A 144,179-nucleotide genomic window follows, 5' to 3' on the forward strand; every position below is an offset into this window, starting at 1 on the left:
CGTTTTAGTAGAGTCACATTTTTTAACATTTTTTTTTTTTTATTATATTTGAAAACATTTTTTCAATATATTTATATTGATTTCGATAATTTTATTTGTTTCACCTGATTTTATCGATATTCTTGGTGTGTGATTTTTTTATTTTATTTTTTATTTTAAATTTTTTATCTATGTAAATTTCTGACTGAAGAGGTTTTTTGAATTAATTTCTTACATTAGCTTTTTTTGCATCTGTAATATAAAGGGTGTTCTTTAAACCCTGTCACATCCGAAACCACGATGATCAGTATGAGCAAGAAGACATATCGGCACATTAAAATATTTTTTTAGAACGAAAGTTTAAAAAAATTAAATATTGAAAAAAACAAATGGTTTCTAACTTCTGCAGTAGAGAAACGAGAAGGGGGGAGGGGGGAGTCTGACACACCGTTAACCGCGTGGCCGCGCCCCTCTCGCTTCTCCCCTGCAGAAGTTAGCAACCATTTGTTCTTTTTAATATTTTAATTTTACCAATTTTCTTCGTTCTAAATATTTTTTTAAACATGCAAATATGTCTTCTTGCCCATACTGATCATCGTGGTTTTGGATGTGACAGGGTTGAGAGAACACCCTGTATGTATTTTAGCTTTGATATAGATACTTTTTTTACAGAATGTGTTTGTAAGATATTTTTTTTTTTTTTTCAATTGGCTGTTATAATTAATTAAATAATTCCCAGAAAAATATAATTAAGATAATTATCAAAAAACATAGACTACTTCCTAGTAATTAATTATACGAAGAGAGTGGACTTATGAGTTTTAGAAAATTATATTTATTTCAGTGCCTGAAATATATTTACTTGAATAGGGAATTGTTTAGTTAAGTTTTAAATCGTATTAGTAATAGATCCGATAGTGTAATGTCAGTTCCAGGATACAGAACTAAGTTTGCACAGAGGCACTCCTTACTCCTTACATGTTGGTCCAAGATCCTTCAATCTTCTAACTAAGGAACTACAAAACATTAAATCACTAATACAGTTTCAAGTAGGTTCAAGGTTTTGGATTAGCACGGAAGGAACAGATAGACACATTTTTTTTTTTTTAAATAATTAAAATTAAAAATAAATCATGTTTTCTTGATATCAGCATACGTTGATTTGGGTTTTCTTTCATTTTTCTTTTCTTTTCTTTTCAAAGTAATGTCATACCATATTTATATGCTATGAACTTTTTAATAATTAAAAAAAGAATGGCCCACGCTCAGACGCTGAAGTCTGTGGGGGCATTTTTTCCAATTTATATTACAGCTTAATTTTAAGATGTATTTTTCTAATATGTATTTTTGTAATTATATTTTTATGTAAATAATAGATGTATGGAAAAATAAACTAATTTAAAAAATTTAAAAAAAACTGGGAATAGAATTAAGTTATGCACTATGATTTTTTCTTTGGTCTGACAGGTTTTATATATGATGGATGTCTTCAGGGTGTATATAAAGTTCAAAGTATCGTGAGAGGGTTGTTTTATCTAAGTTGATGTAAAATGGCCGATGAAAGGGTGGTGACGACTCCGGTTTCCAGACCGGACTTGGATCTCCCTGTCTACTAACAGGCTAATGAACTAACATAATTACCGTATCACCGTCACAATTATTGGGAAAATAAGATTGATGGTGACAGACAAATTTACTATATAGACTGAGGAGTACTAATGATGACAGTGGCATTTAAAGCAGTCAATATTAATTCTGAATAACGTGAATTTTTTAACCAGTAAATATCTCATAATTTTATCTTAAAGGTTGTTTTACCAATATGAATTATCTACAAACAGGTCACACGACCTCTATAATGTAAGGTTTTGTGTGTTTTTATTGTGTTTGACATGTATTCGAGATCATGATTTACTTATATATAATAAGGCATGTTTTAAAATAACATAAAATCCAACAATGTTTGAGTACATATGTCCAAATGCTTGCAGACTGGCTGGATCTACTCCTTAAGACGTTATTTAGATTTAAATTTATATCAACAGAGAGGGAGCACATTTTTGAGAAGGAAATATTGAAATCTAGGCATTTACAGGTTTTATGACCTGTATGACAAGCATTTGAACATACTCAAACATTGTTGAATTAACTACCTGGTAAAAAAGAAGTATAAAAATTAGGAAATTGTTTTCAAGCGTTGCCTAGTAGGTGATTTGGTTCAGCCAGATGAATCTCACCCACGTGATAAAGGTTTCAGTTTTTTTACTTCACAAAAGTCAACAGATGGAAGAGTTGAGGAAATGTGAATGTTTAAACATGGGCAGAATGGTGAATGTTACACAGTGTGTAAAGTGGCCACTTAAACCTGCCAACGACAGGTCATAAGCCCTGTAAATGCCTAAACTTCCATATACCCTTCTCGAAAATGTTTTTTCCCTCTGTTGAAATAAATTTAAATAACATAAAATGTCTCCCTCAACATGGGACACCCCAGTGAAGAAACATTATCTTTTACTATTGATTGATTTGGTGTTCATTTTGTAAAGTGTTAAATCAATTAATAAATGGAGATGGAATATGGAATCTGATGACCAAAAACAATAAAAACTCAATGAAGTTTAAAACAAATATACTGCTAATAGAAGGGGTAAATAAAACTCAAACTAGTTTTTGTTGAGTTTAAATGAGAATAAAGTAGTATTAGCAAGTCAAACTTTATCAAATTACCAAGAGAACCATAGTGTTTACTGTTAGCTATTTAACTTAATTTTAGGGTTGTTGTTACGTCCGTGTTTACCGGAAGCACTAATGGACACTTCCGGGGCTCTGACATCGTGACACGGATATCCGGAAGTCGCATCCGACAGTTGGCCTATTTCAAAAGTATGAAATTATTAATGTATGGGTCCAATCCACCCTTGCCCTGAGCGATTTGAATTCAATAATTCAAAACGGAATAATTTGATTGATAAAAATAACTCAACAATGCTTTGAGTATGTTTAAATGTTTGCAGACAGGCTGATTATATTACCACGCGTTGTGTCCCGGTCCCGTGTTTTCACGTGGTTTACCAGCTGTCCAAAAAAGTGCGTTTTATTGACCTCTGGTGACTTTTATTTGTACTTTTTCGCTTTTGGTAAATTACCTTGAAACGATTTTCACAAAAATGGTTTTGTATTAAGTATCCAACTATTACAATACGTGAAAACACGGGCCTGGAACTCAACGCGTGGTTATTAATTACGTGTTTGCACGGCTCCGGGATAAAAAAACAAAGGAGTTAGACAACTGTATATTGGCGAACATTGCAATTTGGCTCTCTATAAGGGCCAATATCGCAAAACTATCATATGAAAATGATTTATTGAATTATTTCAAATAAATATCAGAAGTTTCAATTGATTTAACCCAGTATTTTCATAATTATGACACTTTTAAGAAATCCTTCACAAAGCATGAAATTTCACAAAAATGGGCCGGGCACAGGGTAAATTGTATGTGTATTTTTCCGGTGCTCAAAGTATTAAGAACTAATTTTGTTGCAATAGAAAGAGAAAACATTGTTGAGAAGAGAATATGGAAGTCTTGGCATTTACAAGGCCTTTAACCTGTCGTTGACTGGTTTAAGTGGCCACTTTACGCACTGTGTTACAGTCACCATTCTGCCTATGTTTAAACATCCACATTTCCTCAACTCTTCCATCTGTTTACTTCTGTGAAGTAAAAGAGCTAAACATTTATCAGGTTCAGCCCGATGAATCTTACCCACATGAAAAATTATAAGATAAAATATTTAAAAAAATGAATGTAATCCAAAATTTCAAATAAAAAAAATAAATAATAATCAAACCACTTAATACTTATTTTATTACAGACGATTTTCAAAGTAATCTTAAGTAAGTAATTTTCAAGAGTCTTTATCAAGGTTGAATTTAGTTAGTTAGTTAATTTACTTAACCTTTCCCTCACTGTGCCAAAAATATCTACGCGTTACAGTGCTGTGTAGTCATTACATATGCAAAAAATGAGAGGTTTTAATTTTAACTATATAATATTCATAGGCTTGTGCTTACATTATTTATAGTCAAAGTCAAAAATGATATTTTTTATAACCTAATTGCTAAAAACATGAGATAACCATTAGTCAATGCTCGGCCAAAGGGCCACCCCTTCAGAACTCAGCCTGCTACTTACTGGCGTCTAGGAGAAATATTCTCTTTTTAGAAATTATCTCCTTTGCTCCCGAATATACATGAATTATCAAGAGTGAGACGTAAACAGTGTGTGAGAAAATTATATATTTGGTTACTCTTTTACTTCGTACTTCGCAACATGGGACACATTGATAAACATTATTTTGTTTAAGTGATTTATCTCCAATTTTTTTTAAAATGTTTTTTGTGTTCTTTCTAAGGATGAACTATTTAATAAAAAAAATAAAACGAGGAGTTAAGAAAATCTTAACGCATAATTTTTTTATTTTTTTTAAAGATATATTTGCGTTCTTATGATTTACCAAATATTTAATTTTGAGGGCCATTTTTAACGAGTTGTAAATAACTCACTATTAGAAAATGGAATCAAGTTGGGGTAAAGTGGGATTTGAACCACGGAACTTTGGTCCGTTAGTCCGAGACACTAGCCGCAGGACCACAACCCGATCAGTTATTATATTTATGGAGATATTTAAGTTATTAAATGCAATGTGTATTAGTTACACGTCATTGGGAAAAGAAAGTTAATTAAACCTTTATAAGGACGCTTGTGTAGGTTCGAAACATGTTTTTGTTTTAAAAATAATTTCACTTCAAAAATTAAACGAAGACGGTATAAACTAACATCGATATTTATCAACGAAAATGTGTATTTTTGATTGAAAATTCTAAGTATCTTTGACGGTTTTCTGTAATTGAACATGTTTTGAAAAAAAAATTGTAAACTTGTTCGATTTTTCATACAGAAAAATTTATTTTATTTTGTAGGTAAAATTGAAGATACATTTTAACTTCCAACCCAGGGTCGCGATTATAAACGGCTATCTTTATCGGTAAACACTGAGACGGTATTTATTTATTTTACAGAAAAAAACAGTCGACAATGATATAATAACATGAAAAAGATGCGGTTGAAAGACAGACTAGCAAAGTTTTCAAATAAAAATCATACATATCAAATTATGGTACAACAAAATAGTGTGTTTGTGTGTATTTGTATGAGAGTGAGTGTAGAGGTGTGTTTGTATGTATTTGTGAGAGAGTAAGTGTTCAGGTGTGTGTAAGCGTGAGCATCATGAAATAGCAATTGGGAGTGAATCGGAGCCATAAAGAATGAGTCTTAATTTATTTATAAATAAATTAAGGGGAATGTAAAATATATTTTGATTATTATTGAGCATCTAATGCCGCGAAAAAGCATTAAAATTATATTAATATAAATTTTAAAACGTGTATTTAATATTTCAAGAAAATAACGTGTTTACAATTTTTCATACACTTCAAAATAAATTCTGGACAAGATTGTACGTAACACACAGCAGAAAATATTGATGCTGAGGCACAGTATTTGCGAATGAAAATCTTTTGGAACATGACGTGTTGGAAATCTTTTTTGTACCCGAATTGGATCAATTGGTTATATATCATTTTTGGTTCTAACGGGATCTTACCACGTCACACCTTGCTTATCCAACAATGTAAATTTTTGAAGAAACTTTTCCGGGCCGAATAATGTCAGGTGGAGATATTGACTGGCCCCCACCCTCCATTGATTTGAATACCCCATTTTTTTATAGGGGATCTAAAAAGAAAGGTATACACCAGCAAAAAAGACAAGTCTGATGCTTTAGGACAACATCCGAAGAGATATTGCCGAAATAACACTGAAGCCTGCAAAATTATAATAAAATATACCGTGCTTTGAAGAGATACCATTTTAGTCACGGAATTAGGCGACCACGTGACCGACATCATAATATTTCAAACACATTGTTCAAAACCATTAAACTATCAATTAAATTAAAATCATGAAATTGCGTTTCGTGTGTTTTTATTTATTACATTTTTCATTGATAAAAATACACATCATTTGGTTATGATGTATTACTCAGTGGGAAATCCCCGTGCCGAGGAATACATTTTACAAGTTTTTTGACAGAACGCTTTTTTATTTTATTTTTGTACATATTTTTTTCAATTTACGTGCTTTTAGGCAAAGAACTATTTAATACGAAAGATAAATCAAAGAAATATAACAATTTAGTTAACAAAAACTACATTCAATTTACATGCTCTTTCACAAATAACAGTATTATTCATTCTCAAATTTAATTAATACCCGTACTATAAAATTCGGTATGTAAAATATATTTTGCACAATTTAAAAGTTTTTCGACAAATAAGTCTCTTTTAATTTAAATAGTATACTTAATGATTCATCCTACAAAGATACATTTAAAAAAAAATCATTACTAAACTGTATTATAAAATTATTAAAGAAATAAATGAAAAGTTTAGATACACGATCTTAACTTTGCTACAATATGTATTATTAAATAACTTATTTGTATTGTATTTCTTGACGTAAGTATCATGTTTTATTTTGTATCTTGTATATTGATGTGTCGTAATATTAAGGAATTTTTTGACAAGTCGGAACATAAAAAAAATAATTGTGCTACAATTTATTTACTAGTAATTAAAATTGATCAAGTCTAAGAAGGAATCGTGTGCTAGAAATACCACATTGTAAAACGAGGCTAACACCAAGGCATGCATATTTAATAGGCCAATTTTTTTTTATTATTTCTTTACTGATAATGTCGTTAATTCCAAACTTTCAAAATGTTCTTCTTTTAAAAAACACACACTATCTTGGATTCAATCTAGAAATATTCATTTTTTTTTCCAATGATATATTTTGTAGTCTTTTAATATATAAAAAATATTTTTCTTTTTTTTTTCTTTTTTAATTATTAAAAAATTAAAGCTACCTCCTTACCTTTAACAGCATACATTTCTGTTCTTCTTATATTTATTTTACAAAAGTGTTAAACCTGTCTATTTATTATAGGAGCCAAAAATTTATAAACATTTTTTGTACACTTTTGTTAATTCTTATTACTTTAAATTTGTATTTTATTGCTATGTAATTTGTTTTAAACCCTGTTTTGCCTCGTATGTACACATAGTTATTTATTTTTCAATTAAAAAAATTAAATTTGGTATTCTTTAAATTGTTTTTTGGACAAAAAACAGGTTTTTTAAATGTTAAAATTTGATAAATGTACTATAAAATCAATTAAATAAAACATGAGAACATACCAACTATTTATACAATTTACATGTTCTTTGATAAAGAACTTTTTTTTTTATTTTAAAAATTCATATGCCTATGGTAAAACTTAGTAAAATAAAGTATTTCAAACTGTCAATATGGTCGCAGTGAGCCACATCTTGCTGGAAGGTTTGATTCTATAAAATGCTGCAAACGCCCAGTTGGATTCCACCGACAACACTTGTGCCTATTCCTACTCGTTAGCGTTCACGTCGCGAACCCCGGGCGATGGGATCACATTCATAACAGAGTGATAACTGATCGAGTTGTGGTCCTGTGGTTAGTGTCTCGGACTCACGGACCAAAGGTTTGTGGTTCGAATCCCACTCTATCCCAACTTGATTCCATTTTCTAATAGTGAGTTATTTACAACTCGTTGAAAATGGCCCTCAAAATTAAATGTTTGGGTAAATCATAAGAACGCAAATATTTCTTTTTATTTTAAAAAAATTTAAAAAAAATAACAGCAGCTAACGAGAGGATGCCAGAACCAGAACCAACCAGCTAAGGGAAGGTAACCCCGACAGAAAAATCTACCAGAGAAGGCAACGGGAAACCACTCTGGTCATCTTTTTCCAGGAATCACTATGGCGAGTACATTCAATAAGCAGTTGTCCTGGCTGAGGAATACAAGAGTAATGCAGGACCGAGATGCTTTCGCTGTAGTGATCGCCAACCTCGGGGGGACCTGTCAAGGAAGAAAATAAAACATATTACCTAGATTTTATTTATTTATTTATTTTTTTATTTATATAACTTTTTGTACATAATAGTATTTGTACATTGGCGGGCTTATTGCCAAATGGCAATTTCTTTTAACCAACCAATAAAAAAAAAAAAAAATTTTATAATTCAAGTTACATAACATGTTCGATAGAAAAAAAGATTTAAAAGCTAAAGATATTTAAAAATAGAAATAAACGTATTTGTTTATAAATTACCTTAAATCAAAACTATTACTCAATGAGAAAAGGGAAAAAGAGGAAAAAGGAAAGGAGGAGAGATCAAGGGAGAGAAAGGAGATGTTTTTTCCGACGTGATTTAAACAGAGATAATGTAGTAACATCTTTGATGGTGGATGGGAGATGATTCCACAGTCGAGCCGCACGGACACTATATGAGTTAGAGGCGAAAGAAGAGAGTGCCTTGAGAATTAGAACGAAGAGGTACACCATGAACTGATAAGCGTTGAAATTTTTCACGCAGGTATATAGGAGCGTTAGGACTATGAAGTACATTGAACAGAAGTGAGAGGGAGTGATAGTCTCTCCGCTGTCTAATTTTGAGCCATTTCAGTTGCCTACGATAATCAAAAATGTGGTCATATTTCCTAGGAGCAAAAATGTACCTTATGCATGTATTCTGAAGTCGTTCGAGTTTATCGAGTTGCTCACAGCTTAAATCAGTCATGGAAACATCAGCGTAATCTAAAATGGGAAGTAGTAATGCTTTTTTTTACATGTTCTTTGGCAAATATATTTTTATTTGTGTTTTAATTTGTTTAAACGTCATTCAAAAAACATTGGCCTGGAAGATAAAACGCACCCTGTACATGTGCGCGGTGTGGCAACAGAAGATTTAATTTAAACGAAAAACATTACAATTTTCATTGAAAAAGTAAAACGTTCTGTTTTGAATTTTCTCTTTAAGCTGTTACGGCGTTTTTCGTTTTTAGATGTAAATACTAAGCATCTTTAGTGTGAAATCTTTTCAAGTACGTATCCGCCAGCAAGGTTCATATTTCTAAAGGATCGCGTGATGTGGAAACTGGGTGTTTCTCTGTATGAACATGTAATAAAATGTATGTATTATGAGCCCTAAAGAATGTAGAACCATGTTCTTCACGTTAACAATGATGGCTAGAAATGTGAAGATACACATTTGGGCAAGGGTTGGCACAATGCGTGATAATTTTATTTATATATATTCCAAAAATTTCTTTTCACGTAAATAGAATCAAAACATCCAAGTTTATGCGAGAAAAATTTTCGTGCAAAGTACGTTGTAATTATTATTGAAATAAAAAACATCCATAGATGCTCTTTGACTTTTCAAAAGTAAACATTGAAAGCCGCACCCACTTATCCAGATCTGTTTGGATCTTTTGGCCTTTTTTCACATTCACATGTAGGATTTTGGCCTTCGCGGGTTAGAGTTCCTACCCCAGTTAGAGATTAACAGAAGAGACAAGATTGCTATTTAATGCGTATTTATTACATGGCGAATAATATACAGCACTTTGTTGGGTAGCGCGGGCGTAGCGGCGATGATGGGCGAAAAGGACTGCACATGAACTGCATTCTGGAATCAGTTCCAGTGACTTCGTCAAGCTGGACTGAAGTGAACTGAACTTGTTGGGCTGACTGAATGGCGTGCCACGTCTTGAGGTATCTTTATGGGCGATGTTCCTTTGTAGTTAATTTCTTCATGGTAGGGACGATGTGAATGTACTGCAGAACAATGCCCCCTGATTTTATGTGCAATACTGTTGCTGTTGTTGGATTGGATTCTATAGAAAATGGTGACATTACTTCGGTCATCACACAATTTCAGGTGAAACGTTTTAGCACGTGTGTGTCATCGATTATGGACTCTGAACCTTACACATACATTGCGATTTTTTTTTTAGCTGTAATGAACGGTACTTTTTTTTTTACCAATTCTTTATCAACAAAATTTCTTGGTTCTTTTATGTTGAACTTTCATTATCCGGTGCCAAAAACAGAAGAAAATCCACATCGCATTAAAAGAAGTTCCATTTCCGTGCTCCTATCCTTGATTCAAATATTTCCAACCGTTCACGAAATTGAATGATATTCATTTTTTCGCTACAGTCTGCTTTTCGAAGCAGATGGTGCATTCATCAATATTTTTTTTGGCATTAATACATGTATTTCAAAATATCACATATTTTGTTTATTATAACACGATGTCACATTACCATTTGCCGAGGGATTTCTTATTAATCTTTTAAGGGTGAATATCATCTTTGTACATCCCTGTTTTGATCTCAATGCGTTACACTTGTTAAGCTGGAACTCCCAACGCAACCTGAAAGTTAGTAGTTTCCTTCAGTATTAATATGGAGAGAGGGACCACAGAACACTGACAAGCGCAGAACATGTGGAAGAGAGAGGAACAGTCATTGTATACTCTCGGGAGTACTATTACCCAACCAACCCGCAGTCGAGAGGAACTAATTACTCGAGCCGTTCTACTAAATGTCCTACTTAATACACTCTGGAAATTCACAGAAATAAAAAAGGAAATTTATTTTGTTTCAACGATATTTTAATTCGTCCGGGCCGGGGCCTTTGCAAATAAGTACTTGATATTAATTTTATTAAACTATGTGTCTGAGCAGATGAACTAATAAATTCTAATAAGTTCAGTTATATTAAATAAGTGCGTAGATTCACATCAACGTCCAGCATAAATGCGAAGCGATAAACGATTTTTTTTTTTTGACAAAGTAATTATAAAGTTGTAAATGTTTTGTACTTGCATAGTTAATCATAACCTTTATACCTATCTAATAAAGTGAAAAACTCGTGTTTGGAGAGGGAACTCGTTTTACAATAACTTTTATATTTATATGTATACATGTGTATGTTTTATTTTATTAACATTATATTTTTACCATATAGAACAGATTCCTTAAAATTAGTTATTATTTTATAAAATATACACAATTTTCCACTGTATGGGGTTCAGGATAGGGTGGGTCTTGTATGTTTTTTATTTATATTGAAATGTTTTAAAATTTGCTATTGATTTAAAAATTTCCGGAAGATTATTAAAGTTTTTTTTTCCCAACATATGAATAATGATTTAAAGCCGCAATTGGGTTGCATCTCTAAAAGGTCAATTATTTGGAAATTTAGGCTTTTGAGAATTTTGTAAATTTGTGGGTTTTTCTTCTTTGAAAGATTGTATGATAGATGCATTTTTTTAATTTGTTATCAATTGAAAGTGTATCTAGTTCTTTACAAATCAAATTTGATGAGTAAGTTCTAGACTTTTTTAGTAAAATTTTAGCGATTGTTTTTTGGGCAGTCAAAAGTGAACGTAAATTTGTCTTGTAAGCTCCTCCCCATCCTATAATTCCATACTGCAGAATAGACTGTATGATTGCGTAGTTGACAGTTTTTATATTTTTCACAGACAGAATGTTTCTTAATCTAACAAATATGTATATAAGTTTTCCAACTCTTTTTACCATAGAATTTATTTGTGATTTCCATTTCATATTACTATCTAAGGCAATACAAAGGTATTTGATATCATTAGACTTTTTATTGTTGTGCGTGTTTGGGGGCACATATGAGAATGATTAAAATCGTTATTAATATGTGAAGATTTCGCTTAAGAAGACGAAATTTACAATATTGAAAATACGTTAGAGCGTAACGGATGTAAGAAGCAACGAATTGAACAAAATATAAAATCAGAAGCTACAAAAAGGTTTGTGAAAAAGATATTTCAACAGTTATGTATGAAAATGAAACACGGAACTGGTAGAGGAAAGATAAAAGCCGAGTGAACGCAGTTAAAATGCGATCTCTTGTGGGGGACGAATGTGTGGAAAATTAATGTATGACAGGGTTATGAATTATGAAATCAGGCTAGAGTGTAAATCTGAGTCAATTATAATTGATAAGATTAAGAAACGGTCTCCGAGATGGTTTGGACATGGTAGAACGAGACTGTGAAAGAATGATGAAACAAGTAAATATGGCAAAAATGAACGGTAACGTGAAACAAATACAACCAAAGAAGACGTAGCATGATTGGAAAAACTAAAATCTTAAATCTGATCGTGTCAAAAACAGACAGAACTGAAAGGCAAAAAAAATTGGAAAATTGTTTTCAGGCGTTGCCTAGTAGGTGATTTGGTTCAGCCGGATGAATCTCACCCGCGTGATAAAGGTTTCAGCTCTTTTACTTCACAAAAGTCAACAGATGGAAGAGTTGAGGAAATGTGGTTGTTTAAACATAGGCAGATGGTAAATGTTACACAGTGTGAAAAGTGGCCACTTCAACCAGCCAATGACAGGTCATAAGCCCTGTAAGTGCCTAGACTTCCAAATTCCCTTCTCAATTTTTTTTCCCTCTCTGTTGAAATAAATTTAAACTTTTGGAGTTAAAATGTCTTAAGTGATCAAAAATCAAATATACCAGAAATTTACATAATCTTTATTGTTATGGATAGAGTGTTTTTGAAACATAAATGATATGAGTTTCACATTCGTGATGTCAAAAATAAGAAAGACATAGAAAAATAATCTTAATTTGTCTACGATAGCATGGGTATTTCAGAGTAAAGGGTTTATTGCTCTCAGGTACCCATATTATAAACCACCTCAATGCGTTTGAAATGTGGATCCACCGTAGGATGATATTATATATACATTAAGAATATGTAAGAGAAGTATGACATAAGGCCATTATAAATACCATTGAGTCTTTCTACTTTTTTTATAATAATTTTCTATGTATTAATGTGTCCATAAAAATACCCATTTGGCGTATATATAAATAAATAAATAAATAAATAGAGAAAAGTTTTCTTCCGTTGAGCTCCGTAAGATTTCATATTTTGGGCATGTGTTGAGAGGTGATAAATAGTCATACTTCAGCTTGTCATGAAAGAGAAGATCGAGGGACGCAGAGGGATTGAAAGAAAATAGCTTTCCTGGTTTTAAAACATCCAGAAATGCACCAGGATCAGAACTGTGGAGGAGCTGTTTCACACTGCTCGCGGCAGGGAAGCTTTTTACCAAGTGGTCGTCAGCCTGACATGGCACGTTAAGAAGAAGAAAAGTATTAAAATTCAACTTATTTTTGGGTATCCGAGCGTGTTAACTGTTTATATTTAAATACTCGAATAAACAGGAGCTTTCCTTAGAGCTGTAATAAATACTTTAATCTAAAGCTCTTTGGTTTAATTGAAACAATCGCCTCATCAAATTAGAGCCTACAGTGACGAGGGGAGTATTCTAATTTCAGTAATTACTTCAAATATTTCAGGATATTCTACGGTAGTGTACAAATTTCAGAGGCATTCTACCTAAAATAATTAATAAATTAAATAAAAACAAGTGCGTATGAGGTGATAATGTAATTTTGGTTTAGGTGTTAGCATATGATATGTTTTTTATTTATTTAAAAATTAGTGTTTATATTTCTAGTCTACAAAAACGTAGAACTAATATTGACTCCATAAATATGTTCAGCATACTAAATGGTATGATCGATGTTCCATCATTACTGGGACAAGTAAAATTAAATATTCCGACTCGTAGGTTGAGAAACAATGAAGTTCTGTTCATCGATTAGCATAGAACAAACTATGGCCTTAGTTCTCCAATGACCCGTCTTTGTTGTATTGTTACCTCAAGACAAGATCTGGACTTTTTTGGTTTAAGATTACAATGATTTCAACGAGCACTAAATAAATAGTCCAGATCTTGTCTCGATGTCCCTTATGTTTGTCAATGCTTTTTTTATTTTTTAAAAATGTTTTTAACTATTATTTTATTGCAATATTTAAACCCTTTTAATTGGATAAATGGACAATGTCCGTTTATAAATAAATAAATCTTTATTTGAAATAAACGTCAAAACTTATGCCAACACCAACGAATTAGTCAATGAATTCTCCTTCATTATTTTGGAACAAATGAATCAATGATTCATAGTATCTTCACCATATACTGCATGAATATCGCGAGCAGCTTTGACAGCTCTATTTCTTCGATTGAACGCGAACAGAAGGAAATGTCGAAAATCCTCCCTTCCGTCCACTTGACATTAAAATATTATAAATAATAATGAATAATAATCGGGTTGCGGTCCCGTAGCAAAAGTTGTTGACTCACGTACCAGAGGTCCGAGGTTCGGACTTCACTCTACTCCAACTTGATATCCATTTCCTAACAGTCATCAAATTTGAAATATTTGGGTAAATTATAAGAACGCTAATATTTATTTAAAAAAAAAAAAAAGCAGATACAACATCTTGTAGAACGGAAATTTTTCTTTTGAATGACGTTTACTATTTTACTTTACGTTAAGTGCTATTTTTTAAAATAAAAAAAAAAGAACACAACTTATTTTCTTATTCTTTCTACTTCTTTAGCCCTATTCTCTCCACTGTTGGATAAAGGCTTCTTCCAAACGTCTCCATTTTTTCCCATCACCCCATTTCATCATCCATGTTTTACCGGCTATCGAGATAATGTCATCTATCCATTTTTTCTGTGGCCTTCCAACACATCTTTTATGTACCCATGATCTCCATTTTATTATTGTAGGTGTCCACCTGCTATTGTTTTGCCTCACTAAGTGTCTTGCCCACTGCCATTTTAATTTTGCCACACGATCTATGATATCCACGACTCCAGTTCGACGCCTTATTTCTTCTTATCTTATTCTGTCTCTTAGACATATACCGACCATCATTCTTTCCATGTATCGTTGCGTGCATTTTAGTTTTCTGGCTACTTTTCTGTGCTACAGACATGGTTTTTAGTCCGTATGTCGTCACCGGCAATAGGTATACATGATTTATATATAGACTTGTCTTTTTTCAAGCATACGGGGGCTTGTCAATTTTCTAAAATTATTTTTATTTCCCAGAAGCAGCCCAACTTAGCCCTATTATTTTTTGGCAACTCCGCAGTCTGGTTATCTTTACTAATTTTGACTTATGTACCACCCAAAATACAAAAAAAAAAATATTTTAAATAATCAATACACTAAACAATCCAACAGCTAGATTTAAAGAAATTTTTTAATAACAAAATCAAATCATTATAAATTAAAGTTTCATTCTATAAATTATTAAATTCTATATAATAATAAATAATTTTATTCCGAAATAAAATTATTAATAAGTATAATCATTTATCGTTTAATTTTAATGTGTCTTAGGTTCTTGGAAAAATAATAACTTTCTTTGAATAAAATAAAAATTATTTTATGTTCAACTTGGGAAATTCATTAAGCAGTTGCCAACAGCTGGTGTAAACTTTGATGTTTGAATAAATAATTCTTGAACATTTAGTTATGCCCTTGAAATATTTGTGACTTCCATTCTCACAGTGTAACATGTTATTATTCACATTTACAAGTTCCAATTAAGGGTTGCTAGTTTCATCATAAAAACTGCTGACATTTTTTAAAAAACATAAAATTGTACATACGTAAAAAACTGTCCAGAGACAAAACGCTCTTTTTTTTATTTTATTATTTTTTACAATAAACATAATAATAAAACAGATTTTTGAAAAAATAAAGCATAATTACAAATCAATGAAATACATATTAATAGAAAAATAGTAAACAAAAAAAATCCCACAAAGGCATGGCCTGTTCGTGGGTATACAAGAAAATGTTACTGAATTTTTGATCCTATAATAAATAATGGACAGTTATTAAAATTTTATATAGCAAAAGAAAGAAAAAATAAAATATTATGTAAAAGATAATATCGTATTTTTTATTATAGTAATTAAAAAAGGAAATAAAAAATATTTAAAAAAAAACACAATGATTTTCCTTATTATTAAAGGGCAACAAAAAAATCATAGAAAAAAAGAGTTCATATCTTTAGTTTGAATCCAGGATAGTGCATGTTTTTTTTTTTTTTTTTGCTTCATTATATAATCTTATTTTATTTTATTAATATGTTTGGCACGCAGAAGCTTTTACCTTACATAAAATACATCATCAGTGGAAATAAATATTTCAACTATTAAATAAACGTAAAAAAAGTTTACCTACCTAAACAAGTCAGATATTGAGTCGAAAAATCAATGGATGGTATACATATATTTGAACATGCATATTGGGAGATAAAAAGTAAGTAACGACATAAGTACGCGACCTAGAACAGGTGGTTATATCTTGATTCCTAAATTAAAAACAACTACTGCACAACATCATTATACTTACAGAGGAATAACTTTCTTTAGTGAAATGAACAAAGATAATAAAAAGTACAGTAAGGAATACAATATATTTAAGAAAGAAGTAAAAAATTACATATATAATTCTTCTTTATGTAACACTGATTGAAAACATCGTTAATATCTTTTTTGTAATTTATTTATGTTATTCTAAAAATATTATTGATTAAAATAAAATAATCTATTGTAAGACGTCACTCCCCATTATGTACACGAGAATTGTTTATTAATTGTTTATGAACGTTAATGTAAATGTATGTATTTGATTAATGTAAAAAATTGTATTAAGTTGTAATATTGTATTTTAATTTGTTATTAATAAATAAAAAAACGTTTAAAATAAAATAATTTTATAAAATCTTTTTTTTTATGAAATTTTGGTTTGGGTTTTAGTTTAACAACAAACGTGTAACGGATGGTTTCGGTTTGCGTTTGCAATTCTCAACCTACTCAACAAATACCTACGGTGCGGTGTATTGCTGTAAACTGTACCTAACTTCGTGGTTGGTAATCATAAATTTTTGTCCGTATGGGTGACTATTAACCAGTGATGTATTATTACCCTAAGGTCGTAACATGACTGATAATTAACCTTTAGCATAACTTAAGCATATATGAAATAGTAACATAATGAGTTTTCTTGTTATACTCGTATATATCCATCAAAACATTTTTTTATTTAATACGATTTTTACATTTATTTGTTTATTGTTTATAACTTCTACTGAATGTATTATATGATTTAAAGGTTAATCTTAGGTAAAAAAAAAAGTATTTTCTTTAAAACAAATTAAATCGTGTTTGTTCAAAGTATTATATTTTTTCATTATTATTTTTTATCTGTTATGCATTTTTTTATAATTTCTATTATTTTTCACACTTGCCAAACACAAGAACCTGACTTTTTTTGGCAAGCTCAACCTGAATTGTTCTTTTTTTATTTCTTTATGGAAAAGTCAACTCGAACTCGAACTCGAAATTAGTCACTCTCTAGGGGGTTAAAAGAATTCAGAATACCATCCCTGATGATTTATATTCACCCTTCAATGGCCAATTTTTCTAATCCTAACAAAAAACATATTTATATGCATGTTTTTTTATCCAAATACTGGGAAAAATAATGAAAATAATTTATTTTTTCCAGATTTAATTTCATATTTTAGCTTATGTGGACAATATGCTATATCGGGCATTAAATGGTTGAAAAATGCAAGAATGTTAGCAAAACAAGAAATAAAGATTCTTATGATCATCTTTATATAATAATAAAAGTTGCAAAAACAATAATTATAACTTCAAATCTTAAAAAAAGGACAAATATATCATCCCCTTGAAATGTAGCTACATTACACATTTGACAGAAAACATGCAACTGACTTTTGACGTTAGAAATTTTATCGAAAAATCTTACTCTGGTAGCGACTTTTTAAAATAAATTATAATGACTAGTATGTAAACAATATAATAAACTAGTGGCCGAGTGAAAAATATGTTTGCAATCACTTTTATACACCGATTATCGGTATGTAGCAGATCGTCTACATTGGGCATTGTTTGGTTCATCAAAATCGTGGGTGACGCGAACACAAAGTGTTTTATTTTATTTTATATTATCAATAATAACAATAGTTATAATAAATATTCATTTATCATAATATACAATGTGATAAATATAAAATAAAACAATGGTGTACATGGTTAAATGGCGGACCTTTTGTGTCTTGCAGCCAGACTAAAAACAAAAAATAAAAATTTATTTCAAAAGATAAAAAATAAATAAATAAACAAACAAATAAAATAGTTTTGAAAACACAAACAGTGAAAACATTATAAACGTCAGTAAGATTATTTTACTGATATGAAATAAATAAATTTGCTCAATGTATTATTATTGTGTGTTTTTATTATATTTTATTGTTAACTTTTTAAAATCATTCTTATTTTGTTAAAATTCCATTCGTTGATGCGTTTTGTAGCTGCAAGACTTTTTGTGATGTTAGCTATCATATTATTTTTATCATATTATGTTAATTTTATCAACTATCAAATATCTTAATTTAGATAATGGGGTCTAAAATTTCAACCATCCATGCGCTCAGTAGCTGCAAGACTTGTTGTAATCTAACTCCTATTCTTATAAATTTGCTTTTTATTTCGTTTTTGAAAATATCACTTAAATTCTTAACTTCATTGTGAAATAAAATGTTTAAAAATAAAAATGTAAATAGGGGCTAGATTTCTTACTGTCCATGCGCTCTGTAGCTGCAAGACGTGCTAGAATATTTATTTATTGTACAGCGCCCTTGAGGTGATTTTCACAAAAATGGCGCTATATAAATTATCCAAACATTATTATTAGAACAAATTCACGATTCTGTAATTTAGTCGCATTATTTATTTTATGATTCCCAGCCCTTAATTTGATCCCTTTATGCTGAGTAGATCCTGTTTATTCGGACTTCTTGTGTATTTGCTCGGACTCCTTTGCTTGTAAATTCAAGGAACATTTTCTTGGAAAAGATGTCGTACAAGATAAGCCTCACTGAGCCCACTGATCCAATCATTTGAAACATTTAAATTAGTAATCTGTAGATATCCGAACCGAGAAAACTGGTTGTTTGTTCTTCTGAATAACTTAAGAGAATTCGAATTCTTGGTCCTTGAATCTTTGAAGGAACCAAAATCAAAATTTCCAATCTAAAATTACTAATTCGTGTTTTTTACACCGTTTTGAGGCCAATAAAAAGTAAAGTATTGGAAGGCAACATAAGTTGTGTCCGTTATTTTCCGAATTTAAAAATGAGCAACTAAAGTCAAACAAAATCACTAACGTTATTTTTATTTTTTTTGTTTTTTTGTTACATATATTTTTTAATTTAATTACAAGCCTTTAAAATGGAATATCAAGTAGACAAAAGCGAGCATTATATCTGTTGGGGAAAAAGAAATTTCGTATTTTGCGGCTTTTTTTTTTTGCCAAGTGTATACAGGTGTTCTTTAAATCCTGTTACATCCGAAACCACGATGATCAGTATGGGCAAGAAGACATAAAAGCATATTTAAAAAAATATTTAGAACAATGAGGAAAGAGGAAAAGAGGATGGATTAAGGAAGAGAAAGGAGATGTTGCTTCAAACTTTTCGCGTTTAAACCTTGTAATCAAATAAAATAATACATGTAAAGTAAAAACAAATACAAAACCTTGTAGAACAGAAAGTTTCCTTTCGAATGACGTATAATTTTTAAAATTTTGTTAAAGTTTTGGTGCTCATTTTTAAATTTTGAAAAAAAACGGACGCAACTTATGTTAACACCTAATATTATATAACCACTAACTGACTTTTTAATGTCTGCCGGTTTTGAAACGTACCTGTTTTTTCGTCACAACACCAATTCAACTATATGCAAATCCAACTAGTGGAATATTTAATCACATTTATCTAGATTTTACACGCTGAATGAGATAATATAATGGAAAAATAGACGAAATACTCAGACACCCTTTGGGAATCTCTTTTGCCGTAACTATAGAACATCAATCACACAACTTCAGTACCAGAACAGTGTTGCAAATTACTTTACGATTGATTAATTATCAAAATAATAAGATTATTAAACAGAAGTTAATTCCAGAACAAATATTATTTTAGTTTTTGATTATCAATATTTATGTCTTTTTTTTTTTTTGGTTTTGGAAATCGAAATAATATATCGCACCTCTGCAAGAACCTTAAGAACAATGACGTATCTGCGAATGACATTTTTCAAAAAACGCATTTAAACATTCTAAAACATTTTGAACATGGGTCATGTCTTAAATTGTAACTGTACAAAAAAATATTGTATTATTAATATTCAAAGCATTAACTTTGTGGTCCAACATTTTAATATTATGTTAATAAAATTTGTATAAAACCACTCACCAACTTATCTGTCTACCGGTTTCGAGACGTAACCCGTCTTTTCGTCAGGACAACAACACTACACCAACATGCAAATACCACTACACACCTTCACCATAGTAGATTTGCAAAAATATAAAATCGACATGCAGGTTAGACACATGCTTCACTACGCCACCACCGAGGGTTAATGACTTATGAAGCTAATATTTCAAAAGGATTAACAATCGACGGGTTACGTCTCGAAACCGGTAGACAGATAAGTCGGTGAGTGGTTTTATACAAATTTTGTTAACATAATATTTAAAAAAATATTGAATTAAAATGACTTATGCAAATGTGTTTTTTTATGTTTTTAGCTATATAACATATTTTCTTTTTATTTTCAAGATTTAAACAGCTCATATTATAGCCTTAACTGTACATAGATATGTAAGGCGGTAAAATTACCCAGGTAATTTTGATTTTGATAAAATCCTGTATTTCACAGTAATTTTCGGTAAAAAACTAATATTACGTACTAATTTTTCTTATAGATATAACTAACACCAGTAGTTTTGTTTAAAAACACGTTTCCAGACAGCGAAAACCAGGTTTCGATCCGGAGAGGTTGCCGATATTAGATTTAATATAAGGTCATTCGTAATGGACTTTTTAATTTTTTTAATAAAATAAAGTATGATGTTTTGAAACCTAACAGGATTGGTGGATATAGAACTTGGATTTTGAAAAAAATGACGCTTAAAATCAGATTTATGTATATAATTTCCACCCATGTAAATTTTATTGAAAAATATATATTTTTTCTTTGAACCAACACTTCTCAAGATACGCGTTTGAACATCAAATCAAATCAAATAAATTTTATCAAAATAGTTGAAAAACAGTATTCGCACTTACTTTTTACTTATTATCTGATAGTTGACCAACCTTAAGACGATTTAAAAAAATTAATATACCTACTTCCGTATAAATATTTTTTTGTGCAAAATTAGTTTCAGAGTCCTCCTCGCTAAAGAAATCAGTTCTAAGAAGGACTGTTCAAATTTTTTCAAATTTCTTTGTTCGAATAAAGCTAAAACTTGGCGTTTAGGTTCTTTATACTATTTTTTTTATCAATATTCCTACAGAGATGAGGTAGAATTTTTTTCAAATTCAGGATTATCGATATTCGAGCGTTTACAGGGTTTATGACCTGTCATTGGCTGGGTTGAGTGGCCACTTTACGTACAACATTCCCCATTCCGCTTTAATAAGCATTGTCGATATTCGCTAATGCGAATATCGACAATGGTATCATTTTTGATTCTTGTATATATCTTATTAAATGAGAAAGCTTTCACTAGCGTGTTGGAGCACCATCTATGTATTGATATTGAAGTTAAGTATTTTTAATTAGCATATTACTTTATTTTATGTATTTAAGACTCTTCCGAGTTAAATTAAGTACTAGTAATCGCCTGCAGATGATTCTGCAATTTTATTTATTTTATTTATTCTTTATACTAATTTAAAAACAAATAAAATGTCTACATCTTCCTCGTTAAAATTATTGCCATTTATAAAAATTAAAATAAAATTACGGATATTTTACAGCGCTTTTTGATAAAAATATTTTTTTTTTTAATCAAAAACTTTGTTCCAAAAACGGAAAAAAATCTAATTTTTGAAGCCTATGTAAAAACTAAAATACGTTTTACGCAACTACTATGGGGGAACAGGATATTAAAATGACATAAACAGACTACAAAGACAACAAAATAAAATATTAAATTTAGTATATGACCTTCCCTATCTAACTGTAACTAGAGAACTTTTTAAACAAACTAAGCAATTAAATATAACTGCACTCTTACAAATAGAATCATTAAATTGTATCCATAAATTAGCCACTAATGTAATTGTGGACGAAGAACTAAAACTTTAAAAACTGTAGTAAACATGAACACAATATGAGAATATTAGAAAAATATATCATATACGACTTTCTAAAACAAGACAAGAACAATCAAGACTAATGAACTAGGGACTGAAATTATACAATAAACTACCAGACAAAACTAAACAAAAGACTCAGACAAACAAAAGATGTAAAAAATATTATTTTGAACAACAGAGTATAAATGAAAAATGTTTATATTATTTTTGTAAAATGAATGTAATAATTCGTAAGGGTTTATAAATAAATTTTCAAATAAAAAAAAAACAAAAAAAGTAATAATACATCCCTAGTTGGATCCCTATATTATGTCATTATTCTGCTAGAATTTCGTAAGTGTATCATTTAAGCCAATAAATATTTTTTGGAAATTTAAGTCGGTTGTTTATTTACTAACAACTGAACTGTTCCCGAGTGAACACGTGATTTTTGATACTCCCAGCGCGATCGCAAACAATTTGTTTTAGCAATTAGAAAGTCATTATTGTGTCGTGTTATCGCATATTGATAATCAAGAAACCGACAAGTGCCGATCCTGACCACAAAATCAGAGAGAACATGCCACGAGAGAAGTTCGAACAATATGGTGCCAAGAATCCCATCACAAAGTAGGTAATTGCATTCATTTGTATAAGGGTTCGGTGGCAAAGAATATAAAGATAACGCAAATCCGCGAACCAGAAAAATTCGAGCGTCCATCAGCTTCTGGCAAGTGGCGCTAATGGCGGCATTTTGATGCTAATCTTTTTAGAGGCTGCGTAAGGTTCTATTACCATAATTCCTAGTTTTTTTACGTCTTTACTTATTATAACTTTACCGTTTGCAAAGTGATTGAAATACTTACCATCTATTTTTATGCCTTTATTACTCCAATCATTACAGGGTTTATGTTAAAGATATCAAAAGAGTTCGGTGTCTTCTCTTAAAGAATATCAAAAACTTGTACAGTTCTCCAGAAAATGCTTTTCGTTATGGAGAACTTTTTGCGTTCAAATGGAAGGAATATATCCAATGGATGTTGGAAAAATAAATCATTTCTTAAAACTGTTTATTTTTAAATACTTTATTGTAACAACTTTCATATAAATGCATTTTATATTAGAGATAATGCTTAGAAATAATTAGAATCGTGATATATTTTACAATACATAAATAGACAAATCACAAAACTTTTAGACACATTTTAAAAGCAAGCTAAGATGTAAGTATTCTAACATATCGTCGGCCTAACTTGTAAAACTCGTAAATCTCAAAAGAAATTTTTTTTCAGGAAAGAGTAAAACAGTTTTTACTCCAGAAGCCAATTAAAGAGATGTTTTTTTTTTTGAATTTTAAAAATGCAACACTGGACGTGTACACAAGCTTTACAGACATTTAGATTACTCAAATTTCTGATAGAAAAAAAGAAATTTAATTTTTGTCCATTTGTGGATATACTAGTATTAAAAGTTAATATGACGATGTGATTCTTACAGACATAAAAAAATTTACACAAAAACAGATATTTATTTTAGAGAAATATATTAGTCCTTATGGACGTTTTATTTTTAAAAATGTTCCCTCGAAAATATTGCAAATCATGTTGATGCATGACCTCTTATCAATGTATGGGTTACGCGATCGCTATGTTATTATTTAGTGCTTAGTTTTAATGTTTTCACAATTCATTACACCTTATAAAATATTATAAACATTTTAATAAAATATAAAATGCTTTAATTGCTTACAAATTAGCAAATTTCAACCATACAGAAAGCTGTAACTGATTCAGATAATTTAAATTGTTGGCTATTTTTTTAAAAATTATAAATAAAACATATAATACATAAAAAACATATGATACCTCCCAGTTGTGCTATTTTAAACCACTATTGCGGCCGTAGAAAACACCACTTTTATTTCACGTATTTTGTATGTAAATGCGCAAGATAAAAGCTTTTTCTACGGCCGCGGGAGTGTTTAGATTATCATCCCAGGAGTCATAAAGAAAAACTGTTTTAGGACGGTACATAAAAATAAAACATTGTCACAATACATAATATCATATAATCCATTATAGTAAGAAAACATATTGAAACATAAAACACAGACTTTTGGCGAACTTCGTTGAGCGAAATTTAGGTACGTAAAGATTTTCACAGATTCGTTCATTGTGGTTGTGAATATCACGATAAAATTTATATTTTAAATTTGTGTCAACCAAAAAAATATGATATTCAAAAAAGTGTTGATTGTTATGCATTGCAAATACCTTGAAGGGAAGTAGTTTTGTCTGTCGGTAAATATCTTTTGGGAACATGGAAATCCCATTTCAGACCAAAAATGTATCTCTGAGATCTGATTTTATTATTACCTATTTGAACTTTGAAACTATTTTTTTTATTTTTTCGTTTTCATTAAGATATTTCTTCGTTTTGTTTAAAACAATATGAATATGTGGTTTTTTAATTAGAATGATTTTATTCAAAAAAACTACTCGTGAGAAGAAAAATGCATTCTATGAAATATACATACGAGTAAGTAGAGTTTGGCTATTTTGGTATTAAAAAATAAATAAATAATAACAGTAAACCAACAATTTACAAATTCCAAAATAGAAAGAAAGGGCAATTATTTTTATTTAAAATAAATAACGAATAAATAAAAAGTTAACATGACATTTAACAATAACTTGTTTTTAAAACAAACAAATATGAGAGAAACGCGGATTTTAAAATATAATTTACCAATTCGGAATTCACTTATGATAAATACTTGTAACAAACCTTTAAACTTTTTCAAAGATGGTGAATGGTAATTATATTTATTTATTCATGCATTTCAAAATATATACAGTTTTTTGTTCACTTTTCCCAACAGGATGAAACAGATTTTTTGTTATATTACTTAAAAATATTTTATTGTTTAATTTTGTTTTTTTACATTTATTCTTGAAATGTTTAAACTTTCTATTGAATACGCTGTATAATTTTTAGGTTTAATTATTTTCATAAATCGTGGGTATGAGGAAATTTATGTTTAAAAAAAAAATTATAAGCCAAACATGTTAGTATTATGATTTTTTGTAAAAGACAGAGCCGTTTATGTTAATGAAATTTAAAAAAATATAAAAAACAAATTAAAAAATGTAGAAAATTATTTTATTTTTAAAAAAAAAGTTCGAATAATATCGTATTAAAAAAGCTGAATGGGAAAAGATTTAATTCAATTTTATTTAGACAGCCATAATGGTTAAATGAGTTGAACTTTTTTTTAGCCAATGTATTATAAAAAAATTGAACTGTCGCATGTCGTTTAGATTAAAAGAGACAATTTATTTAAATGTGCTCCAAGGGGACCATCCATAAAGTTATTTTTAAAAAAATAACAGAAAAGACAGATCAAGTACCTACTTGTTTATAAAGATTTAGACGTTCCTCAAATACTGCTGTTTCATAACATAATTTAATTTGTAGGAATCGTAGTTTTTACTTTATCAATTAGCACCACAAATAATTCATTAATGAAAAGTTTTTACGGTTGACGATACCAATATACATTTTTAAATATAGGTAAAACGAGGAAGTTCAGCGCAACGAGAAGTTGGTTATATAAAATATGTTTTCTTACGTGCGGTATAAATTAGATATTTTTTAATTAACATATTACAACAGAGATGAAGAACATTTAAGAGAAGGTAATATAGAAATCAAGGCATCTACAGGGTTTGGACATTTGGAAATTTGGACAAACTCAAAATATTGTTGATAAATCCACCTGGTCCATGAAGAAGTATAGAAAATGAAAAAATAACATTTTCAGGCGTTGCGTAGTATGTAGGTGAAATAATTCAATTAGATGAATCTCACCCGCATAAATAAAGGTTGCAGCTCTTTAAATTCACAAACATCAACAGATGAAAGAATTGAAGGAATATAGATGTTCAAATATAGGCAGAATGGTGAATGTTACACAGTGTGTAAAGTGGCCACTTAAACCAGCCATTGACAGGTCATAAGCCCTGTAGATGCCTAGACTTAAATATTACCTTATCCTAAATGTTCTTCATCTCTGTTGTAATACGTTAATATAAACAGCTCCCCAGGGAGTCGAATCCAGTCCTTGTCTACAAAAATTTGGACAAACTCAAAATATTGTTGATAGATCTTTTTTGTAAGATTTCTCGAAAGTGTATGAAATAAACAAAAAAATTAAACACTTTGAAAGACGTCACTTGTTCCTCCGAATCAACCAATGATATAGTGTCGCGGTAGATATTTCGGTTAGCGAGAAACTAACTCACCAATTATCAAAACTTACAGAAGAGAACTTGTGACTTCACAGGCGGAGTAGTTTCAAAATCACGAAACTTTAAAAAAATCATATTGCTTATAATATGACACACAAAAATATTTTTTTTTTGTCCTATAATGGTAGTCTATTATTAATTAAATAAATATTTTTAAAAAACACTGAACATCCTCATTGTATTAATTAGCCAATGAAGTATCATAAAGTTTTGTAAATTTCATATTTTCCTCGTCTTTCTTGAGATTAAACTGCCTTTTTCTTTCTAATATTCATAACACATATATATGTTTCACTGTAAATAATAGTAACAGCTCTTTTTAACGAATTTCTTTTTAATTTTTAAACGGATTTAATTTTAATAATCCGTCTAACAATTTACTAAGACAAAATATTTACTTCTTTGACTGTCAATCAAAGTTATATTCTGAGGTTAGACGTTATTTTTACTTCCGTTCGGTCAAACAATTCTGAAAGGGTCCAATAATATTTGATTTTTGTAACTAACGTGCTCGTTATTTCTCACAGTTAAATATTTTCATAACGTTAATAATTAATCAACACCTGTCATAAACTGAAAAATTCTTTCGTGTTTATTTTGTATTTTTGGCATCTATTTTCTTGAATTTTTCGTTGAAAAAAAATATTGAAAACAAAAATAATTTTTTAACGTTTTCCCCGAGTCTCAAAACTTATATTTAACTTTTCTTCATCAGATCATCTCATTTGATGAGAATTTAACAAATCGTAAAATTTAAACTTAATCGTAAAATTTAACAAACAATGGTTTACGTGAATTCAACTTATGAGGATAAATAAATATTAGTATATTTTAAATTAATATACACTTTGTTTGCACGAGAACAATTTTTTATTTTTTTAAAAGTAATATTTGCGTTCTTATTATTTACCCAAATGTTTCATTTTGAGGGCCATTTTCAACGAGTTATAAATAACTCACTATTAGAAATGGGAATCGAGTCGGGGTAGAGTGGGATTCGGACCACAGACCTTTGGTTCGTGAGTCCGAGACACTAGCCACAGGACCACAACCCATTTCTTTTCTGTCTTGTCCACGTGTGAACTACGCATATAAAAATTGTATACCTCAGAGGCAGACGGATGCAAATCTTAACGTCAAATGTTTAACTAAAGCCTGAAGAATCTACTTACTCGAAGTGATTTCTAATAATTTATAGTATTTATTTGTATTTTCAGTATCTAAATACATTGGTTCTTTCATTACAAGACTTATATTTCTTCAAAATCAATGGACATGATCATAAACTGAATACGAATATCGAAATGTCATTTCATCAAATTCTGGATTTGCCTCCGTCTGCCTCTGAGGTACAAAACTATCTCCTCCTCTTTTAACTTATGATAATAAATAAATATGAAAATATTTTTTAATAATATACACTTTAATATTAAAACAGAGTTTACACAAAGATATGTTTAACTGTCATGTCCTCGTGTGAACTTAGCATTTGAAAATTATCTCTTTCCTTTTCATATTATGCCAATTTACAAACTGCACTAGAACTTAATTTTAAAACAACATCAAAAATGCATTTTTGTACTCTTAATATATTGTTGCTTGGACGTTTCTTATAGTTATATTTTTCTTAGTGAAAAATGAAATAACAGTAGTCAATATATTATCATGAATTAACTTATATGTTAGATGTCAATGAAACCATTTTATGATGTCGATCAACTTTGCAGGTTATCCCTTTATCACTTTGTAAAATTCAAAACTACATACCTTGCTGTTTCTAAGAAATGTTTTTTTTTACCTTTTCAATGTGTTATTTCGTATTCTGAAATACAATGTACGCATATTTCAGTTTTTATTTTGAAGAAATCGATATGCTCTCTATTTCAATGATATGTCTGTGTCTTCTAACACCTCTTTTTCTGCTCAACTCATTATGAATATGTGCAATCGTTTTTCCTTTTGTTTCTGGTACAATAAAGTACACGAAAATTGCAGCGATACCACAAATTATACCGAAATCGCATAAAACCCACCCAGTTCCGACTTTATCGACCATGTGGTTGTACAAAAGAGTAACCAAAAATGCCATAAACCAGTTCAAACCGGCAGAAATTGCTGTGGCCCTTCGTTTAATGTTGATCGGAAACAGCTCTCTTAACATCAGCCATGGAATAGGTCCAACGCCAATTGAATAAAAGCTGACGAAGATTGAGAGGCAGAGAATAGGAATCCAGACCCCTTTGTTATCATCAACCATTGCATTTAAATGGAAGTAAATTCCTAAAGATCCCACGCTTAATCCCATTATAAGGTTGGATATAATTAACATGGGTCTGCGACCCGACGACATGAAGAACATGGCTGATAAATAAGTCGATACTACCTGGGTAAATCCAACAATTACTGTCGAATACTCTTTGATCCCAGCACTTCTAAAAATTTGACCCAAGAAGAAGATGACAGCTGTGATTCCTGTGAGCTGCTGAAAGATCATCAACGTAAAGGCAATGAACAGTGCTTTGATATTTGATCTGGTCGCAACTAAATCTTTGAATGTGCCTTCTTTGGAAATCGACTGTTTGATGTAGTTCTTGATTGATTTGAGTTCTTCGTCTATGTTACAGCCAGCTCCTCGGAGATAGATGAGGCTGTTTCTGGCTTCTTCCGTTTTGCCTTGGGACATGAGATAGACTGGTGATTCCGGCATGAACAAGAAGCCAAAAAAGTAGACAACTGGGAATGCAGCGCATATCAAAGATAGTATTGTCACATCTTGGACCAATCCTGAAAAAAATAAGTACGTTAAACGATATTTGAGCAAAATTCAAATTTTAAAAAAAGCACCATATAGACATGTTATTTATTTAAAGCAAACGACAATCATTAACACAATTTTTTTTTTTTCATTCAAACTTGCACTCATTTAAATATCAATTAACTTATTGAGGCTTTTTAGGCTGTGCCCGTGTCAAGCTATAATAATTAACAATAAAAAAAACAAAGTAAAATTAATAAGATTAATTTTAAGTGTCATGTGATGCAATATAACAAAAATCTAGAAAACAAGGTATAAATAATAAATAATCAAACTCCAAAGAAGACAGTGTAAAAACAAATATCGGATATAAATATTAAAATATACATTATTCAAATTTAGATCTATGCATTATCAAAATACAAAAATAAAGTGTCATTTTTTTTTTATAGAAGAAATATTTGCGTTCTTATAATTAACACAAATATTTAATTTTGAAGGCCATTTTCAACGAGTTGTAAATAACTCACTATTAGAAAATGGAATCAAGTTGGGGTAGAGTGGAATTCGAACCACAGACCTTTGGTCCCTGAGTCTGAGACACTAGCCATAGGACCACAACCCGATTAATAACATTGAAATCAACAAAATAAAAGTAAAATATAGAAGTATTAAAAAAAAAGAAAAAATAGTATCATTAAAATTAAAAGAAAAAGAATATATGTATAAAAACATAATTGAGATATGGTTTCTAGAAACTCACTCTATACGAAAGTAAAAAATAGAAGTTATATAAAATTTACCAAATAAGAGTGATTACTCAATCAAATAATACAAAAAGATACAATGAAAAAACATAAAAATAACAATATTTATAAAAAGCAAATTAAAGAAAAAGTATCGAAGGAAAGCAGATTTGTTCATTTTTGCTGATTGCTAATCTAGAACTTTAAATGTTCAAGAATATCGATGTTTATAAATAAACCAAAATAAAGGGCAAATCATTGTTTATTATAATACTCAATCAAAAATAATAATTAAAAAGTATTTTTGTGTTATGCCACTAGTACGAGTTGTAAAACACTTTTGAAAAAAAAAATATAGATATATTGATATTAAAACAAAACGTTCAATAAGATAAAGCTTTTTTCCAGTTTTATCTTCAAAAAAATATCTCAAATGGGTTCACTTAGAGTAAGCCCATACTAGGCTTTTATAACAAGAGAAAATAAGTATAATATAAAGACATATAAAAAAAAAATAAAGCTTGTTAAATAAAGTTGGATTAAATTTAAACAATTATGTGTAATTAAGCTACAGCACTTCTGCCATACATTAAGAAAGGCTTTAAAAATTTACATTGACTTTTCATATAATAAAAAAAGGAAAAAACACGTATTATTTTCTTTTTTCTTTTTTACTACCTATGTAAAGTTTCACTTTTTATTTTGCATATCATTATGCTTTTTATTGTTTTTACATATATACAAAAAAGCGTTGTTTATCTTTTAAATTTTTACTTACTATGTTTGTACTTACCTGTATATTTTTTGAAAATGCCCATTGGGCGTATTGTAAAATTAAATAAATAAATAAATAAATAAGTAAAAATATACGGTTATAAAAACAGTATTTGTATCTTTATAACTGATCTTTCCATCTGACAATTATATATGTAAATTCATTGTTTGTATAAACTGAGATAATATTATAAAACTTAGTATTAATTTCAATCTCCACCAACAAGCCACAGAAAGTGGTTTGGTGGAATTTCAGTTACTTTAAACAATAAATATAATGTTATAAGTGTAAGAATGTAATATAAAATGCTAAAAATAATGTATTTTTTTTAGTCTGCATTATCTTTTAAACAAATTCGTTAATTAGACGTTGTGGCGCAGTTGGTAAGATGGCCAACTATGAAATTGACGTCGCGGGTTCGATTCCCGCCAATTGCTAGAAACAAATCCAAAAAATATTTTTTTCTCAGTTGGTCTGGGTGTTGTGGTGTATTTTTCGTTGCCTCTTTCCAAATCCCTTTTATCTCACCTGCTGAAAAGCCTTTAAATAGAGGCTAAGCGGGTTTTTCCTTTATTTAAAAAACCCCTTTTTTTAATATATATTACATACATGCAACACTCTTGATATCTTTATTTAATAAATAAAAAAATCTATATTGACCCCTCAAATATATTTCCGATTATTTCAATGAGTAAGTATTAAATCGGAAATTGATTTTTAAATCATATAAAAATGGTATTCTTTCAATATCTTTGATTGAATGTTTGGCCTGAGCCTTTCCCGTCGATTTAGAAATCGTTTTTGCAGTTTTTTCTTCGGAAAAACTTTTTATTTGACATCGGTATCCACTTAAGCTACTCGCTTTATAATATTTGACGGTAATAAAAATAAATTGCCTTTACGAAGGTACATATTTGATAAACTGAAGTTTTTTAAGACCCAGTGCCTTTAATATTATATTTACAATGGTCGCGACAAAAGTTTGACCGAATAAAATTGTGTGTTGATAAATTATGACCAAATAATGATTTCCTCGCGTAAACATACAAATTCTAGGTAGTAAAAGTATCACTTTGACACTTTGAGCACCGGCCGAATACACATAAAATTTACCCTGTGCCCTGCCCATTTTTATGAAATTTTATGCTTTGTGAAGGGTTTCTTAAATGTGTCATAATTATGAAAATACTAAATTAAATAAATTCTTAATTCTCATATTTATTTTAAACAATTTAAGAAGTCATTTTTATATGATAGTTTTGCCAACATTGGCCTTTATGGAGAGCCACATTGCAATGTTCGCACATATACAGGGTCTCACTCTCTTTTTTTGTGCTTTGTATCCCGAATTCGTGTTAACACGTGATTATAATAACCACGCGTTGTGTCTCGGTCCCGTGTTTTCACGTAGTTTACCAGCAGCGAAAAAGTACTAATAAAAGTCACTAGATGTTAATAAAATGCACTTTTTTGAACAGCTGGTAAATCACGTGAAAATACGGGACCGGGACACAACGCGTGGTTATATAATCACGTGTTTACACGGCTCCGGGATGTAAAGTGTTAATGGTTGCTACGGAGTTCAGTAACAAATATTTTTTTGGATTGTATATAATACGTCATTTTTAATGTCATATTTTTTATAATAATTAGCTTTAAACCTTCAGAAGCTGTCTTACAAATGAGTGTAATATTTTTGCTAATGTAAATATGAAAAAGGCAAAGCCGATTCATACTGGGATATTTTTTCGAACTGGATTTTTTTTGGAATTTTCCTTAAATTTAAGTTAAAGACTTTGGTGTCACTCACAGACATAATAAGTTTCGAGGAATTTCGTATTTTGAAGAGTATTAAAAATCAGTTAAAACTGGGACATTTTTATTAAATTGGTAAAATATTTTTCATTTGTATTTTTTTAAGTTTCTTAAAAAACTACGATATTATGCATACATTCGTAATTTGTATAAATATCACGTTTAGAAAGTTGGTTAATACGAGTACTAAGACATACCCTAAAAACAATATTTCCAAAAACTACTACTACTACTAGCACGCCGTTTCTCCGTAGGGGTAGGCAGAGTGAATGGACCGCCACACACGTCCATCCTGGCATACATTCCTAGCTTCATCCATATTCATACATTTTGTCATACATGCCCTTTTGTCCCTGTCTGCTTTTGACATGACCAGAATTAAGATTTTAGTTTATCTGATCATGCCGTGCCTTCCTTGGTCGTCCTCGTCTCACGCTACCGTTCATTTACGCCAAACATACTTGTTTCACTATTGTTTCATCGTCCATTCGTTCTACATGACCAAACCATCTCAAAGACCCTTTCTTAATCTTATCAATTATACTTGACTCAAATTAACACTCTCGCCTGATTTCATCATTCGCAACCCTGTCATACATTGATTTCCCACACATTAGTCGAAAGAGATCTCATTTTAACCTCGTTCACTCGACTTTCATCCTTCATTTTCCTCGGATTTTTAAAATCTGTGTTAAAATACTCGTACACCCATTCAAATCTTAAATGGCTTTTGTTTATACATGTTTGAAATAAAGTTTTTTAAATAAAATATTGTAGTGTGCGTACTCACACAAACAATAATACTTATTCCACCGAAGACCACTAACACATGGGCATTGAGAGGATATGCGGTGAAGAGCGATTTGATGAATACATATTTGACAACTGTTTTTCTGTCACTGTATCGCAGATACCTCCCTGAATACTGTGCCGAAAAATCAACTGCACATTGGACTGATTATGTATAACAAAAATCGCCAAAACCGTGTTCTCATATTCCTGTTTTCAGCATACCGAAGGTATGTCTGAAAACGGAAGACTGAAATAGTCGCTTTTAAGAATTTTTAGATATTCTTGTTTCCTATAAAAAGCTATTTATCAAGAAAACATATCTCAATTATCATTTCAATTATGTTTTTATATATATATTCTCTTTTTGTTGATTTCAATGATACTCTTTTTTTGTTTTTTTTTAATACTACTATATTTTACTATTATTTTGTTGATTTTAATGATACTATTATTTTATATATTTGATTATGTGTGATTCTTAATTTGTATAATTTATATTTTAAAAATTATTTCTGATTATCTTTTTTGCATTGTATTTTTTGGAATTTTATTTATTACTTTTTTTTTAAAAAAAAACGTAATATGTGCGTTCTTATAATTTACGCAAATATTTAATTTTGAAGGCCATTTTCAACGAGTTGTAAATAACTCACTATTAGAAAATGGGAACCAAGTTGGGGTAGAGTGGGATTCGAACCACGGACCTTTGATCCGTGAGTCCGAGACACTAGCCACGGGACCACAACCCAATACAATTATTTATTACATTTACCTTTTTTTCTAGATTGTTATTCTATGTAATTATAATTTGATTTTATTAATTTTACTATGTATTTTTATTGTGGCTTGACACGGGCATAGCCTAAAAAGCCTTAATAAGTTCAATAATATTTAAGCTTGTGTACTTTTGAATGAATAAATAAAAAAAAATAAACAAACAAAAAACATTGTAGTGAATATCTATAATATGTTCAAAAAACATTTTTCCAAAGTACTCTTCTACAATACAGGGAGAAAATACAGGAAAATGTTAGTTTGAAAAAAAAAGACCTCGTATCTCCTGAAATATTCGGGCGCACTGTAATATTTTTTTTCTTTATTTTCCCGCTGTGGGCGAGCTCCGCAACGCATGGCGAGACGCGGGACCGCCATCGGCCGGGCACCAACCAGCGTACTGCTCACTAATTTAATTTGCACATCAGATGACACGATGTATGTTTATTCACCTGCTGTGTATCCTGCCAGTACGCCCGCGGTGAGCTGGAGCTGGGAGCAGTAGGCCAGGGCCGCCCTGGCGGTGGGCTGGGCCAACTCCGCTACATACGGCGGGACCGCCACCGACAGCGCGCCAACCGCCATGCCGCCCACAAAACGACCCACGTAGAAACAGTATACCGATGTGCTGAAAATAAGATTTTGCTGTTTATTTATTATTTTTATGCAATTTACAAAAATATTTAATTGAACAAATTTATTAACAGTGATGGGCTTTTATTTATTTATTCATATATTTTCTCTTCCAAACTATAATTAATAAAAATAATATTGTGACCTCACTGGCCGAGGACAATTAACCAAATACTTTTTAAACAATATTTTTACATTTGAGAATAAACAAAGAACACTAAATTAATAAATTAACAAAATGACCCACTGATGAAAGTAGGTTGAATGCTGTCGAAATGCGATCCCTCAGGCGAATGTGTGGTAAAACGATGTATGATAGGTGCACAAATGTCGAGATCCGTGAAGTGTGTAAGGCTGAGACATGCATTATTGACAGAATCAAGAAAGGGGTGCTGCGTTGGTTTGGACATGTAGAGCGAATGGACAGCTAAAGAATGACTAAAAGGATCTACGATGCAAATGTTGATGGATGCAGAAAACGAGGAAGACCGAGAAAGACATGGCACGATGGACATGTCAAAAGTAGGAATAATCGGCGTGCGTGCATAAGAAGATGTATGAATGTAGAGGAAGCGAGGTCTGTATGCCAAGATAGAGTGTTATGGCGTTCTATCCTCTCTGCCTACCCCTACGGGGAAACGGCGTGATGGTTTGTTGTTGTTGTTGTAACAAAATGTTTAGGCAGTTTTGAATTCTACGTATTTATATTTATAATTAATTTATGTACATCTATATTATTTGTATTACAAAACGGATAATGAAATAATAAAAACATAACATACGCTATACACTTGTAGAGCAGTTGATTCAATATTAGTTTGGGCAAATGAGACAATCCATTTTATTTCTACCTAGCTCCACTATCCATTTTTTTATATCCTTTTTGAATATTTTCTCGTTACTGGTTGTTTTACTAGATTTTAATTGAATAATACTCAAAATCCCTTTGTACGAAAGTAGTATTATTTTGAATTTGTTCAAGTAATGTAATTTAATCTTTTTATTTCATCAAGACCTGAATATTTTAGTACATAAGAAAAAAATAACTTTCATAACACCAGGAATAAAAATAAATAAATAATTTGACGAAACAATCATTTCATGGCGATGTTGATATATTTCGTTACTCATTGAGCATATTCAAGACCAAAGTACTACAGGCGACCGACGCGACGGAGTCTAGTCAATAAATCTTCGATCGTATTTATGTATGCTTAAAAGTTAGCCCGTGTTATGTTTTATATTTTTAGTTTATAAAACCCTTTTCAGTTTTCAACATTTTGGATAACTTCACTTTAAAGTTTAGTTTACCGGAGTAAAAAAATAAAAAATAAATAATAATTATGTTTTATTTTAATCCTACTATGACTTATATTATAAAAATAATATAATGTATGTATTATTATGTCTTAATAGTGTATTATGTTAACTATGTAACTTTATTTTTAAATTTAAAAAATATTTATTTTTAACTTTTATATTTGATTAAATGTTAATTATGTTTAATGTGTAACTTTTTCTTATTATATAGTATGTATAATGTAAAAGCCCCATGGGCGTCAACAGAAAGAAAAATAAAATAAAATAAAATAAATAAATAAAATAAACATTGTAAGAAGTATATAGTAACATTGGCATTTTTAATATAGCTATAATATTATTGCCGATAGTATAAATTCATATTTGGAAGATTCAATTGAATATATTTAAAATGTATTGAATAAAAAATAATGTAAGCAATCGACACCATGACTAAAATAATGTTTTTGCTGTTAGTATTATCTTAACTTTTGATTTATTAACTTTTTTTAGATTATTTATTTTTTACTTTATTCATTATTGTACTTTTTTTTGGTTGGACTGTAAAAATTGCTGGTAGCAATAAATGCGCCATTTAACTGTCTGTACCTTTGTTTTTATTAAGAAATAAACACTTATTTTTTGTATTGATCATTTTTTAATTACCATTATACTAATTTTATTGCAACAGAGAGAAAACATTTTTGAGAAAAGAATATAAAGTAGTCTAGGCATTTACAAGGTTTATGACCTGTCATTCGATCGCCGGATGAATCTCACCCACATTATAAAGATTTCAGCTCTTTTCCTTCACAAAAATCGACAGATGGAAGAGTTGAGGAAATGTGGACGCTTACATCTAGGCAAAATGTTACACAGTGTTCAAAGTGCCTACTGAAACCAGCTAATGATAGATCATAAGCCCTGAGAAAAATGCCTAGGCTTCCATATTTTCTTTTCGAAAGAGTTTTCCGTCTGTTGCAACAAATTTAGAACTTAAAGCTTTGTTCTCGCAAATACTGTATAATATTTGCTGTATTGGTGAAGCGTTAATATAGAAATGTGAACATAAAAAAGTTGAAGGTAAATGAGGAAATGCTTTTAAGGGTTATGTCGAATATAAAAGAAATTTCGCTACGTTCAAAGTCTACCCCCATAAATATGAATGATTTATCTAACTTTCATTTCATTATATTATATGTACTTGTATTTTTTTTATATAAACCTCGCACTGGACTAAACGTATTTAAAATATTTATGTCACATCATCGACATATTAATACACATAGACATATCCTTAGCTCTCAAAAATTATGACACTTAACTCATGCCCAAACGCTCAGTCATGTCCAACGCGTAATAAGTAGTTCTTTGACCTTTAGGAAAACATTTTCGTCAAGGAAATATGACAGTCCAGGCATTTACAGGACTTATGACCTGTCATTGGCTTGTTTAAGTGGCCACTTTTTCAGTTGCAGTATTGAAAAACAGCGTTTATTTGATTTTTTTTAATTGATGTTACAACTTTTTACCCCCTAAGTCTAAAGACTTTTCGGTGGGACACATTGATTTTTTGATTTCATGACAAGATTGTTTTACATTATTTTATTTATATTATATAAACTTATTTATTCACAGGCGCAATAAAGTAATTAGAAGATATTTCTTCAGTTCTTTTTTTTTTATTTGAAGATCTTTTATAATAATTTTTCAAAATTTTAAACAATTTTATCAATAGTCCATATCTCTTGGAGCGTATTTCAATCAATCGTCCCGTAAAGTCAACATGGCAAGTTTTTTTTTTTTATAATTCATTGCCCAAAAAAAATTATGTTCAAAACTCATTTATTTATCGTAGCTGCTCCAAATTTAATTTACTTTGTTCCCATTTAGATATTTTTAATACAAAATTTTGTGACTTCAAAAAAAAACTTTTTGAAACACTATAAAATGAAACATTTTCAGTGTGTAATAAGTTAATATTCCTTTAAATATGTTTATTTTATTATTTCTAAATTTTGAAATAGTCAACTGTATTATGAAAATCTCTCTCCTCCACTAGTCCACTCTATTTCCTCATCCCTTAACCTTCTTACGAGCTCTTTTTTTTCTTCTCAACAACTTTGGAATAACGCAATATAATGTTCGTTCTCCAAAGTTATTATACGTTGTGTTACATTCACCATTATGTCTATTTTTAAACATCCACATTTCCCAAATTCTAAAATCTGCTGACTTTTGTAAAGTAAAAGAGCTGAATAATAATAATAATAAATTAGTCTGATTTATATAGCGCCATTCTTGTGAAAAATCACCTCAAGGGCGCTTTACAATTATTGTATGCGTAAACTATCAATCTAACTAATAGCCCAGGAATATTAGACCAAAAATAGCCATAAACATAAAATGTTTCATAACCAGCTGATATTTTGCACATGTGTTCTAAATGTGGTACTTAATTATTACTCAAAACTGCCTCCTCCCTCACTGCTTGCGTCTTGAAATATTGCATTATACAGAATGTCCGGTCGTATATTATTTTATTTTATTTTACTAACATAAACGGCAAATCTGCTTTTTACAAAACTTTATAATACTAACATATTTGACTTGATATATATTTTGTTTTAAACATAAATTTCCTTATACCTAAGATGTATTTAAAAAATTAAACCTAAAAATTATTCATGATTTATATTTAAAAAAATAACCTAAAAATTACACAGCATATTCAGTAGAAAGTTTAAACAATACAAGAATAAATGTTAAAAAAATAAATAAATAATAAAACATTTTTAAGTCATACAACAAGAAAATCATAAGTACTGTTTTATACAGCTGGGCAAAGTGAACAAAAACTGTATTTATTATATAATATACCACCAGACACCATGTATGTGCAGCCTCCGTGGTGTAGTGGTCAAAACGCTTGACTCGCGCATGAAAAGTTCCAGGTTTGATTCACGATGGGAACACAAAAAAATAATTAGATTTTTCTCAAGCCTGGGTGTTCTGCGCTATAATTCACCACTGTAATTTGGCCTCCTGGCATGTTGTTGTGTAAAAAAAATCCCTAATAAAATCCCTTATAATGAAATATCTCAAGACACAAGCGGAGGAGGGGTGGGGAGTTTTGAGCAATAATTAAATACCACATCTAGAACACATGTGCAAAATATCTACTGGTTATGAAACATTTTATGAGTAAAACTGAAAATTCGTGGGCTATAAGCTAAAGTGACATAATTTATATTTTCTGATTAAAAATTAAATGTATGATTAACGAAAGAAGTGAAATTTTATTTGGGATCTGGGCCTCTATTATGATGGGAAGATAAAGACGTCATACCTTCACCTTGACGGAAGTTGAAGATAAATTCCCTCTAGTGATTATAAAGATATACCTCCGACCCTCCACCTTCAAATTTTGGGTAAGTATATCGACATGAATCAAGGGGAAGCGTACGTCACGGTACACATATCTTTTTTTTATTTTTTTTATTTTTATTAATAACAAATTAAAATACAATATTACAACTAAATACATTTTTTTTACAATAATCAAATACATATTTTTACATTAACGTTTCCCATTACGTAAAAGAAATAAACAATTATTGTGTACATAATGGGGAGTGACGTCTTATAATAGATTATTTTATTTTAATAAATAATATTTTTAAAATAACATATATAAATTACGAAAAAGAAATTAACCATGTTTTTAACCAGTGTTACATAAAGAAGAATTATAGATATTACTATTATTATATCTACGCTCTTAAATGACATAGCTTCAGTGTGACGTCATAGTTTAAGATAAAAGTCTCCCGACCGACTACAAAGGTATAGTACCGATACCCCCACCATCAAGTTTTGATGTAAGTACATCATTTTATACCGACGGATCTAGAACTTCTCGATACGTTTATCTCTTCATTAAAAGTGTCAAAAATTTTATTCCACCGAGCAATTTTTCCTTTAATTATGATTTATTAAAATTTTTAATCGTTTTGAGGCTGGCAGTTTTTTTCTTAAAAGCCTATTAAAAATATGAAAGAGAAATAAGTCAGTTTTGAAGTCGAATTAAATTCCGATATAACTATCATTTTAATGAAACGAACGCCTAGATGTGAAAATAATGTAGCTAGGTTCTCTCTTATTAACAAATAAGAGTATCTACGCGTCAGACACAGATTGTATGCGTCAGAAAGTTACCACTCTAAAAAAATAATTTGGTTATTATATTTTTACAATCTGTTTTAGTATCTTTCCGAGTGTATGTACCGAGACGTTATAAGAGCCGGCTTTGTAGTCACTCGGTAGATATATACAAATGATCACTAAGCGTACCGTCTAGGTGATTTCCAAAAGTCATGCAAAATTCATTGTATCGGACATCGCCGCGCGTGCGATAATACAACATACAACACGGCCTGTGACGCGGCGAACGAGCGCCAAACGTTAGGCACCGACACCAAGCCGAGCGGCCCTTTTGCGGGCGCCCAGGCGGAGATGGTAGCTGCACGGGGAAAATGGACGGAATGACCGCGGAGAGACGGTCGAACCCCCGGCCGCGACTGAAGCTTCCCGAGTGGCCGCTAGGGCGACGAATGGCGCTCGGACGAGAGTGTGCGGTGCCAGTGTTTTTAGGTTAATATTTGTATATCATGTTTTTATGTTTATTTTCGGCTAGGAGTCTCGATTTGTAATCTAACTAGCTGCCCCTAAAATAAAGACGGTTAATTATGTCACTCGCAGGGGCAGAAGTTAGGATATCGAGACCCTAGCCACATATTTGTATCAGATTGCGGGGAATCAGACCCTGTCAAATCCTCTAAAACTCATGTCACCCTTTTTCTCAGTATGTGGGACCTTTCCCTGTATCATTTCTACATTAAATAAGATACGGGGAAGAGGCCTACATACTCCCTTTACATGTAAAACTCATCTCGAGGGAGTTATTTTATCTTATAAGCATACGTGTAAAAACAATATCTGAAATTGTCCAGCCAATAGGAGAGCGTGCTACGGCGTAAGCCGGGAAAGTCCGACCCCTTCTCGCTCTCCCTTGCGGCTTATGTATGCTGTCTCGTACCGTGCCCGACTGCGGCACGGTACAAATTACTTGATAGAACCTCTGTATTTTTATTGAATAAAGTGTGTATAGTGTATAACCAAGACTGCGTTTTTATTATATCTACGCCCTCTCCGCCTCTGATGTCGCCGCCTGCCCTTCTGAAGAAGAAAACTGAAGCCTGAAGAAAGCTATCACCCGATAGCCGGTCAAATAGCAGCTCCAAGCCACCTCCTATCTACAGTTCAACTGTATGCACGGCGAGGTGTCGTGTATATAGTTGTGGTCCTTCGTTTCACCGGATCGGAGCTGCTATACGGACGCCACATCCCAGTGGAAGATGACGCCTTCACTTCGCTCTGGAAAAGGCTCCGCCGAGAAAACCTCTGATGTCACCCCCCCTGCCGACGTCGTATCCACGGTGACGGGTACCGAGGCGTCGTCACAGGAGGTTTCCGAGGAGGACACCGTCGAACTTCTGCAGGCTGAAGTTGCGAAACTGCGCGCCGCCCTGAGGCGCTCTGAGAAGACACCGACCGCACCTGGACCCCCAATGGAATCTCCTAGGGCAGATGCGGGCCCCAGCGGACGAGCTGGGGTGGCAGAGAGACAAACCGGAGACTGGGTACGCCGCTCTTCGGACCCGATCGCGCAGATGGCTGCGGCGATCACCGAGATGGCCACCGCGCTACGTGGAGGATCAACGGGGAGCCCACGATCACACGATGGCGACGATGGAAAAATGGAGGCGCTGTTGGCGCGCCAATCTACGGCAAAGGAATTGCCCGCCTTCGAAGGAGACCCACTGGAATGGCCTGCCTTCAAGGCCCAATATACGAGGTCTACGGAAGTCTGCCGGCTGACGACGCCGGAAAACCTGCTCCGACTACAACGTGCGCTGAAAGGGGCCGCCAAGGAGGCGGTTTCCTCCCTGATGGTGGATCCTCAGAATACGGACCTCATCATGGAAACCCTGGAACTGCAGTTCGGCCACGAGGAGATTGTGACGGCGCACATGCTGGAGAAAGCGCGCCGCCTACCCGCCATAGTGGAGAGCCCCAACTCAACCGGGATAGTTGAGTTATCCGTGGCCCTGAGGAACATGGTCGCCACTCTGGAGCGGACAAGGAACTCGAGCTGCCTATCATCACCGCAGCTACTGAACGAGATGGTGGCCAAGATCCCGCTAGCGATGCGGGCTCTGTGGTGGTACACCTTACCGAGGGACAGAGACGAACGCGCCACCGTGAAGGAATTTTCTTGCTGGCTTAGCGAGATCGCTCAGACGTCAATGAGCGCCGGTGGAATGGACGCGGGGTCGTTTTTTCCCAAAAAGAAAACAAAGAACAATGTGTATACAGTGTCCGCGCCAACCGAGACAAGGGACGAGTGCGGAGTGTGCAATCGCCCGCACAAAAGTGAAAAGTGTCGCGAGTTTTTAGCGAAATCGGTAGCGGGCCGATGGGAAATTGTTCGCGAAAAGGGTTTATGTTTCTCGTGTCTGAGGCATAAACATTTAGCCGGTAAATGCCCGGCGGCTAAGAAGTGCGGTATAGAAGAGTGTCGCTATACGCATCATAGGACACTACATGGACAGCGACGAGAAGGCCGCGATAATGTAGTGATGAGCACCTGCGAAAAAGTTCAACCGGTATTGCTCAAAGTGATAAAAGTGAACGTGACCGGCCCCAATGACGGTGCCGACGTTTACGCCCTGTTAGACGAGGGCTCCAATGTGACTTTAATAGACTCCGAACTGGCGGACAGTGTCGGTGCGCCCGGACGAGTGCGCGGGATAACGATTCATGGTGCGAGTGATATGTGTTCCGAGGATAAGGCGTCGCGACGCGTCACAGTGACTATTCGTGGGCCAAGTGGGAATGGATACCCGCTCGTCGGGAACACAATGACGAGTCTAAATCTCCCGCGCCAGTGCATTCCGGAGGGAAACGGTATGAAAGAAGTGCTACCGAAAATATTAATTGGGCAGGACAACGCTCATTTAATCGTGACTAGGAAAGTCAACGAGAAAGGGAGATATTTACGCTCTCTGACGTCGCTGGGATGGATCACGCACGGATGCGTGAATCATAAGCAGAACAAAGCCAGCAAAACACTCACACTGACGAGTGCTAGCGTAGAGGATCGCATGGACGAGTTAATGCGCCTCAATTACGCGGTGGACGCTATGGGCGTCAAACCTAGGCCACGTGTTAACAGCACAGACACGCGCGCTATGGAAATTCTACAGAAAACCACCAGACCAACGCCAACCGGTCAGTGGGAGACGGGTCTTCTATGGAAAAAAGACAACATATGGTTACCGGACAATCGACAGTGCGCAGTAAACAGACTGAAATCTGTCGAGAACAAGATGGCCAAGGACCCGAGCTACAAGGCGGCATATTGCGCGAAAATTAAGGAGTACATCGAGAAGGATTACGCCCGGGAAGTTACGCCGATAGAGATCGCTCGTTTCCCGCGGAAGTGGTACTTAGCCCATTTCGGCGTAGTAAATGTGAACAAGCCGGGAAAGCTGCGAGTCGTCTTCGACGCGGCCAGCCGATGCCGTGGAGTTTCGTTGAACGACAAACTACTCACCGGCCCTGACATGCTGACCTCGCTATGGGGTAACATATTACGCTTCAGAGAAGGCCGCATAGCGCTTGCGGCGGACATAAAAGATATGTTTCTACGGATAAAAATCCGCCCCGCCGATCAAGGAGCTCAGATGTTTTTGTGGAGGGAGCGACCCGACGCCGAGATTAAAACAATGGTGATGACCTCGATGACCTTTGGCGCCGCGTGCTCACCGACAAGTGCGCAATATGTGAAAAATAAGTTAGCCTGTGTAAACGCGAGTGAATTTCCGGAGGCGGCGCGCGCAGTGGAAAACAATTTTTATATGGACGATTATCTTGCCGCGGTGGATACTACGGAACAAGCTATTCAGTTAAGAGATCAAACAAGTGAAATATTAAGACGGGGAGGATTCCAATTGACGAATTGGTCCTCAAATGACGGTGAAGTGCTACGTACCACCGCGGATAATTTGCGCGCCACGGACGCTCGCGAGATAATAGTGAACGGTAGTGAGTACTTGGAGCGAGTACTCGGTGTTAAATGGGACCCAGTCAGTGATCGATTTGTGTTTCAATTTAATAAGACAATAGCGTTAAGCGCACATGAGTGGCCCACTAAAAGACAATTACTGAGCGCGGTAATGAGCATATTCGATCCGCTCGGTTTTCTAGGGTGTGTTACGGTACGCCTGAAAATATTATTACAAGCAGTATGGCGATCGGGAATAGGATGGGATGACGTCATCCTGCCGACCCATCAAGAAAAATGGGCCGAATGGAGAGCCTGTGTGGAGCGCACAGAGAGCTCTATACCCCGGCGGTGTATAGAAAATCGCACCAGTCGGGTGGAACTACACGTATTCTGCGATGCCTCCGAACTGGCGGGGTGCGCAGTAGCGTATTTTGTGGAAAAGACGGACCGTAATAGACATGTACGGTTCGTGGGCAGTAAAGTTAAAGTTAGCCCCTTGCGAGCTCTATCAATACCTCGACTGGAGCTGCAAGCGGCGCTAATGGCCGTGAGACTGGCAGACACCATCAAGCGGGAGAGTGACGTCACTGTGGGGAGGACAGTCTATTGGACGGACTCGGCGACAGTACTGTGCTGGGTACGAAACGACAGCCGTGCGTTCTCGCCGTTCGTGGCCCATCGCCTCGGGGAGATAGATGAGTTATCTCACCCGAAAGAGTGGCGGTGGGTTCCGACTAAGATGAATCCCGCGGATGCTGCCACCAGGGACCTCAACGCGCCTGATCTTACACCTCAGGGAGCCTGGTTCGGGGGACCGGCCTTCCTGACTGGGGAGGAGGGCGAATGGCCGCATCACAAGGGACGCGGCCTGCAGCCCGACATCGCCGTCATGGAAGCAAAGCGCGCCGAACGCATAGTCACCGCGTTACAAGCGGCGCTGCCAGACGCCGCACGGTTTAGCTCGTGGAGACGGCTTATACGTGCCACGGCATGGTGCCTGCGGTTTGTGAATCGATGCCGCCGTGCCGCCCCAGAATGCGTGGGAAAATACCTAACCGCAAAGGAGTGTATAGCCGCTGAGCGATTGTGGATCAGGCGAACGCAAAACGACGCCTTTGGCAGCGACATAACAGCCCTAAAGCGGGGGGAGTCGCTACCCAGAGGCAGCCGCCTGCATGCCCTCACGCCCCGGCTAGACGACACCGGACTGGTGAGGATGGGAACGCGGTTATACGCGGCCAGCGGCGTACGGGAAAATATTGGATTCCCGATAATATTAGACGCCGCGCAGCTGTACGTACAACTGATGCTGAGACACCGGCATGAGATGTGCTATCACGGAAGCACTGAGAGGACTATGGCAGATGTGCGTCAAGATTTCTACGTGATGAGAATACGCACAAAGCTTCGATGGATTGTAGCTAACTGCCAGAAGTGTAAGAACGATCGTGCGCGACCGCAACCGCCTTTGATGGGACGTCTTCCGCCGGCGAGATTGGCACATCACATGCGCGCCTTCACGCATTGCGGAGTGGATCTGTTTGGACCGCTACACGTGACCATGGGACGGCGCAAAGAGAAGAGGTACGGGGCCTTGTTTACGTGTCTCACAACCAGGGCCGTACACATTGAGTTGGTGACGTCACTGAGCACCGACTCGACGATCCAAGCCATCCGGCGGATGGCCGCCAGAAGAGGACACCCGTCTGTCTTGTACTCTGACAACGGGACAAATTTTCGCGGGGCCGATAAAGAGATGGCCGCTGCCTTCCGAGACGTAGCCGAGGACAAGAAAGTGCTAGATGAAATGAGCACTATGAAGATTGAGTGGAAGTTTATCCCTCCTTCATCCCCGCACATGGGAGGGGCATGGGAACGATTAGTTCGTTCCATTAAGAGGGCGCTGTTTGCTATACTGAGAGAGCAAGCGCCTAGAGAAGAGACGTTACGGACGGCGCTAGCCGAGGCTGAATTCTCGGTCAACAGCCGTCCGCTGACGCACGTGACAGTAGACCCTCGTGACGGAGCTCCTTTAACTCCGAATCACTTTTTAATTGGGTCATCCGGGGGCATGCCTTGCCTCGCGGATTACAGCGAAGCGCCGGAGAACGTGTGTTTGCGCAAACAATGGCGCATAGCCCAGAAGATGGCGGATGCTTTCTGGCGCCGATGGATGCGCGAGTACCTGCCAGGCCTGGGCGGACGTCAGAAATGGCGCATCGCGGCCACTCCCCTGCAAGTTGGAGACGTGGTAGTGATCACCGATCCCGCGATGCCACGGAACCAATGGCCACGGGGAGTCGTCGCGGGAACCATGCCCGGGAAGGACGGCCAGGTGCGAGCCGTCAGGGTGCGGACCTCCACGGGCGAGTACACAAGACCCACGGTCAAGATCGCGGTCCTGCTACGCCCCACTGATGACAGCGCCCGGAAGACAGCGCCACGCGGCGGCGAGGCCCGATGCGGGACCAGCAGGTGCCGACTGCGCGACACCGGGGGGAGTGTATCGGACATCGCCGCGCGTGCGATAATACAACATACAACACGGCCTGTGACGCGGCGAACGAGCGCCAAACGTTAGGCACCGACACCAAGCCGAGCGGCCCTTTTGCGGGCGCCCAGGCGGAGATGGTAGCTGCACGGGGAAAATGGACGGAATGACCGCGGAGAGACGGTCGAACCCCCGGCCGCGACTGAAGCTTCCCGAGTGGCCGCTAGGGCGACGAATGGCGCTCGGACGAGAGTGTGCGGTGCCAGTGTTTTTAGGTTAATATTTGTATATCATGTTTTTATGTTTATTTTCGGCTAGGAGTCTCGATTTGTAATCTAACTAGCTGCCCCTAAAATAAAGACGGTTAATTATGTCACTCGCAGGGGCAGAAGTTAGGATATCGAGACCCTAGCCACATATTTGTATCAGATTGCGGGGAATCAGACCCTGTCAAATCCTCTAAAACTCATGTCACCCTTTTTCTCAGTATGTGGGACCTTTCCCTGTATCATTTCTACATTAAATAAGATACGGGGAAGAGGCCTACATACTCCCTTTACATGTAAAACTCATCTCGAGGGAGTTATTTTATCTTATAAGCATACGTGTAAAAACAATATCTGAAATTGTCCAGCCAATAGGAGAGCGTGCTACGGCGTAAGCCGGGAAAGTCCGACCCCTTCTCGCTCTCCCTTGCGGCTTATGTATGCTGTCTCGTACCGTGCCCGACTGCGGCACGGTACAAATTACTTGATAGAACCTCTGTATTTTTATTGAATAAAGTGTGTATAGTGTATAACCAAGACTGCGTTTTTATTATATCTACGCCCTCTCCGCCTCTGATGTCGCCGCCTGCCCTTCTGAAGAAGAAAACTGAAGCCTGAAGAAAGCTATCACCCGATAGCCGGTCAAATAGCAGCTCCAAGCCACCTCCTATCTACAGTTCAACTGTATGCACGGCGAGGTGTCGTGTATATTCATGTTCAAGCGAGCATGTTTTGCTTGAATTAGGATTTATTGGAGTTTATAATCGCTTTGGTGTGAGCACTTTTTATTACAGAAGCTTACTAAAAATATTATTTTTTATGTTAATGATGTAAGGAGCGCGGACTAATTGTTTGCGGTCATTCCATTGGCTTGTTTCGATTATATGATGTCGATATGACAATTAAGTAGAACATACCGAGGTAAGATATATTAAGGTCAGTAGCGGTCACGCATCTCAACAGGGAAAAATACGCAAGGGTTTGTCATGTTCATAGACACTCGAATAAGGATCTGATTCTACAGAAAAGAGTTAATACATTTTTGGCTCAAAGGCAGCAATATTATATAGGCCCGAAGGTATATAACCTTATCCCAGATTCGTGGAAATGTGGTGGGATTGCCAGGCTGAGAAAGGTGTTGGCTGCATTTTTAATCCATATTGGTCGTAGGGAGTCAGAGAAATCGTTGTCCGATGTAGAAGGACGTAAGCTGATTTCTTGTTTTACTAGTAATGACTTAGGACTTAGGATAAAGAGATTTTGGTATTATTTATGTTCTTACTGTATATTTGTTATTTAATTTTAATACTGAAATATCACACGTAATAATAAAATTGTAATTACTTTTTAATATTTTTATAAAATACACAATTTAATGCCTTAGAACGGGGAAGATATCCCTAGTTAGGCAGTTTAGATGAACCAACAGCAAATTAAAAAATACATTTGTTTACTTTAACTTCTTAATTAATTTGTTGTATAAATAGTTCATTGTAAATTGCTGTAATAAAAAAAATATTTAAATTAAAAAAAGATACAGATAGTACAGAAGTTAAGTATACCGTCTCGATATATACAGATAAAGATAGCGTTCATAATCGAGGCACTAAACTGGCTGGGACTGTCGATTATTCGTAAGTTTGAAGGCAATTGGTTCCAGGCAAAGGGGCCGACAGCGACAAAAGCACGATTTCAGAATCTAGTGTTCGGGGAGCGCCGGATTTCGACAAGTTTTCCTCTGCCTGAATCAAATGCTGATCTGAGAGTAGATTTTATTTCACATATACAGTATTTTTTCTTATGCAAAGGTCCGACAGGTATCTTGGTACCATTACATAAATGGATTGGAATAAGGGCGTTAAAACGTGTGGGTAGATTCATCCGGCTGAACCATTTTACCAACAAACACGTGAATATTAGTATATAATCTCTAACCGAGACTTTAAATGTCTACTGGTTTTGAGACGTATACGTCTCTTCGTCAGAACACTCACTTCACTAGCATACAAACCTTACCTTTTCCATCCTCTACCTATTCTCCAATATACCACTTAATATTATTCAACTAATTTCTAGTGAATTTTCAGACACGGTGGTGCAAACATTACCCGATAACTCTGAATGTAATTAATTATTTTTTTTGTGAATACTGTACATACTATGATGATAGTAAAGGTTTAAGTGTATTTTAGTACTTGCATGTTGATGTGATGGGTGTCCTGATGAAGAGACTAGCACGCCTCGAAACCGTTAGACGTAAAGTAAAAATAGTAATTATTTTTACAATTTGTTTTTCTATATTGAATTCTGAAATGTATTTTAGAAATTCAAATTTTGTAATGGAAACTTAAAATACTAAGAGTGACACTGTGTTGTAAGTCAGTTAATAATTCTGTGGACTGTCTTTTTACCGTTGGGAATAAACAAAAATAACACTGTGCGAAAACCGAACTGTCAATCTATCTCTAAACTGTTTCTTTTTAGTACCAGGCAAAAACTTGGCATAGAATACATACGACATTATTTTTTTCTATTTCTATAAAAATACGAGCGGACCTGATAGATGTCCTACCCAAACGTTGGCTTGTCTGCTATTAGCTAGGTCACCAAACTTTTTTTGATATTCGGATTTTCAGTAAACTATATACTAAGTGACATCTGACATTGAGTTCGACATTTCAATATTTTCGTTTTATCATTGTGTGATTGGCTGTAGCCCAAAGCAAAATAAAAAAAGGGCAACATCACCAGCCGTATATCAATATGATGAATTATAAATATTAAAATATTGAATTTATGTCGGTACCTAGAAACTTTTTGTGGTTGAGTTGCAAAGTAAAAAATGAATGTTTTTTAAATACAGAATTATTTTTGCAAATGTCAAACTCTGCTCTTCTTCACAGGGGTGCAATTTATTTAGAATTGTGATTTTTAAATATGTATTGAATGTCAATTAATATTATTTTAAAATTACCAAGAATCAAGTAAAATAAATAAATGGGTAGAAATTATAAGGAATTTAAGAAAAAAATGTGATTTCAATCCACAAAAAACAAATTATGTTGGCAAACATTCAAATACAAACTTTTTACATTAAAAAAAAACGTCTTTCCAATTTTTAAGTATTTGAATTCTCGTCAAATGCAACCCTGGTGGTCGATGAATTAAATATTTATGCTCCTAATTTTTTCTTATAACAGATTTTAAGATTTATAAGCATGCGCAGCGCAAAGCTCATTGTTTCACAAAAAAACTGCACGTAAATCTGTCCAGCCATTTAAAAATAGTTAAATGACATTACACATACAGAATAAGTATATATATAAAGATAACCCTGGTTGATTAGGTACGCTTTGGGCGAATACGAAAATTCGATTTTTAACGATTTTTAAAAATTCGTCATTTTCCTACTAAGGTGTAATAAAATAGGAATAACGCTTCATATAATGCTAATTTGAAATTTTGTTCTAAAAATTATCGAAGTTTAATTTTAATTTTAATGGTTATAATTTATCATTAATATAAGATTAAGTTTGTTAATATTTTGATTATTTTGTTGTAATTTTTCTAGTTATTAAGTTCTATCTTCCTTCTAATTTTACTGTAAGTTTCTATTTTCTGTTAAATAGGCACTATCAGGTTTTGGTGGGTTTTTTTGTTAGTGCCTATTTCAATTTATGTTGAAATTTTTATTGGTTTGGATATGTATTTATTATTACAATTGATATTTTGATGTTATTCTTGTACTTATATTTTTCTTGTCTTTTGTTTGTATCTATATTGTTATTTTTGTCTGTTTATGTTTTTCTTATGTTTATAAATGTAACTTGTTTTTGGCCGATGTTATCAAGTTTTGGTAGTAGGCCCTAATAAAGAAAAAAATAAAAAAATAACATTGCCGTGCAAAAGGTACAGTGGAGTAAAAAGGGCTACCTGTTTAAGCCGCTTACTTTGAATTCAAAGCAGTGTGTCGCTCCTTTCGCATTGCTTTACATTTGCTTAGAGTATACAAGGAAAAACACCCTTTTTCACCAAATACAAGATCAGCTCCGGAACTTATGTTGACTGGAACACAAGTCGTATGTTTAATTGCGCATGTAGTATGTATGTAGCAGGGGCAAATGCTCCTTATAATCGATTACATGCAGCTTACCATATTTTTTTGACATCGTAAGTAATGTTTTATAATACTGTAGTATTATTAAGAAAAAACACATCACCAAAAAAATATATTATTTTTCTTGGGTAAGTAAATTTATATATTCCTTTATTCCATACAGCGACCAGTTGCGCCTCTATTGGCCAAAATTATCACTACTGGATTACACGAGATTACTCTGCTCACTTTAAAATCACTAATTCAAATACGTCTTTAACCTAAAACTTTAGAATCTCGTTCGAAAATTACACTTGCGATTACGGTAAAATCTTGCAGCTTTCATTAATGCAATTTAGTCTTTAAATACTTTTTCATAAGGGCTAGTATTCTTTAAAATACATCAATTTGACTTACGACAGTCTAAGGGAGGTGACAATATACGCACTCGTTATGTGTGAGAAAGAGATAACGAATATATTTCGTAAGTCTTAACACGAAAGTTACAATAATAAGTAAGTAATTGACAGTAATTGATCATACTTATGTTTCGGTGGTTTGAAAGTAAATTTGCTTTAAAATTATTAATTTATTGATATTATAATCGAAACGAATTGATATTTTAATCAATAATATTGTATAAATCCTTTAGTGGGTCTTAAAAAAACAAAGATTCGCTAATTGTTTTTTGATTGTAATTCGTTTTTGTGCATACGATGACAGTTGAATATTGTAGGTTATTCTTTAGTATCCATTTAAACTTTTAAAATTTAGTTAGAGTTATGATAAAAACGTTACTAGTGTATAGTGTTAAGAATAAATATATATGAAGAATTATAACATGTATAACTTATGTCGTTTTGTGAATACTAATGTGATATAAAAGTCGATGAAACAACGATTCTTAAAACGTAATTTATGTTTTGTTTGGTGAACTATCGTACTCGGTAAGGTAAGGAATACTTTAAAATTATTGAATTATTATCATTTATTAAGAAAAAGTGTTTTATTTCAAGACAAGTTATAATATTCTGACCTAACCAAAGATGCACTGGTGCGCTAATGAATTATCCCGTTTATTTATTATTTTTTCGACGCTCAGCCGAAAATGCGAAATATGTAGCTGCGCTGTTAAGTCGTTGATTTCTAAGATGAAGATGGGCCGGGGGTTCGAGTCCACAGGGGTTTCAATTTTATTTTTGCAATTATGTTTTTTTAAATTGTATTTTTTAAATCAAATGTTTGTGCTACATTAGAAAATATTTTTACTGAAACTATTAGCCGCTGGAGCCATTTGTTAGGAATTTTTTATTAATTATAAAATAGACTTGTTTTTTATATGCCATACTACCGCTATGGACATTTTATCAGAATTTTCATAGCTTACCAATTTAAAAACTCACCGCTCGCTTCTGGTATGTAGTATGTCAATACATTTTCGATGAAATAACTGAAAAATTTAAGAATAGGAGCAAAAATGAGTGGTAAAACTGTCAAATAACTTCTGTATGCAGATGATGCCGTGCTTCTTGCCAGCAGCAAAAAAGACCTGCAATTCTTGGTAACAAATGTCTTTGATGTATGCATGAAAAGCGATTTGCTTATGAATGTTGATAAATCGAAAGTGGTGGTTTTTGAAAGGGATGAAACGATAACTAAATGTGAGATCAGTGTGAACGGAGATATTCTGAATCAGGTAGAAGAATTTGTGTATCTGGGAAGTACGTTTACTAGAGATGGAAAGACCGAGAAAGATATTGAAAGGAGGGTGAGTGCCGGGAACAGGAAGAACGGTGAACTGAAATCTACAAATGTTTATCACAGGAGGCTAAACCAGCAGTTCACAGTGGAGTTCTAGTGCCAACTCTTATGTATGGGAGCGAAGTATGGAATTGGAAAAATTATGATGAAAGTAGGTTAAATGCTGTTCAAATGCGATCCCTCAGACGAAGTATGATAGGTACACAAATGTCGAGTTCCGTGAACTGTGTAAGGCTGAGATATGCATTTTCGACGGAATCAAGAAAGGGGTGCTGCGTTGGTTTTGACAGGTAGAGCGAATGGACAACGAAAGAACGGCTAAAAGGATCTACGATGCGAATGTTGATGGATGCAGAAAACGAGGAAGACCGAGAAATACATGGCACGATCAAGTCCATCAAATACTTAAAGATGGACATGTCAAAAGTAGGAATAATTGGCGTGCGTGCGTGAGAAGATGCTTGAATGCAGAGGAAGCGAGGTCTGTATGCAAAGATAGAGTGATATGGCGTTCTATCCTCTCTGCCTATCCCTACGGGGAAACAGCGTGATGGTTTGATTGTTTGTTTGTACATTTTCACGATTTTTTTTATATTTGACGAGGAGAAAACGGCGTTATTTTGTAAAGAAAAAAAGCCAGCAAAGATCGTTTAACTCAACTTTGGCTCAAAAAAAAACAACAAAATTTTTGTATTACATTTTTTTTTTCCATTGTTGCTAATATTATTTTTAAGTAGACTAAGTACCATAACATTTTTTTTTTTATTCAACGTTTTAACAAATTTAAGACAAATTAAGGGAAAACTGTACTTATTTATTTTTCATGTTTTGGATGGCTTCCAATTTCGTTATAATTTCCCGCTTTTATTCCGGTCTACGCGAGTTTTAACTGCTTTTCTTGCGATCTCCTTAACAATAGTTCCATTTTTCGTTCGCCGTTTTAAATGCCATTCCATTTTCAAATTCCACCTTTCCTCAGAACATTTAAATTAGAGACGCCACGAACATTCGGTTACCATCCGATATTCGGCCTATTTGGCCACTTTTTTTATTTTCAGTAATCGGCAGAATATTGCGTACTATCCGGCCGAACACCGAATACCAATTTATGAAAAAAATTCGCACGTATTACTCAAAAATGTATCTGTAGGGTCCATAGTCCATAGTCGATAACACACACGTGTTAAATTAGTTCACCTGAAGTAGACTAATGACCGACGATGCAATGTCATCATTTTCAATCGAATCCTATACATTCGTAAAATGCAACTCTGAGTATTTCACATGAAATCGGAGAGCATCGCCCTGCAGTAGATTCACATCATCCCTACTATGAAAAAATGAACTACAAAGGAATATGGTCTATAAAGAAACCACAAGACGCAGCTAACATCAGTCAGCTCGTTCAGCCTGCCCAAAAAAGTCAGTCAGTCAGTCAGTCAGTTCAGTTCACGTCAGACAAGCTTCATCACACAGTTCCAGCATGTAATTCAAGTTACTTCTCAATCCATAATCGACGTAACAGTCGTCAGACATAATTCATTATTTATTCGCCATGTAATGAATAACATCAAACAGCAATCTCGTGTCTTCTCTGTCAATCTCTAACTGGGGTGGGAACTCCAACCAAACCCTCAACTGCTTAAATCCTACATATCTATTTCAATCGCCACTTTGAGTTTATCACCTTTTCGCCCCTAATGGTGCATAGGAAACTGCATTGTTACACCAATCCCAGCAATTTTAATTATTTTTGTTACATGAAGGTAAGATGATCAGTCTTACATTTTAGGTGCCAATCCAAGGACTATGAAATATTCTAGCGTAAAAACACCTTTGCAAATAAATATTTCATCTCAGCCATGTCGGGAATCGAACCCTAGACCTCTTGTGTGGTAAGCAAATGCGCTGATCACTACGTTACGAGACTTTCATTATAAGTTTAGTAGTTTATCAATTATTAGTTAAATATTTAAAATCATCAGTGGTAAATTGTGATGAATGAAAAAAAATTGTTTCGCATGTGTTAGAACCAAACGATTGCGTTTTTCCTCATAAATAATACTTCGATCTTGTCATTAAACAGCAAACACACAGCCAGTTTATTATCTTCACTACCAATCTCGTAATATTCCTGAACATGCGATTTTTTGTGACGAGGATGTGTTGTCTATGGTCGCAGTGCCCAATGGACCTGTATAAGGGCGCGTAACACGTCACTTGCCCTTCTCTGTCTTCACCAGTATTCAAATTCACTTTAAAGTATTTTTCGTTTAATGTCTGTATATTTGTGTGCAATAAACCAAAAATTGTAAATAACTTAAATTATTTTATTTGTTTATTTTTTTTTTTTTTTTTATACGCCTCCACTCGTTTGCGAGTGGTTTTGGAAACAAGAATAAGACATTTAAAGAATATACGCTTCAGTGAACGACAAAAAAAAACCCATACCCACGAAAAAATGTAATATAATGTGAGGTAGTTAAAATCAGTATGAAAAAGTTATGTGACAATAAAACATTATTACCGTCTAAATTAAACGTAAACATAACATGAAATTTTGGGCCAAAAGTAAAGAGGGACATTCAATTAGACTTATTATTTAAATTTGGCCAATAATATTTAACAAATTCAAATATTTTTATTATTTGTCCTTAAGAATTTAGTCAGAAGTAAATAAGTATCCAAATCATTCTGGGCAAGTAAAAATTTTACGTTAAGAGGGAACGTATTATATTCTTCGCAAATATTTTGAAGGAATTCGCTTCTTTCGTAGAGGGGACAGTCAAAAAACAGATGATCTAATGTATCATCGTCATTTTCACAAAGACACATTGCCGAAGTAAAGACACCTATTCTCGATAAATGCGAGGCAACGAGACAATGTCCTATTCTCATTCTTGATATTAAAGAGATGTTCAATTTTGATTGCTTTTCGATTTCAAACCATGGTGTAACGGGGATGGAGCATTGAATACTCTTATAAAACAACCCAGTCGAGGAATTCTGCCAGAAAATTGTCCACTCAGATCTGATTTTATTAATTATAGTTGGTACACAATCATCAGTAGGATAGTGATTGGATTTATCTATTTATCTATTTATTTATTTATTTATTTATTAATTAATTAATTAATTAATTTATTTATTTATTTATTTATTTATTTATTTATTTATTCATTTATTTATTTATTTATTTATTTATTTATTTATTTATTTATTTATTTATTTATTTATTTATTTATTTATTTATTTATTTATTTATTTATTTATTTATTTATTTATTTATTTATTTATTTATTTATTTATTTATTTATTTATTTATTATTTCACGTTTAACTTTTTTAAATATGAATACCTCACAGGGGACAACCCGTGTCGAGGCAAACATTTACATGATTTAATATATTATACTTATAGTGTCTAAAAAATATATCTAAAATACATGTAAAATATTACATATTCACATTGAAATCCACACAGATATATACATATAAATTAGTAAGAGAGAAAAAAAATTTAAAAAGAAAGAAAAAGAAAACAACATTATATTATTAGTACAACTCACACATTTAACTACTGCGCAGACATTAGGTCAAGTAACAAGCTACTGTCAGCTCCCGGTGGCCCAACATCCGCACAAATGCCAAATATACGAGTATATGACATATATTCATAGAGACACTGTGTGAATACAAATACAAAACACGAAAAGCAAAAATAATTATATATTAACAAGTTTACTGCTTTGGTGGGGTGACCATCTCAAGACAGTTCTTGGGACCGAGGTTAAATCCATTCAACCATATGTTTTACATGAACTAACAAATAACTACCATCTAGCAAAGTATAATAATATACCTTTTCACCATGATCTACAGTGAATAAAAAAATTGTCATAAAACAAATTAGTGCAGATGGTACCAAAATGTTCATAAATGAAGCACAAACTAAGTGTAACAAGGAACTTAAACAACAAAAATAGCGTCAAAATAAATTTGTTTTGATTAAGAACCGAAAAATAGAGAGAGAAAAATAAATGACTCACAAATCATACATATTAAACACGCTAATGACATAGATAAAAATATTTTTTTAATATCTAGAACATTCTTCAAGCATCAATTATTACTACATGTTTTATTGTGGAGCCACAGTTTGCCAAAGAAAACACTCTTTTTACAATCTTTCGAGCAGATTCTAGAAGAAAACAAACATTCAAAACAAATTGCTTTAGCCGGAGATATCAATATTCTAAGCGGAAAATCTGTTGTAATTGAATACACCAATCTTCTTTTTTAATATATTAAAATATATATTTGTACCCCTGTATTTAGTAGCCTTACGCGTCATGTACAAGGCTAAGGCACTCGAAAAAAAACGATTTTGTTCGTCTTGTTAATGGGACGTTCGATCACTGATTTTGGTTTATTACATTTATGAGTCCAATCACCATTGTTGCAAAGTTCAAGAACAATGGCGAGTGATAACTACTTTTAACTACATTGTGGATATAAGTTAAGGATATTCCAACTTTCCTGCATTCTGCTTCAAGATTATGGCGTTGTAAACTGAAAAATAGGCATTGAAATAACATATGTTCGATACTCTGTGAATAAATATCAACGCATGGACAATAGTCATCATTCCTTAATTTAAACCTTTATAGACAACTTCTCATAGCTCCGTGACCGGTAAAAAATTGGGTCGTTTCGAAAGTACTTTGGTGATGATGACGGAAGTTTGCTGCATCAGCCAGCGTTGAGAAAAACATTTTAGTGATTTTACCTGTAGAAAAGCGCGGTAATGATCCTCCCAACGCTGCTGCGTATTTTGTTTTATACAGCGTTTAGCAAAGCTAAGGAGAAATTCTGAGAAGAAAGGTGCCGTTCTTTTACAAGTTACTAATCTTATTATACACTATGGAAATATATAGTTAATTAATGTACCAACAAGAGTAGCACATGAGGCAGAAACTTGTATAGACCAAATTTTTGCTAAAACAATAACTCCACTCTATCTGCTGTGCTTCGCACTTGGTATTAATTACTACAGTTGGTATTAAAACAATAGTTCACCACTTAAAAGTTGATTCCTTATCAAACTATTTCCTTTTGTTGATTGATTTGGGGTTTTTGTAGAACTTTACATTTAAACCTATAATAAAATAAATTCAACACTGATTTGAGTCTACTGAACACTTCATTTTATTTTATTTAAAAACAAAAATTTCGTGACAATTGTTTTGCCTTGTTAGGGCATATTCAAACGAATGTGAAGTGTACGTGTAAATCAGTAGACTCAAATCAGTGTTTGATGTCTTATATTATAAGTTTACAATTTTTTGGTTCGATAATTTTCTTAAGATTATCGTATTTTTATATGAACATATTACAACAGAGATAAAAAACATTAAAGAGAAGTTATACCATGCTAATAATAAACGCCGACTTTCAGCACTGAACAAAACTGAACTAAATGTCTGATTACCAATAATTATGACTATAAGGACTTTTAGTAATCCAATGTGATGTTATTATATTATAAATAAATAACGCGTGTCACGACATGATAAACTCGCAAATGAAACAAATACGCTCGCCTCGTCAATTGCACCAAAACGAGACATATTTTGCTGAATATTCGACGTTACGAACCAAATGCGTGGTTGAATATTTGGTATTCGGTATACATCCAAATCACTATTCGTGGCATCTCTTATTTAAATACCCCAAACGGTGTAAAATAATTTTACCGAGACAAAAATGATATTAAAACACCAAGAAATATCCAGCTAATGACAAGACATAAGCGCTTAAAAACCCGAGACGTCCATATTCTCTTCTCGAAAATGTTTTTTTGTAATACGCGTCATCTCCCCAACTTGTAATTCTCGTAAGTCTACAAACGGTTAAAAATTATTTATTTATTTAATTCACCCAATATAAAATACAAATACATAGTTAACAAAAATGTTTATACAACACGTACTCAATATATTTTTATTTTTATTTATGGATGTAGCCACTTCACTGGCCCACAGGCACGTTCCTGAGTGTCAGTATATTATTTATTTTATACACAATTGTACATTGTTTCACATCAATTGTGTTAAAATTCAAAAGAAATTAAAAATTAAATTAAATTAAAACATACCTACATCAATAAAACGAAAAAGGATTTTCAAGAAACTAAAATTATATTCTTATATTTGAAACATATTTCTCAGCTTCCTGTCTAGTCTTTTTAGCAATCCATTTATGGACTCTAGCTTTGAAAATATTGTTTTTCATTTTGTTCACCAATATGTCCTTGCTTAAAAAGTTGTATAGCTTAGGGGCCAGAAAAGTATAATGCCTTTGTCCGTAATTTGTTTTTTTTCTTTGGGAGCAGAAGTATTGTCTATTGTCTTTGCCTAGTGTCGTAAATTTGTTGTCCGTCACTATGTCTGTCAGGATTTTGATGGAAATGTCTTAAAATTGTCTTTATGTATGTTTGTCCTTTGTCTAGTACTAGAAATTCTGTAAAAAGTCTGTCTGTAGAGTGAGGCTTTTTGTTGGCTACTCTTAGTAAGGCTTTTTGTGCTTTCTTATGTTTTGGCATTTTCTGTTAGGACTTCAAATAATCTAAAAGGGCGTAAGGCTTTTATATTTGTACAGTGTTGCAATACAAGTTGGTTTGGAACTTTTGGGTTTTGCAAGTTAGGCTGACGATAAACCTCCTGGAAAAAGTTACTGTAAATTTACCTGAGGGCAATCAGCAACCAGGATACCACCATTGGAAGTGCTAAACTAAGCAAGGTCTTCTTTCGTCCGAACCTTTCTGCGATAAGCCCAGTAGGAATGGCCCCAAAAAATGCTCCTAGATTTAAAAGTGCAGCTATCCATGAACTTTCTTGTGAACTTATCTAAAAACATGAAATATTCGTTTTTAAACAAAATACTTTCTTTCAAGTAAAGCAAATTGAATTATATTTTCGGTAAAGTACATTGAATTATATTTTGGGTAAAGCACATTTCAATTTATTTTGAGGAAAAAGCACTGAATTATATTTTTTGAAAATTCGAGGCATTTAACATTAAAATGTGTTAAGGAAAAGTGATCTGAATTTTGTTTTGTATAAAGTACATTGAAATTAATTTTGGGTAATTTAACCCTCAAACAGAGCTGTGGTTCTTTTTTATATACAACTACATTGCATTCAATATCATAGATCATAGTAATAACATTTTATCAAATGAAAAACCGCATGTGGTTATATAATTATGAATACTAAAAAAATTGGTCCCATTCGGCTTTTTTTATTGGACCTACAGGCCTAATTTTGTAGGCCTTTCGGGCCTCGGTTGGTTAGGATTTTGGTCACTAAATTATATCGGTTTCAAACTTTTTCGATTTGTACATTTATTTGACCATCCGATGGTACAGTTTTAGCTTATAATGCTTACGGTTTAAGCTTACGAGAATTATTGGAATATCAATTCGCCAAATTATAATAGGCGAAAATGCCCCTGACTTATTGTTGATACCATGATAATAAGGCTCAAATTCATGTGCGCGAGTATAAGTGACGGACGCAATCAATCAATTCTTGAGAAATAATTTTGTAAATTTACATATACTACTACTACTACTTCTACCATCACGACATTTCCTCGTAGGGGTAGGCAGAGAGAATGGACCGCCACACACGTCTATTCTGGCATACATTCTAGCTTCTTCCACATTCATACATCTTGTCATACATGCCCTTCGGTTCTGTTTAAATTTATCTGTCACTGTTTAAATTTACATATAATACTCATTATTTACGTATTATCGGCTCTATCATTAAATTAAATTATAACTTTAATAATCAGATTATGCAGTATGCACTCGTACCTACCCTAAGGTTAGAATCCGATACAAGAAGAGGTAAAGCTGTTGATGTCCAGGAAAGAAATGTTCCAGCAGAAAAAGCACCTATGGTTACTGTAAAAAAAAAAACCATATTATTTGGCGTAAAGTATGCGTAATGTTAAGGTTTTTTTCGTTATTAAATTTAGTTTTGTGTCAAAACTAAATACAAGACTATGTACCTAAAACATTGTATCTTGTACAAATGTGTAAATGTATTGAACTTTTTTGTAACTAAAATATTTTACACTTAAAATTTCAAGAACCTTCTTTTATTCCCGCGAAACTGCAAACGCAGTTTTTTTTATTTATTTATTATGTTCATTAACGCCCAAAAGGCATTTACAAAAAATAAAAATGAAATACATGCTAACATACTAAATAATAAACAGAATAAACAGAAAAAAAATGTTAAATTAGTTTAAAAGGATATGATAAAAAGTTTTACAAAGTAAAAAAAAAAAACAATAATAACGGTATGCAAGAAAAAACAGTAAGCATATAAACAAAAAATGCAAAGATATAAGATTATGAAATAAATTCTGTAAAGCAAACATTATTTATATAAATTGTTACGGTAAGCAAGAAAGACATTTTTAAGTTAAGTTAATAAACAAGCAAGCATATATTATCACGAAAAAATAAGAAATAAAAATATGTATCTGAAATAAAAATATGCAGGGATTTCTCTAAAATTTTACCAACTCATCCATTTTAGAGTATCAATTATTTATGTTCCTGATGATTATCTCGGACAGCCTCAGCACAGACTGTTTTACCTCCCGGATTCCAGAACCAACTAGCCAGATCGACATATTCACATCAGTTATTCTTCTTTGCATATGTTTCTTTCCGTATTGATTACAATGAAAACAAATTTGAACCCTTGTGTTGTAAAACGATCGTAAAGTCTACACCTGTTGTGAGTTCGGCTTCTGTTATGTATTATAGATTATAATGTATTCACGGAACAATTTCTTGAATACACAAACAATGGAAGTTACAATCTTAAGCTATATGAACAGTGTTCTAGAGAGTTAGGCCTCAAACAGCGGCCATCTTGGGTCTCATTAAGGACGAATTATGACGATTGTTATTGTAGTTATATATATTACAAAAATTTGCATGAAATCTGAATAACGTAGTCAAACTTATCTGATGTTTGGATGAAATTTCGAGGTTGGATAAGTTCGACTTAATAACTTATTCAATTCTCATCCCATCTGTCTAAACATTGATATAACATGATTATTATAAGAAATGTTGTAAACTAGAAAAGGAAATATACGGAATACCGTTTTTGTGATTATTACAGTTTTTTGTATGAAAGCGACCTGTAGCAGAACACAGGATTGACCTTACTGCACCCGATAACATCAATATCTCATTTTTTCAAAATTGTGGACTGGCTGCTTTTTGCATAACTACGTTCAATTGATTGTCTATTCTAAACAGCTGTTGACCAGAGCCTATGACGTTTTAATTTCAGTTCATTTTTATCAAAACGTATTTTACTTACTTTATCATACATTTAAATTCTCTAATTTGTACCGCGAATAAGAAAACACTTTTTATACCCAGTTTCTTAGCACTGCACTTCTTCACTTTATACTCTTGCAATTATAAACTTATCAGATTTTGTCTAAGGGAAGAGACCATTTCAGAAGACTGCTGCGAGACATTGCTTAGATCGGCGGCCTCCGTGGTGTAGTGGTCAAGACGCTTGACTCACGCACGGAAGGTTCCGGGTTCGATTCCCGGTGAGAACACAAAAATTAAAAGTGTGATTTTTCTCAAGCCTGGGTGCTCTGTGATGTAATTCACCACTGTAATTAGGCCTCCTGGCCTGTTGTGGTGCAAAAATTTTTTTTTAAAAAAAACGTTAGATTTAGTCCAGAAGTTTATTAAAACTTATGTTTATGTAATTATTTAATTATTTTTATTTTCAACATTCGTTAAATATTTAAATAAATATTAAAAAAATAAAACGACACTGATTTCTTTGAGGAATATCATAGCTTCTTAAAAAGAGTCGATTCTTCTCCGTTCCACTTTTCTTTTCGGGATTTTTATAAAAGAGTAACAATTGCGACAAAAACACTCGTCCAGAGTTCTGGTTCTGTTTCACACACACGGACATTGAAAATTCATTGCTAATAAAATAATAAGACGTAATCTTACCCAATCCTGCTGCTAAATATTGTGTCGTCTTGTCTGAATGATCATCATCAACTTGCTCCATCGCTTCTTGATCATCTCCATCATCATCGGGGTCTATTGTTGTTACTCTGTTAGCTTCCATCTCTTTTTCTTTTACTCCCTCCTTTTGCTCAAAAAATGGAGTCATTTTTCATTCACTTCACCCACTAATTTATCAATTTAGTTCATTTACTTAAGCACAAGTCTATTCTTTATTTTCTCAAGGTTTTAAAGATATTTATCGAGTATTTTTTTCTGTCATCAATTGTTTCAAATATATTTATGATTGAACTCGTTCGGTGTCTGAAAACAATAAAATAAGTTTATATAAATATTTTTTATTGTATTCGTGCTATATTGTTCAATAATATCAAAGCCATGGTTTTCTCAGTGTTCATGTACGGTGTGGAGTATTGAACACTGAGGGAATCTAAGAAAAAAATCGACGTTTCCGAAATGTGGTGTTGACGGCCAGACGTACGAATGCATCTATACTCCAGAAACTGGACATAGGAGAAAGACTTACATCCCTGTGCGAGAAAAGAATCCTGCAGTTCTTTGGACATGTTTCCAGGGAGAACTCTGATAGTTTAGAGAAAGCTTTCCTCCTGGGAAGCGTTGAAGGTACAAGATCACGTGCACGTCAACCGACAAGACGGAGCGGCTTGGTTACTGAATTCTGAGAATAATCACTGACAAAAATGCATACAGAAGAGCACAAGACTGTTTCAGATGGAGAGAGATTTTCCACGAATGAGCCATGCCTTGAGTCAGAAGTGATCACCATTCTTAGACATGAGACTCGGATTAAGGAGAGAGATATTGTTTTATGCGTTACCTACCCAAATGCTAAAAAAATAAAAAATCATATGTACAGTGGTTGAAATAATTTTTCAAAAGGTTATTAAAGATTTTTTTATGAAAAAAGAGTATGAGTTTCTTGTTAAAATTTACTAAAACGAAGAGTAAAAACATTTTTGAATATGGAATATTAAAATCTGGGATTTCACAGAGCTTATCGCCTGTTTTATCCGCACCCAATAGTGCATAGGGCACTACATTGTTTAATCAAATGCATCGGATCTTGATCAACATATGATATCTTATTGTACAGGTGCCAGTTCTAGAACTGTGAAAAACTTCAATACTTAAGTGTGAAACCACCTTTAAAAACAAATTAATATACGAAGAAAAACATTTTTGATAACATAAAAAAAAAACTCAACTATAAAAATCAGAAAATAGTTGGTACATATTGAAATGAAAATTCTATGATGCGTTTTGGTTTAGGTTTTCATTTCACCATCTCAAAAGATTTCTTCAACTCAGATATGAATCTAGTTTTAAATTTCTTGTAAGAGCCTTTATCTGTTTACAATTTTTCAATATCAGTTCCTTCCATGGAAAGTCGTACATCATTTTTATATCGAAACAATGAATATTGAATATTGGATCTCAGGTTGGCATCCAGGATATTCAATTTGCTCCTGAGATTTTTGCAATAAGTGGATTTCGAAATCCTCGCTCACGTGAATAGTAGATGTAAAGAATATTTCTTTAAAATAATTCACTTCTAAACTATAGAATGACTGTCGTTGTGACATCTTTATTTTATTTTATTTATATATTTTTTTAAATATTTTTATTAGTGTTAAATTTTTTCAAGTTTTACAATCGTTTAATTTCTTATTTATTGTATTATTTTGTTTTGCATTTTTTGTTTCTTTTTTATCATATTTTGTAAACTTTCAAACACAAGAGCCAAACTCTTTTTTGTCAAGTTCAACTTTAAGTGTTCAATTTTTTTTTTAATGTATGTATTGTTTTTTTTATGCTAATAAAAGCTTTTATAAAAAAATAACAAAAAAAACTAAATTCCTTCGAATCTTCCATCAGCTGTGACGTTTTCAAAGCTTATTTATTTACTATTGAAATCATATAGTATTTTTCACAAAATCAAGGTACAAGAAAACAAATTTAAAAAAAAAGATGAATTACAGATTTCATACTAATTTATTATGAATATAGAAGGAGTGGGGGGGAAAAAATTCAATACTAAAGTAATATTAAAAATTAAATAAAAAGGCAGAAAAAATGATATAGTTCCAACTCTACTTTCCTTTCTTCTCTCTCTGTTTTCATAAACATTTATTTTTATTTCTAAAAAAAAAAAACATGCACAACCAACAATAATTCATTAGATACAGGAAGTAGATGAATGTAAAAGTAAAATTTAGAAGTTAAGCAGGAGATAAATTCAAAATGTCTCTAACAGATCTGATAAAACTATGGTATTTATAGTGTAATATGTCGATGTCACTAAAATTGACATTATACGAAGTAGTCTGTATTCTTCGAAGAGTGCTATTCTTCATATTATTATTCTGTGAGCTCGGAATGTCGAAAAGTACAGAATGACGAGTTCTACGGACAGGGACTTGATATGAAATGCTTCAAACAATTTTTGGGCTATCGATTTGGTTATTTACAATTTTATAGAGAAAGCTCATGTCCAACATGGTACGCCGAGTTGCGAGATTTTGAATTTTATGAAAATAAGCGGACTTAGTCCTACTTGAAAACGTAACATTACTTTTCAAATCTAATTGTGTATGAAAACAGCTTTGAATATGTTCAATCGGATATTAATCAATATTATATTGAGGGTTCCAAATCGGAGAACCAAACTCTAAGACATACGTACATACGAAAAAAAAAGTGTTCTTAATGCGACAGTTCTCGTAAAAGGTTTGGTTGATCGTATGACAAACCCTAACATTATGTACGCTTTTTCTACAGTATTTTTATTTATTTATTCACACTCTTTATCAAAATACAATCCCATGTTTACTTTGCCCAGCTAACAAGGGTACATACCCCGTTCCAAGCTAGGCAATTATATTTTAATATATTATGATAGTTAACAAATTAATATAGAGCACAGACAAACAAAATATAAACTTATTCGGATACACATTTTGATTCATATACATACAGACATACACATATATACACACATATATATATAAATATACACATATATACACATGTACATACACACACACGTACATACACCCATGCGCATACACATACATACATTCATAAAAACATAGACAATTTATTTATGCGAAACTTCATGGTTGTCATCTATAAATATTAAAAAAATAAATTATTCCTTATTTTTTATATTTTATTTTTGACATCCAGTAAGGTTCTCCAATCCGTGGCATGCATCAACTTTTCTGACTCCCTACGACCAATGTCATGAAAGAGCGAGGTCAACACTTTCCGTAACTTGACAACACTCCCGTCTTTCCACGATTCTGGCAAAAGGTTATGGACCTTTTTGCCTACGTAATAGTGTTGTCTCGATGCCAGAACAGTGTTGACCCCTTCACCTAGTATCAGATCCCTATTAGAGTATCTTGTATTATGGTTGTGGTTGACGCTTGGGTAAATGTCTCTCTTTATGTGTGTAACCACTACCGTTCTCAATATATACTGTTGAATAATATTCAGTACTCTGAATTCTTTGAAGAGCAAGTCACTTGGATAACAAAATGTTTTTTTTTTAAATGACTCGGATTAAAGATTTCTGTGCAATTGCTACATTTTTAGTATGCTTGTTATATGTTAGTTTACCAGCAAGTACAACACCAAGGTCACGGACTTTCGAAGAAAAACTAATAAACAAATTGTTGATTTTATATGAATAATTATCTTATTTAGAACGTATGCAGTAAAAAAAAAATTCTGACGCTTTGTAGCGTAAATAGACAATCCGTTTTTAACACAATGTGTGTTTAATCTATTAATGTCTTTTTGAAAATTAATACTGCATTGATCATTATTAAAAGGTAAGTTTACTTTCATATCATCGGCAAAAAAACTGAATTGTGCAAACTTGAAAAATTGACCGATTTCATAAATAAATAAAAACATTGAAATGGAGTGGCCCGAGGTGTAAACCTTGGGGCACTCCCGATGATGTAGAAGCAAAGTTCGTACAGAAGCCACTGATTACAACAAATTGACAGCGATTTGTCAGATAGCAAGTAAACCATCTCATAAGATCTCCGTTAATACCAAGATGTTCGATCTTTAACAGAAGTGTAAGCTGATTTACTCTATCAAAGGCTTTCGCAGAGTCTGTGTAGATAGCATCTAATTGAGTTTTATTTTTTATTTGCGAGAAAAGATACTAAGTGAATTCAGCTAGATTTGTTGTTACTGACCGTTTTCTAAGAAAACCGTGCTGCTGTTCGGGAAAATTTCGTGACAAATGAGTATAGACTTGATCATAAATATTTTTTTCAAAGTTCTTACTGAATACTGGAAGTATAAAAATAGGGCGATAATTCTCGATGCATTTTTTTTCCCACTTCAATGAATTGGTACAATATTTGCTTCCTTTCACTTTTTGGAAATAATCCTTTCGATATTGATTTTGTAAAAAAAGAGTTAGTGGAAGTAAACGAGCTTAAACTTTTATTGTTGAGGATGATATTCATCTGATTGAATTATTTCACCTACATAAAGTATGTAAAGTGGCGACATGTTGTAATATGTTAATATTAATAGCTCCCTGAAGGGTCGAATCCAGTCCGAGGCCTAGATTCAACAAGTGTACAAAAATTTGTACGAACTCAAAAAGTTGTTGGTATATTCATACATAATCTTTAGCAGATATTAATAAATAATTATTTAAAATTGGCAAATAATAAATTTGTACATTTTTTCTACTTGTTTTTAAGTTATCATACAGTATTTATTGAATAATCATTTAAAGTGTAATTATTTTTAAAAACATTCGACTGTTTTATCATTTAAAAACAAATATAAAATGCTGATACCGATTTAAAAATATAAATTTAAATACTTGATTCAAAACTTATCTACACAATTACGTAGGTCCAATAATAATTGTAATTAGATACAAATATGATAATTTGAACTCGTTCAGACGTAAATTAAGTTAAATATATTAAATCATCATCGTCATAAGTTCGACAGCCCTGGGTGGGCCTTGGCCGAATCCAGGAGTCTTCACCACTCTTGCCGGTGTAATGCTTTTCTCTCCAGATCCTCACTTTCAACATTGTCATATCTGCGCTGATGCAGTCTATCCATCGCATTTTAGGCCTTCCTGTTCTTCGCCATCCTCGCGGCACAAAGAGAGTTAGGTGTTTTATGGAGTTTTCGTCGTCCATTCTAATGATATGACCAGCCCACCTCGAGCGTCCCACCTTGATGGAGTTGATTACATCGGGCGCTCGGTATATTACGTATAGCTCTCAATTGTAACGACGACGCCATGGTTGTTTTCTCTCACAGGGCCATAGATTACTCTGAAGATTCTTCTTTCGAAAGCTTAAATATATAAAGCGTGCCTTAAATATAATTTACAAGGACGACATGAATTCGATCCGAAACAAACAAACCACTCAGAAACAAGCTGTCAAATAAATAAAAAAGTGTGATTCCAATTACCAACATAAGCAGAATACAAGCCAATTAGGAAGCTCGGTGTTTTTTGATATTTTTTTATTTGTAAATCGACTATCAAAGTAAGCCGAAAAATTTTATTTTTCAACTTTTATAAATCGTATTATCAGCGCTACGATTTTTTAAAGTTCCTTTTATTATTATTTTTTCTGTACATTTTCAAGAAACTTTGCGGTACAATTTAATGCTCTAATTTTTACCCCGCGTAAGAAAACATTTTTTAAATCCAATTTCTCGTAGAGCTGAAGTTCTTCATTGAAAAAGTTGATTTCATTTGGACTTGGCGTAATTTTTGATGATAAGCTTACACTTATCAAACATATTGACAAGATTTCAAATGAGGCGCTAAATATGTTGGGATTTATTTGTAGGGTTACTAACAAATTTAAAAGTATCACACCAATCAAGTTACTTTATTGCTCCCTGGTTAGAAGTCGTTTAGAATATATTTCTCCAGTCTGGTCGCTGGTCGCCCCATTATCGTGTACATTTTGATTCACTCAAGCGCGTCCAGAAGAAATTTCTAAAATAAATTAATTTCAAGCTTCATATTCCAGCTGCTTTATTTAATAATAATCAATCGTTATCTTCAACAAATCTTTTAAGACTTTCTGATAGTAGAATCCTAACTAACCGAATATTAATTTATAAAGTGATCAATTCATTAATTGACTGTCCTGATTCGCTGGAGTTGGTGTGTTTCCGTGTACCTGGTCGACATACCCGCCACAGATTTCCTTTTTGTTCTGCAAGTTCTAGGACCGACTATCACATGCACTCGCCTATCCCTAGGCTCCATATATATATATATGGCAATCAGTATCAGAACAAGGCTGATATATTTGGTTCTGGACTTGATAGTTATAAAACGAGTCTGATTTCTTTTTTAAACTATTTTTTATATTTAAAAATGTTTTTCCATTGTTTTTTCATAATTATGTATTTATTTCGTTAATATTTTTGGTTGCTTATGAGTATTAACCTACTTGTTACTATTGTTATAGTTATGCAGTTTTATAAATTTTTGTTATGTATTTATTAATGTTTTTTTTTTCATATTTATGTTCAATGTATGTTAAAGGCAATTAATGTCGTTTATGTAAAAATAAATAACACTTTAATAAAATAAACCAACGCGACGATTTAAACAGTATTAAAAATATAATTATAAGTTATGGAAACAATTTTAATCATATATATTTATTTATTAATTTATTAACGGGCACTGTCCATTTATACAATTTATGAGGTTTTAATATTACAATATAAGAATAAATAAAAATATTTAAAAAATAAATAAATAAAAGTAACACTGACAAACATAAGGGACATCGAGACAAGATCTGGACTATTTCTTTGGTACTCATTTAAATCGCTGTAAACTTAAACCAAAAAAAAACCGATCTTGTCTTGAGTTAATAATATGACAAAGACGGGTCATTGGAGAATAAAGGCCTTCGTTTGTTCTATGCTGATCGGTGAACCGTACTTCATTGTTTCTCAAGCTACGAGTCGGAATATGAAATTTTACTTGTCCCAGTAATGATGGAAAATTGATTATACTATTTAATATGCCGAACATATATATGGAATCAATGTTAGTTTTACGTTTTTGTAGATTAGAAATATTTAACATTAACTCTTTATCAGGATAAGAATAATTACCTCTCTCTAGTCTAAACATCCACGCTACTTTTCGAAGCAAGCGATGTTGGGCTGATTCAATGTGATTTACGAAATTCACATAGAATGGAGACCAGACCACGGAGGCATATTTTAGAAAAGGGCGAACAGTTGAGCAATAAAGAGTTTTGATCAGAGGATATTCTGTTAATGAAGCCAAGTAATTTCAGTGACTTATTAACTTTATTATTTATATGCTCGTTGTATGTCAGTTGATAGTCCAAAACTACTCCTAAATCTCTAATGGACTGAACTACATAAATTTTTGAGTTTTTTATTAGGTACTCTAAGGAAATCTGTCGTTTTGTTCTATGAAATGACATTATTTTGCCTTTTTTAAAATATAGTTCTCATATTTTGACTTTGTATAAATTAAAATTAAAAATAATAAGTGCAGAACATGGAAATAGTGGGAAGAAAAAGAAAGGAAAGTGATTAGTGGTGAAAGATGAATGAAGGAAAGTAGGAATGGAACATTGCATTTGATTTGATGACAAAACGTATATTTTCCGTTATCCTGAATCAAGTCTGTTCTCTTTTGTATCTATTTTATGAAATATTAATATCTAGACTATTAAATTTTTTGTTGAATTCATTATTAGTTCAATTATTGTTAAGGAAAACATAGAACAGCAAAATAATTTGTCAACAAAGGTCTAAAGGCATTAATACAGATACCGCATTTTGTAATACAAACATTGTACAGATTGGTATGTATTTATATTATGTTTACATTATTATGATACGCTGACATAGTTAATAATTATTAAGTTGTGAAATCATCAATGGATGCTCATATTATTGATACAATGGGTAAACAAATAATTTTATTAAATACTACAACTACGAATTTAATTTGTGTGAAATCACTAAAATTACCAAATGTTATTTAACATTTGTATATAACCACTTACCGACTTTTTTTATTTGTCTCCAGTAAAAGTTTTCAAGTAGTAAGGTAGGTCGTTGTAGTGTTTAAGTCCATTATGTAGTATTTTTGACTGTCCTGTGTTTGTCTGCTTTTTCAATATGATAGTGTTGTGGTTGCCTGGTGTTATATTTTTGTGTGTCAGCATTTTTGACTAATATTATGTCGTCGTCTTGTATGTTTCCCAGTGTTATTTTGTGCACAATTTTTAAGGTCTCAATTTTAGTCAAGTAATTTATGTCAAACTGGTGTGTTTTTTTGAACAGTTCAGTCGTAGAGGTCAGGTAGGGTAGGTTGTATGTTAGTTTAAGAATTTTATTTTGTTGTTTTTGCATTCTTGTTATGTCTGTCTTGTTACCAGTTCCCCAGAAGGCGATCATGTAACTCAATTTACTTTTGACATAGGTTTCGTACATCATATTTTTTGATAGAGGATACGCCATTGAATGTCTGTAGTGTGTTAAAAAAATCATAACTCTAGTGCAAAAATAGAAAAAAAACACATACTATGAATACTAATAAAAATATATGAAATGGATTTAAAATAACTAATTGTATTTTCAAAATCAAAATGGATATTTTGGAAAAATTATTTCATATTTAAATTTTAAAAATAAAATTTAAAAATAAACGTCGCTAAAAAAACCCGACATGTTTGGTTTTGATAGTTGTGACGTCAAGATTCGTGACTATGTTTTAAACGAATTCGAATGGTCAGTAATAAATAAAAAATAAACATGAACCGTGGCGTATTAGGGCGTAGTCAATGGAATGACAGTTTTTTGCGGTTATCAAAAATAACACAATTAAAAATATTTTTTATGCCACTAATAAGAATTATTTTTTTATTTTTTTAATGGACAGTATTTCATGGATATTAATTACTTTAAAAATGTAAAAAAATATATATTTCCTTATTCAGGCAGAAATACTGTAATACGTTTGTCTTAGGAAAGGGGAAACAGCATTTTATCTTAAACAACTTGTCCTATTTTCAAACCACCAAACGTAATTATTTTGAAGAGATTGAATAAGTATTTTACGTTCTAGAGAAAGAAAGATATTTTTAGATTAAATTAATTCCATGATTAAACCCTAAGAACTGTCTTGTTTTGTATTTCTTTGGGACATTTTTAGATCCAACGACATATACCTCACATTTTTATTTATGAATAAAATATTGAGTAATCGCAAGAAACACTAATTCTTCGAGCGTATTTTTACGTGTCCTGGCGGATGAAAACTACAGTTCTATATAGGTGATAATACCAGCCGGCCTAGTTGGCTTTGTGCTGTAATGGTCAGCGCGTTTGCATGAGGTCTCGGGTTCGATTCCCAACATGATTAAATTAAAAGGGCGTTCTTACTCTAAAAATATTTCATAGTCCCTGGACTGGTACTCGAAGCGTGAGACTGATCATCTTACCTTCGTATAACAAAAATTATCAAAATACGCTGCGATTGATGTGCCAATGCAGTGCCTTATGCACCATTCGGTGCGGAAAGGGAATGATGATGATAGTAACAGAATGCTGGGCACGTTTCCCGAATAAGAATATCGATTGAGGATAACAATTTTACTATTTTACATAATTTTTTTTAAATCTTGATATAAACATTTAACTCAATTTTTGTACTACTTTTAATTTTTTTAAGTTGTATTTTTATTCAATTATACCCTTATATCTTTTAAATAGATTTATTTACCATTTTAAATGGACTTAATAAATATGTCCGTAAATAAATAAACACAAAATAAATATTATTTTGCGTTCTTTAAAAATAATAATGTACATTTTTATTTTAAATATAACACTTTGTAATTTTTACCACATAAACGTTTAATATATAATGACACAACTGGTTTCAGGTATTCTGAATTACCCATTATTAGGTGAATATTTACACCGATTAATAAACCCATAAATTTTTTAATATTTCAAAATTTATTTCCACAAAGTAAATGCTGAAACAATAAATAATACAATGTACGTTTATTTAATTTATTTTTTGTATATTTTTTTGAAAATTTTATTAGGCAATTTTACAACGAAGATGCGTACTCTACTAAAGTTTTTTTTTTAATTTCCAAAAAATTGATAAACACTGAAAAGTGTCGTACCTCAAAATACAACCTTTGCAAATAACTGTTTTTTTGCTATGTCAGCAGTACGCACATCAGCTTAATATGTGCTAGTGCATATAATAACAACAATAAGCCCGCCAAGTGTAGTATATAAAATACCTCCACTTTCATAATCCCTTTTCAAAAGGGTTAGTAATTATTATTTTGAAAAATCTGCCTAGTTTTTTTTATTTTACTTGATTTTATCGTATTTATCGAAATTCTAATCAAAACTGGGCTCCGATTGCAATGGAAAATAAAGACGTCCTACCTTCACAATAACGATCAAGTTGAAGATAAATTCTCCCGAACGATTACAAAGATACACTACCGACACCCCACCTTCAAGTTTTGGGTAGATTCATCGGTTTATTATTACTATAATTTTACACTTTAATTACATATAAAATGTATATACATATAAGGGCGGGCATATTGCCTTAAGACAAATTCTTCCTGCCTACCCAAACCATTCAGTTTGAGAAAATTACAAGTATAATCTTATATTTATAGAACAATAAACAAAAATCAACTAAAAAATACACTTATAATTTTATAGAAAAATTAAAAACAAAAATTAACAAAAAACTATGAAGAGAGGAGAAGAGAGGTGATAGAATGGAAAAAAGATGGAGAAAGAAACAACTTAAACACTTAGACTCACCCTTATTTGCCCCCTTAGTTGGGCCCTGTACATTATAATAAAACAAAAAATGTTTTTCATATAATAGAATCTTCTCTTAAAATATACCGCCAACACATGTTTCAATAATTTGTCTCACTCTGTTCCATTGAAATATTGCGTATTGTATATTTTTCAACTTATTTTTAAATGTACCTACACTTAAGATAATATTTAGTTTTATATAAATTATCCTTCCACTGTATAATTTTCACCAGTCTGAAGATGCCCATTAGAGGGTGAAAGCGCTAATTGGTCAAATAAATAAGTGGAAGTGTATAAAGTATTTTTAAATTAATAACTTATATGTTAATATAAATAATTACATCATTTAGATAGTGACATTTCAATCTTGATTTAAATGTTAACAAAGAAGGGGCGGGGCGGGGCGTCTCTAACATGAATGGGTAGATTATTCCACAATCGAGCAGCTACTACTGTGAAAGGGGGGGCAAGAAAATTAGAGCGGTTTGTACCGACGGGTCTAATACCTCACGGTGGACATATCTACTCATTAAAAATATCAAAAATGTTATTCCACCGAGCAGTATTTACCTTAATTACAATTAATTTATTTTTTTATCGTTCTGTGATGGCCAGTTTTTTTCTTAATTTCTTATTTAAAATATGAGAGAAAAATAAGAAAATTTTGTAAGTTAAATTAAATTTTGAAACAACTATCAGTTTTGAAAACGAAGGGCTAGATGCACAGATAATGCGGCTAGATGCTGCCGTATTAACATATACGAGATGTAAAAATGTTGCCAATATAAAAAATGAATTCATTTATACATTTTTTCCATCTGTTTTACTATCTTTCTGAGTGATCACGTATCGAGATGTTAAAAGAGCCAGTTATTTAATCGCCCGGTAGATAAATATAGACGAAAGTTAAGCAAACCGTCTTGGTAATTGTCAAAAGTCATATTTAAAAATAACTTTCAAGCAAGAATTTTTTGCTTGAATTGAGATTTATTGGAGTTTATAATATCTTTGATGTGGCCATTTTTTATCCCAGAAGTCTACTAAAAATGTAGATGAGACCTATTTAAAATTTAAATTAAGTATGGAACTCTGAATAAATTTTCGGGGTCATTCATTGGTTAGATTCAATCATATACCGTCGAGATGACAAGTCGGTAGAACATTCCGAGGTAGATAGAGATAGTACAGAAGTTAAGTTAACCGTGTCGGTATGTACCGATGAAGGTAGTCGTTATAATCGCGGCCCTGGAGTGAATATTAGAGCAGTGGTCTAAATATATTGGTGAAAAAACAACAATTATTAGTAAGGTTCGAGTCAAGGTCGGGTTTATCTGCTAGTTCTGAAGTTTGTTTATTTGTTTACTAATTTAATGATGTGAACAGTGCTACGTGCGTAAAATAATGACACTGACATTGTTAACAAAGCCGTATTCCAGCTACCCGTATAGGTATACGGGTAGCCAGAGATATGTTTAATGTGCCCAAATTAAACAGTCTAAAAAATCTTCGGATGTTGAAAGCTGGTCAAAAAATGAGGGATTTAGTTACACTGAACTTTTTTCATTTACAACTTTGAATTTGTAATTACAAGTGGCTTTTAAAAAAAAATATCATCATCATCATTCCCTTTTGGCACCTAATGGTGCACAGGGCACTGCATTAGTAACCAATTGCAGCGTACCTTAATCATTTTTATTACATGAGGGTAAGATGATTAGTCTTACGCTTAAGGTGTCCAGATTATTTTAGTGTAAAAACACAGTTTTTAAATAAGTATTTCATGTTAACCATGTCAGAAATTGAATCCGAGACCTCTTGCATGGTGGGAAAATGAGCTGACCACTACACCTCAAGGCTGACATTTTTCAAACGATTTTTAAATACATATACATACGTATTTGCTTTTCAATTATTTTTTTTATCTCAAAAATCTAGTTTTTTCGTAGGTTTTGATTTTTTTTTACAGATGTATAGATTTACCCATTTAAATGTAATTTTGAAACCTGTTTTTAATTTGTATTTATAGCAATATTTATTACTTATTATCATTATATCTCTAAACCACTCTCATACACACGTTTGTCTAATAATAATCTAGAAAATAAATATAATTGAACGGGAATTTTGCGTACCCATTTTAAAACAAAATAACACAGACTAAAATGGATACAAAGTCATTTGAACAATAGGCATCTTTCTCCTCTCGGAAACTACACATGGGCCGGGCCATCTTCCAGGAATTTAGCAAACAACCTGTGTTTGCCAGATGTTCGATACTGCAACAGTGACTACCCAAAATCTACAAAAGCTACCCCTCGGATGTTTTTATCTTTTTTGATATCTATAGTGTTGAAACGATGCTTTATCCGTTTTTTTTATTGTTTACTTTTTAGCATGAACACTTTACAAATTTACTACTATGCACAATGTTTATTTTTGTAAATTTCTTGATAATATTATGTTGCTAAAATTTCACTCGTCACAGCAAAACAATTAATAATCTAGCTTCAATAGGTAAATGTTATCAACTATCAAATATCTAAATTTAGTAAATTGTGTATAGAACTTCAACCGCCCATGCGCTCAGTAACTGCAAGACCTGTTGTAATCTTACTTCTATTTTAAAATTTGAAATTCGTTTTTTATTTTTTTTTTTTAAATATCACTCTAACTCTTAGCTTCATTGTCATTTTTTTTTTAAATATATGGTAAATAGGGGCTAGATTTCATATATTTCATGCGCTCTGTAGCTGCAAGACGTGCTGTTATCTAGCTCATATATATCATAACAGTAATATATCATAATTGGAGACAAGGAACTAAAATCCCTACTGTTCATGCGCTCTGTAGCTCCAAGATGCGCTGGGATATTTATTTACAGTACAGCGCCCTTGAGGTAATTTTCACAAAAGTGGCGCTATATAAATTATCCAAATATACATATTTATATATAAATATATTTATATAAATATATATGTAAAACATATATTTATATATCTATTTAAAAAAAAACGATTTTTTTACCAAGTATATATAATCAAATGTACCAATTTATATATCTGATTCCCCGCTTTAAAGAAAACGAAAGTATGCATTATTTTTATTTTTTCAATGTAAAAAGCTATCCAACAGTAAATTAGTTTGTTTTTTTTTTCACAAAAGTCCTTTATCTCAGTGTCTCTCTAGCTGGCTGCTTTTTGCATAACTACGTTCAATTTTAGATGCTGGTTATTCAAATAAAAACTAAAAATATAATTACAAAAATATTTTACTTACTGTTAACGTCATTTGCATAACTAAATTAATTAATTAATTCAAATAAAAAATCACCAAGTTTTTTACAACCGCACTTCTTATAATTATTATTGATTCACTTAAATTAAGCTGTATACAATATGATCTACTATTTATAACACTGTGGGCATCGTAGACGTTCAAGTTTAACTAAGCATTACAATATCTGAAAGAGTATTTTGAATTGAAGTTTGTATGTTATCAGAAACCTCTGACCCAAGTTTAAATGAGTAGATTTTGTTTTCTTTATATTTAAACGATAACTGCTTCCTGATAAGTTGCCTTTGGCGTCAAAAGATGACCCTTGGGTCAAAACTACTTATGTTTCAAAGGAAAATGTTACTCAATGCGTCTAGACACAATTTACACTATTTTAATACACCGTTAGGTAATTCAACAATATTTGAGTATGTCGAAATGCTTGCAGACTGGCTGGATTTCCTCCCTCATATTTAAATTTATTTCAACAGAGAGCGAAAACATTTTTGAGAAAGGGAATGTGGAAGTCAAGGCATTTACAGGGCTTATGACCTGTTATTGGCTGGTTTAAGTGGCCACTTTACACACTATGTAACATTCACCATCCTGCCCATATGTAAATATCTTTATTCCTTCAATTATTTCATCTGTTGATGTTTGTGAAGTTAAAGAGCCGAAATCTTTATTTATGCGGGTGAGATTAATCTAATTGAATTATTTCACCTACATACTAGGCAACCAATGACAGGTCATAAGCCCTGTAAATGCCTAGACTTCCATATTCCCTTCTCAAAAATGTTTGATGAGATTATACTAATTGAATTATTTCACCTACATACTAGGCAACGCCTGAAAATATTTTTCTTTTAATATCTATAATTATATACCTTGTCTACAAAAAATTGGAAAAACTCAAAATAGTGTTGATCAATCCAGCTGGTTCACGAAGAAGTATAGATATTAAAAATAAAAACCTATTCAGGCGTTGCCTAGTATGTAGGTGAAATAATTAAAGTTAAACGCCATTTATTTGAAACCTGATAAAATATATGAATACCAAAACGCAGGAAGATTTAAAATTATTACACAAGAAGTTTTCTGATGATATTTAAGAAATCAGTGGCCTCCGTGGTGTAGTGGTTAAGACGCTTGACTCACACACGAAAGGTTCCGGGTTTGATTCCCGGTGAGCACACAAAAATTAAATATAATATATCTAAAGCCTGGGCGTTCTGTGATGTAATTTACACTGTAATTGAGCCTCTCATCCTGTTATGGAGCAAAAAAAATTAATTACCATAAAATCTCTATCAATGTTTAATGTTTTTATTAAATATTTAAAAATAAATCAGTATTTTGAATTCGAAATAGTCCGTTTGTATTTTTTCTAAGTATTGTCTTTTTCATATATTTTTTCTGTTATTGATAATCTTCGGGATGGTTGTACCAAAAATATAATAAAACCAAAATTGATTTCATTTAAAAGAATCGTTTCTGCTTATTGTTTACATTTGAAGACGTCAGGGGAAAAGAGACGTAAGTCATTAAATGCAAGTTTTGAGATAAATCTCAAAACTTCGATAAATCCTAAAGATAAACGAATTACATCAGAGATGTAGAACATTTTATAGAAGGAAATATGGCAGTCCAGGCATTTAGAGGGCTTTTGACCTTTTTTTTTTATGGAGGGGAAATCCATCATGGACACTCAGATGGGCTGAGTAGTGCCGAACTCACCTTCCCTTTTCTTCTCTGCTGACCGGTTCCCGCCTCGCGGCCTTCCCTCTGCCTGCAGTTTGTCTATGCTTCCGCTTGTGACATCTCATCTTTTTCTTTTTTCTCCATTATATTTTCCATAAAGAGTTTTATAAGAGCCATATTTCGCGCCTTTTTAATCATAGTTTCTGCAAGATTATCTGGAGTCAGCCTTTCGGGTATGTCCAGGTCCGTCATTAGTTTTTCTCTTTTTTTTTCCATTTTTGCAATCAAACGCCGTGTGTTCTGCATCGTCTTGTGGTTCATTGCAGTACATGCATTCTTCTGATTCAGCTTTATTATTTTTTTTTCAAATATTGTAGGACTTGACCATGACTCGTAAGGTACGGCGTCATTCAGAATGATGTTTCACCGTGGGGTTTCTCTACCCATGCTCTTATATATTTTCTAGTACTGTGCGTCCATCTTTAATTTGAGTTATCCCAATTTTCCTGCCATTTATACATGGTCATGGTTCTTTCTCGTTTTTGTATATCTTCTGTGATGACGCCTTATGATATCTTCTGTTTTCTCTTTCTGCTACCAGGAGATCGATAGGGACCAGTCCAGCTATCACTGAGGTAGCTTTTGTGGATATGGTTTTATATGCACTGCATACTCTTTTTGCCATTAGGCTTATTTATTTATTTATTTTGTTCATTAACGCCCAAAAGGCATTTACAAAAAAAAAAAGGAAATACATGCTAACATACTAAATAATAAACAGAATATACAGAAAAAAATTGTGAAATTAGTTAAAAAGGATATGATAAAAAGTTTTACAAAGTAAAAAAAAACAATAATAACAAAGGTATGCAAGAAAAAACAGTAAGCATATAAACAAAAAATGCAAAGATATAAGCTTATGAAATAAATTATATAAAGCAAACAATAAATATAGTGTTACGGTAAGCAAAAAAGACATTTTTAAGTTAAATCAATAAACAAACTAGCATATATTATCACGAAAAAATATGGCTTATATAAAGGGCTTATGACCTTTAAATGCCTAGAACTTCATGCTACTTTTTTTGTTAACCTTAATGACTCTCTAGGGGGTAAAATCCAGTATTTTGTCTATAAACATTTTAACAAACTCAAAGTATTGTAATCCCAAAAATCTTTATACTTTTATTTTGTAACTGTTGACGTATTTTTAACTGCTGTTTCCCAGGAACTATTATAATGGCTTCAATGAGATATCCATGTAAGATTTCGTTTTTCAATTTGTAATTCTTAAATCGGTCTGCTTATAAAGGGACATTTTTCTTATAAAACAGTAATATAAAGTTGCCTTCAATTTGAGAATGAATATATCTTCCTCAATTATAAAAAAATGTGACTCTTGAGCTTTTCTTTAAACTGTAATGAATTTGACTTTCTTTTAATGATTTGAAAATACAAGAATCATATGGGGTGCCAATAAAACTAATTGAACTTATCAAAGCCTTCCACTCAAGTAGCGAATGCCGAATCAGAATCAACCAATCTGTTATAATTGAAGATTCAAGGGTCTTCAAGCCACTGTAGATAGCCGAAATAGGTACTCCGCATGCATGGCTTTAAAAATCAATATTGCCAAAACCCATGTAATGTATATTACTTCACGCCTTGATACCCAAAATTCCCCGACTAAAACCAAATCATCGAAAGGGTCGAGAGTAAATGTTATGGAAAATGGGAGCTTCCAAAAAGAACTGAGAGTGCGGCTAGGAATAGCAGACGCCACATTCAACACTATGAAGGCTGTCTGGAGATTGGATATTTACTCAGTGAAAACCAAATGCCACCTTTATAACGCCTGTATAACAGTTATTCTTTTCTATGAATGCGAATCGTGGTACTTGATTTTGGAGAATGCACAGAAACTGGCATCCAACAGAGATTCCAGGAAGATCTTCGTGGACACCATATACTCCAACTAGGGAGCGGTCAAAGAATGATGACTCAATGACGATATTTTTTTTTTATTCCATCTTTCTAATATGTAAAGTGGTCGTCTGCCATCGATAGAACCTGAACAAGCTATCTGCATAAATGTCTGCCTAAGCACATAAAAACATATTGTATTGTCCATGGTAACATACACCTTTTTTCCCCTGTTCGCTATATTTTAAGAGAGAATATCTTAATGACTATTCATGTTCTTCTGCGGTTTTTTTTCCGCTTATTAAAATCAAATATTTTTAACAAAGCTACATTCTGAAGTCATTTTTGACAAAAATATGTCTAGCACCATTCTTTCCCTGTAGTCTAATTTTTATGTAATACCAATCCGGCACACGAGCCAACAAAATATTTATCATTACTGTGATTGTAAAAAATAATAACATGTAATCAAATGTTATCTTCTACGCACTGGCGTATAATAAATAGACACGTTATTATTTTACTTACTGCATATAATAATAATAAATATTTATTCCGAGCCCTGAAGAGTAGAATCCAAGCTAAAAGCAAGAGTCTTGGGTTCATGTGGGGTAAATAGAGATATCGATTAATTTTAATTAATCGTATGGTCTCGTATTGTGTGGTCTTTCTACTTTCCTGTTACTTTCATTGGGTCTCCAGTTTAGTATTCTGGGGGTCCACCTATTGTCTTCTTGTTTCGCCACATGACCCGCTCACTGTCATTTTTGTCTTCCCAGTTTTTTCTGCGATATCGGTCACTTTTGTACGGCGTCTTATCTCCTCATTCCTTATTCGGTCTTCTAAGGAGACGCCCAACATTTGTCTTTCCATAGACCGCTGAGTGCACTTAATTTTGAAATTTGATTTGATTTTGATTAAAAAAAACACTTTTAGTAGTGTTTTTTTTTATGGAATAACCCGCTAAGTTTCTATTTTGAGGCTTATTAGCAGGTGGAATAGAGGGGATATGGAAGGAGGTTATGAAAAATACACCACAAAACCCAGACCAGTTGAGAAAAAAATCTTTCTTGGATTTTTTCTTGCAGCTGGCGGGAATCGAACCTGCGACACAGTTGGCCGTCTAACCAACTGCGCCACGGCACCTGTCAACTATATATAGCAGTATACTATATATAACAGTATACTATAGTAGTGATTTTTGCACAATTTTGATTTAAATACGACGAGGAATCTTAGCCAATCACGTAAGGAGATGAAACAAAAAAATTAACCCATATTACGAATATATAAATAGCTTAAAAAATTCCAAAATTAAAAAGTGTATCCTTATTCACGAAAAAATGTTTGTTCAACCAGCTAACAGCAGATAAGTCAACGTTTGAACAGGACAACGTCTGTCGGGTGGTCTTGTTGATCAATAAAAATAAGTTGAACCAAACCAATAAATAATTTTTATATTACGTCTGACACTGATTTGAGTCTACCTAAAATCAGCGTTTGATTTTATTATTAAAATTATAATATAGAGTTTTTCAAAATTAACACGAAGTCATTAAAAAAAATATAAACCAAGAAACCTGATGCATGCTTTCTATTAAAATTACGTTTTTAAATGAAGGATCTAAAAAAATATTAACATTAGAGATTATTAATTTAATTCAAAGTAATCGTGTGCGTTCGATTACTGAATTAATTAGTAATTGAATAGATGAATGAGTTGATAGAATTTATTATTTTGAGAGACCGAATGCCGTAATAACTGAAACAACGATCTCTTTTATTAGTGGAATACCGGAAATGAATGATTTATTCAATGAATTCATTCGATTATTTCATTTTTCCAAATTTAATACTAATCATTCCGATTATTATCATATCAATTAAATATTGTTTTTGTTGTAATATAAATAAAAACACGTTCCCAAAATCAGAGCTTTATTGATGATACACATTGTCTTACAAGCGTCGTTCAATATTTTACCTTGGATAATAATTAAATCTATTAATATTATTAAATTACGTAGTACATCATGGCCATGGTGATTTAGAACCGCTTACTAAAAGAAGGATAGGCGGGAAAAGCTCTAGAAAAGCCATTAATACTGTTAAAACCAAGTCCAGAATTCCCTATATTAATGTTGGAAAATCCTCTTTTGTGGTGACCAAAATCATAAAACTGAATTCTGTGATAATTGGCGGCCAGTCCAGAATTGTCTATTCCAAATAATGGTATGAAGCTATTCATCAGTGGGTATGAGCCCGCTACATTCCTTCCTATGAAAGGATAAGAAGCCGGTTGCATAATTGGCAAAAGACCAAAATTTTGTCCACTGAAACCATTTTGCTCTGGGTCTTCTGAAGGATGTTGGAAATTATATTCTAAAGGACCAAATTGAAACGGTAACAAATGGCCATTCATTTGGGTGAAAGGATACAGAAAATATCCTTGAACCTGTTGATTATTCGCCTGTGATTCGGGGTAGTTTTTATCACTTGTTTTCTTAGCGTTATCTTCTTGGGGTATGTCTTTCTTTTCGTCAGTGGTTTTTTTATCTTCTTCGTTTTCGGCGGTTATTTGTTCATTGTTAACAATGACACTGTCTTTATTATGTTCCGAATTAAGGTTTGTAATTTCTGGAGAATTTTTGAGAAGGGTTGTAAAGGCTGGAGTTATTTCCTCTGGATGTTCCGGAGTAGCAGGTGCCTGAAATTAAATACTTTATAATAAAATGAGGAAAGAAATTGGATTAAAATCTAACAATATAAGATTTCATTTGTTTTGCTAAATTGCATTGATTCAAATATATTATTTATATGTTAATGTTTTTTGGCCAATTTCTTAAAATCGTACCTAAAAGAACAATGACTGTCTCTTTCTTGTACAATCCTTTCTTCTTCTTTTCTATCTTCTTAAATTTTCTTGTCTTATTTTCCTTTCGTTTTCACACAATGAATCATATAGAATCAATCTAAATGTAACATTCCATTTTTATTTTACGTCTCTCTTTTTCACTTTCACGCCATAGATTTCATAACACTTTATTTACTTATTAATTAATTTTACAGAAACATACAGTCAACAATGATAAACTGACATAATAGAAAAAATGTTTAAAGATAGATCAGCGAAGTTTCTAAATAAAAATCATTCATATTAAATTATGGTACAACAAAGGGGTGTGTTTGTGTGTATATCTTTATGTTTATATAATTTTTCTGTACGTGTGATGTTGCTAAACTTCTCCTAAATGGCTTAATCGACTAACGTGTGGTTTTCAGTGAAATGTAGGTCTTTGCGCTGCGCGTGTTCGAATATTAAAGTTTTAAATCAAATGTGTAAAAAAAAAATTAGAAGCATAAATCATTTTTTCATTGACCTACCAGGGTTGCATTCGACGAAAATGCACATACAAAAAATGTGGAAAGATGTTGTTTTCTTGTGTTCAAAAAAGTTTGTTTTAGAATGTTTACAAACAACATTCGCTTTTTATGGATCCGAATCAGATTATTTACTTACATTCCTTATCATTTCTTCCCATGTATTTATTTTTACTGGATTTTTGGTAATACTAAAATAATACTAACTGACTTTCAATACATTTTTGAAAATCACATTCATGAATAGAGTGCACCCTTGTTTGTGAGAAGAGTCAAGTTTGAAAAGAATTCTACATTTGAAAATGATTTTTTTTAAATTTTGCAATTCAACCATAAACAAGCATCTAGGTACCTACCTCAATTCAATATTTGAATTTTAATAATTTTTAGAGTTGTAATTCAATCATAAACAAGGACTTAGGTACGTACTTTTTAATGAAAAGTATTTTTCCAAGGTAATAGTAGGCAAGCCAACGTACGGGCAGGACAACGTCTGTCGGGTCCGCTAGTATATTATATACTATATATTCTTGATTAAATTTACCCCCCCCCGCACAGTCCATGCCGGCGTGGAATTTTTTATTGTAATATATAAAGTGATATATGTAAGAAGAAGCGTACTAAAATGTATTTTTTTTTTTTTTAATAAATCAAATATTATGTTTTTTATTCACACATTGACAGTTCAATTTTGACATAAATTTTATTTCGTTTTTTTTTTCGTAGAATGAAGATATTGCTTTTAGCACGTATGAACATAAGTCCGCTTAAGTGCTTCCATTTTTTTACTTGAAAATTAGAAAAATGAAAAATTATTTTTCGTAATTTGTTTTCGCAAGTATCCTTTTTTACTTTTTGTAGCCTATTTAATAATTAACTTGCTTTTAATGATTTAATGCTTCATGAAAATACTAATAGATTTAATGGATAAGGGATTAATTTACTGAACACTGAATTTCAGCGAGTTGTTAAGCTTTTGCGGAATAAGCTCGCGTGGGTGCCGGAAACGCTAAATGCACCTGTTCAGTATTTTGCAGTCAACATTTCCGATACTTAGTGCTGGAAAAAGCTCACCTGCATACATATACTACAATTATGTATATTTTACCGTGCATTTGCAGGTAGATTTTTGGTTTATTTTTACAGAAACTAAAACATCCGCTTTTAATGAACTTTTTATTTACGTTAAGAAAACTACCCCCGATACGAAGTTTTAAAAAAACATTTAAGATCATGTATTAAAAACGTTCAAACAGAAGCAATGTTAAAGAAAATTAAACTGTTATTTTTTTACAAAAACTTAGAAAAATATTTAAGGTATGCATTGATTAAAATCTCAAATTTAAATTGTTTAAATCCCATGATAAATAAATGCGGTAACTTAGGTAAAAACTCTTGAAAATGCCTTTTCTATCATGCTCCGTGCGTCTTATATGTACATTTTATGAAAAAAACATTTCAGTCTCTCGAATAAAATCACTAAAATCATACTCTTATGCATTATAACCAAATTTTTAAGATTTTTCGAAACACTAGGGTCACGTGTCTCCGTAAAAATTTGTATTCAAATTTTGACACACGGCCAGCTGCTGCGCGCCAAAATAATTCAAACATAACATTAATTTATTTTGAAGTTCGAATTAATATTTTGAGCTAGAAGCTAGTCGGTTTTTAATTGTAAATAATATGAATTATTATGAAAATAAAACTTTGTTTTCAGTGTTACACAATTTTATTCTTTTACAAGAACACAACTATAGTTTCGGGAGAGCACTCCTCTCATCGACGGGTGATGTTAACACTCTCTTTGCCGAGCGATGTCTTCCCACTCATTAAATCTTAGACTTACTTATTGCAACTTCCACTTATGTGCTAAATTTGAAGAAATAAATTCGACTTAATGTTCTCTCCATGTTTTCATATCTGTACTTAAGATAACCATCCATTCATATGCCAACACCTTAGATAAGGAAAAAACCCCCCTGCTCTAAGTTTCACTGATTAATCTGTTTATTTTTTGTTTAGATTCTATGACATTGTGAACAATATTCTGTGTTTATTATATGAGTTTTATATCACCCGTCGATGGGAGGAGTGCTCTCCCGAAACTATAGTTGTGTTCTTGTAAAATAATAAAATTGTGTAACACTGATAACAAAGTTTTATTTTCATAATAATTTATAATGAAGTGTTACGAAGTAAATGCCGATTCAATTAAAAATAAAGTAAATAATGTGCACTGGGTATCGCAAATCCGTCTTACTTCTTGACTTTAGATTCTGCCTCTTTTGAGTTTCCCTGCGATTGCTTTTAGCACTTTCATCTCTGACGTTCTGAGCAGTTATTCGGTTTTTCTATTCAACTTTTTTATTTAGTTTTTCTACTTGGTTTTTCGTATATTTTATTTTCAATTTATCTATCCTCGCCTCTGTTGTATACACCATGATATGGCCTGACACACGTTTTGTATATCCGAATAATGTTTCCAATAATCATGTGTTCATTGTACTAAACGACATTTCTTAGGCATCCAGACGTTTACTTACTGAGATGGATATGTTCTCATCATCACTATGGCAGCATCATCTGGATGGCACGTGATGTTAACGACCTTATCTCCCTTAGTAGATTAACTCCTTTTTTTTATTCTTAATAGCGTTTTTTTAAATGTATTTATTTTGCCTGTGTAAGAAAAGGTTTTAGGCGTATATATTGGTTGTGCTAGATTTAGTTATAAAGGTGCTAAACTTGCTTTGTTTCTTTGTTGTTCTCAATAAGTATTATTTTCATATATAATAATGTTAATATTATTTATGCCCCGAATTGAGTTGTTGTAACCCTGGTAATGTAATTCTTTTTATAAATAAAAAATATTTTTTAAAAGTTATCCATTACAACATTTTTGAGACTGAACGTAAAAAAATCAGCGAGTTCCCGTGGGGCGTACGAGGAAAACCCCAGCTAAAACGGCATTAATACGACTTTTTTTTTTTAAATGCTATTGCCATGATCGTGTTTGTAAAATTGTTTCATAATCTTTCGAGTTTTATATCATAAAATTATGATGTGAAAGACATTGCACCGCTCTCACGTTGAACAACGCTGATCTAAATTACGCCTACATTATGGTACAACTGAAAGTTGGGAGGAGGAATGCAATTAAATTGAAAAGCACGGAATCAGGATTTTTGTGGTTATGGCTGGAAAAGGGCCACCAAATAGCAAAAATCATAATTGCAAACTAACTAGTACATGTTTATTTAATTTTTGTACATAATATTAATTGTACATTGGCGGGCTTATTGCTAAATGTCAATTTCTTCCTACATATATCAAAGATTTATTTCATTCATTGGACTGTAGAGCGACGAATTGTTATGTTTTCTGTTTGCACGAGGAAAAAGCAAAGATAAATGTGAATTATTAATAATAAATTTGTCAGAAAAATATTTTAATTATTTTGATCCATTTTTAACATAATGGCATAGGATTCTGCATTTTTTCCCCCAGTTTTAAAATGTAAAAAGGTTCTTTGTTTCAGGTCTCGACTAGCTAGAAAATTCCTGTGTTTAGGAAGCACCTTGTTTTTACAAAGTTTTTTTTTCATTTCATTAAATGATGCTTAAAAATTTCAAATACAAAAATTATATCAAAAAATTAAAAAATATATAAATTAGAAAACTTAAAGTGAATAATAAAAATTAAATCATAAATATAAATTAGAAAACAAACCATTATAAATCAGAAAATTAAACATTTATACAAATAAGAAAACATACCAATAATAATAAAAATTGAAGCATAAATATCAATTAAAAAATATACCAATTATAATAAAAAACGAAACATTCATATAATTAAAAAAACATACAGGTTTAAATTAAATCGTAAATATAAATTGGTAAATATTTCATTATTAATATTAAAATGAAGCACTAAGCAAATAAGAAAACATTCCAATAATAATAAAAATTGAAGCATAAATATAAATTTAAGAATACGCCAATAATATATAGAAAATGATACATAAATATAAAAAGAAAAAAAATTACAGGTAATATTAAAAATTGAACTATAAATATAAATTAGAAAATATACCATTTTTAATTAGAAAATGAACATTAATGCGAATTAAAAAACATAAAGACAATAATATAAATTGAAGCATAAAAATAAATTAGAAAATAAACCATTTACAATTTTTAAAAATGAAATAAATATTAATCAAAAATTTACCGATAATCATAAAAATTGAAGCTCAAATATAAATTAGAAAAAAAAACATTTATAACTAAAAGAACACATGTTAGTACTAATAATAATAAGAAAATTAATACAAATATAAATTACATAACATAAAAAGTAAAAACAATATACAAATAAAAAGAATAAGGAAATATTTGACAATTAAAAGCAACATGACTTTTAGTCCTAAAAATTTATTAACTCTTGTGTGACGTTGATGTCACACTAGTCGACATAGGACACAAGACATGACATACCTTTCTTATTTTTTTAAATGATGAATTCGTATTTTTGGAATCTTCAAATGGACATTTTCACACCGAAAATAGAAAATTGAAGTTTGTATAACTATGCTTAATGTTAATACAAAAATATTTATCATTTCTACTCGAAGAAGAATATCCGCTAATTCAGCAACATATCTGTATAAAAGAAAGCACAAAGATAGAACATATAAAAAGGAAAACAGAGACGTTGTTCTGTGGCGGGTGTTGTCTAAAATAGATTCAGTCTACAGTCAGTTGATGACAGTGGTACGGGACGCGCGCGCGTAACATGAGCGGTGTAATTGTGATTTTTAATTTATGTTGCTACAACAGGGCTAAATCATCGTTTATTCGCATAAATTATGGAAAAATAATTATTAAACAGTATGTTTCCATGTTTTTTTTCAAATGTTTAAACTTTAGAATATTCCGTCTTTTACTAGTGGTAACACGATGTTACATCACCGCGCGTAAAGGGATTATTTACCACAGTATTTTAATAGTTAAATCAATTGAAATTATCAATTTACTTTGTTTTATTTTTTATCTTGTTTTGATTACATTTATGAGCACACGCTATTTATATATTATGAGTTTGATTTTTTTCTTATACTTAAAATATAATCAAGCAAATTGCTATTCGTTTGTTTTAATTGTATTATTTTACTCTATTTTCATACTTAAAAAAAGTATAAATATTTCTTTAAATCAGTTTTTATGTTTTTTTATTTAATACGTATACATTATTGTGTCTGTGTTTTTTTTATTTGATTATTAATTAAAACTAATGTCTGAGCACCCGATGACAAACTATTATTGAATAGTTTATCGGGACAAAATATATTTTAATACTTTGTTTTCTTTAAAATGAATTAATATTGTAATAATGTGTATATTTTATTGAATAAATACTCTATGAATATGGTAAATAATAAAAAAAATTGAAAAATTATGCTACCCGGGGGATTCTAGATACCCTCCCCCCCGAAAGGAATAATAATGCGCAATAATATTTTAAGCCGGTCCAAAATTTTCTTGAGAAGAACTGGACTCAAAACCATAAGGAGTTATTTAGATTAACATAATATTAAAACTGTTGTAAAATGTTAATAAAATAATTCCCCGGGGTGTTCAATCCAGTCTGTGTTAACTAATTCTTTTAGAAGTTAGTTTTCTTTCCAATTTTTTTTATTCAAATTGGAAACATGTAATAAATTAATTCATATAATATTCCCAAGGAATTCTCTAGATTTGCTAAAAAATAATAAAAAGTGTGATAATACTGAATGTTTTTCATAAAGTTAAACATCATTGTTTGTAGGATAAACCCGAAATCTTCATTATTTATTTGACATAAATGACATTAATTGCCTTGAACATATATTGAACACAAATATGAAAAAAAAACACATTTAAATACATTACAAAAAATTATAAAATTGCAAAACTACAACAGTGTTAAGTAGGTAAATACACATAAGCAACAAAAATATTAACGAAATATATACATAAATATGACAAAGGAAAACATTTAAAAACATAACTAAAATTCGCAAATCATCTGATAGAAAATAATCATAACTTCAATAAAGACACTGGATTAAAAGTACTTCATGTTGAAAATAAAATATAAAAATTAGACAACTTAGAAATCTTAGAAATTAAAAAAGCGATTCATAATAAGAAAACAATAATTTATAACCAAATAAACAATATTTCTTTTGGTCCTCTCCTGGCTAACTTCGAAAATAATGATATCAAATTACCACCCGTGTAAGAAAAAACCACTCGATTTATTGGGTCCACGTGTAGTATTTAGTGAACATGATAGAAATAAAATAAAAAGGAATCAATTCATTAGTTACGTAAACCTTGACAAAGAAGCTTGTTTGCTTTGAAACCGGTCGGTGAAAAATAAAAATTAGTGGCTAAAAACAAAGTTGTTTTATTTTATTTTAACATAAAAAAAGTTTAAGAATTATACTTTAAACTTCACCATCAACAGATGAAAGAATTGAGGGAATATAGATGTTTGAATATGGGCAGAATGGTGAATGTTACACAGTGTGTAAAGTGGCCACTTAAACCAGGCATTGACAGGTCATAAGCCCTGTAGATGCCTAGACTTCTATATTATTTTATCTTAAATGTTCTTCGTCTCTGTTGTAATATGTTAATATAAACAGCTCCATAGAGAGTTGAATCCAGTCCTTGTCTACAAAAATTTGGACAAACACAAAATATTGTTGATTAATCCACCTGGTCCATGAAGAAGTATAGAAATTGATGAAATAAGATTTTCAGGCGTTGCCTAGTATGTAGGTGAAATAATTCAATTAGATGAATCTCACCCGCATAAATAAAGGTTTCAGCTTTTTAACTTCACAAACATCAACAGATAAAAGAATTGAGGGAATAAAGATGTTCGAATATAGGCAGAATGATGAATGTTGCACAGTGTGTAAAGTGGCCACTTAAACTAGCCATTGACAGGTCATAAACCACAGGGTTACACATCTACAGAGATGCCTAGAATTTATATTATCTTATCTTAAATGTTCTTCATCGCTGTTGTTATATGTTAATAAAATAATACAATTAAAATTAAAGAAATTGAAAATGAAATATGAATACACTACGAGACAATCAGTTTAGCTTTTCAGAATATGTGATTTACATTTTCGGAGACTGCGACGCGGTACAAAGTATTAACAAAACTGCTTCGAAAACAAAAGAAAACTTTTCGTACATTTCAAAACTACTGTATATTCGCGAAGCCAACTTCTCGTTAGTATGAAATTTATGAGTGTTTCATAATATACTAGAGTATGTATTTATATATCAATAGGAATAGTCGAAACTTGATATTTTACGCTAATGCGGTGACAGAGTAGAATCAAGTATTTTAAATATTAAAATGCCCAAATTACAATTACCATTCTTCAGCTGAGATGAAAAACATTTTAGAGAAGAGAATATTTCAGTTTCAATATCAATTTATTATTCTTTTTCTTCTTCTTCACGTGTCATGTCGGGTCCCCCCGACGTTGACGATCACTTGGGAGAAAGCTTCCCTATCCTGAGCAGTGCGAAACAGCTCCTCCACATTTCTAATCCTGGTCCATGCTCGGATGTTTCGAAGCCAGGAAACCTGTTTTCTTCCGACCCCTCTACGTCCCTCGATCTTCCCCTTCATGACAAGCTGAAGTATGGCATATTTATCACCTCTCAACACATTGACAAAATATGAAATCTTACGGACCTTAACAGTGGTAAATAGTTTTTTATTAGTATTGGCTCTACGTAATACTTGATTGTTGGTTATCACATCGGTCTAAGATATTCTTAACATTTTACGGTGGATCCACATTTCAAATGCTTCAAGGCGGTTTATAATATTAACTTTTAGAGTCCACGCCTCTACACCGTACAGTAAGACATACCCTGTATAACATTTGACCATTCATTGTCTCAGCTTAAGGTTTATATTATCGTCACAAAGAAGATTTTTCATTTTGTTAAATCCTGTTTGGGCTGCTTCTATTCTGCATTTTATCTCAATGCCGGGGTCTAGATTTTCTGTGATGATACTGCCTAAGTACCTAAACTGTTTCACTCTCTTTATTTTGATACCTTTGAGTTTAAGATTTACATTTAGATGTCTCTCGGCTAAAAACCATTAGTTTAGTTTCGTTTTTATTAATATTTAAACCAAAACGTTAACCGACGGAGTTAATCTTATCAAGCAGTTCTTGAAAGTCTTGTATATTGTCTGCAATTAGAACGGTGTCATCTGCATATCTAATATTATTGATAGTTACGCCGTTTACTTTCACACCGAGATTTGTACCAATCAGAGCTTCTTCGAAGACCAATTCAGAGTACAGGTTAAACAAAGTAGGCGAGAGAACACAACCCTGTCGGATTCCTCGCTGAATGGGAATACCTTGTGAAGTATTTAAATTTTCCAATTTAATAATAGCACTCTGGTCCCAAAACAGGTTATTTTTATTCTCACATCCTCTTCGTCTATACCGCAGCTTAGTAGCATTTTTATCAAATCTGAGTGTTTCACTCTGTCAAATGCTTTTTCGTAATCAATAAAACAAGCGTAGATGTCTTTTTTTTGGTCAAAACCGTTTTGCAGCAACATATTTATTGTTGTAAGCGCTTCCCAGGTACCAAAACCATTTCTGAACCCAAACTATTATTCTCATTGTTATTAAATATTTGTATAAATCCACTTACCGACTTTTCTATGTCTACCGGTTTCGAGACGTACCCGTCTCTTCATCAGGACGCTAATAAAACCAACATGCAAAACCCACTATAGGGGAAGGGGGGGCGGTCTTCGTGGTGTAGTGGTCAAGACGCTTGACTCACGCACGGAAGGTTCCGGGTTCGATTCCCGGTGAGAACACAAAAAAATAAAATGTGATTTTTCTCAAGCCTGGGTGCTCTGTGATGTAATTCACCACTGTAATTAGGCCCGTTGGCCTGTTGTGGTTCAAAAAAAAAATGTAGTTGTTACAAGAAAATAAAAAGTTGAATATCTGACAACTATTTATTTTGAGACATATCATTTTGATTTTATCCTTATTTACATATAATAAAACAATTTACATGTGTTCATACATAGTTCACAAAAATAATTAAAGCATTTCAAAAAATATATTAAAACTGTAACAATGTGCCCCACACAGAGGCTAGTTGTTACTATGTTGTTACAAACTAAAACAAAAATCAAACATGTATGTTATTGTTAACAATAATATGTAGAATATATATAATAACATGTTATGATATAATAACATAAGCTTATGTATACTGTAAGCTCCTTTTTCTGATCGACAGAAAATATTTGCCGGGGTTTGTTGTAACCCACTATGTTAGATGTGGTTGGACCATTCTCTTGACGTTTGTCATGACATAAAATTTACTTTGTATGCTTCGGCAGCTCTTCGAATAGATATTTTTTTCTTTTACTTCTTTAGCTGCTTTTTTGTAGGTCTCCTCGAAAATTTCACTTCTATTGTTTTATTTTATAAGTCGTATCATTGTTATATAAATATTACCAAAAATCACAGAGCGAGGCGCTATTTAACCAGCTAAGACGCGCGGACGAAAAAACTGACGTCATATGTCAACAGAATACTATCAAACGAAAATGGTATTTGGGAAATAATGTTCGATATGCCAAATAGAGAAGCTGAAAATAATATCTGTAATCTGCGAGTGAACTCAGCAAGGAAAATATACGTACTGGGTTTTTGGATGTTAAAATACATTTTGTATAGAGAAATAAGCTTCAATAATCGGGAACGGACAATGCGCTGGGTGCGCTTTTAGATGCTTATATTTATATTATTGAGGGAGATACAATCGGTGACGTTTATTTATAATGAATAAAGATTATTTTATTTATTCTCTCATAATAAAAACTACTGTAAAATATAGTCATTGAAAGTTTATATTTTTAGTTTTTTACTGATTTAATTTTTAAGATCCTCATGACTTTTTAATTTGTTTTAACTGTGTATTATTTTTTTATTACATCTTTTACTTTATTTTTGAATGTGTTTTTTTTTCTCTTTCTATTCGGTATTTTGCTATGTTTTTTTCACATATGCTTTTTGCTATACACATACATTCATTTTTGTACTATGACTTTTAATATGTTTCTTACTATGTATTCTGTTTTTATTTCGCATTTTACATTTCATATTTTAATATTTTAATAGTGTTTACTATGTTTTCACTACATTTATTACTTTGTTATCATTATGTTTTTGCTTTGTTTTTTTACTACATTTTTACTATGTTTTTACTTCATGTTTACTATGTTTTTATTACATTTTTACCATGTTTTTACTCCATTTTTTACTTCGTTTTTCACTTTGTCCTGTATCTTTATAGCTGTTTCTATATATTAATTACTGCTTTTTATATTTTATTGACTGTCTTAGAACTGGGTAAATAACCCTAGCTAGGCAGTCAAAGCAACTTTGTATAAATTATAATGTTTGTGTTTGTAATATAATGATAATAATAAAAAAAAGTTTAAAATAATGGTAAACTGGGCATAACCGATTATATGAACGATTCGCCCCTGATATATGTGTATATTTATACACATACCTACACATATTATTGTATACCTAACACTATTTGCAATGGTATCCATTTTCTCTACTAATTAAAATAATGAACTTACGTTTAAGCACATAATGACGAATCGCTTGAAAACTGGTTTGCCGTGTAAGTTAATTTTTTTGTAAAAAAAAATCATATAAGCCTGTAGGATACACATTTAAAAAATCTGATTTTTTCCATGCGAATGCAGATATTTTTTCAAACTTTTTTTTAATGGTAAAAATACCCTTCACTAGTCCTGTTTTTCAGAGTTCTATTAATCCAAGAAATATGTATAGAAATTTAGAATAACTCTTTGGAAGTATAATTCTTTAGAAATAAGTTTAACTAGAACCTGACAGAAGTTTTCCACGCGATTCTTACTGTAGAGTACTCGTACTAACAACGCTCCTCCCTTCAATACGTGTGCTATTATTTTCTGTTTTGTCTAGAAAGGAAAACTATCCAACATGATTACCAAATGCTTTTATGCTTTGAAATATGAAAATGAAAATTAATAATGTAAATATATAAAGAAAATAATAAATAAATAATGCTTTTCCGTGGTTTTTCCTAATTGCTGATTCCGCTGATTACTTTTTCAAACTTGCTAAATTAAAAAATGCAAAATCTTCCATACAACACTTATCAAACTATAATAATATAATATATAATGCTTTCTCAATCTAAAGTTGTAGAAAGTTTCAACTGAAGTAAACGCCACACCGCGCAGACTTACTTTGAGTTCCATGCACATATAAACGAGTTCTCTTTTAATTAAAATATTCAAAAAGACCGAGCACGCTATAAATTGGAAAAGCAAAACTTAAATTAAAACTTGTGTGACATAAAAACTGGTTATTTATAAAATTCGTCCGTGCTGTATAAAAACTTTCTATGAAAAAAAAATCAATAAAAATTCGGCAACGTGCGATAACTTTCCAAGATATTCTTACTAAACACAAAAAAAACATACATCAATAAGGAAATCTAACATTTAAAAAATATGTTTAAAATTATAAAGGTCCATACTATTTTAATGTACGAAGCCTAGGTAAAAAGTAAAATATGTTATATGCAACTACTATGGGGAACAGGAAATCAAAATGACATAAACAGACTACAAAGAAAGCAAATTAAAATGTTAAAGTTAGTAAATGACCTACCCTATCTAACAGCAACTAAAGAACTTTTTATACAAACTAAACAATTAAATGTAATTGAACTCTTTAAACTAGAATCCTTAAAATGTGCTCATAAATTAGCCACTGATGTTATTGTAGATGAAGAATTTAAACTTTAAAAAACTGTAGTAAACATGAACACAATACGAGAATATCAGAAAAATATCATATACAACCTTCTACGAGAAAGGGACAATCGAGACTAATACACCATGGACTGAAATTATACATTAAACTACCAGACAAAACTGAACAAAAGACTCAGACAACCTTTACAAAAACAAACGATGTTAAAAATATGATTATTAACAGTAGAATGTTAATTTTAAAATTAAAAATATTTTGTTAAATGTTTGTAACCCGTAAGCGTTTATCAATGAAAAATTTAAATAAAAAAAATAAAAAATAAAAATTACGGTTTAGAAAAAAATTATTTTTTTAAATTACTGTCCAGAAAAAAAAATTGCTCATTATTATTATTAGCATAAAAGATATTTTTTGATTTGTAATTTTCAATTCCCGCAAAAACGGTAATTTCTTTGACCACGCCGCTAATACGTTACGTTTCATGTTTATTTGTTCCTAGCCATTGAATTTCGTTTAGAGCATTATTACGAATCTTGACCTCACAACAACCACGGCCAAACACGTCGCGTCTTTCTACGAACGTATTTTTATTGAAATTTATTTTTTACATTTGTTTATGAAAACATTTCTTCTGAATATCCAGACTGATTTTGAAAATACAATGAAATATTTGAAATCCATTCCATATATTTAAATCAGTATTAGTAGTATGTGATATTTCCCTATTTTAATATTAAAATTACAGTAGAACTCTAGTTATCTGGATTGCCAATATCCGGATCGTTATCAGGAAATAAAAATAAAGGAGACGTTATATAAAACAACAAAAAATATAAAAAAGGTGTTTTTTTTTTTTTTTTAATGAGAAGTATTAACGTTCTTTTAATTTATCCAAATATTTCAATTTTTACAATTAGTAAATAACTAATAATAAGAAAATCTAGAGTGGTGGTGGTTCAAACCTCCTCTGTAGCTCAATCACAAATAACTATCGACGTGCTAATAAGCGACGTGATAACAATTTCTCACTATGGTTGTTTATCGTATTCGCTATCACAATGGAACATCCGCGAACACCTAATATTAAATGTCAAAATATTTACGTTTTGCGACGAATAATCCTGCTGCGAAATCACATATTTGAATTTCACCGGTGTAAATATGGAGAATATTCCAAAACTGCTATTTTTATTTATTTGTTAATCAAGCTATTTATTGCATTTAGCCGACGGTTGACAAGCCAAATGTCAAGAAAAGCCGTCGTCATGGTAATTTTAATTTAATTTTCTCTTTTTTGTATTAGATACTCCTTACTATTTTTCAAATGCAATATATTGTATTATTTTCTTTAGTAAACGCCAATTTTTTGCCTGTGAACTGTATTTATTTACGAGGAAAACAAACCGAAAAGAGCGTTGACTTAGAGATTACACACGCGTTGACTTATGACTGCGATAACTTAAGCATGTTCATAATTGTTCATTGTGATCGCTCAAATGCTTAGCATATTTATAAGCACGTCGATAATCATTTGTGATTGATGAATCCGCAACACAAGCCAGGGGACCACAAACCGATTTAAGTTCATAATTTCAAAAACAATAAAAAAGATGATCTAAGAGTAAATTTTGCGTTTTCTTTCAAAATATTGCATTAACACTTTGAATCCCAGAGCCATGTAAACACGTAATTATGTAACGATGCGTTATGCCCCGGTCCCGTGTTTTCACGAGGTTAAGAAAAAAAAATATTTAAAAAAATTAAGGATCACGCATAACAACTCATACAGACAATTATTCGGATTGCCTAAGTACTGCAGTGCCTCTGAAATGTTTACAGCTGGACGAATAAACACCTTCGCTGCCCTGCTTCGCCAAAGAGCCTGGAGCCTATGGGAACGCCTAAAAAACTCTCATAACAAAATTCTCCAAGCCACTGCAGAGTGGATCCAATCGCCGTTGTTCGAGCGATGGCACGATATGTTAAGACCACCATAAGTGCTGCAATATAAAATTTTATTTTTTGTTTATATTTATGTTTATCGTTATATTTATGTTTATTGTTATATTTTTGTTTATATTTATATTTATGTTCATGTTTATATGGTAGAATTGGCTCTGCACTTTATAGCCATTTTACTGGAAAAATTTTTTTTTTTTTAAATATTTAAAAAAATTATGTGTATTTGGCCGGTACTTAAAGTGATAATTTAATGGGTAATCCTAATTCCGATTTTTTGCATATTTGATAACGTCTGGCCCTCATTTGAGTTTTACTGTAATTATTGTACTATCATTGTGCTATTTGTTAAATTAAACTAGAGGTTTAAAATGAGTTCTGGTGTTGACCCCATGTATGAGAGCGAAGTAAGGAATAGTAAGAAAAACAATGAGGATAGTAGGCTGTATGCTGTATGCTGTGGAAATCTCTCTTAGGTGTGGTTAAACTTTGTATGATAGGTGCACAAATGTCGAGATGCGTGCATTGTGTAAGGCTGAGACTAGCATTATCGACAAAATCGAGATAGGTAAGCTGCGTTGGTTTGGACATGCTGAGCGATTGGGCAGCGAAAGGACGGCCAGAGGGATTTACGATGCGAATGTTAGTTTTTTGCAGAAAATGATGAAGACCGAGAGATGCATAGCACAACCAAATCCAACAAATACCTGAAGATTTATTCATTTATTTATTTATTTATTTACATACAGAAGTTTATTGTACATTATTAGAGACAATAAGTCCCAACTCCATGGGACTAAAGGTCCTATGTTGAGATGGGACGAGCAATTATATGACACAGACACATGAGTATATCACCACAAATATAGGATTAGAAACATAAAAATAATTATAAAAAATATTTTTAAAAACATATAAATGGCACATCAACATGGTAAACAGTAAACTCAAGCATTCGGAAAATCATCAAGGAGTTTCCTACTCAAATCCCTCCCACTAAGGAAAATCCAGTCCTCAACTCCTTTCTTGAAAATATTTTTTGCCCTTGAGAGTTTAATACGTTCTTCCAAAGTATTGGACACTCTCGGTGCGACAAAAGAGAGATGTCTCTGAGCAAAAGTCGTACGGGTTTTGGGTATGACATAATTTATGCTCTGGGAAAACCTCGTACGGGCATTTTGCTGAGACCTCTCCTTATTGTTTGATCAGAAGTGTGTAAATGCTTCTTTTAGGTAGTTTTATTTATTTATACTTACATTGTTTGTATTCTTATTTTTATACAGAATAACGTTTCCTCACTGGGGTGTCCCGTGCCGAGACATTAAGAGTCTGAAAAATCAGCGTGCGTGCAAGAGAAAACGTAAAAGCAAGGTCTATATATATGCTATATAAGACATTTTTTTGTCTATGTGTCGTATTTTTAAGAATCTTATTTTGTCAAATTTCATATATTATTTCACTAAATTCCATTATATTCTTTCAGTCTATACCTTACTGGAGTTTTTTTCTGTATATTTCTTTCTTGTATTTTTATAAATGACTCTGGCCTTCCCAAATCAAACAAACCATCACGCCGTTTACTGCAGGGGTAGGCAGAGAGGATATACCGCCATATAACTCTGTTTTTGCATACAGACCTCACTGTCTCTACATTTATACATCTTCTTATGAACGCACGCTGATTATTCTTACTCTTGACAAGTCCATCTTGAAATATTTGTTTGATTTGGTCATGCCATGTCTTTCTCGGTCTTTCTCTATTTCTGCATCCATAAACATTCGCATTGTAAATTTTCTTAGCCGTTCTTTCGCTGCCCATTCGCTCTACATGTCCAAACCAGCGCAGAGCTCCTTTCTTGATTTTGTCGATAATGCCTATCTCAGCCTTACGGATCTCAACATTTATGCATGTCTCGTACATAGTTTCACCACACATTTGCCTGAAAGATCGCATTTCGATAGCACACAGTCTTCTTTCATCCCTGTTTTTCCAACCCTATACTTCGCTCCCATACATCAGGGTCGGGACCAGGACTCCATTGTGAACTGCAATTTTTTTTGCTTTAGGCTTTCCAATAAAATATGCATACACATTTTTTATTGAATATATAAAAATATCAATGGTATGTAAGCAACAAATAAAATATATAATTCTTCTAAAATAAAATTCTCAAAATTAAGTAATTTAATATGAATTTAAAAATTACTGAATATCAGCCAAACCAATAGAAAGACCCATTGTCTTGACGGTTTTTGGGTATGTGGGGGGAGTGTTTTTACTGTCCTATGTACCACTGGTGCGGATAGAGAAATAGTGAATAATTATTGTTATTTCAGTTTGTTTTAAAAAAATATATATTTTCAACGACTTACCACTGGAATATTAGTTCCTGTGACCTGAAAGCCGTTTTTCGCATCAGCTCTATATTCCACTCTTTGTAGAACTCCATTCGCATCCACATAGGAGTAAGATCCTGAAGTCACCCCGTCCAAGGATCTTGACTCCTGCTTTGACGATTCTTCACTGCTGTAGCCATAACTGAAATAATTACATAATCAATACAATAGTTAAATTAATTTCACTAAAACCGATGACCGAGGGTTTCTTTTTCGAGTTACTTCTGTATTTTTTTAGTGGCAGAAAAGGGACTTTTTCCAATTTATTTTTACTATTCTCGAACAAACAAAAAAATACGAAATACTTATCAATATTATTTTTGTGCGATTTTGGATGACCTTTCTACGAACATTTTATTTATTTATTTACACCTTTTATCAAAAATACAAATTTACGTTCACTTTGCCCAGCTAACAAGGGTGCATTTTCCGTTCCAAGCTAGGCAATTACATTCTAATGTATGATAATAGTTAACAAATTAACCTCTGCTTTCTAGCACAGACTAATTGAATATTAACTTACTCTCATACACATTTTGATACATATACATACACACATACACATATATACAAATATATATACAAATAAACACACATATAAACACATGTACATATACACACACGTACATACACCCATGCGCATACACATACATACATTAATAAAACATAGACAATTTGTTTATAATGCAAAACTCAATGGTTACCATCTGTATACATATTTTTTTTAATTATTCTTTATTTTCATATTTTATTTTCGACATCTAGTAAGAATTTCCAATCCGTGGCATGTATCAATTTTTCTGACTCCCTACGACCAATATCATGAAAGAGCGAGGTCAACACCTTCCGCAACTTGATGATTTTTCCACGATTCTGGCAAAGGGTTATGGACCTTTTTCCTACGTAATAGTGTTGTCTCGATGCCAGAACAGTGTTGACCCCTTCACTTAGTATCAAATCCCCATGAGAGTATCTTGTATTATCGTTGTGGTTGACGCTTGGGTAAATGTCTTTATTTATGTGTGTAACCACTACCGTTCTCAATATATACTGTTGAATAATATTCAGTACATTTATATGTGCGTATTTTGAATTACTCGAAACCGAGACGTTTCGCATCATATGCGACAAACTGCACGCATGACGTTTTGGTGGCTAACTCGTACACAATGTTTATTAAAGCGCAGTCGGCGGTCATAACGCGTGACGTCAAAATGACGTGATACCAGATGCGAGCCGTTTTGTATGGGCTGATTTTTAACCTGAAAATTATAAATGAAAACGTATTTTGAATACGTTAATAGTTGTGGCATTGAATCGTGAAAATTCACTCTGAATATATATGAAATTTTTAACTTAATTTTCGACTAGTGAAAATACGCTATTGCGCTAATGTAAATAAAAGGCCAATTTCCAATAAACCGTTGAATAACCTTATTTGTTTGAGTGTCGATTTTTTTTTAAAATAGGTATACTATTCAGGAGACTTTTATTTTTTTCGTAATTTAAAATGTGAGAGTAGGAACGGAGATATTCTGAATCAGATAGAAAAAAAATTGTATCTGGGAAGTCTGTTTACTAGGGATGGAAAGACTGAGAAAGATATTGAAAGGAGGGTGAGTGCCGGGAACAGGGTGAACGGTACACTGAAATCTACTTTGGCAAACAAATGTTTACCGCAGTAGGCAAAACTGCAGTTTATAATGGAGTTCTAGTGCCAAATCTAATGTATGGGAGCGAAGTATGACACTATTTTTTTTTTATTAAAGTAGATTTAACCTGCTGTTGAAATGCAATTCCTCGGGTAAGACTATGTATGATAGGTGCACAAATGTCGAGACCCGTGAACTGTGTAAGGCTGAGATATGCATTATCGACAGACTCAAGAATGGGGTGCTGCGTTGATTTGGACATGTAGAGCAAATGAACAGCGAAAGAACGGCTAAAAGGATCTACGATGCAAATGTTGATGGATGCAGAAAACGAGGAAGACCGAAAAAGACATGACAAATATTTGAAGATGGATATGTCAAGAGTAGGAATAATCGGCGAAGTATGTATGTAAAGACAGAGTGATATGGCGCTCTATCTTCTTTGCCTATCCCTACGGGGAAATGGCGTGATGGTTCGTTTGGTTAATTGTTTTTAAATTCAGTGGTTAATAATTTCTTTGCGCGCGGTGATGTAACATCGTGTTACCACAAGCAAAAGACGGAGTATTCTAAGGTTCAGACATTCAAAAAAAAAAACACGGAGACATACCGTAAGATAATTCATTTTCCATAATTTTTAAAATCAAATTTTTAATAGCCCTGTTATCGCAAAATAAATAAAAAATCATCAATACGCCGGTCATCTTACATGCGTACATTCCGCACCACTTTCAACAACCGACTATATCTTATTTACACAATCATCGGCAATAGTAAAGCTTCTCTGTCTTCCTTGTTATGCGTTATATCTTTGTGCTCTCTCTTACACATATTTATTTCTGTATTGGCGTCACGTTCATTCTTTGTATAGTAAGTGTAAGAAAATTAAAAAAAAATACAAATTTTTCTTCCAAAATCCGGTGTGAAAATGTCCATTTGAAAATTTTTGAAAATAAACTTCATAATTTAAAAAAAATACATTTATATCAAGTATTGTATCGTATGTAGACCAGCGTGACATCAAAGCCACGTTAGAATTAGCGTTATTAAAAAAAACATATTTAAAACACATTAATTTTTTTCTTCCATTCAACCTTTTATCCGTCCAATATCCATAGCGCCTTTTCCGTAAATTCCAGGTTTCTGAGTTTATACGAGAATTTTTTTTTCCCGGATCCCTGGATCGAAAAAATCCCTGAATCAAGAAAATCCATATTGAACTCAACACGGGATCTACATAAAAAGCTTCAATACACAATGAAGGAGTTTAGTGCTCCGGGAAATTGGATACGAAAAATGTTTTCCTACGCCTGGTAAAAATTAGAGGATTTAATTATGCGGGGAGGTTTTTTGAAACTGTTTGAAAAAAATAAGAAAATTATTTTCTTAAAAATGAAATACTTTGAAACGTCACGGATTTATTTAAACACTGAACACGTGTTTACAATAAACAATCAATTATAGCGTTCTTTTGTTGTTTTTATGGATTTCCCATTTATTATTTTTTTTATTTTATTTATTTATTTAAACGCCTTGTAGGCTTTAACATGTTTTACATATATTTATATATAAAGAAGAGACATATATTTTAAACAAAAGTAGCAAAAAAATGAAATGAAGTAATAAGAATAAGAAAATAAAAAAATATAAAAACTAATCTTGCAGATGGTACATATATACATTTATTCCAGTAGAGAGAACAGAAGTTCAATTTTTCCCATTGGTTATATCAAAGGAATCTTATAATGAGAAGAATGAAGAAAAATAATAATTAAGAAAATAGATAAAAAATTATAAAAGGTATTCGATATAAAACAACATAATATTATTTAAGTATTTAAATTTGGAGATAATAAATTGATACACTGCCTTTTAAAATTCAAAAGTGTTGTATAAAATATATCTATATCATTTGCGTATTCGTTTGCAAACACATGGCGAGTGTGCATTGTAGTTAGTTGTAGATACATTTGTATAAAAGAGCTTATTAAATCGATTAGTCCGGCCGGGCACTCGCAAGTTAATTAGTTTTAACAGTTCAGAACAGTCAAATATTGAATTTGATATTTTACATAAAAATAACAATTTTTTTTTTTCTGGTTTCTAATATGTGTAAACTTATATATATTTTTTTAAGTGTGTATAATTAATATGTTCATTTGAAATACCTAATTTAAAATTAACGAAACGTAAAAATTTGTGTTGAAATTATTCGATATTATTTATTTGCATTTTACAATATGGTGACCATATAACCGAGTTGTACTCAAGTTGGCTACGTACTAAAGCAACATACAAAATTTTCATAACATAGACCGAGTCGAAGTCTCTAATCGCTCGCAACAGAAATCCGAGAATTTTCATGCTTTTATTAGTTGTGCTCTGTTAATGTTTAATGAAGTTTAATTTTTCACCAAGATCAGTCATTTCGTTTCTGGGGAGCTTTATCCGTTGGAGCTTTATTAAGCATGTATACAATACTCGGTTGACTAGTGTAGATAGACTAGCTCTCCCTTAATTCAATAATAAATACGGGAAAAGAACACTAAAATATACCAAAAATGTATATTATGCTCCCATTATTTATAAAAAAAAATTAAAAAAACTTATCTGGCTCAAGAGAAAGACGTCTGCTGAGAATCTGGCTTTTAGAACGTGGTTTTTATATTAATTTTTTTTTGTGTTTTTCTTTTTTACTTATTTAATTTTTTATTTTTTTTTATTTTTGGTGTACATGGGAATATATATTTTTCTTTTTTTTTCATAGTAATAAAAGTTTTAATATGTTTATAGAATTTCAGAGATAAGATTATGTGTATATATATTAGAACTTAACTATAAGAGCAGTTAGTCATATTGAAATATAAATTTAACTTTTATTTTATTCGTTAGTTGGAATGTTTGGTTAGAACAACGAATCAATATTTAATATACTAATGCATCGTGCAATTAGTTCATCGATACCATTACTAGTTTTAAAAATAAAAATTGGCAAACAAAAACCGTATCATGCCACCCCGTTTTCCCCTACAATTGATTATATTAGTCATAATCAAAATTTAAAATCGCTCGTTACGTGTAAAAAGCTTCTTTACTTCGAAACTAATGTCAGAAGCTCGCGATACAAGTTTCGGCATAACTTTGAAAGCTCTTTAAGTTGGATAGCGTGCTTTAATAAATTGATCGCTGCCTAAGAGAACTATTACTAAGCTTTGAATACGAAAGATCTACTCAAACCTTTGTTAGCGTTGAAAGTTCGTTAGAAATTACCAACAGCTATTTTTAACAACTTTTCTAGTATATTAATGAAGGTCCTGGATCACATACAAACCTTATTTCTGTACAATCTAATGGAGGATAATGTTTAACAACTAACAGTCACTATATTGTTTAATGATTCAGTTAGTAGAAAAAAAATATTAGTGATTGTAATTTGGTGACATACACACATAGATGATTTTTAAGAGGAACATAGATTTACATAAGTTTAACACAAGAAATAAGCATACCTTTATTCGTTTTTAGAAATAAAAATTTACATTTAAATAATTTAAAAACGACTTAAATTAAACAACGTGGAGGTGTTTCACATTATAAAAGCTTTCAATAATAATATTCAGTGGAATATATAATATTTGTGAATAAATACTCAAATATCTTTTCAATCTGGCCCACTTTTTTATTCAAAAATTAACTAATCGTGTCACGTTCAACCACTTAGCCCCTCCTCTTCTTAACCCCTCCCCCAAACATTTTGCGACGTAACGCCAAATATTATTAACCTAATATTAGTGTTTGTTCGGACATGGTGGTGTTTGCATCCCCTTTTATTCTGCATCTGATTTATGTATTTTTTCGGAAATACTATGAATAATGCGGTGACAGTAGAGGTAAAAGTGTATTTCAGTACTTGCATGTTGGTGTAGTGAGTGTTCTGATGAAGAGACGAGTACGTTTCGAAACCGGTTGACACAAAAACTTGGTAAGTGGTTATTTACTAATATTTACAAACATAATAATAAAAAAAATCATGTTATTTAATGAACAAGCCAAACATGATGCATTTTATAATTTTTATTTTTTTATTTATTTTTTTTTGTTTTTTACAATAAACATAAGTGATTGAACAGAGTATTAAAAAAATAAAGCATAATTTTATAGCAATGAAATACATATTAATAGTAAAAATAGTAAACAAAAAATCCCACAAAAGCAAGGCCTGTTCGTGGGTATATATTGTTGCTCCTATAATAAATAATGGACAGTTATAATATTGTTGTGTAACATAAGAAAGAAAAAATAAAATATTCTGTGGTATTTTCATTTTATAGTAATTAAAAAAGGCATTAAAAAATATTTTTTAAAAAGACAAAAATATTCCTTATTATTAAAGGGCAACAAAATATATCATAGAAAAAAAAAGTTCATATCTTTAGTTTGAATCCAAGATAGTGCATGTTTTTTTAAAAGAAGAAAAATTTTGGAAGTTTGGAATCAATGAAATATCAGTAAAAAATAATTAAATTTTTTAAATTATTTATTACTTTTGTACCTAGACTTGTATAACTGCATATAAGGACATTCAGACTATTTTATCTTTACATTTGTTTAAAAGCAATCTTACAAGATGAAACAATAGTCTGGATTTTCGTTTAAAAAATAAATTAATCAAACTAATAAACTGAAACCAAATAACATTAAAATTAGGATCTTCTTACTTGTAGAGTCCTTGAGAGTCTTGGCTATGATATTGGGCAGCAATAGGGACTCCTGGAGATAATCTTCCTTCTAAAGACAATGCGCACACTGACGTCATCAGCAAGGGAACAATAGAACTACTGCGGCTAAACATCTAAAAAAATAAACATAAAATGCATTTCAAATGCAAAAAATACATATGTACGATACGTGCACAAATGTCGAGATCCGTGCATTTTTAAGGCTGAGACGAGCATCTTTATGCATAAAATTCCTCTGTACATGTGATGTCACCGTACTCCTCCTAAACGGCTTAACCGATTTACGTGCGGTTTTCAGATAAATATAGATCTTTGCGCTGTGCGTGTTTGCAGATATTAATTTTTTTTTATCAAAGTTGCATTCGAGGATAATGCATTTGCAAATAAATGGAAAGATGTTGTTATTTGTGTATAAAAAAAAAATGATTTTGAATGTTTACAAACAGCATTTGTTTTTTATGGATCTCAATCAGATTCTTACCTGAAAGTCCTTATAATTTCTACCCATTTCTTCCCATATTTCGTTTTATTAGATTTTTGGTAACACTAAAATAATATTTAGTTCAATACATTTTTAAAAATCGTATTCCCACATAAGTACACCCCTTTGTTGGTGAGACGACCGGAGTTTGAAGTTTGCAAAAAGAATGCCATATTTTAAGGATAAAAAAAAAGTTTTGGAATTCAACCATAAACATGTACCTACTTAAATTCGATATTTTTTAAATATGAACAATTTTTAGTTTTGTAATTTAATCACAAACAAGTACCTAGATGAAAAGTATTTTTCCAAGATAATAGCAGGCAAGTCAACGTTCGGGCAGGACAAAGTCTGTCGGGTCCGCTAGTTAATCTATATATTTAAGCTTTTAATGTTCCGCGAAATTCTAGCTTTGGTGTGCCGTGCGTGAAAAAAGGTTGCGAGCGACTGGTATAATATGTACACTTACCCTGATGAAAGCTGTAGAAATTATAATATTATACTTAAGTTTTACATTATGTATGATATTATGCCAAAACTTTACGGAGTAAAGTGTGTTTTGTAATTATTGAATAATTAACTCGTAATATACTCAAATGAGGGACACTACATAATTCAAATAACACGGAAAATAACCAACCTTTGCAAAAAACAAACATTTTATTTTGCTACTGAATTATCCGCAACTAATTTTGCATAAGGCACTGCATTGGTACAACAATCGCAGCGTATCTTGATCATTTTGTTACATGAAGTCAATATAATCAGTCTTACGCTTCAGGTACCAGTCCAGGGACTACGAAATATGCTAGTGTAAAAACACCCTTTTTAATAAATATAACTCATCAACCATGTCTAGAATCAAACCCGAGACCTATAGCATGGCAGGCAAACGCGCTGACCATTACACCACGAAGCCGAGCTTAGTACTAAAAAAAAAACTTTTTTTATTTCTTAATTTCATCATTGTTTATCAACCTTCATTTGTTTTTTTTTTTAAAAACGTAACATTAAAATCTTTTAAAAACTTTTTATTTCTTTCGTTTTTTTACATAAAATTTAACATTTTCTAATATTATATTGAGTGCATTAATTTAATTAATTAAACGTGGTAGTAAAAAAAATGTGTAATTGCAAAGAACACATCGGTTTGGGTTGGTTTTCGATAAAAAAAAGCATTGATTTATCTCAATCCTTAGTGTTTTGTGCAAAAATGTACAAAACCGAGTATTTTTTTCTTGTAAAAAACAACTCAAGAAACCTTACATAAATAAAGGCTTCGATTTATTAAATTTCAATACGTTTTTTATAAAAACACATAGGATAGGAGAACTTGAAGCGTAAAGGAAAAATCTTATGAACTTTTGAAATAACTTTTAGGGCTAAATGTGTATTTCAACTCACCTTAATAAATCAATCAAACACTTAGAGTTAAAAGCTCGATAAAAGCTCTTCTGCAAGGGTCCTAACTCACTGAACTCGTGCGAGGCTCCAGAGAGCTTTTATAGAAACAATCCTGTTTGGAGATGAATCTATCCTGAATCAGGATATGACCAAAGCACAGCCTCCCACTCGTAGAATACAACCTTCCTCGAAAGCTTAGCTTTATAGGGGCGAAGTACATGCGAGGAATGTGTGAATGTAATAATATAAAGTATTAAAAGGTCTATTGCGTAGGAAGTTTATATAAAAATTTTCAATTTAATTTAGCCTTTATTTTTGCCGTCTTTCAATTCCATTTCAATTTCATTTTACCTCCTAAATTTAACTATAAATTTTATAATCAGGTAAATAGTTTTTGAAAAGTCACTCATATTTATTTTAACAAATTTAGGTATTTTATTTACAATTTACGTTTCATATTTTGTGTTATTTAGATCTTTATGTGCAATTACTTTCAAACTTCACATTACTGTGGCATTAAATTTTATAACATATAACTCTGCATGTAATTTATGCATTAATACTATGTATACTAAAGTGAAGGCGAAACTGTATTTTAATATTTGCATGTTAGTGTAGTAAGTGCCCTGATGAAGAGACGTGTATTTCTTGAAACCGGTAGACAACAAAAGTGGTTTTGTACTTATATTAACTGACATAATTTAATATGTGTTGTCTTTTAAAACGTTTTAATTTTTTGGAAATCTTTATTTGCACTGTTAAGTATCCTCAGCACTGATTCCATTGATTTCACTGATTCCCAGTAAAAACACATTATTTTTATTATTAATTGCATTTTTTAAAAATACTGTGTGTTAAGAAAATAAATTGTTTTAATTAAATTACAAATTTAAAAGCTTAAATTAAATTTATGTATCTATAGAATCACTTTTTAAAGCGCTCTTGAGGTATTGTATATGCATAGTAATAATAATGTGTTTCATTGTAAAAAAAAAGAGTTTAATTAGTTCAGTACTGAAAATTAGCGTAAAAAAATAAAGTAAAAAATTCAAAATGTAATGTTTGAGATACAGTGAAAAGCGGTACAATAAAATAAAATTAAATGTTATACAATTACGTAAATTAAATTATAAGCAAACTTATTAGATACTGTCTATCCTCACAAGGTTTAGTAAATACCTGTTATGAGGTAGGCAGCATTTATTTACTTAGTAATATGTAGAGATGATTTAAGTATGGAAATATTATAAAAGATGATAATATTTAAAAAAATTAAATACTTACGAAAATGGTGGAACAAAAAACAAACTCTCAAAGTGTACGGAACTGAAAAAAGAAAAATTGTAAAATCCAGTGAAATAAAATAATGTATAAAATTAGTCCAAAGATTAAATATCAAAGTAATTCTAAAGAAACCTTAAGCATTCAATATGGAAAGTCTATTTAAAATATTTAAGGTTCATACAGTAGACACTCTTTATAAAATAAATTCTATTATACAAATATTTAAAAAAATAAATAAAGGAATTTGAGATGAATAAGTCACTCAGATACCAAAATAATATTAAAATTCCTAAATTCCACACAAGTCATGGTCAAAATAGCTTTGTCTTCAAAGCTGTACAAAATTATAATAATCTTCCCAGTGAACTAAAAACTATTAAAAATTATATTTCAATAAATAAATTTAAAGTAAATTTAAAGAATTTTTTTGAACACGTGTAAAAACTACATTAAATTTTAATAAGTATGAATGTATTGTTGTTTTATGTTTTTTCTTTATATATCCTATGTTTTTATTTTTTTCCCATGTACTCGTATTTAAAATTATATAAACTCTTATAGTAAACTATAAACAACTACAACAGTGTAAGTCACTCTCCAAGCACAAGAGTAAGTCTCTTTTTTGAAGAGTTACAGTGATAACATTTACTAGATGTGTAAAAGTAGATATGTGTAGAGTTTTAAAAAAACATGTACCATTTATGAAATTTTTTAATAAAAAAAATAAAAAATTGACATAATAACATTACTTACATAAGCCCATAGTTACTTACACAAGCTTTAAGCGATGACGTATAGAAGATACATGATCAGAAGTCCGTGAATGAATAATACTTGTAGATGAAGAGCGTAGGATGTCTTAGATGAACCATACAATAAATTCTTCAACTAATCCTGAGATGCCTCTTGCTCACAAGTGTCGAAAACCCGTTTAAGCGGGTATTATGCCGGTATTTCTAAATGACTACTCACTACATATGCAATTTATTTTTTCACGTTTTGTCTTATCGTAAAAAAAAATTGATAATATTGTAAACAAATCTCTGAAACTCCTTGGTTTTATTTATTTATTTCATTTATTAAAAGAAAACAACAGCCATTATAACAAAAAAATATACATTTACAAATAAACCAAAATTATAAGGCAATTATATTTTTCTATACTTTACTAAATACAATGTAAAAAAAAAGCAGAAAAAAATCGAACTTTTAAAAAGTCACTCAGCATCATTCCACACGTAAAAAATAAATAAAATATTACAATAATAATGAAAAGGTTTTTTGTTTACTCGGACTTAAAAATCCTTTCGCCGGCGGATCCATACGGAATAACCCCAGATCAGCCCTCCCTCCTTTCAAACAAATTAATAAAATTCAATATTAAAGAGTACAAAAAAATAAAATATTAGGTAGGTACAGTTAGATAAAAATATAATCATTATTTTCAATTAGGGTACTAGCGTTTTCTTTAAATTAGTTTAAAGTGGGAAAATAAATATCGATTTCAGTAAAAAACGTGTTATAATTATTTTGGATTCTGGGGAAAGATGCATTCTTGTTATTATTCGTGCTTGAAATTCCAACATGAAACAATAGGGTATTATCACCCGGGAGGAATATCAGATTTAACATATTGTACATATAAAGGATTTCTCAAAGACTCCTTTAGTGTTTATAAAAGCTCTAATAATCAATAATTTCATTCATAAATTTCGTTTACTATTTTCAACATCTCTGAAAAGCGTTTTTATTCGGTTGGTAATAAATTCGATCATAAACCCACCCAACAGTACACCACGAATCGTGCATTTGTTTGAAATGTTGGTAAAACCGAATAGATATTGAAACGACGCGTATTGTTGTCTATGATTTTTTCCCTCTCTCAAGCCAACCTTGAAATAAATAGCGACCGTAAAATGGGGCGACATTTAAATCGTAAGGCGACTTTGATCAGCGGATATATTGTTTATATTTATCTCTATAACTACTGATCATTAATAAATTTCGGTCAATTTTAACTGTTTTTTTAATGGTAATACGGAATACGATTCAAATGAAATTGTCAAATAACTTTATTTCAAGTAAGGTTTCAAGAAGTTTGAAGTGGAATCGTGAAGATATTTTTTAATTTTTAAAATTTAGCAATAGACTTTTTTTAATGATACAAGTGATTTCGTAATTTGCATTGTCTTGAAATTACTGGTACTTATATCACTGAGTGTCCATTATTATGATTGTTTTAATATTTTAATTTTTATTTAACGAATAATTAGAAGTTTTCTAAAATGAGCTAAAATTGATCATTTTATATACATCTTTTTTTTGAAAGCGACATGATTCGAACTTATGAATAAAAGTTTTGAGACAGGGCCTACAAAAAAATATTCTCATTCTGTTTCGATAATAATGTCAGTCAATGAACAAATTCCTATACACAATAATACATTCATTAACTGATATTTTATTCCATCAAAAAGCAAGGTATATGATGTTATCTTTATCAATTATTTAAAATATTTCATAAATACATTTTTTTTAATCACCATAATATTTTTCAATTTTAATCTTGATTTATATAAAAATTCCATTTTTTGGTTTACAATAATTTGAAAAATAATTTTTGTTTTATGTGGAATTAAAGTATATTATTTTTAATTATTTCATGAGATTCGACTTAAACGCTTATTAAATACACGCCTAATCATAATTTGCTGATACCTGAGTGTTTTTTTTTGCAAGTAATTTACTATCGGAGGATGGATAATATAATTAAAAAAGAAGTGAAAATTTATATTTATAATTCTTTTTTGTGTAGCACTGACTTAAAACACCGTTTTTTTATAATTTATATGTTATACTAAAAATATTTACTGATTAAAAATAAAATAAACAAATTATTGTAAAACGTCACTCCCCATTTTATACTCAAGAATCGTTTTTTTTTTTACGTAAAGTGAAACGTTAATGTAAATATATGTATTAAATTAATATAAAATTGTATTTAGTAGTAATGTTGTATACGTTGTATACTTATATTTTTAATCTAAATAAAGTAAAAAATAAAATGAAATGTTCAAAACAAACGCATAAAATCATGATGTATCAAAGCGACCCCACTCCGAAGGGTTGACTTTGATCACAATGTTTTTTATTATTTTCTCGCTCACACAACATAATATTTTCTCATTTAAAAAATAAGAATTTTAATTTTTCTTTTACGAAGGTTTGAAGTTCGAAACTGAACAAAGTCACCCCATCCCACTTACTCTACTCGAATCATAAATTTTTACGTAAAAACTATCCTCGCATACGATGACGTCAAACTTGGTGACGTCATGAATTGTCTGTTTTTATTTATATTCAAATGACTAGACTTTAATCCTTTATATCTCCCTTATTTCTTAACGGATTTTAATAAGAGTAGTACCGATTGTCTTGAGATTTTTCAAATTAATTTATTAGCTAATAAAAAAAATCCGTGAAAATATCCCATTGTTGCAGCCGAGTTGTACGTTGAGGGATACGAATTTTAATTTTCTCAAGCAGTTGAGGGCAATCTAAGTTGTTGTTGCATATTTTGTAAAGGAAAACGGTATCATTGATGATTCTTCTAGATTGCAAGGTATCAATTATTTGATGTACTGCAGTCTCTTCATAGCTATTGAAATGTAAATATTGATGATAGTTTAGGTGATTCAATTTTTTTAAATTATTATTTCAATTCTTGTAATATATTTGGAATGTTGAGGAGACCAGACAGTGGAATATTCAAGGAATGAGGATTGATTTAAAAAGTATTAACACTGTCGCGGAGAGCGATATTCTTGAGTAAACATTATCAGGTTGCCAACACTGGAAGGCTTTTTTCAGTTGGCAAACCTGATACGAACCTAACTTCACTCTATACGAGGTTCTACTTGCGGATTATTTAAAGCTGGCGCGTTCGCAAACTTTTGCAAACGATTTAAGTAGTATCTGTTAATAAGCGTGTGGAATGACATCGCACGGCATACGCATTATGAAAATAATATCTGTCTCTCTCGCGCTCAAACGCGCTTATGGGCGTGGCATAGACTACTATTGCTTTGTTATTTGCTAATGATATGGTAATAAAATATACACAGGATGCTTCCACGCTCGTTTTAATTTTGCTCTGATACCTTAAATATCATTGAGAATAAAATAATATATGTTCAATATTTAGCGATGGATTAAAAACAATGGTTTATATATTTATAATTTTTAATGTTATGTTTTCATCGAGGTCAATTATCTAGTACTGGCGCGTTCGCAAAACTTACAAAAACACATTTTCAATGTACAGAATATGACCTTAAAAACTTTAATATTTAATTTTACTCAAATGTGCTATGTTTTTTAAAATCTCTTTGGATTAGAGCAAAACAGAAACAATCAGTTAAAAAAATATAATATATTTATTTAATAATTTGTCGCTGCCAAAATCAAATTCTGCTGAAAACGGCGGCAAAAAACTAGCCTTTTTAGTTCGTCGAAAATGATGAACACATAATATTTAATAAATAAAAAATGATCTTGTGTAAAAATAAATAAATATGTTACATTTTCCTAACCCATTGTATTTTTTTTCAGATACATATGTACGCAACCCTCTAATCCAACACGGATCTTTAAAAAAAGATAGCACATTTGTCTTAAATTTGACATAACCTTTTCAAAATCAACAATCGAACGTGCCAGCTCTAATTAATCGACCAGTATACTATGGGGAACAGGAAATCAAAATGACATAAACAGACTACAAAAACAGCAAAATAAAATATTAAAGTTAGTATCTGACCTTTCCTATCTAACAGCAACTTAAACAAACTAAGTAATGAAATGTAACTGAACTCTTTAAACTAGAATCTTTAAAATTTATTCATAAATTAGCCACTGATGTAATTGTAGACGAAGAATTAAAACTGGAAAAAAACGGTAGTAAACATGAACACAATACGAGAATATCAGAATTATATCATATACAACCTTTTAAAACGAGAAAAGGACAATCGAGACTAATAAACCATGGACTGACATTATACAATAAACTACCAGACAAAACTAAACAAAAGACTCACACAACCTTACAAAAGATGCTAAAAATATTATTATTTACAGTAGAATGTGAATTTTAAAAGTGAAAATATTTTGTTAAATGTATGTAACCCGTAGGGGTTTATCAAAGATTTTTTTTAAAAATAAAAAATAAACATAGATACTTAAAATACATGGATAATGGGTATATTATATTATGAATTTACTCCCGAATATTCTGTAACTTGTTTGGTTAAAAAATTTGCCGCTAGATGGCTGAACAAGCGTTTGCAGCGCGCTAGCGTTACGCGGAATCGTCCGTTATTAATAAAATTTAGATTTAAAAAAAAATTAAAAATTTGACAATAAAAAAAAAAGCCGGGCCCTCGGCCAATTTTAACTATATTGTGAAATCCTTTTGATAATTTCATGGTTATATAGTGAGTAACTTCTAGTAATAAGTATTTCAAATCAAAATAAATCACGAAATTTTTTGTTTTTATACTTGTAAAAATAAAATAAAGTGTTCATTTGACTCAAATCAATGTTTGATTTCTTTAATTATAAGTGAAATATTGATTTTAATGATTGTTAAAACTACAAATTTTCGTTGTGGTATGACTAATCTCCTTACCTTCATGTAATAAATGATCGAAATATGCTACGTTTGATTTACCAATGTAATGCCTTATGCACCACTGGGTGCGGAAAATAGAATGATAATGATGAATAGTAATAGTAAAATTAATTAACAAATTATAACAGATGGAAAACATTTTACAATATGGAAGTCTAGGTATTTACAGGGCTTATGATCTATCATTGGCTGTTTTAAGTGGCCACTTTACACACTGTGTAACATACACCATTTCGCCTATGTTTGAGCATCCACATTTGTTGTTGTTATTGTAATTTGTTAATCTTAATGACTCTCTAGGGGGTGAAATCTAGAATTTTGACTATAAACATTAGGACAAACTCAAAATACTGTGGTGAAATTAATTATTTGCATACGAGTATATAAAAAAATATTTCAGTTTTTTTTTTTTCTTTTTGCGAACTTATTTTTATATTTATAGATTCACAAACAGTAGTTGTACATTTCAAAAAAATTGGTCCGAAAAAAATTAAAAATTTGAAAATTGTTTTCAGGCGTTGCCTAGTATGTGAAATAATTCTATCAGATGAATCTCTTCACAACAATAAGGGTTTTAGCTCTTTAACTTCATTACAATCAACAGATGGAAGATTTGAAGAAATGTGGATGTTCAAACATAGGAAAAAATGTGAATGTTACACATTGTGTAAAGTGGCTATTTAAAACAGCCAACGACAGGTCATAAGCCCTGTAAATGCCTAGACTTCCCTAATCTCTTATACAAAATGTTCTCCATCTCTGTTGTAATCTGTTAACCTCAATGACTCCTTAGAGGGTGAAATCTGGTCTTTTGTCTACAAAATATTGTAGTAAAATTAATTAATTGTATTTATAAAAGAATAATTTCGTAAATTTTTTCTCCTTTTGTACGTATTTATTTATATATTTTTAGGTTCACAAACAGTAACACATATCAATTAAATTATCAAAGTAAATAAAAAAAATATTGACAAAATGTTAGAAATTAAAACTAAACTTAAAAGAACAAATAAAAACTCGATGTGTCCCATCAAATCAATCAGCCTCTCAAAGAAAATTCTAGTGATTCAAATATCAAGAGTATTAAGCTCAAAGTTCTTAAAAATTTTAATAAGTATAAAAAACTCTTATTTAAACAACTTTATTCACAATTCAGAATGCATTTTATAAATGCAAGGATATGCTAATTTTCCGATTCGCCCCCGAAGAGCATAAGGTACGCTGCACTTCTATCGGCCATTCGATTCTCATTTACATGGCTGCGAGCGTTATATTATGGTGTCGGATATTTGCTATCTGGCTACCCCTGTGGGAGGCTGGAGTAAACGTTGAACAATAACTCAGGATCAGAAAGACGCGGTGAAATAACAACTACCATACTATTCTACCAGATACAATGCTTAAACTTACTTCACCACTCTGTAACAGGGGTCACAAACTGTCGTTTTTTAGTGTTTTATTTTGGAAACATATTTAAATATATTTTTAAAGAAATTTCGGGAAAAACTCATTTAAGTACAAGCATAATTTAACGTAGTTATACTATTTAGAAAAAATGAGATATCATTGTTATCGAGTGCAATTAGATCAATTCACAGATCAACAGTAAGAAAAAAATGACAATTATTTTTATCTTACATATATTTATTTATTTGTTCATTTATTATTTATACAGCTTAAATCATTTACAACAGTTACACGAAGAAACACGTATACAAAAAACTGAACAAAAAGATTATAAAACTATACAGCAAAGACAAACAAGGGCAATAAAATAATAGTTTACAATATATTCATAAATGCGATAAACACATAAGACTTTGAGCTAATCCATGCCAATTCATCTTCATCCCACACTGTTTTAGTGGCAAAAAGATCTACAAAAAGCCAGAAGATCTATTCCACGTTAATATCAAATTGACTAATCTACACATTCTGAATATTGGGGCATAAAAACGACAGTGTTGCTCTTATGTAATATTATGTTCTTATGTATTGGTACAGATCAATGAATATTTTTTTATGTTTACCAATAAAAAAAATCATTGCTCGATAAAAACCCTTGTCAGATTCAAAACGCACGTGTTAAATTATTAAGTGTAGTTTACAAAGTTTCCAAATGTTTTAAAGCACCAGTAATGATTCAAAAGCTAGGAAATTGAAGCTGAAAGACGTCGAACGTACAGGTTTCCCACGACATACCGCACACCACATCTGAGGACACGAGTCTCCTTGGCGAGGTCCCCATACACGGAATCATTGCTCGTTACCGAACAAAATAAGCTGCACAAAAGAGCTCTCTATAATTTGGTAGCCTAAGCATATTTTTGCTAAAAGAACGTAATCTAGAAGTACATAATATTCACTTCATTATATTGAGAAAAAAAAAGATAATTCTTCATGAACTGGTATTAAATTGATTGGACATGATCAATTCGCCGAAACGATTACGAAATTTTTAAAAAGCCTTGAAATTTTGTTTGGAAGCCACCAGATCTATCTATCAGATATAACCTATAACGGGGCCACGGATAGTAGCGAGAAGCTCCATCTGGTAATCATAGAGAGGGGAAAAGGGAAAAGATCTCAGGATGTGTTCAGTAGATTGATTAGGATGTCCGCAGCAGCACAAAGAGGAATTACCAATATCGGAAACAAATAATTTATCACAATATTTGAGTTTGTCCAGATGTTTGTAGACAAAATACTGGATTTTGCCTCCTCGGGAGTCATTAAGATTAACAAATTACAACAGGGATGGAGAACCAACTGGTCCAAGAAGAAGTCAAAAATTGGAAAATTGTTTTCAGGCGTTGCCTAGAATTCGTCAGAAGAATCTCTTCACAACAATAAAGGTTTCAGCTCTTTGACTTCACTGGAATCAACAAATGGATGAATTGAAGAAATAAAGATGTTCAAACATAGGCAAAAATGATGAATGTTACACAGTGTGTAAAATGGCCACTTAAACCTGCCAATGACAGGTCATAAGCCCCGTAAATGTCTAGACTTCAATATTACTTTATTTAAGGTATTCTCTATCGCTTTTGTAATTTGTTAATCTTAATGACTCCCGAGGGGGTGAAATCCAGATTTTTGTCTTCAAACATTTGGACAAACTCAAATATTGTAATAAAACAATTGGTCCGAGAAGAAGTTCTTGGAAAATTGTTCTCAGGCGTTGCCTAGTATGTGCAATAATTCAGTCAGATGAATCTTTTTACAACAATTAGGGTTTTTACTTCACAAAAGTCAACAGATGGAATAATTTCGGAAATGATGATATTTCAACACGGCCAAAATAGTGAATGCTAAACAGTGTGTAAAGGTTTCAGCTCTTTGACTTAACTAACATCAACAAATGTGGTTACGCGTGAATGTTTACTGCCATTTATATGTTTTGGTTGTCGGCTTTTCCTTTAGAAGTAGTAACCTGAGCCGCCTGGCAGTACCTACCGCATTGCAACAATTCACAAATTCCATATTCAAATAAAACTGACAGCTGTATTTTTTCTTCAAACAAATGATGTCTTCTGTGATCCGCATGAAAAAACTAACAAAAAATAATATTCGTACCGCTATCTTGCTATATAAAGTTACCGCTAAAGTGTCAGCATTACTATCATCACCGCATCCAATATCCAAAAAGATTGATGCACAAAGCAGAATAAGAAAGAACCTCACATCCGCATCATTACCGCGTTTATCATCTGGTGGAGCGACGGGGAACACTTCAACACAGGTGAGTCGATTTCCATTGCATATTAAGTAGCAGTAAACGTCCTTAGTAACGTGTGTGCTGGCTGACCTTGTTGGACCAACTTGGATCAGTTCATGCGCTCTCTAAGCTATCGAGCAATTAACTTTTGCGCCTCTCTCTCTCTCGCGTCACCAAAATGAAAGAATTAAAGAAATATTTATGTTCAAACATAGGCAAAATGGTAAATGTTACACAGTGTATAAAATGCCCAATTAAAGCAATTAGTAATGATAAAATGTTTAAAAAGGCTATAAAAAACGGATAGTGGAGCTATGTAGAAGTAAAATGGATTGTCTCATTCGCCCATACCAATACTGAATCAACTGCTCCACAACTGTATAGCTTATGTTAGGCTTTTGTTATTTTTGTTGTGTGTTTTGTAATATGAATAATATAGATGTACATTAATACCTTATTTTTATAACTGTCTGAATATTTGTTAATCATGTTTGTTTTTAAAGTTAGTCTTCTTTGTTTATTCTCAAATGTAATTTCAAAAAACTAAATTGTAAAGTGTCCTCGGCACGGGAAACCCCAGTGAGGTCACATTATTTTTATTATTAATTATAGTTTGTAAGCGAAAAATATGAATAAATAAAAAATATAAAAAACCAGCCAATGGCAGGTTATAAGCGCTGTAAATGCCTAGAAGTCCAAATTATCTTATTTAAGGTATTCCACATCCCTGTTGCAATTTGTTAAATAATTTGTCATTATTTTTACCACGACGAACGCACAGCGAGAACTTATTCAAGTCTCCAATAAAAATTACTGTTTTTCTTTTAAAGTTTGCGTACACCTGCCTGGAATAAACGCCTCTACTAAAGTTATCTGTAACATTTCAGCAACTGATAGCGCGGAGCAGAACGCAGTAAGGCATGTATTTTTAATGCAAATTACCTCATGCAATATTAGGTAGCCAAGCTCGCCGCAACTCCAACTGCTCACTGAGCTGGACTCTGAATGGGTAATGTATCTTCTGCATATGCTTTTATTCTTCTTTTGCGGTACTGGGCTCCCTTTGTATGAAGTGTGTCCTTTATTATTATTTCAAATAACTGGTTCAGTAATTTATTATTATTATTTCATTTTTTTTATTTACTTTTTTATTATTAATAAAACATAAAATACAAAAATTACATATTATACTCCCAGGAGTTATTAGAAACTCATTTGGGACCGTACATACAAAAAAACATTTTTTTGACAATACATAATATCATACAAATTAATACATCCTAAATAAAAAGAAAACATTTTTGTATAAGAAACATAAAACACCATCTTATATAAACTACATTAATAATTATCAATATCAAAATGATTTGAAAAATATTTTTGAATTGTGACACTTCTGGATTTTTTATTAAGTTTTTCGTGTCTTACCTCATCAGGCAGTTTATTATATTCGGAATGGCCAATATTTTCCAAGGACCTACTGCCAAACTTTGTTGAGCGAAACTTGGACACATGAAGATTCCTTGAATAACGCGTATTGTAATTATGAATATTATGACCAAATATTTGTTTTAAATTTGAGTGAGCAGAAAAGTTGATGATATTTAAAATAGTATTGGTTATGTCGTGCAGTGGCATTACCTTGAAAGTAAGTATTTTTGTTTATCGGTAGATATCCTTGACATGGGAATCCCGTTTATGTCCAAGATTGTTTCTTAGAGCTCTGTTCTGAAGAACTTGTATTTCCGAGATCTGATTTTTGCTGGAAAAACCCCATATGCATGAAAAATATATTTTTATTTTTATTTTTAGTTACATTAAAAACATTGCAGTATCCAATTAATTCTCAACACATAACAAAATACACATTTCAGATTTATTAAAAAGAAAAGAGGCAAAAAAATGTAAATTGTCATGTCAAATTGACATACATGTTACAATTTGGAAATTGCCCTCCTAAGAGTTATCCCACTGTCATGAAATATATCGACATCCGAGGCGATACAATTGAATAACACGATTGCTCTACCTACCGGCATCGCCATTGGCAGGTTGGTTCTGCATCGCGGTAGGTAGAACAACCTGTGTTGCCTTTGTCGAAGATAATTATCAGGGACAAATAGACCGAATCCATACAGAATATCAGAATTGTGTATGCGACCACCAATGAGTTGAAAAAAGTGAACACCCAAATGAATATCCCTTCTCCCCAAAAATGATTGGTAGCCCAGCATTCCTAGTAAGAAGTCAGTCGGGAAAAGCCACGGGTACAATCCATACTCCCTGAAATACAGATAACGCAGAAATTTTTTCTGCACCTATCATTAAGGAATACGTGGTTTCATTTGGCGATCAAATGATGGAACTCAATTCCAAGCGACTTCTTACCAAGGAATTAAACAATGTTTTCAGAGCCTGTTTGAAAAAATCTTGGCATTTCGTTATATCTCGCATTCGTTTGAAAAATATTATTTGCTGTAATGCCGTTGGTATAATTCCATTTTAATTGTTGGTAAGGTAACAAAAAAAAATTGCAATTTTAGATAAACATAATAAAGAGTGAGATTCAATAATTTCCAGTTGAAATACATTCCTTAAATAATTTCTTTAACATTGTGAGCCATATCAGTCGGCAGGAGACATGTGAAATATTTTGTTAAGTCTTTTACATCTGCAGATAACATCTGACCATATTGCATGAGATAGTCAATTATCCTCCCCATACTTGTCAGGATTTACATAATGGGGATAGTTAAGGCTGTAAGCAGTACCTATGCTGAAGCGTAGGCGATACTCGTACAAGGAGCCGCGCAGCAAAGAACGGTTTGACAAATATTATTTATTGTGAATGCAGTTAGTAAAATTCAATTTTAATTATTAGTAACCAAAATAAAATGGATTAAATTCTACTTTTGTTTTTTTAAATATTTATTTCTTCATTCAAAATTGAGGAGTAGGCTGCAATAGGGGCAATATGGCCAAATTGTCCTTTTTTCGGAGAATCGTTTTTTTTTTATTCTTTAAACCTTCAAAAGATGGCAGCAAAAACACCCATTTAGATATTTGCATTACTAACATAAAATTATGAACAGGCGGTAGTTGGCAGAAATTATCAAGGAGAGGAAAAAATGCGTGTTTGTTGATGTTGGTAACTATGGATGTGGAAAATTAGAATCGATGTATAATACACTAAATTGCGTATTAACATGGACAAAAGAGTATGGTTTACTAATAAACCTATCTAAAACACAAATTATGTTTGCGGGTAGTCAAAGATTGCTTAGTATGCTAGACGTATCTTCACTTAATCCTTTTAATGCCAATGGTACCAACATCAAATACAGGAAATACGTAAAAAATCTAAGAGTACAAATGAACGAACATCTCTGCTGATGAGCTCATACTATTGAATTAAGCCGCAAAATATTTTTCAGTCTACACTCACTTAGAAGGTTGCAAAAATTCTTACCCATTAAAGTATAGTAATTCTTACCCATTAGTAAAATGCACCCTTGTACAAGCACTACTACTACCCATTCTAGATTACGCTGATGTTTCCATGACTAATTTAAGCTGTGAGCAACTCGATAAACTTGAACGACTTCAGAATACATGCATAAGGTACATTTTTGGTCTTAGGAAATATGACCAGATTTCTGATTATAGTAGGTAACTAAAATAGCTCAAAATTCGACAGCGGAGAGACTATTAATCCCTCACACTTCTGTTCAATGTACTTCATAGTCCTAACGCTCCTATATACTTGTGTGAAAAATTTCAACGCTTATCAGTTCATGGTTTACCTTTTCGTTCTTATTCTCAAGGCACTCTCTTAATACCCATCCACAATTCCTCTTTCTTCTCTAACTCATATAGTGTCCATGCGGCTCGACTGTGGAATCATCTCCCATCCACCATCAAAGATGTTACCACATTATATCTGTTTAAATCACTTCTGAAGAAATATCTCCTTTCTCTTCCTTAATCTCTTCTCCTTTCCTTTTTCTCTTTTTTCCCATTGAGTAATAGTTTTGATTTAAGGTAATTTATAAACAAATACGTGTATTTCTATTTTTATATATCTTTAGCTTTTTAATAGTTATTTTCTATTGTATATGTTGTGTAACTTGAGTTATAAAAATAAAACTTTTATTTTATTGGTTGGTTGGAAGAAATGGCCATTTAGCAATAAGCCCGCCTATGTACAAAGTAAAATAAATCAAATTGTTCCTATACCAACTGTAGCTACCCATGGCCATAGAGACGAGGAGAATAACAAACATTGAAAGTTGGGATATCATAGGATGGGTAAAATAGGTGGACCTTTGTTCACTGGCGGTCCATCTAGCCACAAACCACTCAATCCCATCAACCACTCGCGCAACCAATAAGAACATTACTAGCCGGTGAAAGGTTATGCCATCGCTTTTGCAGATCGCTTTGTGCAGTATCTTAGTGTACATATAGGCATTTTAGTAATTTCGAGGAGAAAAGTAGCTGGCAAACGCTCGCAACATACCAAAATCTGTTTTATCAAACATAGACCAATTGGCCGTGGTTGAGGGAACACATTTGGAACGCTTAAGTTTACTCTAGTTATTTACTTCAATGTAGGTAACCACAAAATAAAGTGCATACAATGTCATGTCAACAATAAACAAGGTAGGTACACAATATGCTCACGTTGAATTAATATGAAGTACTAACAATAATTGCTGTTAAGTGATATAGGTGCATAATGGCGCTCATTTATTTACTTAAATAAAAAAAAATGGAAATCGTATGATCAATAAACAAAAGTAAGTAAAACTTATCTAAAAATCTCAATGTATAATAAATAACGTACTTGGTATTAAAATAATAGATTATGGATTATTATTTCAAAAAACTATTTTCTTATTTTAGTCGGGTATGTTAGCAAGTAATGAGGATTTTTATATAAACCAAGATAAGAAAAGTAATTAAAAATCCATTAGGGAATACGAAGTACATTTTATTAAACACATTTCAGGTGTATTGGGAAAGCCTTCCATTGTTTTAAAAATATTTGTAGGGGTACCGCTTAAAAATTAATAAAGTAACTTTAATAATCAAATGCTATATTTATTTCATATACAAAGATTGGTGTTTTATTGGATTCTGAAATATTACATATTTTTTAATTGTTGTAATTTTTTCATTGAATTTTATAATATACTCGAACATATGTTACAAATACCAAATAAACTATAACATATACTTTAAAAAAAACCCACAAAAGCATGGCCCATGTGTGAGTATACACTTTATGATAAATTTTAATAAAAACTACTGGAAGAATGCGATAGATATCAAAAAATATCTATTAACATTAGAACTCAATTATTTTGTCAGTAAAGTAACAAAACATACGATATTCATTAAAAAATAAGCTTTTTATATCTGCTTTTTTATACATAATTTAGTCTAAAAATTAAATCGCGATGAATTGATATAATTGAGGGTATAAGAAACAAACGGAGATGAATGCTGTTTATGTCAGCAAAAATTTGGACAAACTCAAAATATTGTTGAAATATATAACATTATGAAAATTTTCCGAGAACGTTTTTTTAAAAACATTTTTTATCATTAAGCCGAAAGCACTCGTACAGGATTCTGTTATTATCTCACACACAATACTTTATTCTTCATCCACCCGGACATGGACTTTGTGCAAAAATAGTGTATCAAAAGTGTGGTTATCTTCTGGGCGCTCCAAAGTTTCTTTCAAGAGTGTGGTTAATAATAAATGGAGCGATTATCTCATTAGTATTCGCGCAGTGTGCAAAATTAACCTCCGCCATTTTAGCAGCCAGTATTGGTCTCCAAATATTTTATTGGGCTTATCCTGCCTCAAGTAACTTTGGTCCATAAAAATACAATATGTAACGTGATAGGAATACCGGCTGTACTTAGCCATACGATACTTGGGATATCGAGACAGATTAGTATTGGACATAATCGATTGATAAAAATATTCTTATCATTTTAAGACATTTTTCGAACCCGAGTAAACGTTATGTTTAAATTAGTATTACTGATTGCGCCACTTACCCGTTAGCAGATGCACGCTCAAAGTTGCTGGTTTGTGGGATGCGTTATACCATATTTATTTTGCCACTGAACCCTAAATACAATGAATGCAATTCCTACCTTGCACTGGGGTTCTGGTACCTTATTGTTTAGAACTTGTCTCGCGACAGTCAGGATCAGATCAGATCGTGGGGTCATGAACAAGGAGCACTTGAGGTGGTTTTTTGAATAATTATAAAATTATTTCACGACACAGTGGACACAGTAGAGTAACTGGTTCGTGATCGCGGTGAGAAGCAGAAAAATTATCTAAGCATATGAATCCTGATAGTTCGGTTTTACAATTGTTCTTTTGTTAAATGCATTTGTGTAATTTTAAATATTGAATATGTTGCTCCGGAGACAAAAATGTGATACCTACCCACACTAAAAAACGCAACATTTCAATCGGGGCCCTGTATGCAGCAAACAAATACAACAAAGTAAATGTGGCGTACCAATTACTGCAACATTATTTTGTGTTTTTCTCTTTGATTTGTATTTTTTTTTTTACTGTCATGTATGTATAATAATAATAAATCATGGTTTCTTCACAAAAAATAAAAATAAATTATCTGCTACAAACATACTTAGGTAATAGATGTCTCTGAATTATGTCTAGTCTGCCTAACTAGGTACAGTTTGTTTTAAGGCAGACATTTTTATTCAAAAATAAACGATAAAATGACTCACTTATATGTTTATAAATTTGTATAAACCACTTTAATTTAGAGTTATACTTCGATCGGTTTCGAGATAACTACCTCATAGTCAGGAATTAAACTAACTTATAATTACTCGCGTTGCTATTATAAATTATTGTGTGAGACAGAAAAATGAAAGAAAGAAAGAGAAAGAAGATGAAATTAATCAAAACGGGAATATTTTTAAAAGAAGACTCGAAGTTAAATTTATTTGATTATTTATTATTTAAAGTTTTTGATTAATGGCTTTACTAATTTCGAATCGTTCTAAATTGTCTAGACGAAAACCATTTTTATTGACATGCAAAATTTCTATACCCGTTTTTTAATTAAAATCATGTTTTTTGGATATAAGATGATTTGCGAATTCTGAAAAATTATTATTACAGAGACATTTCATATGTTCTTTGATTCTAACTTTAAATTTACGTAAAGTTTTTCCAATAAAAGTAACAACATGACTATCTGCTAGTCAATTTATCATAAAGTTATACAATATATATACCATTTATTATTTTAGAATGTTTTTTAGTAAGTTTTCCTATTTTTCTCTACCTAAATCCAGTAACCATTTTATTACAAACGTATTTAATTGAATCCGGGTCACGGTTTTGTAATGTTCGGGTAACATATTGAATATTTTGGGGCCCAGAAACCTGAAATTTCTTGTTCATCTCAGTATATTCGTAAATCTTAATGTTACATCTGTAAAACAACTTTATGTAAAAGCTCTGTTACTGTACGCACACTAACATTATTCTCTACCTTCCATAACTCCTTCCACAAATACAAGAGTTACTAGATACTCCACCCCGATGCTGCAAAAACAACGTACTACTACTTGGTTAAAGTGTACAATCTACTTAAAGTGTACAAGTCCATAAGGACAATTAGTAAGTACTTCAAATATAAGATTGCTATTAAGAAATGGATAGTGGAGGTGGGTTTCGCACGGATCGATGAGTGGATCAAGCCGAATAGGTAAAAAATTGTTTCCTGGTTATGAAATTTGGTCTGCAAGTTTATATTAACTTATTTTGTTTTTTATGATTATTTCATTTTATTTTGCCTTTTATGTTTACGATGATAATTACATTCATTAAATTAATTACGTTTTTATTTTCTTATTATATTAACTATATTAAATAACTAATTTAGGGCATGTTTCATTATATTTTTTTGTAAAATGTTTCTTTTGGCACGGGGCACCGTTCTGTATACAAAAAATACAAAAAATAAGTAAGCAAGTATAAATATTTTTAAAAAGATGAAATTGCATAATTTCAAATAACTCAATAACTATTACAGTGTAAGTCACTCTTCAAGCACAAGATATTGTCTCTTTTTGCGAAATTATAGTTTTAATGATTAACTATATATAAAAGTAGATTGTAATTTAAAAAAAATACATATTTCTTTTCATATAAATATATATAGTTGGATAATTAATATAGCGCCATTTTTGTGAAAATCACCTCAAGGGCGCTGTACACTTAATGAATATCCCAGTACGTCTTGCAGCTACAGAGCGCATGGACGATTGGGATTCTAGTTCCTCGTTTTCAATTAAGATCAATCAAAAATTATAACAGATAAGAGCTAGATTACAGGACGTCTTGCAGCTACAGAGCGCATAGACAGTTAGAAATTTAGCCCCCATTTACACATTTTAAAAATTGACAAATAATTTTTATGTATTAATGATATTTAAACATTTAAAAAATATGAATAATAAAAAGGAGTAAGATTACAACACGTCTTGCAGCCACTGTTAAAGTTTCAGGTTTCTAGGCCGTAAATTATTCAATATGTTACCCAAACATTACAAAACTATGACCCGAATTCAATTAAATAAATTTGTAATAAAAGGGTTACTGGATTTAGGTAGAGAGGAATCGGAAAACTTATTAAAAAACATTCCAAAATAATAAATCGTATATTTAATTATCGTATAACTCTATAATAAAAAAACTAGTAGATAGTAATCTTATTGTTTATTTTTGCATAAAAATGTCTGCCTTAATACAGGTTGTACCTTGTTAGGCAGACTAGACATAATCCAGAGAAATCTATTACCTAAGTATGTATGTAGTAGATAAAGAAATTGTAATTTTAGTTATTAAACCATTATTATTATTATTAATATATATCAATATGTATGTATGTATGTAAATCTTAATTGTTAAATAAATATTAGCCAAATCTGAGATGCAGCAATTTACCAACTAACTAACTAACTAACCATCACGCCATTTCCCCAGAGGGGTAGGCAGAGAGGATAGAACGCCACACCACTCTGTCCTGGCACACTTCCTTTGCTTCCTTCACATTCATACATCTTCTCATGCACGCACGTCGATTATTCCGACTTTTCACATGACCACTTTCAAGAATTTGTTGTACTTGATCTTGCCATGTCTTTCTCGGCCTTCCTCGACTTCTACAACCAGATACATTCGCATCATAAATCTTTTTAGCCGTTCTTTCATCATTCATTCGCTCCACATGACCGAACCATCGCAAAAGACCTTTCTTAATTTTGTCGATAATGCTTAACTCAGCCTTGCATTCTGCTCTAATTTCGACATTAGGGCACCTATCATACATTGTTTTCCGCACATTCGCCTGAGGGATCGCATTTCAACAGCATTCAGTCTACTTTCGTCCCTTTTTTTCCAACTCCATGCTTCGCTTCCATATATTAGGGTAGGGTTGTTTACAATTTACCAATTGTATTAATATTTAAGAACAGTGATTTTTTCTCAGAAAAAAAGCTGTGTTATCCCTGCGTTTTTCTGTTAGCTGGATGTCTACATTGAACAATAATATATATCTACTGTATGATTAGCAACTTAACAGGATCTTAATCTTGAATTAGTTTTGTTCTTCGAAAAAAGTTATATCCTTTTGTTGATCAAAGTCTTTGCGGGTAATACTTATTTCGGTTTCCAAATCAAATTATAAAAACTTCGGGGTTCGTTAATTAAGGATTAGGGTGAATGCGAAAGGTGTTTATAATTGTAATGCCTTCGAACTTAGTAATACAATACATATTAGAAGGTACACGAATTCAACCTTATGAAGACGTTTGCGATCGCTTGTGCAAAAGATCGTGTCCTAAAATTTGTTATAATTTTGGAACATTTATAATCTTTCTAGTCTTTTAAAACAAATTTAATCTGTGACTTTTGAATACTTAATGGTTTGTTTGATGTCCCGACTTTTCTCAGAAAACTATCACCAAATGTTCCTTCAAGTTGACTGATAAATAAAGAAATTCTGTTTCTCGGTCATCAATGTCATCATAGACTCATTTATCAGACTTTCTAACGAAAATTAGAATCTAAATTATTTTGGTTGTAAATTAAATAACTTTAATAGCCTATTCAAAAATGTACATATTTTTTATCAATTTATTATATCAATTATAAACCTGCATCACAATTGTTTGTCCATTATTATAAATATATTTGTTAACATATTACAACAGAGATGAAGAACATTTAGGCATCTATAGGGCTATGACCTGTCATTGGCTGGTTTAAGTGTAACACACTACACACTGTGTAACATTCACCATTCTGCCCAAATTTTAACATTTATATTCTTTCAATTCTTTCATCTGTTGATGTTTGTGAAGTTAATGAGCTGAAACCTTTATTTACGCGGGTGAGTTTCGTGTAATTGAATTACTTCACCTGCATATTAGGCAACTCCTAAAAATTTATTTTTTTCAATTTCTTTACTTCTTCATGGACCAGGTGGATTTATCAACAATATTTTGAGTTTGTCCAAATTTTTGTAGACAAGGACTGGATTCAACTCCCTGGGGAGCTGTTAACATTAACATATTACTACTGACTGGCGCCGTGGTGCAGTTGGTTAGACGGCCAACTGTGAAACTGGCGTCGCGAGTTCGATTCCCGCCAGTTGCAAGAAAAAAAATCCAAGAAAGATTTTTTCTCGATTGGGCTGGGTGTTGTGGTGTAAAAAAAGATATTTATTTATTTATTTAATAATATACACGGCACGTAGTGCCTTTTACAGTAGATAAAAGAGGATAAAAAATAAAAAGCATAAAAAGTTTATATGTAGGTACATATTATATCACAACGGTTTCATTTAATGAATACGCTAACATCGCTAACATATTGTGTAAAAAATAATTAGTCATTATAAGGAATAAAAAATAAAATATAAAAGAACATTAAAAGAAACATAAAAATTGAAAAGTGCAAAAAATGTTTTGTAACTATTTTTTTTTTAAAGTTATTTTTTAAAAAAAAGACAGGTAGGTTTATCTTTAATCATAATTACACTAAACAAAAAATAAAAAATTACAAAATCTAAGTTAAGGAGAAAAAACGTTTTTTTAATTTATAAATAAGAACTCAATAAACATATAATATGTGTTCACTAAAATATACAAAAACTAGAAGAAAAAAAAAGAGAAAGCAATAAAAAAATTTAAAATATAGTACAGGTACATAACTATAGCTTGGCAAATGTAAGTTACAGTCCACCATCTTTGAAATAATTAAAAAGAGTTGATTTATATGAACTTACCTTTATGTTAAATATAACAGCAACGTCAAAATAGTGATTGCCGAGTACATGAAGTCGATTCAAAATAGTACTGTACGAGTACACGGTTCGCGAATTGTTGCAACTAAACGGAGGTACTTGACGAGTCCTTCGTCCAGGTACCTTGAACATAATGAGCGCTAATTGATTTGTGCAGTCCCATGTAAAGTTGACAATCTTAAATAAATTCTATAAATCTATAGTTTTTCTTCTCTCGGTTAGTTTTAACAAGTTCAAAGTATTCAATAGGAAATCATAGTTAATAAATTCACATCTGAATCCGAGTTTAAAATTACATTTCAAAAAAAAATATTTTGAACTCTTTCTTTGAAGAGATGAAGAAAATTTTATGAAAGGTATTAAAGTCTAGGCCTCCACATGGCTTATGACTTATCATTGGCTGGTTTAAATGGCCACTTTACACACTGTGTAACATTCACCATTCTGCCCATATATGAACATCTACATTCCTTCAATTCTTTCATCTGTGAATGTTTGTTATGTAAAAGAGCTGAAACCTTTATTTATTCGGGTGAAATTCCACCAATTATTCGAGATGACAGGCCCTGTGGATGCCTAGATTTAAATAAAATACAAATTAAATAAGAAAATAAATCTGATCAGATAGTTCATCGTATTTCTCAGTATCTGCATACGTTCACAAATATGTATTTTTAGTTAGAATTAGAAAAATTGGGCAGTGAAAGGTTAAGTCCATATAAAGTTTAATAACTTCCAAATAATATTATCGTCATAAGAATAACTGTAATATATATTCAAGAAACTTTGCCGTTCAATTTAATGCTAATCCTAATTTTTATCACGCCTAAGTTTTCTTATATTTTTTGAAATTTGAATTAAAAATATTTTTATTTTTTAATTCAAATTTCCCGTTTATACTCGACCGATGTCTCTTTACTCAATTGGCAACATAATTTAGATGCAATAAAGGTTTGTCTTTTTCCACAGTTTATTGTCATTATTTTGTCCTTATCTTTAGATCATTTTTACAGACTCGATATATTTTTGAGAACAAGTCACTATTTTTATCAAAACCACCGGTTTTAGCGACATCTATACATTATTTTTGAAACCACTATCATAGATTACTGACTAACATTTCATAATGTAATTTTTCACTGGAGTGTCTTTTTAAACCCCTTGTGATACATCGCAAAAGACCGTATTTTCTACTTACCATGAAAATTAATATTTTTGTAAATAATTTAGATAGCTATGCAGTTAAGTTTGCCAAATTAGGTGCCTTGATAGTTTACACCCAGTGGTGGGTTATGAGGAAGTTCATTGCTACGAGAAACTGGTTATAAAAAATGTTTTCCTACAAGCGGTAAAAATTAAAGCACTTATTGTAAGGCGAAGTTTATCTAAAATCCATTAATAAAATTAACTGCTTTAAATGACGTCACAAGTTTTTTTTTTAAATTTATTTATTAACCCTTACGGGTTATTCCATTCATTTTACAAAAATAATATGTACATTTTTTATTCATACTCTGTTGTTGAAAATTTGTCTGAGTCTTTTGTTTAGTTTTGTCTGGTAGTTTATTGCATAATTTCAGTCACTGGTTTATTAGTCTCGACTGTCCTTATCTTGTTTTAGAAAGTTGCATATAATATTTTTCTGATATTCTAGTATTATGTCCACGTTTGCTACAACTTTTTACAAGTTTTAGTTCTTCGTCTACAATTACATTAGAGGCTAATTTATGGATAAATTAATTCTTAGATTAATTAATTTATTCTTCTTAATCAATCAATTATAGAATGATAGTGTTCCGAAAGATTGGTAGTTTCCAAAAAGCCGTCCCACCAATCAGGACAACTCACCGAAGAGAACTAGTAACGTCACGCGTTGAGTAATTAAAAAAATATATAACTTTAAAAAGTCGTAGCGAAGATAATACGATACACATTTTATTTTTGCTTAGTTTGACAGTCTATTATCAAATAAAGCAATTTTAAAACCACTGAACTTCCTAATTCTGAATACTTTTAACTTGTTTTGTTCTATCTGCTGTTCTTGTTCCTTATTAGCGTAAGCCATAGACACCATAATAATTGTGTTTGTGTATTTATTTATTTTACTTTTAAAATTAATTTCTATTATTGTTGTATTTTTTATTTGTTTTTGGTCAGGCTGTAAGAAATTGCTAGTGGCAGTAAGTCCGCCATTTAGTGTTGACATCCGGGGAGCAAGGGAGGCATCGGGGGTCCAACATCATGGGAGGAGTGCTCTCCGAAAACTATATTGTATTCTCTTAATAAATTTACGTTACATAATATTTAACTTACACAAATAACAACATTTTTAGCCGGGAATGAAATAAACTTTTTTTTTCAATTTTTATTTTATTTCTTTATTTTCCAGGTTTTGTTTCGACGAAGAGGAGCCAATAAGCTATTTTACAAAAGTCTCAAATAATTATCATATTTCATTCAGTCTGCTGAAAATAATTTCTTAATTTCAAATTGACAGTTTGGATTCAAAATTCAAAGCTGGTTTTGCGATTTAGCCTTTTCATGGGCTTCAAGGTGAGCTGCCCTCGCTTCAGCAACTTCCGGGGTCTCTTGAGGAGCGACCGGAGCTACGAAGACTGGAGCTTCAATAGCCTTGGGGGCCTCTGGAAGATTAGAAGCGGCGACTCTGAAACCATTGCTATCAGCGATGTAGTTCACATTCTGGACGATTCCGTTGGAGTCCAAGTACGAATACCCTCCGCTCGTGGTGCCATCGAAGGATCGGGATTCAGCTTTGGCAGATAAGCCGTCGTTATATCCGTAACTGTACTGACCAAGGTTGTCTTTGACTTCGTATTGGGTAGAGATGACGGGAGAATAATAGTAAGCTAGAGGAGTGAAGATAGCAGAGCGTCGGCGCCGACGTAAATTTTCAGATGATTCACCTGACCCTGTTTCTTCAGCAGCAGCTTTGGCTTCTTCGTGAGCTTTAAAATGAGCAGCCCTAGCTGCAATTACCTCTGGTGTGTCTTCTGGTGCTTTCAATTCTTCACTTTGATCTTTTTGCTCTTCAATTCTGGCTGTTTCCACTTGCGACTTTGGTTCTTCTTGCGCTACTGGTACAAGTGGTGCCGCAGGAGCAACGAAAGGAACTACGAAATGAGGAGCTTGTTGGGGTAAGTTTGTGGCTGCTACTCGGAATCCATGGATAGGGTCGCTGATGTAGCTGACGGTCTGGATGATGTTGTTGGCGTCGATGTAGGAATAGCCTCCGTGGGTCACTCCGTCGATGGTTCGGAACTCCTGCTTGGACGAAGGTCCTCCGTGGTAGCCGTAGGAGTACTGCCCAAGGGTGTCTTGAGAGTGGTAGTGAGAGACGGAAGGGATGATGGCCACGAGGGATCCATGAGCTACTGACAGCACGCAGCAAACCGCAATCTGTAACGTAAAGAATTGTTTTAAACCACTTTTTTTTATGTACAATGTTTTCTGTGTCATCTTCGTGTAGTAAGCGAACTCATATAAGTGTTATTATCCTCCCTATCTTTAGTTTGTTCGTATTTGACCAATTCTCTTAGAAATCCAAAAGTGCATTTCTGTATTTACTTAATTTGTATTGATAACTAATTAATTACTAGAAATCGGATTTCATGCGCTATCAAAATGCTAGAATATGAATAGCTAGAATAACAAAAGTAAAAATAACGAATCACTGAAGAATAGTAATTTCATATTGTTTATTTCAAAAGGTCAAATGATCATCATCATACCCTTTACCACGCTGAAGGGTGCATAGGAACTGAATCGGTACACCAATTGCAGCGATCACGATCGTTCGTCATACAAAGGTAAGGCGATCAGTCTTATGCTTCAGATTCCGGTCCAGAGACAGTGAAATATTCCATATGGGAAGGTTTCATGTTTCCAGCTTTTCAGTAAGATCTAATTTTCATATAACTCTGTATGATTTATTGATGTATTTTTCCTATTAAAAAAATTTACAGAAATTCTTCTGTGACCAGGAAATTCTAAAATGCTTTCTTTTATTATAGAACCAAAATCTTTAACGTCTTTTTTATACGGAAATATGAATCGTGCATATTGTTAGCGGACAATATCCGGACGAAAAACCATGTCTGTAACACAAAAAAGTAGCCAGTGCATGCAACGATCCATGGAAATACAGATGCTCGGTGTATGTCTAAGAGACAGAGTAGGAAATGAAGAAATAAAGCGCTGAACCGGAGTCGTGGATATCATCAATCGTGCTGCGAAATTGAAATGGCAGTGAGCAGGACACTTGGCAAGGCAAAATGATGGCAGGTGGACACCCAGAATAATAAAGAGTAGGCCATGGGCAAACAAAAGAAGCGTTGGAAGGTCACAGAAAAGATGGGTCGACGACATCGCCTCTATTGCTGGTAAAACATGGATGATGAAAGCGGGTGATTGGAAGTTATGGAGACGTTTGGAAGAGGCCTTTATCCAGCAGTGGAGAGGATAAGGCTGAAGAAGAAAGAAGAAAAAAGCGTATTTAAATATACGTCCAAAAAAGAAGAGATGCAATGCAGAAAAAAACATTAATAATATTTTTTAATGTTTGAAGTGCACTTACTTTGTGGAACATTATAAATAGATTAAAATAAAATAACTTTTTATTTCATGCAGTACTTTTAAAAAAATACTCCAATTAGTTTTGCCAACATTGCCTCCTTCAGGAATAATTACAAACCATCCCACAAGTAACTCTTTGGTTTATGATCAACCCTAAAGAATGCTATGCGTTGATGAAACTAGTTGGTCAATGAATTAAAAAACAAAGTGGTACATAAAAGGCAAAGTTATTTTTATTTTGATATGTTTGGTCATTTATTTATCGTCGCTTTTAAATCGTTAAATCAATTCATTATGATTAAAGGATTTTGGCCTTCTTACCGCACGTGGGATCGAACCAGAACCAGTATTTAGATGTTACTTAAACTGGATCGCTCGAATCAACCATTACTCATTGTGAAATATGAACTACCGCGCCCAAACCGGTCAAAATTAACATTTGAAAAATTCAATAAATTAATTCAAGGACCCCAGAATTCAGATTTGCAGACAAAATACAAATTTATGTACATTCAAAATATCTGCGAAACTGCTTTGAGAAAGTAACTTTTCTCTGTGTGTCCAGGGGGATAAGAATACAGTTCTAAGTGTGAAATAGAGCCAGAATTCTGGATTAGTATTTTTTTGGCTCGATAGCTGCTTTGAGGTAAAAATCCTGAATAAATTCCGAGTGCAGATAATTCCACCTTATTGAGTAGCGGTGAGCTTAAAGTCCCAGGTTTAATGAGAAAGATCAGTGATTTTTAAAAATTATTATCGTTTTTTTATGTATCGTATAGTGCTTTAATTTTTTGCAGATTTGAATTTTTTAAATTACTCCGCATGTGACGCCTCAAATTATTTTTTCCTTCTTCTCAGTGAGTTTTGCTGATTGGTCAGTTGAATAACCGTAAACCGGAAATCTGTCACAACTCTCTTACCATTGGTTGATTCGGAAGAACTAGTGACGTCATTCAAAGTTTTTCTTTTTTTTCATGCATTTTTAAGAAACTTCGTAGTAAAATTTAATTTTTTAATTTAGACAGTAGACAATATTTATAAGATAAATTCCATTATACAAATTTATAAAGAAGGATAAATAAAAGAATTCGAGTTGAATAAGTCACTCAGATACCAAAATAATATTAAAAACAATAAATTTCACACACACCACAAGTCATGGTCAAAATAGCTTTGTCTTCAAGGGTGTCTAAAATTACAATAATCTCCCCAATGAACTAAAAAGTATTAAAACTAATATATCTATTAATAAATTCAAAGTAAATCTAAAGAAATTTTTTAAACAAGTGCAAAAACTGCATTCAATTTTAATTAGTAGGAATATATTCTTATTTTCTGTTTATATTTATGTATATATGTTTTTGTTTTTTCTCATGTACTCGAATATTCCAAATTATATAAACCCTAATAAAAAAACAACTATAACAGTCTAAGTCACTCTCCAAGCGCAAGAGTTAGTCTCTTTTTTTGGAGAGTTACAGTTATAATATTTACTAGATGTAAAAAAATGATATGTATATATTTTTTTAAAAACATTTACCATTTATGAAATTTATTAATAAAAGATAAAAAAAAAAATAAAAAATTTTATGGCGCGTAAGAATACGTTTGTTTGTATCCAATTTTCTTAAGGGCTAAATTTCCTCATTCCTGGCAGGGTGGGCTTGAAATCGTGAATCAGGCCGTAGTCCTGTGGCTAGTGTCACGAACCATACTCTAAACAAACTTGATCCCTATTTTCAAATGGTGAGTTATTTACAACTCGTTGAAAACGGCTCCCAAAATTGAAGTATTTTGGTAATTTATAAGAACGCAAAACGATTTTTATACATTCTGACTTTAAAGATTTTTTGAAGTGAAATATTTTATTGTTCCTGGACCGGCTCTTGAAATTTAAGACTGATTACCTTACCTTCATGAGACAAATGATCAAACTACGCAGAGTTTGGTTTACTAATGCAATGACTTATGCACTACAGGATGCAGAAAGAAGGAAGAAGAAAAATATTATGAAAAATGAAAAAATATATTAATAAACCAGTGGTTTTCATTCATAGCTAAACATTGAGTGTACATTATTATATTATTATTTTTTTATTATAAGGAATCGCAGCAAAATTCACACGAAAGCAGAAGTATCTGACGATTTAAACACTATACAATACAATGGTAAGAAGGATAAAATTTATAAATATATAAATATATATATTTATATATATATATATACATATATATGTATGTGTATGTAAGGATGTTTGTGTATATATGTATGAATATTTATGTGGGTATGTGTATGTGTACATATATGTATGTATATATGCATGTATATGTGTGTATGTGCGTGTATGTGTGTGTATGTATATGAATGTTTATAATGGTGCACACGTGTGTGTGAATATATATAGAAATATATAAATAAACATATATGTAAGTCTATCTTAGCACGAGTCTTCTCTTACAAGGCAATACTTTTTTTTTTTTTTTTTTAAATTAATATATATATTTTTTTAAAGGGTTTAACCCGCTAAGCCTTTATTTTAAGGCTTTTCAACAGGTGGGATAAAGGGGATATGGAAGGAGGTAATGAAAAATACACCACAACACCCAGACCAATTGAGGAAAAAACCTTTCTTGGATTTTTTTCTTGCAACTGGCGGGAATCGAACCCGCGACGCCAGTTTCACAGTTGGCCGTCTAACCAACTACGCCACGGCGTCTGCCTAATAATATACATTAAAAAAAAAATTAAAAATTAAAAATAAACAAAAATAATCCGGTGTATATTTTATTACCATATCATTAGCAACTAAGAAAGCAATAGTAGTCTATGTCACGCTCATAAGCGCGTCGGAGCGCGAGACAGATTTTTTTCATAATGCATATGCCTAGCGATGTCATAACATGGGCGTATTCACAGATACTAAACAATTCATATGTGTAAGTTTTGCGAACGCGCCAGCTTTAATAAATTCACCAGTGATTAAACTTGGTATAAAGTTACGCCAAGGCAAAGTGGTGGAATATGGATGGAAATAACATCCGTATTCTACCGCTATAATAAAGATGATATTCCCATCCATATTCCGCTACTATGCCAACGCGTAACTTTATTCCAATTTAATAAGTATGGCCCAGAGTGGATCGATATTATTATTGTATATGATGTTAATATAAATTATGTCTGTTTTTTACACCGGTTAGTTTATTCAACAATATTTTGAGTAAGTACAAATATTTGTCGACAGGCTAGATTTCCTTCGTAATGAGATATTAAGATTTAAATTTATTGAAACAGATGGGGGCAACATTTTTGAAAAGAGAATATAGAAGTCTAGGCATTTACAAGACTTATGACCTGTCATTTGCTGATTTAAGTGTAAAAATAATTCTAAAATTTTAAGCGTTTTCAGGCGTTGCCTAGTAGGTAAATTAATTCACCCAGACGAATCTCACCCACACCAATAAAGGTTTCTACTCTTTCACTTCACAAAATTTGACAGGTGGGAGAATTGAGGAAATGTAGATATTAAGCGTTGACAGATTGGTGAATGCTACATAGTGAATAAAGAAGCCTCTTTAACCAGCCCGACAGGTCATGAGGCCTGTAAATGTCCAAACTAATATTCCACTCTCAAAAATTTTTTCCCTCTTTCTTCCAATACTTTTAAACAATTTAATGTATTTGATTAGGAAAATGACAACAATTTTTACAAAACACAGAATTTAAAAGTTTGAGAAACTAAATTACTAAAAATAGCCGTTATGCTTATTCCCCAGTGAATTCCATATTTTTTTCAGGATGTCGTGAATAAAGAAACATAATAAAATATACATTATGTATTGTATGAATGGATATGAGCTTTCTCTACAAAATTATTAATAACTTAATTGATAGCCCAGAAATTGTTAGAGGCATTTCATATCGAGTCCCTGTCCGTAAAACTCGTCAATCTGTACTCTTCGAAATTCCTAACTCAATGACTAATTATTTAAAAAATAGCACTCTTCGAAGAATACAGATCACCTATAATGTCAGTTTTAGTGACATCGACATTATTACATTGTAAATACCATATTTTTATCAGATCTGTTAGACATTTTAAATATATCTCCTGCTTGACTTTTAACTTTTAATTTGACTTTTAATTTTATCTTTCAATTTTTACTTTTTAATTTTAATTTTGACTTTTACTTTTGATTTTTTTTTTTTTTTTTAAAGAAATATTTGCGTTCTTATGATTTACCCATATATTTTATTTTGAGGACCATTTTCAACGAGTTGTAAATAACTCACTATTAGAAAATAGGAATCAAGTTGGGGTAGAGTAGGATTCGAACCACGGACCTTTGGTCCGTGAGTCCAAGACACTAGCCACAGGACCACCATCCGATTATTTTAATTTTAACTTTTGATTTCAACTCTTCATTTATACTTATTCATATGTACATCTACAACCTGCATCTAATTAATTATTGATGATTGTGAATTTTAAAAAAGAATTCAATTTTAGAATTCAATTATTTTTCCCCTCTCCTCCTGCATTCATAATTAATTACTGTGAAATCTGTAATTGTTCTTACTTTTTTAATTGTTCTTTTGTACCTTGTATTTATATAAAGACTGTATGATTTCCTTAATAAATGAAAAAAGGGGGTGTACTTACGAAGGCTTTCATCCTTGATTAGTTCGTCGAATAGTTGAATGAAATAATCGTTGAATCACTGTTTGCAACCTCCTAGAGACAATCCTCGTAGGACTGTTGAACAAAACTGTACCAAAGGACGTATCTAGGACGCTTATATACTCCCGCCACTCCCGGTGGCTGCTCATATGTAAGGCGATAAGAACTTGTTCGCACAAGCGAATCAAAAATTATAATCAAGTTGATCCAGTTGCATTTGACCAATTGTCCAAGTCTTCTAGTCGCGTGCATAAAATAATTATTTAAGTATTTTTAATTCAGCCCTATACACCACATTTAAGTATTTATTTATTTATTAAGGAAATCATACAATCTTTATATAAATACAAAGTACAAAAGAACAATTAAAAAAAGTTAGACCAATTACAGATTTCACATTAATTTATTATGAATGCAGGAGGAGAGGGGCAAAAATAATTCAGTTCTAAAAAAATAAAAATATGAAATTATAAATATTAAATAAAAAGTACATAAAAGGGAGAAGACATTGTATAGCTCCAACTTTACTTTCCTATCCTCTCTCTCTCTGCTTCCATGAACATTTATCATTCTTAGTAAAAATTCACAACCAACAATAATTAATTAAATGCAGGCAGTAAATGTACATATAAATAAGTAAAAATGAAGAGTTGAAATTTAAAGTTAAAATAAAAATAAAATGGAAACCCAAAGTTAAAATTAAAATTAAAAGTTAAAATTTAAAATTAAAAAAGTTAAAATTAAAAGATAAAATTAAAAATCAAAATTAAAAGTTAAAAGTAAAAGTTAAGCAGGAGATAAATTTAAAATGTCTTTGACAGATCTGATAAAAATATGGTATTTACAGTGTAATATGTCGATGTCAGTAAAACTGTCATTATAGGTAATCTGTATTCTTCGAAGAGTGCTATTTTTCACATAATTAGTCATTGAGTTAGGAATGTCGAAGAGTACAGATTGACGAGTTTTACGGACAGGGACTCGTTATGAAATGCTTCTAACCGTTTCTGGGCTATCAATTAGGTTATTAACAATTTCATAGAGAAAGCTCATATCCAACATGGTACGCCGAGTTGAGAGATTCTTAGAAATTAAAAAGGCTATTCATAATAAGAAAAAAAGCAAATAAACAACATTTCCTTTAGTCTACTTTTGTCTAGTTTTAAGCGTATCTATCTCAAATAACGCTTTCCATCCTTACAAGACAAAAGGACTTGATTTATTAGTTCCAAACGAAGCACAATATTGACAGAATAGAATAAGAAAGAATTCATGAGTTTAATTATACCTTGATAAAGAAGCTGCCTAGTGCTGAAGTGGAAGGAACGCTAGAGCGAGAAATCGAGTATTGATTCCATTTTTAGTTTTTGGGAAAAAAATATTAGGATTTTTAAAAAAGTTTACCATGAGGAGTGTTCCTCTGAAATTTTGCGGTCTGGCCCTAAAACACCGTGTATAGTACAGGAGAGTATTATCAGGAAGCTTATTCCCTTAAAATATGAACCTATGTGTATATTTATACTTTTCCTATTTAAAAATGTTATTACTATTTTATTTTATTTTTACATCTGAGCATGTTTTTCATTCTTTATTTTAATTCTTAACTTTTAATTACTTTTACAAATTTTCTTCATTTTTCATATTATTTTCCATTTGTAAATACTAATTACAAACTACAAACTTTAAAATATTTTTTGAACTTTAATTTTTATTTTTATTTATTTATTTATTTAAAAGCCTTTCTGGCTTTTACACGTTTTACACACATATATTCAAATAAAGACAGACATGTATTTTACAAAGAAGTAGAAAAAAATATTTAAATGATTTTTAGAAGAAAAAGAAAAATATCAAAAATATCATATTTACATATTAGTATAAAAGTGGAAAGAACAGAAGTGCATTTTTAAATATAAAGACAGAAATGCATTTTACACAAAGAAAGGAGCAAAAATAAAAATGAATTAAGAAGAGAATTTTTTTTTTTAATAAAAAATAAAAAAATCATTACCTACATATTAGTCGAAAATATATGAGGATACATAATAATACATACATATATTGTAGTAGAGAACAGGAGTACATTTTTGCGTATAGGTTGTATAAAAATAATCTTAAAATTATAAAAAGTTAGAGAAATACTTATTAAGAATACATATATAACTCAATAAACGGTAAACAATTGAAATCAACATTGTAAAATTAGGTATTACAATTTAAGATAGTAAATTGATACACTACCTTTTAAAATTTAAAAGTGTTATATTAAATATATCTACGTTATTTGCGTCATTTTTAAACAACTGTATGTTTTTTTATCCTTCTCTTTTCTGTACTTTCATTAATAACTTTACATATAATTTCTTTATAATATGGAAACTTCACTGGTCCATTAAAATTAAGTCTAACTGTGTAAAACATAAAACTATGTAACTGTACTGTATGTTTACTAATAAAACGAAAATAATAAAAAATAAACTAAAATTTTTTTTTTAAAACTATTTCGTTTCGTAAGTTCGTTCTTTTGTCATATATATTTGGATAATTTATATAACGCCATTTTTGCGAAAATCACCTTAAGGGCTCATAAATTCATCTTACTCTAACGCAATCAAAATCGTATTTTGCTCTCGTTCTCTCTTATACGAAACTAATGAATTTACGATACGAATTAGTTGCAAAATAAGGCCACTGATTCCCTTTGACGGTCGCCGGTAATTTCTTTTCAAAAGGTTAACTTTATTCTTGTTTATGTTAGTATACATGAACCAGTTACTTATGGAATACACAAAATGTCAAGTTTATTGTAAAATGTCTCGAGTTGGAATAAAACTTATCTGGAAAGTAATTATTTCACTCGCTTATAAAAAACATCGTATCACGGGGCAAACAACTTCATATTAATGACAAAACAAATTATTCGATGAAAAATACGAGTATATTACCTGGCAACGTAGAGGCCAATATTTATTACATTAGATTTATTAACATTGACGGGTATTTATATTATGGAACTTGTCTTATTGTCAAATCAAGAACTGAACATTTTTGTAATCAGGAAAAAAGACACTACAACACCAGCACCAGCGGTGCTATTCTGAACCGCTCTCGCGGCCGTAGAAAACACTTTCATCTCGTGTATTTTGTATGTAAATACCCGAGATTTTTTACGATCGTGAGAGCGTTTGGAATACCAGTCCAGTAGCTTAATCACAAATAACTAACGACGTTTAAGAAATTACAACAGGCATGGAGAATACCTTAGAAAGGGAATATAGAAGTCTAGGCATTTACAGGGCGGGCTTATGGCCTGTCGTTGACTGGTTTAAGTGGCCACTTTACGCACTGTGTAATGTAATTTGTTAATCTTAATGACTCCCGAGGGGGTGAAATCTAGTCTTTTGTCTACAAACATTTGGACAAACTCAAATATTGTAACTATCGACGTGCTTAAAAACATGCTAAGCATTTGAGCAATCACAATGAACAATAATGAACATGCTTAAATTATCGCAGTCATTAAATTTAACCAACAATGTCATACATATGAAACAAGGGGTAAAAAAAAGATAAGATTACCAATGAGGAAAAAACAGAATCTCAAAACTCATTGTACAAGGGATTGAAGCTGTACAATGAGTTACCTGAAGAAATAAAAGAAATAGATTAAATTGAAATATTTTAAATTAATTTGAAAAAATATATAATTAAGAAATTTTGATAAAAAAATTGTAATATTATTAAAAGTTTATATTAGTTCTTAAAATGTTATGAACTAACTAAATAAAGCAAAAATAAATAAGTCAACGCTTGTGTCGGTTCATCTTTTGTTTTCCTCGTAAATAAATGTAGTTTATTGGCGTTTACTATAAAAAATTTAAAAAAAATAAAACTGTGGCGACTGATTTTCTTGACATTTGACTTGCCAACCGTCGACTAAATGCAATAAATAGCATGATAAATAATAAATACATAAATAAAAATAGAAGTTTTGGAATAATTTCCAAATTTACAGCGGTGAAATTCAAATATGTGATTGCGCAGCAGGATTATACGTCGCGAAACTTAAATTTTTTGACATTTAATAATAGGTGTTCACGAATGTTGCATTATGATCGCGAATACGATAAACAACCGTGAGAAATTGTTATCACGTCGTTTATTAGCTCGTCGATAGTTATTTGTGATTGAGCTACAGGTGGACAATAACAAACGCTATCTTCATCGGTACATACCAAGACGGTATACTTAACTT

At 31.8% G+C, this 144,179-nt stretch overlaps 3 protein-coding genes across 3 annotated transcripts; all 3 read right to left on the minus strand.

Annotated features, from left to right (window-relative positions):
• Positions 1–27,817: 27,817 nt before the first annotated feature.
• Positions 27,818–77,213, minus strand: LOC148279590 (facilitated trehalose transporter Tret1-like). Its single transcript, XM_088229685.1, has 6 exons — positions 77,027–77,213; positions 62,825–63,145; positions 60,633–60,718; positions 59,494–59,654; positions 34,523–34,698; positions 27,818–29,197 (listed from the first exon to the last, which is right to left on the minus strand). Exons 2-6 carry the CDS (start codon positions 62,988–62,990, stop codon positions 28,266–28,268), a joined length of 1,521 nt encoding a protein of 506 aa, XP_088085811.1. The 5' UTR covers positions 62,991–63,145; positions 77,027–77,213; the 3' UTR covers positions 27,818–28,265.
• A 5,355-nt stretch (positions 77,214–82,568) lies between these two features.
• On the minus strand, positions 82,569–108,753 carry LOC148279591 (uncharacterized). The gene is made up of 4 exons (XM_088229686.1): positions 108,575–108,753; positions 106,669–106,802; positions 100,275–100,440; positions 82,569–83,354 (listed from the first exon to the last, which is right to left on the minus strand). Exons 2-4 carry the CDS (start codon positions 106,800–106,802, stop codon positions 82,695–82,697), a joined length of 960 nt encoding a protein of 319 aa, XP_088085812.1. The 5' UTR covers positions 108,575–108,753; the 3' UTR covers positions 82,569–82,694.
• Positions 108,754–132,999: 24,246 nt separating this feature from the next.
• Positions 133,000–140,053, minus strand: LOC148279592 (uncharacterized). The gene is made up of 2 exons (XM_088229687.1): positions 139,907–140,053; positions 133,000–134,066 (listed from the first exon to the last, which is right to left on the minus strand). Exons 1-2 carry the CDS (start codon positions 139,916–139,918, stop codon positions 133,161–133,163), a joined length of 918 nt encoding a protein of 305 aa, XP_088085813.1. The 5' UTR covers positions 139,919–140,053; the 3' UTR covers positions 133,000–133,160.
• Positions 140,054–144,179: the final 4,126 nt, after the last annotated feature.

Source organism: Micrasema longulum, unplaced genomic scaffold, assembly GCF_059751315.1.
Source record: "Micrasema longulum isolate JH-2025_06_02 unplaced genomic scaffold, ASM5975131v1 h1tg000696l, whole genome shotgun sequence".
Lineage (NCBI taxonomy): Eukaryota > Metazoa > Arthropoda > Insecta > Trichoptera > Brachycentridae > Micrasema > Micrasema longulum.

Bases quoted from the DNA above. Each gene is read 5' to 3' on its own strand.
- LOC148279590 (XM_088229685.1), bottom strand. From the start codon at position 62,990: ATGACTCCATTTTTTGAGCAAAAGGAGGGAGTAAAAGAAAAAGAGATG. The intron at 34,699-59,493 runs GTAAATTTACAG...TCTTATTTTCAG, and splicing joins TGGTTGCTGATTGCCCTCAG to CACATCGGTATACTGTTTCT. The intron at 29,198-34,522 runs GTGAATAAACAT...TATTTTTTTCAG, and splicing joins ACTGGCAGGATACACAGCAG to GATTGGTCCAAGATGTGACA.
- LOC148279591 (XM_088229686.1), bottom strand. From the start codon at position 106,802: ATGTTTAGCCGCAGTAGTTCTATTGTTCCCTTGCTGATGACGTCAGTG. The intron at 100,441-106,668 runs GTAAGAAGATCC...TAATTATTTCAG, and splicing joins GACTCTCAAGGACTCTACAA to TTATGGCTACAGCAGTGAAG. The intron at 83,355-100,274 runs GTAAGTCGTTGA...ATTTAATTTCAG, and splicing joins CAGGAACTAATATTCCAGTG to GCACCTGCTACTCCGGAACA.